We start from the raw sequence: 129083 nt of genomic DNA on the forward strand, positions 1-129083 counted from the left end.
CATCCAGTATTAAACAAAATGTGAAAAGACCCCTTTATTTATAAATTTGGCATCCTGACATCACCAAATGAAAACAAAGATTGAAAAATAATAACATGTAGAAATATTTTCAGGTACGAGAGACCCCACAGTTTTCCAGTGAGCAGTTCACACAAAACTCTAGGAATTACTGGGTATGCATGTTTAGTTGTCTGATAGATTTTATTAGTAAAGCAGATTTCTCTGTTTCAAAATCTGTTCCAGTCTCCAACAAGAGGTACAAGAATGGTGTTTCTCCCCAGTAAAGAAACCAGCATCTGATAATTGCTCTCATAGAAGAAAAATGTAGTTCAGAGATTTTTTTTTTTTAATTAAGCTATATTTAATGAAAACATGTGGGGTTTTCCCCCAAGATTTGCTGCAGAACCAGGATCAGCAAGTGTCCTGATTCGCCTTGTTTGGAGCTGAAATCAAAAAAGGGCCTGACAATTCTTCTAGAGCCAAGAAAGTCAGCTAGTAATCATGTGGAGTTGTGTGGCCAAAGGTACATAAAGTGGCTTCACATGGGACCAGCAGTAGATCAGATTGCATTGGATGGAATGAAATAAAAAAATCCCAGAAGTCTAGTTTCTTTGGAAATGTACCAAACTGTCTCACCATACCAACCTGGCACATCATACGTAAAAAAGTGACTATTTCCTAGTACAGTATATGGGGTGTTTTATAGAAGTCAAAAAATCAGAATGGCCTTAGTTTGACATCGTAAACACAATATACTGCAATGTCATTGAGAGACTACTTGTTACCTACTTGTCCCAAGATTAATGCTGAAACTGAGCACACAGATCTACCTACAGTTCCCTCTGAGCACAGACACGCCTGAAAAATCTCTTTGACATACAACTTGGAAATAGTTACAATAACTATGTAACAGTAGAAATCACTTCTGTTTAATTCACTGATATTATTTATATCAGTCAAGAGAGTTTACTGCACTGGGAAGTGACACTGAGGGAATGACACCTTCTTGGGCAGCAAATGTTCTCCCTATCTGCAACTACAGCTACCCTCCTGCTTGCTCTGAGAGCAAGGTTATGCTTGGACCTTCTTTCTCCTGGGTCACTTGCCACCTGAGGCAGCGCAGTGGGGACAGAGCCCACAGCCACTGGAGCAGGGTAAACAGGTCTGCAGTGAGGCACCTCTTCAGCTTGGGCTGGCACAACTTGGTGCCATCCGAGATGTAATGCCCCCCCCCATTCAAGACCAGGCCTGCAAGGGCAAGTTTGTATGTAAACAGCTTGAGATGATTAACAGGTGTCTCTACGCAGCTGATAAGGTTTAAGGTTTGGTGATAATAAACAGATTCAATCTGCAGTGCTTCTGATGCAGAAGTAGATTTGACAACAGGGAGAGAGCTGTCATTGAAGGCCATGAGCCCAGAGTACAAACTGCAATTGTTAAAGTTACTTCATCCTTAATCTATTCATATATTTAGCAAGATTAAATTATCTCTTTTAACAGGCTGCACTATGTATCGGAGTCAGTGCATCATTCTTGCTGAATTAGATATGTCCTCTCCAACGTAACTTACAGATCACCAACAGCCTGGAGGCAGGGATCATCTCGCTTACAAGAATAAGAAACAATGATAATTAAAAGATGTTGCAGAAAAAAATTCTAATGTAATTTTATGCAAATCAAGGTTTCTTTAAATGCAAACCTGTATTTGTTAAGATCATTTTCTCATATATTAGTTTATGAACTCCAAAATAAAACCATGATGGCTTTCACCTCTCATGTGAGATGCCTAGCCTATTAAAGCTATAAAATATAAAATGAAACAACGGTAGTTAGATCTGATGGCACTTGCTCTGACTGAAGATACTAATACTCAGGTGTTCATAGGAATGCAAAAAAGATAACAAAAAGAAGTGAGAAAGCACTAGGAAACCAATATGACCAACTGATTTCCTAAGCAGCACAAGACACAAACCTAGCAACTCCTGCCTGCCTAGCTTTCAAAATAATTTTCTGCAGTAGCATCCAAGTGGGGGCAAATCAATCATGCTTGCAGCAGAGTTGCTCCCACGGTTAATAGTTAATAGATGTGTGTAATGAAGGTGGCCTTCCTAGCAAAAGTGATCCATGCAATGAAGAGTCTAAATTCTACTTATGACATGTGCTTCTAAAGTCCAAAGGCATTTCTGAAAATGGGAGTCAGGCCCAAAGATTTACATGCTCTTCTTTTTGCCATGTATGGTTATTAACTTCTAGCAATTAACTCGGCCCTGCTCTTGTTGGTGCCGAGTCTCCCCAGCGAGCGTTAGTGGGTCTCGCAGTTTGCTCTCCTCGCTGCATTCCTCAGCTGTACCAGATGTCAGTTCCTTCCTTTCAGAAAGGCTGAAAACTCACACTGAGAAAGTCCACAGCCTTTTCTAGCCTCTCCATACCTCTCTTGGGTTTTTTCCCTTCTCTTGCCATGAAAGGACAGAGCACTGAGGGGCATAACCTTGTACAAGGTTATTGAAGTTATCCACTTGCCATTACGTATCACTGTACAGCACTGAATTATTTATTCCAGCTTCCTAGGCAGGTGTGTGGCAAATTTCCATACAGCTTTAATGGAAATCAGATTGCAGCTTCAAACCCAAATTCTTCATCTGCACCACAGCATGACTGTGAAGTGTTGCTGAGCAAGGGCGGAGTGAACAGCTATGTAGGAACAGACCGCAGTCACAGCTGGGAGAAGTATGTGGGTCTCACTTAATAAAACTTGATAGAAAATATTTGTAGCTATTAAAAAATATTGACAAAGGCACGATATGCTCCATGTAACCAACATGATTGTCTCACTAGGACAGGCACGTACTGTATTTCAAAGTTTGATTATCAGGAGGACTTCACTTTTAGAGCACGAAGGAGCACACGTACACACCTGCTGCTGGCAGATGCAGCAGAGGGTGGCACAGCACAGCAAGGAGATTCCTTGTATGCAGACTTACTTTATTCCCATTTCCAGGTGCAAATTCAGAGTTTTCAAAGTAGCAAATGCCCAGGATGAAGAGGTGGATCTCATCTACTTATAAAGGGCAAAGAAAAGAGATTGGATGAGCTGGGGAAAATGAGGTGGGACCCTCAACCCTAGTGTGATCTCACTGTGGAAGTACCAGAGGCTATGTCCATTTGGCTGAGAGTCTGCATGCACCTGAGCAGGTAACTCACTCTCTCCTCTGCAGTCAGCAGAGCTCAGGGCACAAACATCGCATCCAAAAGTAGGTGCCTTCATCTGGTCCCCTGACCATCACACACTTCAAAGAGAGGCACCCAGAAGACCAGGTACAACACAGGCAGCAGAAGACAGTTGAGATGAATCTCTCTGGGGCCAAGTGATACACGAGAGCCCTTTGCAGGTGGTAGCCTCTAGATGAAAGCCAGCTTGTGTGGTCTCATCAAAGGGCTTGCCCAGGCCAGCAACCAGCAACCTGGGTGGCATGGCAGCAAGGATCTCGGTGGTACCAGTATTGCTGCATCTGCTCTGGGAGTAGGTGGTGGGATGCTCCCTGGGTGGTGGCTCCCAGCAGCTCTTCCTCTGCCAAGTCGATTGCTAAACATTTATCCTACCCGGCCCAGAATTAGGAGAGTCTCATGAGGAATCCCACACTTTCTGTGGAGCACAGTACACACCTAAATGACAAAAATAACCCCAACAAAACAAAACAAAGCAAAAACCCCTAATTTCACAGGGAACTCATTTCACAGGGAAACAACAGAATGCCTTTATTTATTTGCTGCCAATGTCAAACACGACTCACAGCCAGATGTTAAAATGGCCTGATTTTTACTGTCACTACTACATTGTGCTGATTTGGTCAAAAACAAAAACCCCTTAAAAATTTACAAAAAACTGCACAGCTCTTTAACAACAAACCAGATCGGCATGGAAGAACAAAAAGTTGGTACAAACTGACAGTGTCTGAATTTGTTTCTTTTAATAGATAAATGTCTGTGATTATCACAAAAGGGGTAATGCCAGCAGTTTCACTGAAGAGTCCTTGACTGAAGGGTCCTCACACTCTCCCTAGGCTTGCACAAATTGAATGACTGCACGGCTGGCATAGCTGCTTGCTTTGCCAGCAGGGCAGCAAGAGATGGCTGAGAAATTATGGTCTCAGTTATGGATGGGGAGAGAGAGAGCTGTGCCTGGATACTGGCCATGTTTGCAATGCTGTAGCTTGAAAGCATGCTAATGGCAGGCATGCCATTATCACAGTGAAGCAGACACAAGCATTCAGTACACCTGACATTTCAGATTTTTACTTTAAAACACCTCTAAGGTGGCTGCCCTGGGTCCCGTTGCCCAGGAGACAATGCAACCTTTGGCGAAGTAGGTACTTGGGAGCAACCTCTATCTTAATTATTCACTTCAATGAGTAAGAAAATAAAACAGAAATGGAAAAAATAATGTAAAGTAGTTTCATTTTTGTTATTGTTTTGAGGCACAACACTTCAGTCTGCTCACATTCATCATATTTATACCTAGTTTGAACTTCCTTCATGCAGCACTCTTCTCACTCAATTATATTAAAAACTACTTTTGCCTCTGCTTTTAATGTCTCCTTCACACATAGACATTTCTTCAAGTCAACTGATTTTTCAAGGTAATTCCTCCCCTTTCTTCTCCCCACCAAGACACTCCAAAATGATCCCCTCTTTGCTTATCCTGTTAGTGATCATTTTTCTACTTGTGTTTTTGAAACATCTCCATTGTCTTCTGACATACCAGGCTGGACAAAGCACGGGCGCTCACTTCCCCCAGTCCTTCCTGTTATCTCAGTGTCCTCCTGCCAAAAGCAGTAAAAATCTAAATCAAGAAACATGGACCTAAAGCAGGTTTTTCAACCCTCCCATGACAGAAAAGACCTATATTCTGAAATAACCATTAACCTTGTTATATTCCCTTTACAGAGTTCAGACTTCATGTCTTTGGCAAACCAGTCTTGTCAAAGCAACCTGTGATGGGCACCCAGCTGATGAACTGCTGTAGAAAGACTTGGCCTGGAGATGGCAAAGCTTTTCATGACCAATGTGAACAAAATCACTCTTGCTAAAATAAAATAGAAGTTTGAAGCAAAGGCCACTAGAAAGTAATTTTTTTTTTTGCCATCCACAATTTTTGATGAATCAGAAAAGGCCCTGATATTCCTGCAAATATCACCCTTCAGAGACAAGCAGGATTCAGGGATGAAAACACCATAAGAAAGCAGGAGACCAAGGTGTTCATCTTCATAAGATGGGATACAAATGATGAGGTACTTACTTGCCAGAAATGTCTCCTCCTGCAGGACTGGAGCAAACATCTCCTCTGCCCAGCAGCCCTCATAGGCTGTGTGCCATCAGCACAGTCCATCTGTTCACAAACCACCCTTTTTTGTAAATGGTCACAGCTCAGCCTGCTTTTGTCACTTGGGGAAGCCCATCTTTCTATCCCACTGGTTGTGGGCACTTGTTCTTCACTAAAGTGAGCTCTCTTTGGTTCTACAACCCCCAATTCCCTCCTGGCTTTCCCACCTTTCCTTTCTCCCGTGCCTTTATTCCAGACCCCATGTGCCACAGAATCGCATTCCTCAATGTGCACATGCACCTTCTCCAGCATGAGCCCAGCTGCTGCTGCCCTAACTTCCACTGTGCCCTGCCCTCACTGCCTGCAGGGAAGTAGTGAATAGAGCTGGATTTCCAAAAGCAATGGGAAATTGTGCTGAGGAACAGCATAACCTAGCAGCACCTTCCAGCACTCATCATTAAAAACAATGCAGGAATTGGTGAGGCCTAAAAGATATGCAAAAAAAGAAATGTTTCTTGTATCAAGGTCTCTTCAGAGGTGGGTCTGGGCTTTTTTTTGCCCTGTTGAGCAATAGAGATGGAGAAAAGTATGAGTGGTCATCTCAGGGCACAGCACAGAAGAGGCAGTTATGATCTTGAGATGAGAAGACTTAATTCAAAGGGACAAATAAAGCAATGAATTAAGGTATCCTGGTGGCAAAAGGGCTATTATACATGAAATAAACAACTTTAATGAGGTTGTAACCTTAGATTTATAGTCTCATCTCCATGCACAGGACTTCAGGTGCATAACTCCATTAGCACTAATGGGACGTGCACAATTAGAGCCCCACACATCAAGATGAGACCGCTGCTATTAAAATCAGCCATGAACAAGCTTCAGAGAGGTTCTCCCATTTAGCTCAGCAGAGCAATCCAAAAGAGAGGAGCTCATTTGTAGCTGAGCTTTGCAAGGTGGTCAAGTATGAGCACTTGCTGTAAATTCTCTGTATGGTGGATATGAGTGGGTAGATAGTCTGTAATTTTAGAGTCGGATGTTACTCCTGCCCCTGGACATTTTATGGGACATCAGATCTCCTCTGCTGGGAATAGGCTTTGCTCTCCAGGAATGGTCTGTAAAACTGTTGGCTTCAGTCACCATCACCTCTTGCTTTCAAACTGGGGAGGTGTCGACTTCCCACTCCAGATGTACCGAAACCTCTCACCTCCCACTTGATTCCTGGGCATGTTGTGTGGAACAGAGCAGAGGCTGAGCAGAGTGGCTCAGCTCACAGATACAGCATGTTCCCTGAGGGCTCCCAGCCTGAAGGCTGTCTGTTCTATGCAGGGCACAGTAGAGCAGTACCTCCAGCTGGTTGGGATATCACCACAGTGAGTTATCTCAGGCAATGATTCATCCCACTGAACTTCTTGCTCCCAAAACCAGCTCTGGGCTGGCCCATGAACTGGGACAGCAGGTATTTAGCTCTGAAAAAAAAAAAAAGTCTCTGGGAACTCAAAATCAACATAAAACAGCATTGAATATATTTGACTTTCATGGGGACAGAAAAATTGCCCAGCACATATTAAATAAAGGACAAAATAGCTCAGTATTTTAAATCTCACCTGTCCTCAGGAGCACATATTACTACACCCAAGTGACAATATGCCAGCTGAGACCCTGGGATGCTGCTTGTTTACCTGCTCTTTAATAGTGCCACCAGGCAGCAATCACCAGCTGAAAAGGGCAGCAGCTTATATTATCAGATTTTTTAGAAAGCAATGCAGACAATACACTTGCAATTGGTTTCTTGCCAGAGAGTCGTAAAAGCTATTTAAAACTGAATAACACCAAGGCATATCTGAGGGTAATGGAATAAGGTGCAAAGGCTGCAAGCAGAACTACAATGATAAAACATTAAATACCAATATGACTTTAGATATTATATTATGCTCTCCTGAGAGTTGTAATTCTTCTGATATATGAAGCATTCAGAAAAATGGAATTGAACGCTTCATCACACTATTTTTTTCCTACAATATTAAAAATGCAATTTTACCAGAAGCCATGGGGATTCCTATGTTCTTAATACACTTACAGATTTTTACAAGCTAATGTTAAAACAGACTGAATTGCTGTACACATCCTTGTTTACACTTAAGTCTGGTCTGAAAGCTATTCACTTCAGTTTTGCACTCTAATATCTATATTCTTGTATTCTTAATACTCACAGATTTCAACAGTACAATATTTTGACATCATTCCTGGAAAGTCCATGTTCTCACAGAATCCAACAGTTTTACCATCAGCTTTAGTGGCAACAGGTTCAAGCCTAGAAGTCTTAAACCTGATAGACATTAAAGAATGAGAAAATTTCCTGCTTAATCTAATTTAGCTAGCACAAGAACATTCTCTGCAAGGCCAAGGATATTAATGGCAGCACAAGTAGCCACATTTATGCGGAGGCTACTTAACATTTTCCATTGTAATACTCCACTTCAGGATAACTTTGAACAATTCAGGCTAAACATTCCTGATGTTAGCTGTCTGACTAATAGGATCTTTTTTGGGAAGCTTTTGCTCAAGGGATTCAGCTATTTCCAAAACTGAGGTTACAGAAACAAAAAAAAAAAAGTAGGAAAACTAAAGTAGCAAAACTAGAGTTTCATATGAAAAGCTCTGGCACTTCCATAAGGGAAAACAGGAGTTTTGATCATCACCCCGTTGAAAATTCAAAGAATGACTAAGGATAAAGGCTGACAAAGAACACAGAGTGTAGCTGAAAATAAGTAACATGATGAGCTCATTACAGAATTAAGGGACATAAGAAATTAAAAGCATGTGCTAAGAAGAGGTAAAGCAGAACAACCTTGTTTGGCTGGTAGCATTACAAGACTAGAAGGCTTCATCACATCTATGCATTTTGGGCTCTATACTGCTTTGCTGTTCGGCAATAGCAAAGCAGCCCGTTAACACCTCTCTGCTGTCAGGTACATATAGGAAGTAATTGCACTGTGCTGCTGCTTTCCACTCTCTTGGCTCTCAGAGAGGGTAACTCTTTCCAATACAGCCTCAAAATACAGTTGGCATCGCATTCTACACAAATTCATACAATAAAATCTGTTTTACTAAACTGTGGAAATATGAGCCCTCAAGAGACAGGAAAAACTTGAATTGTCAGTGCAATCTTCATCCTGTTACTCAGTACAGAACCTTTTAATGGCTTAATCATGTACTATTTTCTCCGTAAGATGCAATAATCAGGCAATTATACTTAGATTATCTAAATGATATGAAGGACCTGCTGAGCATGGGCTGGATTGAGGACATGAAGCACTTTAAATGCATGTGACAGACTACAGCATCTGTCTTAAGGAGCTTACCCTCAGAAAATACAAAAGAGAGAATTGATGCTTATTGCACAGGAGGAGTGAAGCAGTAGGAGCAAGAATCTGCTTAGGCAGTTATCTGGTTCTATTGTATCCAGGTTTAGATAGGAGTCCTGCTAGGGTCCCGTCTGTATTGCCAGGCAGTTGTGAATGAAGAAGCAGCTGATATGTTTCAAATAAAAAAGAGCTACTCTTTACTTGAAGAAATTATTCATCCATGTCTATCAGCAGCACTACTTGCACTCTGGTAACAGGAATGGCAAGATCACAGCTTTTGCCTGCGTGGCAGGCAGAGGTGGTGGGTGGCAAGGAGAGCTTGTGGCTGGTGGGCCACAATACAGGGACAAACTTCTCTCCAGGCACAGGTGTTTCCTCCTTTGGGACTGCTCAGTTCACAGCCCAGATCCCCTTTCACCTCTTTCAGTGAGGAAAGCCCTCTTATATCTTGTAGGAGAAAAGCAAAGTTTTGGTTGTTCCAAGAGAAGCAGCAGTCGCCCACTAAAGAGATGAGAAATTTCAGAAAGATGCCTGATTCGTACCACTTACTTAAGACAGCTGAAAATTACCATAAATACATAAAAGTAATCTCTTTTAACAATGCTGTGATCTAATGACAATTCTTATGACTTCAAAAACATTAACACCAGCAAATGGTACAGGATTTGACTTTTCTGCCAGCATATGTAATTTGTAGACAAACACAAGTCAGTCACTTTACAACCACATACTGGTTTGATGCTTGATTCAGAAGCCTGTCTTCTCATAAATTACCTGATTTCCCTTCTACAGATATATAAAATTAAAACCTCTGGGTATCCTCCCCAAGTAGAAATCTTTCCTTGGAGAGTGGGAATTAATTAAATATTCACTGAAGTCTTACAAAAATCAATTAGCAAATGGGAGCTTTTAATTTCCAAGTAGCTTGTTTTGACTCTATGTCAGCCAGTCCAGGATGGATGCTGGTGGTACATGTGAACCCAGATCTGCACAGCTTCTTCTTCACACACAACCTCCCCTGAGCTGTGCACAACTGGTGGTATCAGCATAAATGAAGGGTAATATCAAGCTTTTCTCAAGAGGCAGAGTTTAAGCAGTTATGCAGAATCTTAACTCCTCTCTGGTAACTTCTAAACTCATTGGCCAAGTGCAATGAGATGATATCAGCAGGCTGAGCCACTGAGGTCCCAGGGCAGACCTGCACAACAGGGGGCCCAGGAGGGGCTGGGAGCAGGCAGTGGCTGGAGCCCTTGTGTGGCAGCCAGGACCAGGCAGCTGAGGTGGAGCGCTGGACCAGCACACGCTCAAACGAGGGAGGGTGAGAAACTCCTGGAGAGAGAACCGAAGATCTAATGTGGCAGTTGTGTGTAGGAGTCATTGTGAACAGCTATTTGTGGTTGAACTAAAAAAGACCAAAAAGCCACAAGAAACCAAGCCCATGAACGCTTGTGCTCACACGTGTAACTGTAGAAAGTACTCTTCTATAAATTGAAAGGGTTTGTTTTTTCCCCCTTTATTGCACTAGAAACCTAGATAACTTAGAACATGACTTCAGGAGTCACACTAAAAATTAATAAATTGAATATGACCTCATAGTCCATATATACAAGTTGTTAACACAGCGTAAATTTGTTAACATCACTGAAATTTGTAATTGTTAATCCTTTTGGAAACTAGGTTTTTCATAGCTAGTAACAATGGATCTGCCTGACTTGTGTGTTAAGTTAAATGTTACAGCAATTAATAAGATTAGGCTTTATTTTTTTGCTAAAAAATAAATAAATATCTTGGAAGTCACACATTTGGTCCAAAGCAGAAACTGCTCAAACATTACAATCTGCTGCAAGACAGACAAGCCTTATCTGCATACTTCTTCTTCTAAAATACGTAAATTGGTCATTATTAGCTATACTTCCCTCTCAAGCACATTTTTTACCACATCTTGAAAAAGGCAAGTCTATTGCAACTGGTGCATCCCAGTTACATATCTTTTCCTGCCTTAGATTCAATCTGCAGGCTAATTATTAATTCTGCTAATGTTAAAGAAGCCAAGTGAAAGATTTGGGAACAAAAAAAAAAAATCAATTCTGTAACAGAGAAAACCTACTTTAATTCCTTTCATTTGTTTTTAAACATCAGGATACCCAAGCAAGCAAACACTGTGTGTGGGATGAAACCCCTGAAGAGTTCAATCAGCTTTGAACTTTCTAACCTACGAGATGTGGCTCTCCATCACTTTTACTGAGATATGAGATGAAATCACACACTGAATAATGAGAACAGGACACATTTTTTCATATAAAACTACATATGTATTAGTCAAATCCAGATGAAGGAAAAAATAAAATCAAAATATTGATGTAATGTATGATATTAAAGAACACCATCTCGGTGAGAGATTTAACAATTTGATCATTCAAACCAGAATGGAAGTCCTTGTTGCACACATTCTTTTCATCTTATAAAGTTTTGAAGTCTTTAGCTGTGTTTCTGACAGATAAATACATTGCTACTCTTCCTTGTTTATTTTACTGACACTTTTAATATCATTGTAAAATAGATCTGGCCATTTTTCCTGACATATAAATGTTTGCTTTAATTGAAATAAGCCATTAACTTTTCTCTCATTAAAGAGCTTTTGCCAAAACTGTTGTTTTTACAGACATCTTCCCCAGCTCTGTGCAGTTCACTATTGCTTGGCATATGATGAGTTGTGTCAACAGCAATTTGTTCTATCAATTAAAAGATCAAAAATAAAATACAGGTCCAACTTTGTATAAATCTCCTTGCAGTTGTAAAGTCAACATGAAAAGCTTCTGAACAAGTCCCACTGGACTAGTCCCAAGGAGCAGCACCACCATCTCCTGAGCAGTGCCGAGGCATTCAGGGCCATGCAGCTGAAGGCAAGAAGCATGAGAACGTTGAATTTGGGACCATATCTGACACCTGAGCAACTGAAACTTCCACCATGAATGCAAAGCCCACAAAATTTCAAGCATCCTTCCAACTGCAGATACAGCTTTCCAGAAGAATTCATGAAAAGGTAAAGAACATAGTGACAGAAGGCATTGGATTTAGAGCAGCATGCTCATTTTGCTTAAAAATCAACAAGCTGTGGGCAAAATCTGAAGAAAATTAAAAAGAAGCATAAAATCCAAGAGAAGAAAATGCACAGGCATGGAAAATCATGAGGGACATATCTCTCGCCCCAGGGCTGTCAAACCAGATGAGAAGCAGTTCTACAGAGAGCAATTCAATTCCTCTTACTGCACACACTGCACATATTTTGGCTGGTGATATTATTTGCATCACCAGCTCCTAATGACATCTTAACAGAGCACCCGGAGTCCTCTGACTGTCAAGTGAGAGCCATTAAATAGTGCTTGCTTCTTAAAGATACCTCAGATTGTCACCAGTGATTTGTCATAGCAGACACTTGTCAGAAGGCAAAAAATCGGGCAATACCGACCAACAAGAACGTGTTCAGAAATTTACAAAGTATAAAGAGCATAAACACAAAGATGTTAGAGGTTCTTTACAACTGCTACTGGTTGCCAATGCCAATCCCACCCAATGTCCTTGTTAGCATCAAAAATGACATCCGCAATCTCACCCAGACCTTCTCTACTCTGCCCTCTGTGCAGGTGCTTAGATCTGCACAACCATTACCCATCTTTATCTGGCAGTACCTTATAGCCACACTGGTCAGCTTGGCACACATGTCCAGACTTTGGCAGGATGTGCAGGAGTAGAAATTAAGCCTCCAAAATGTTTTAAGCATTGTGGGGAACATCATGTGGAGCTGAGAAGAAAAAGTACATGATAACCTGTGTAGAAGGTGGGAGAGCAGCCCAGGTTTCCTCTATGTGGGCAGTCAGCAGCAGAACACTTTACAACTTAGATGGAGCTTGGTTCAACTTTGATAACACTGGAAATAGCGCATCGTATCGTGGTGTCAAGACAATGTCACACCAAGTATCTTTGGATTACAGAAGAACTCTCCCATTTAGTTTCATTTTCCATAAATATTAATGTTAAGGACTAGATTCTGACAACAGCTGTGGCAATTAACCCTATCTGAGGAATTACTTATTTTTTCAGTTACACCAATAGATGATCCAAAGTTTAGTATCTTCTCCTATAGCCTGTCCTGAAGACAACCCGGGCTGCCTGTACAAGCAGACGTTTCAGACTGTTAGAAAGGCTGAGATTAACCTATTCCACTTTGTGTTGTGATGGAGGAGGAGCACACCATTACTGTGACTACCTCAAACTATTGGAGCAGTAACTTTCTAACTCTTTATGGACCAAGCTGCACCCACCCCACCCTTCACCAGCAAAGCCTTTGGTTTGTCTACACATGAAAAGGGCACTGGGAGAGGAGCACCACCCTGGCACTGTGCCCTGAGCTAGTGCTGTGGTTAAGGGAGATGGCACTTCACATCCCACATTGGCTCAAATTATCAGTACAATTAGACATTTCACAAGCAGCAGTAAAACAGAGACAGGAAATCTCAGCAAAATTAGAGCTATATGGGTGAAGATCCCAAGTACTGAACAACTAGAAGAAATGCTGTTCTTCTTCAGCATCAAAACTAAGATAATTGTCACCCTTATTCTCCTTTCAGACCTCGCTTTTGAAAGACTTACACTACATCTCACTTAGAGAGCCTGTAAGACTCATGCCAATTACAGCTGGACTCCAAAGTAACATTTTCTCTTACAAGAATTGCAGTTCTGCACAAATAAAAACCCATTACAAACCAGTTAACACAAACCTGCATGGTTAGGAGCCTGACAGGAGAGACGATGGTTTGATGCAGACTGTGTGTATAGTCACCAAAGGGAAGGTTTTCCCTCACGTGTGCATTTTGTCTCGTGTTTGTATGTCTGTTACCTGTGGACACTTAATAGAGATGGAACCACAGGGCAGAGGCCTTGCTTGCCTCTGCAATTGCTTGCTGACCAAAAAGAAGTTCTAAATTTTTAGACGTAATTTTCAGAGACGCTCACGTCACTTCATTTTCATTGTTTTACAGAAAAGCCTTTTACAAACAAGGAAGGAGAAAATATAGGTAGTGGCATGGTAATTAGAAAGAAAACTTCTTATGGTGAATGAGCTGCCAGCTCACTTGCATTAGGAAAAGAACATGTAAAAGTAAATTTCCAGAAATATAGAAATAGTGGGGAAAGCCCACACTTAATGCAGCACAAAGACACAGTCCTATTCCCATTAATTTTTAATCTCCACAGATGTTGGTTCTCATTTATAGATCAACACCTTCAACTAACTCCACCTCCCTTGCTCAGGCAGGCTTCCTCTAATTATTTCCACCATGATAGAAGACCAAAGTGTGATTCAGAACAGAACAGTCAAATCCTCTGCAAAGTCTACTTACACCTCACCTATTTTTGTATCTTATTTCCCTGTCTGATTCAGGTCTATGCCTTTAGAAGTCAAAAGTCTCTATTGAAGTCTTCCTTATGTCTTCATGGACTTTAACTGACATTTAGCACATTCGATCCAGTCAAATAAAATCCACTGATCTTGTTAAACTCCAGCACAGAAGAATATTACTGCCCTCTTTCTCACATTTACCTCCTCAATCTTAAGGAACTAACTCAAAACACACAGCTTGTTTTTAACCTATTCCAAGTATTTCTTTTGCTAACACCTCCTTTGCAGACCTCCTAGTACATATAATGTTACTGCTGCTTCCTTCCATGCACAGTCACTACAGAGTCAATCTTCTATTCCCAGTTATCCAGAAGATAGTTTTTTTCTCTCTCAAATGTCTCAGCCTAATTATCTGCTCCTACTTCTGTTCCCTGGTGGTTATTTTGGTGCTACAGAAAACTAGAAATATTAACACAATTTGAATATTTTTTTGTATAGGAAATGAAACTCAATCATGTGGCACTGTAACAGGATACTTAAGTAATCTTTGATTTCAGAGAAGTTCACTGTATGAAAGCTGACACAAAAAAGGTGCCCAAACTTTCTAAAGTAAAAGATCAGCCTGGCAATTTGCCAGATAATGAGGACTGAACAAATTTTGCATCCATATCTACATAAATACTGCAATCACTATAGTTTAGATTGGAAAAGAGTAAGTTCTTAATCTAAACTCCAGTTTTCACACAGTTCTGACTTTCCAAAGCATTCACTTGAGAGGCTGAAATACTCCATGCTAGGACCAAACCACACTTCTTCAGCCATTTTAGGCTGAAAGACATGCAAGAAAGAGCTCAAGAGGGGGAAAAAAAAGAGGAAATCAATGACGGTAACATGTGCATTTCCACGTACTAAACCTTTAAATTAACTTTCTTGTTAAAAAGATAAGTGGCCTGAGTTCAGGAATAAAGCCTCATCCAGATGGCAAAGCTACTGCAGGTGCTGCCCATTTACACTACACTGGCTGCTCCAGGTTGGTTATTTCTGCACTTTCCACCACAAACAATTCAGCAGCACCACTGGGTTGCACAGAATCGTTTAGGCTGGAAAAGACCTTTAAGATCACTAAGTCCAATCATTAACTGGTTTTCATTCCAATTTTTGACTCCAGATTCTGATCTCGACTCGGTGGTAGCAAGAGAAAATGAGAACCCAGCATAGCACAGTATGGTTGGAACCAGTCTCCACATCACACTGGTTTTGTATGGTCTGAATGTGAAGCTCTGTGAAACATGGAAGGACCATTGCACCAGACTGTCCAAACAGATTAAAACAAAAATGAGCAATTGTCCCTAGTCTCTAGCAAGTTACAGTTGTAACTTCCCAAAGAAAACGGGGAAATCTTAAATTTCTTCTGTAAGTCAGCTATACTGAACATTTGCAATATTTGTTTTTATTTCTGACTCCAAGTTAAATAAAACCTGTATTATTTACTATGACTAAACATGAATAACTGTCAAACATTTATAAAACCTGAGTGACCATAGAAAATTCCAATTCAAAAGAGCCACCAAGCAAGGAAACACTAAAATATCATTAAAATTTGCCTTTATTTTTCTTACACGAGAATTCTACACAAACCAAGGTGACTCTGTTTTATAAGACTCTCTTCCCAATTTAATAAATTTTCAAGATGATCATGAACAGTGTAAAGTCGTAAATAACTTTTCCTGTTGAGGGCTACAGCAAAGTTTCTTCAGTTGTTGTAATCCTGGAGAGCCTGAGCCATGAAAAGCTTGCCCAGGTTCTGAGCATTAAACTCCTTAATATTCTGGCAGTAGGTATTAATTTGACCTGTCAAAAAGAAAGAAGAGTAAACCCTTGTCAGTTTTGAAATTTAGAAAAACTGCCTAGAACACCATTTTTCAAAAGCCAAATGAATATGAATCATTGAGGATTTATAGAAAGAAGCAACCAAAACTGCTCAACTACCCTACACATAGGAATTTTACATTTTCAGGATTCCCAAACAGGTTTGAGAAGAAGAAGAAACTAAATCAGGAGAACAGGTTAACTGGTATGCTCAGAAAACCCCTCAATCTTCCTACAATATTACATACAATTTCTGAAAATACATAGGACAATAAAAAGAAAAAACAATTTTTGCCGCTGCACGGAAAGTTCAATCACATTAATTCCTCAATTTAGATGCTCTAAAAATACTACAAGATTGAATTGCAATTCTGTTCTTATGTATCTGCTGTCCCTGTTAAAATATTTGTAAAAAATATTTTCCTGCAGCAGACTGAAAATTGTGGTACTCCTGACATTCTGCTAGCCTTTTTTTCCACCTAACATTTCACTTTATTCACTATTTCAAGATTCATCAGGGTATGAAGATTTGTTGGTGTTTTACAAATCAAACATGCCCATCAAAGCATTTTTATACTCTTAGAGCTACAAGTTATTTCCCTTGTTAACTAGGAAAAGCAAAACATGAAGCCAGTTTAATCAAAATTAAGGCTGTTGAGAAGGCCAATAAACTCTCAATGTAATGCTCTATTTGAAAAGTTTTTAAATGCCTCAGAGACAAAAGAGCTAAGTTTTATTCTTTATCCACAAACTTTACTTCATCTAAGCTGAACTGTATGCTTTCAATTCTTCCCCTGACTATAGGAAAAGAACAAAGAAAGTGCTCTGGCTGAAAACTGTTTTTTTCCTTTAAGTATAATAGTTTTCAATTCCTTCTCTTGTAGGAGATGATTCATCTTAAGCTATCACTTTCATAAAACACACATGTACACACATACACACAGCCATTGCATTTATAAGCTACGCTAGAGTTGAATGTTTAAATACTTTAATGGTGCTAGGATTCAGTAACTGGTAAAAACTATCAAAACAATGCCTTTTTTTTTAAAGACTCCGTGAGGAATAATAAATCAAGAATATTATTTCTTCTAAAAGCAGCCCTTATTAGTAGCATGAAAGTATTAAATATTAAAATAATAATCTTTTTGTCACTTCAGAATTTAAGACCGGTAACTCAAATGATTTTTTTTTTTTTTTTTTTTTTTAGATCAAAGCACTCTTTGCTGTACAGTATATTACCAGGATTTTGGTTTAATTTTGTCTCAGTACAAAACAAGGTAATAGCTATTTGATCCAAATAGCCTGCTTGGTTAAACAATTTGCTTTCTCATGACATTGTCCAATTTTATTTTACTTAGTAGGGCATCTAGGATGTCTGCTGTCTGTTGACACTGTGAAGTCCCAGTATTTTTACCTTTCCACGAGGCACAGGACAGGCACTGACTGTGGTTATGCCCAGCAAACAGGAAATTGGGGGGTGGTACCTACACCTATCTATGCTTTGTTCCCGTTTATATTTTCATTCCCTTGGGGTCCAAGATGATGGGGATAGTTTCCCTAAATCTCTGGCCATATAAATCAACAAAATTATCCTCATTCTATTTGAAATTAAAAGCAAAACCGTCTCAGCTGCTGCAACAGCCAGTTCAAACCTAGAAATGTTATCAGTAACTTAGGGCCGCAGTCAACTGCTCTGAATCAAAAGTTCCAGCCCCAACAGCTTATTCCTGCCTGTACAGCTCCTGCCTGAACTTCTGGAGCTCAGGGAGGGGCTGGGGCATGAGTGCAGGCAGCAGCTACACCCACTCATGTAGAAAGCCTGCCCTGTGGGCATTTCTCCATCTCTCCTTTAAAATCCCAAATTTAACACATCAAGGACAGTATTTGGAAAGCTACCAATGCCACAATATCACACCATAATGGCAAAGGTAATGAAAAATAAAGATGCTTTCAAAGGATGCAACTGCATTTTTTCCTCAAGCTAACATTCATATACGAAAAGATGAGTTGAAAACGCTGCTAAACATCACCTGCAATAAGGAGTGACTCCATTCTTGGAGGTGGCTGTGGTGGTTTGAACAGTTTATTGATGTCCTCCTCAGGAAGAGGGGGTTCTCCTCGACTTTGACGCTGTATATTTTCTTGTTGACGTCTCTGCTGGTACTGAAAATAAAGCAACAGGTTCAGAAGGCAGCAGGACTTCCAAAGCTGCAAAAAGTTTTTCTTTCCAGGTGCTTTTTAACCAGCAAGTATGCTTTAAAAATTACACTTATTCAATGCAATTCAGGTTATTTCAAACAATGCTAATGCGATTCACAGTTTATTGCAATTCACTGGCAACAAGCTGTCCCCACCTCACAAACTGGCACCTTAAATAAGAGAGATGCTGCAGAACTATGAGGTACTGAGGTGGTGGGGTAATGCTGTGTCTGATGGAAAGAATACAGCATGATAGATAAAGGCCTCCATTGCCCCACAGAGAAAAGCAAGGTATGGAATATGGTAGGTATGAGAAACCATTACCTCAGGTAGTTATATAAACAAGAAATTTTCCATTTTATGCAAGTTAAAGGTCAAAACAATATTAATGTGAAAGGGGAAGCAAACTTGATTAAATAAGGTATTTTAAGCCAAAAAATATTAATTCTAAACTGAGAAAGAAGTGGTGACTGAAACCAAGCACAATGATTAATTTCTCTATTCCAGTTATTTAGATATTCTGCCACTTCAATGCCATTTCTTTGTGGGTTACTAGAGGATATACTAGAGTAGCAGCTTGTAGAAATTATTATGCTATATATATATAAAAAAAAAAATTGTTTTCAGTGCTTCTCTTTCCCATATAGATTACTCAAACTTTACAAAAATCGAAGCAGACTGTTTCTGCAGCTTTTGGATAAACATTTGTTCTTGCAGAAGTACACAAATCTGAAAACATGTATATGAGATTTCATACTGTATGTCACAGCATGGAACTAGTTATAAGGTTTGTCTTCAAAGCCCTCATATTCAATGCACACACACACAAATCTTTATTTTAATGGGGCAGAGAGCACAGAGTGTTTTCTCTCACTTAAATGTATCTGTGATTCTGTGAGTTTGAAAACAGTTCTTACTTGGTGGCACACAATCAAATGAAGTAATTTTTTTCCAGTAGTAGTGACAAATACATGTTTTCAGACAATGTTAAAAATAAAATCTTAAATGCCCATATTTGTATGTGAATTGCATGTAGATTCTTCTTTCTTTGCATTACCCCATTCACTTCTCAGCAGTCTGCCTATTATTCTTTATTGAAACAGCTTGCTCTTAATCACAATTGCTCCATTTCAAAAATGAAGTTACAACCACTAACTATGCCACAATGAGCCACTACTAAAGCAGCTATAGTTAGTAAAGAAATTGAGACACCATGGAACCTACTTTGCTCTGCTTTTCAAAATAAATAGATCCCCTTGTTATTAACAAAAACCTTTGAAGTAGATGCCATCTTTCTATTCCAATTAGGCAGTAAAGGAAAACAAATTTTCTGAAGATAACATGTATGAAGCTTCTATGTCCTCAGGAATTACAAAGCCAGGAGAGATCACTGATCACGTGCTGCTTCTCTGTCCAAAGTATTCCCTGTCCAAGCTTCACTTTACTTAAGTGAAAAAAAGTAATTTTGACTTTAAAATAGTAAGTGATGAAGCATTTCACATGAGCCACAGGTGCTCTTTTTAATAATAACTTACTTTGTGTGGCAATACCTGCAATATTTTATCTTAAAAGTGGTCTGGCCAATTTTCAGTTGGCCAATATTGAATCTTGTCATGTCTCTGTCTGCTAGATTAAAGAGTTCAAATTTATTTTTCATGCAGGTATTTCTTGAGTAAGCAAGTAATTTGTTAACTTATCATGTGATGTGAGTTGTGTTCACCGAGATCTGCTCTCCAGGCTCTTAAATCATTCTCATAGAACTTTTTTCCAATTTACCACCATTCTTCTATAGTTAGACCCAGCATTGCTTTATCAAAGGCTGCAACAGCAAAGAAAGTAATAATGTCTCCAAATCATAGCACAGCTAAGGTTGGAAGAGACCTCTGGAGGTCACCTTGTCCAACCCCTCTGCTTAAGCAGGGCCACCTAGAGCTGTTCTCCGTACTCAAGGTTCTCTAATCAGACTGCTTTGGATTTTAAAGAGGCCCTTTGGCACCAGAAATTAAAAGTCAGCATCATCCAATCAGCATCATTATCTACTGATACAAAACATAACTAAAATGTTCTTTCCAATCAGAGAACAGGCCGCTGTCTTCACAGTCCACTGGATTACATTTCTTTATTTCTAGATACATGACTAGATACATTACGTGTGATGGAACTAAAACACAATTTGTTTTGGAACAAAGCTTGTACTTTCACCTCTTTCATTTACTGAATGTCTGATCCCTGTGTCTATAGTGTATTTATAAATTATTTTGGTTTATCATAAATCATTAATACACACGTAAAATTGCAAAGAAAGCCAAATCCATACTATATGTCACTAGAAGTGAATTCTAGCACATTTTATAAATCCTCTTGTATAGGGTTTGTGCGGCAAGGTTTGGTAGCAGGGGGGCTACAGGGATGGATTCTGTGAAAGACTGCCAGAAGCTTCCACCATGTCCAACAGAGCCAACACTAGCTCGCTCTGAGACGGACCTGCCACTGGCCAAAGCTGAGCCCAACAGCAACACTGACAGCACCTCTGAGATAAAACATTCAAGAAGGGGGGGAAATAAAGCCCTGCATAATGGCAGCTGAGAGAGGGCAATGAGAGTGTGTGAGAGAAACAGCCCTACAGACACCAAGGTCAGTGAGGAAGGAGTGGGAGGAGCTGCTCCAGGCACCAGAGCTAAGATTCCCCTGCAGCTCGTGGTAAAGACAATGGTGAAGCAGCTGTGCCCCTGCAGCCCATGGAGCAGGGGAGGAGTGTGAGAAGTCCTACCCTTGAAGAGGAAGAAGTGGTAGAGACAATGTGTGATCAACTGACCGCAGCCCCCGTTCCCAACCCCTTGTGCTGCTGAGGGTAAAAAGGAGAGAAAATAGGGAGTGAAGTTGAGCCCAGGAAGAAGGGAAGGGTTGAGGGGAAGGTGTTTTAATATTTGGGTTTATTTCTCATCACCCTACTCTGATTTGACTGGTAATAAATTAAAGTAATTTCCCCAAATTGAGCCCGTTTTGCCCGTGACAGTAACAGCTACATGATCGCTCCCTGTCTTCATATTGATTTCTGGGAGTTTCCTTGTATTTTTTCTTCCCTGCCCAGCTGAGGAGGGGAGCGATAAAGTGGCCTTCCAGGACATTTGGCACCCAGCCAGGGTCAACCCACCTCATGACTTAAGAGGTATGTTTTTGTATGAATTTTATCTTGCTTAGATCCCAATTCATCTGTCTTGGATAACACTACCCAAAACGTATCTTGTGGAAAAAAAAAATGCTCTCATTCAGGTTTTTCCATGTTACCAACCTGATGTTTCTGCTGCTGCTGTTTGCTTACATTCCTCAGGTACGTATTGTATTTAACAATGTCTTGGCTCATCTCATCCACTCTGTCCATCAGTAGCTGCAGACTCTTCCCAAGATGATTACTGAAATACAAGAAACATTCATGAAAGATTAAATTTACTATTAAAAAAGAAGTTTTAAAATTTAAAAGCCATTCTGTCATTTACCATCATTTTTGCACTAATGGCACTGTTTGCAAATCCTTAAACTCCTTATCTTTGTTCATATACTTATCTGATGATACTTTACATGGCATCTCCTCCTCTAGCATCTTTGCCTTGTTGCAAATACCATAATTAGGTGTTTTGGTCTTTCCAGGAACCTCTCAGTAATGAAAAAACAATGCCTTGAATGAATTTAAAGTTATTACAGATGCAGGTCATACGTTTGAAAGAAAAAGTCTGATGCTTTTGTGACATGTAACCCAAACAATATTCCAGGAGATGTGTTCAAAGAGTTTGGTTTCGAATTACTACTTACTTACAAGGTTTTTCACAGATTTTTAACTATCTCTGCAGAGAACTTCTTGAGAACTGCATCTCATTAACTAGTATATCAAACCACGCCTGAAGTTCAGCAGACATTGCTTGATCTTAGCCGTTGAAAGGGAGAGTTGCATCCAGTCCAGCCAGCTCCACATTCCATACCAACATGGAAGCAGCAAGGCTGGGCGCGTCCAGTTCCAGTTATGCGATCTACTGCCTTGGCCAGACAAATGCAGTCTGTTAAACAACTTTTATTGTTACCATTTTTAGCAATGGATTCAGTATTTTGCAGGAATGTTCAACTCAAGGTATAGCTTCCAAGTCAAAGTTTTGGAAGTTTTTAGGTTGGTGCCCATGGAGACAGTATTCATCCCAAATTGTGTTTACACGGTAGAGCAGCAAAGAAGGACACTTTCTGCTCTCTATTGATCCCTTTGATCAGAAGCTAGTTTGTTGGCTCTGAGCTAAGCCTTAGCCAGTACTACTTGGCTAAAGGCCAACAACTCAAAAAGCTAAACTCCACCCTTCTCTTCTTCACTACAATTCATGAGAGTTTCTTTCCAATAAAAAAGTTTGGGGCACTTCAATGTCAGAATCATATCCTTCAGTCACTGTTTCTCTGTGTTATCTGAGATTCTTTCTGCCTTTCACAATGCATTCCTGCCATCCTACAGCCTACGGACTGGGGAGACTCTAACTGGAATACAAAGGCACAAAGCTAAATGTAATATTACACACATCCCTTTTTAAGTGTAAGTTATTCCCCAAATCCATAGAACTCATAGCTGGAGACAGAAGCTGGTAATGTAGTGAGGCAGTAGGATACCTGCTGAGATCAAAGCTGGAGGCACCCTTATCTCAGTGCTAGGACAGCTGTTTAACTCACTGAGCTGCCTGCTCACTGAACAAAGGGCTGCATCAGTAACTTCAGACCACAATTTATTTACAAGCCAGAGTTAGATCTCAGTTGTGCACAGGGGCAGATGGTGAGGAGGATTTCAGCTACACAGCAGTAAGAAAGGCGCCACTATAATAATTATTTTTAAACTTCTTGGGGGTTTTTTGGTTGAACATTTCAAGAACATGGTATTTAGAACTGTGGAATATTGCCATGGCTAGGGGCGTGCATGTTTCCAGTTTTTTACAGAGTTTATATTACATGGAGTTTGTGTTAGAACTGGCTATTATCAGAAATGCCTGTGTAGGTACACACTAAAGGCCTTGTGGGGTATGTGCACATCAGAAATACATAATTATTTTACAGATAGTGTCCATGTGAAATATAGCTGGTTACAAAGAATATGTTTTATATGAATCTCTTTGGGACCAGCTTAGTACAGCAGAATACAGAAACAGAGAGTTATTGTTAGAAGTTGCAGTAATACAGTGTTTGCTCTCATTGCCAGGGAAACAAAAAGCTAAAAACAGATAACTTAAACAGATGTGAACTGAGACATGAAGTGATAAGTATGCTGCAAATACAGGACCAGCTTTTTCCTCAGCTCTCATGTGGTTGATACCCCTTTTTGCTCCATTTCTTAAAAAAAAAATAGAAAGACCAATAGCAAGTAATTTGTAAAAATGTATATATACAATGTTTAACCAAGTTTTACTCAGCTGGACTTTATTCTGGTGGTATTCAGAAAGTTAGATCACATTGCTCCAGCCCATAACACTCACCATACACTTAATTAGCCCAAAGGGTCCTCTAGGTACTTCCTTACCTTGCAGCAGATCTCAAAGATCACATTACTAGGTACCTCTGTGCATCAACGCAATTTTAAAAAAAATTAAAATATATGTATTTTAAAAAGGGGTGCCAGTAAATGCTGTTCACATGCTCATCAAGACTCACTTCCCTACAGGGCTCTGTGATAGTCAAATGTAGACAATGTGGAGCTCAGCACAATGTGGAGCACTTGGCTTTGTTGTTGTTCTGGGGGCATCAGTAATAAAGAACCTGCAATTTTAGTGGATGCATTTCAGTCAGCAGACTCAGCAAAGGAGTTGATTAAATTGAGTTTACATTTAAATTAGTGAGTAGTGTAGACCAACAGAAGCAGATCTATAAAGCAAAACAGCTGGTGTTGAGAAACCAATGGCCATGGTACATGTGTCTCAGGGGGCTCTTATCACTACTTCTGACACGGTCCAGTGATCTGGAAGTGGCTGAAGCACAGTAATTATCTTCCTAATGCCTCTTTTCAGTTTAGTTTCATCTGAAACAAGTCAGGTCTCAGATCACCCAGTGGTGATGATCTGAGCACACTCTTGAGCTGAACTAGAAGACAGCTCCACCCTAAGATAGCACCTGGAGACCACCACACTGGTATGTGAATCCTCATAAAAGAAAACTACCAGCTGCAGAACTGCTTTCATATTAAGCATCACAAAGTCCACGCTGTGTTCTTTTTTGGGAAGAAATATAGATAATAAAAGAGGGAGAAACAGAATGAAAATCAGGGAAAAAAATCTGTCATGTGGATTCTTACACATCTAATGAAGAAATAATCTAATGCAAAAGCAGTCCAACAGAACTGTTACAGGATCATACACCTGTAGGGAGAGACCTGTAAAACTTCCAGAAGTTTATCATTTGATACTTATCTGCGTAGCTTAGTTGGCATAATCAAAAATGCCCAAAAAGGACAAACACATACAAACTGTCAAAGGGAAACTGTCAAAGCCTGTTTAGAACATAAAACAGACTAGAAAGTATAGCCTGGAAAGCAATTTCTTGTGCTGTGCATTTTTTCTGTAACAGCCTTATACTTGATGGGGTATAAACCTTCACACAAAAGGGCAGATATGAAATCAGGTCCTTGGCACACGGATTACTCCTGATTCCTTGTTTAACAATTACCAAATACAAAGGTCACTTAATTCTGAGGGTGAAAAGTAGAAACCTGTGGAGTAGCATAATCTGCAGGTAACACTCTGGTCTTTTCTGTTTTCCCAGTAGTGAGCCTTGCATCTGGCAGTGTTGTGGTCCAGTAGTCACCGAAAGAGAAAGCAACAACTGTGTATTAACTGAACTCACACATCACTCACTACACAAGGACATCCAGCTAGGATTCAGGTCTGGCTAAGAGACGTGAATGCAAACCTTCCTCTTCCTGAGGGAGTGCTCGTAGCACCAGAGCCTCCCTTTGCAGATATATTTTAAGGAGAGTAAAGGTGCAGTTTACTGTTGCCAGCAAAGTCAGTTTAAGAGGTTCCAACATCAGCATCTTCCTGCCTCTCCCTCTTTGCCCAAAGATTACAGCACTCTCAGCTGTATGGATTCAGCTGTTTGCGTGGGCACACTTCAAACTCTTTTAGTGAAATAGTCTACTGTAAATGCAAACCCACCCCCTGTTGGGGGTTCTTTTTTTTTTTTAGGGAGGCTGAAGGAAGGGCTGGAAGGGAAGAGTGGGAGTCTGCCTTTTTCCATCAGACTATTCCACAAAGCTATTTGTACAGCCATATTCTGAAACAGATGAGGGAATAAAAATCTTTGAGGGTGGGAGGGGTGTAGAGATGAAATGGGGGTAGGGGGAGAAACGAGGCAAGCAGCTGGGGCTGGAACCTCAAACTGGCTCCACTTCTGTAGGATTCATAATGGGGAACTACACATGAAGCCCACATTTAGTTCAGCATCTTTAATCAGAAAAGGACTCCAGTCACACTTGCTAAAGGTCTGAAACACCCAAAATGAAGCCTCAAGTGAAACACCCAAACTTCAAAGAGCAGCAGCAATTCACATCATTCTCAGCTGCCCGTGTCCTGCTCATTAGTTTTAGTTGTTTCCACACACAGCTCACAGGCCTCAGCTCACCCTTTTGAAGAAGCCACGTACCCACACTGGGCTGGGAGCCTGGGTGCCTCAGCTCCCTCTAAGATCTGAGTCATGATGCTGTAACCGAGGCACCAAATTTTGGGTATAACAATTCTGAAGCTGGAGATGTCCCAAAAAGATGCCCCCCTAAACTTGCCTACAATTGCCATATTTGCACCCCCTCCCTTATTTGATTTTATTTTGCTTGCACCATGGCTAAAGAAGACAAGAACAAGGAGCAGCAAGAGGAAGCATATGAAAATGCTGTATCTGTTGCTCATTTTTTCCACTTTTTCCACTGAGGCCTCTCTCCGAGTCACTGCTTTTTGGGAAAGGTGCCACCTTGTACAGTGTTTTTCCTCCTGGTGAGAACAGCTTTCAGTGGATTAGAGAGGTACTGCTGGGCAAAGCACATCTTTTTGATTAAAAATTTCTAAGGAACATTCCCACCACTTAGCAGAACTTGTCTACATCTCAGCATTTCAACCTGAGTTCAACCTGTGCTGTTTAAGAGGATTTTGTCTGAATGAGATATGTAAGTCAGGAGTCTTGAGCTCCATTTGTTTTCTACTCTGATTTTGATGTGTGCCTTTGGGCAACACATTTAACCTCTCTGTGTCAGGTTCCCTCCTCTGCAAATTAGAGATTTTCATAATTATCCTAATAATCTGTTAAGCACATTGAGCAGTAAAATGTATAAAGTTTAATATTGTTTTCAAAAGCCAGTGTAACCCTCCTTATTGTCACTTTCGCAAAAATACTGCATCCGATGTTTGAAAAATATATCTGCCAAGTAGATGTTAGTGCAGTAAATGTTCAGCACATGTTTGCTTCTACTGACGCACACTATTAGAAAAATTGCTTGAGACAAATTGAGATATTATAGAACAACCCTATTATGAAGCTAGACCACAAAAAAGGTTTTTTTAATTTAAACTAGATCATCAATAAAATAAGGAAGAGATGGATGAGAATGAGAAAGTTGGTTGTAATTATTTCTCTGAAGATCTGGAACATTATCTGACAGGATTTTAATTCTTGAGTCTCTATCAAAAGACTGGCAGTGCTCCAAGGTCTTCAAGACATTTTGGTCCTTAAGGGTAGCAGGAGGGTAACAGTTTGAGAAAAGGGTCTTTACTTGCTACTACTTGCTAGCCTTGTGCTAGTCTGCCTTCAACTTCTTTGCCTAGAATATTACAGTCAATTCAGATTTCACAAGAGAAACACAAATTTTTGCCCCCAAAAAGTAAACTACTATATACGATCACAAATGTACTTCAGAAGGAGAATGATATTAAGGTGCAGGCAAAGTACCTCAAATAGGTAGAGCTTCAAACTCAGACAAGGTGGGTGGCTGAACATGTGAAAATCATGATGAAGTAAACTCTCCAGAGGAGAGGAACTATGGGTAAATAATTTTATTGCCAAAACTATTGCTTCAGAAGATTACAAAAGGTTCAGGGATGCTCAAAAAGAACAAAAAAAAAAAACCAAAACCACCAAAAAAACCCCCAAAACCACCAAAAAAGCCTAACCAACCCGGAACACCAAAGAAATAAGCCAACAACAAAAAACCCCAAACAAAACAAACAAAGAAAAAACAAACAAACAAACAAACAAAACCAAACCAATACAAAACAAGGCCAAAGTCAAAAAGGAGCCTTGAAGTTACTGTCAACGACAGCAATAATTGCAAAGTGCAGAAGACAGGCACCAAAATTAAAAGTTGCTATCTGAAATGTTTTAGCCACAGCTGCTGAAAGACAAAAATAAGGCAATGTGAAAATAAATACAGAAAAATGAAAATAAAACTCCAAATAGTGGGGGTTTGAACTTCCCTACTTCAGGCAATATATTCTTTGACAGAGCAACTTTCGCAGCTGAATTCAAGTAAAAACTAGTTAAATATTTCAGCAAGCAGTACAAGTCACCCTACCTTGAATAAACAAGCATTAAAATGTTTTAATTTGCTAGTTGCTGAGTTATACCAATGTAAGATATCACTGAATGTAACCTGCATGGTAACTAAAAGCAGCTATCAAATATTAAAAAAAGGACACATACAAAAACTTCCAAGCAACCCACTGGGGTAATTTCCAAAATCTTCTCTCCATCAAACCAAACTAATCACTTTAAGTTCCTTGAATAGACCAGGTGAGCCAGAAAAATCTACCCAGAAAGTCTGGTTTTAATTTTGGGTTCATCTTTCTCTTGTTCACTTCTCGTCCCCTTTACTGATACGAGGATCAACACAACAGCCTGTCTTGCACCAGGCTTTTAACACCATCACTCCAGAACAGAAAACAATTTGTACAGTTCTTATCTTTGATCTTGAGCCAGGGCAGTGGTACTGAACAGTTACTATGTAAGATGTAAAGCTAATGAAAAACTTCAACTGTGGCTTGTGATCTGTTCAAACTACTTTCCATTTCCAGAATTGTATTGTGTGACCAGCAGCACCCCTTGCTAGGATCCAGGGTGCTGGGTAGTCCCAGCCCTTTATACAGGAGCAAACTCATAGAAACAACCAAGGACTGTCAGGTCACCTGCAACCTGCTGTGGTCCTCTTTTTCACAGTATGGTCCTCTTTTTCACAGTAAAGTGACAGAGCTCACAAGGAATCAAATCATTGTCATCTCCTACATCCAGTGTCCACCCTTTCCTCAGATGGGGTAAGGTTTGTGATCTTTGACCAAGGAAAGAAAGCCTGACAAAAACCCTGTGGAGTCAAACAGACCAAACATCTCGGCAAAAACTCTTCACTTCGTTAATTCCAATGCGCAAAGTCACAACTTTACTGGACAGAATTATTGACTAGGTATCACTTGTGACATTTGTAAATTCTCCAGCAGAGTTCAACCCTATACTTGTTCTCTCTCAACCACTTTCTCTAAAAGCTATCAGATCCCTCTCTACCTCCGCATAAGCTCAAGTAGACAGAGTGGAAAATTTCCACTAGAAATATGGATCATTATCTTCAGTCTTATATGGGGGGGGGGGGCAGGCAGCAGAAAAAAGGAATAAGAAAAGAGGCCACTAGCATCAGAAGCTTGGCAGACAACACCCTGATGTGTAAGTAGAGTGTTATACCCCAAAACCCCAGTTTCTACGTACAACAAGATACTGTATCATTTTGTGTATCTGGTTGTTTTGGTCAGCCCAATAATAATCCAAATAACTGTACTGTGTAGTGTAAGATTTAAGCACCACCACATTTTTGATCACACTGCTAGAAGGCATTCCAGCTTTGTAATCAGAAGTGTATTTTCAGGACAAAGTGCTACAAGAACAAAACGTTATTCTTAAAGTTATAAAAATCATTTTAGAAACTCAATTTCTGACATTATGAATGCTGGCTGTCATGACAATCAGTCTGAGCATTTTTGTCAGTTTCTCAGAGCCTTTATTATTTTATTTTATTTTCAAATTCATCCTGCTACCAAAGTAAAACAACTGCAATTTCTTTTTTATTAAAATAATTCATATAATTACTTAAGGAATATTTAACAACCAGCTTTTATATACAGATCTATTTGCCTAAATTTTCTGAGTGCCGACATTTTCTTGAAGAAATCCATACCACAAGCAGTGCAGGTATATGTGGATTACAGACTGAATTTAGTCCTTGAATCTAATGCTACAGTTTTACCATGCAATTTTCCTTCAGCAAAAGAACATGAATGGTAAAGTGTTAACCCCATTAAAAGTCAAGGCAAAGCTTGCACGGACTGTAATGAGACTGGGATTTCACCCAAGGTGTTCAACTGTGGTTTGGGAAAGCGAATAAAAGTACATCCATTACTGTAACAAGTACTTACCTGCTAGCCAGACTGAGCAATTCATGTCTATCGGCTACTGCAGATTTCTTTTCCAGTTCCCACAACATCACATTGATCAGGTATGAATTCTTAATTACAATGGGCACTTCTTCAAACATGTTTTCATATGCAATATTTGCTTTTTTCAAGCTGTGAGAAAAAGTTAAAGAATATTTACCAATATAACCAGTACCTCTCTTATTCTCTTTGTTGAATTGCTGCTCCAACAACTGGCAATTGTGTAAAAACTCTTGATTGTCATAGTCCCACAATCTAACATGAGTGAAGTTTTGGTAAGAGCGCATTTGCATGGCAAAACCTCACGTTTACAAAGACTAGGAAAAGCTGCTCTAGGAAAAACTCTCACAAGTCAAGCAGCTGCCTTGCTTGCTAATACATTACCTACACGAAAAAACCTCCAGCAACAGACTGTACTGACAGGATTAACTCTGCCCCTTCCAAAATATTTTACTGATTTCCCTGCCATCAAGGTTTCTTAAATAAAAGTAAACAGTTAGTTACCACATGACACTAAAATATATTTAACATCATAAGTACTACAATGAAAAACGATTTCCCAAATAGCTGAATAATTAAAATTTTTACTGACCAAAAAATCAGATTCACAAAATAGCCTATGTTTTGGAATAATTAAATTCTATGGTGAATATTAAAATATAAACTTCCAGTGTGTATTTTTTTACAATATGCACATAAAAAACTATTGCTATTGCTTTATAATAAAGCAGACAGTAATACCTTCCATTAAATCTGGAAATAAAAGTATGATCTATAAGTTTCTAAGGAAATACAGCCTTAACTTCTCTGTATTCATATTGGATTTTGGAATAAAATCTTTTCGATTTTGCCTCCTCCCCCCCTCCTTTTTTTTTTTGGACTAATCACAGATTTGTTTCTTCATTATGGAAATGTTTAGACACCAAGCAACGAAATGATTATGTTTTTTCTCAGTGAAGTAATTTTAACACGTGCTTGTGCTTTTGCTGTTGAATAGCTAGCTGCTGGAGGAAAAGGATGCCAGCTAAGGCCTACATCTGTAACAAGCAGCTCATCTTCTGAAACAGAGTAATTATCCTACTTTACTCCAGAAGATTGTGTCCACATGGGGGAGTTAATTTGGAATAAATACACAGCAACAGCTACTCCAGAATACCTGTTCTATTTTCCTTCAAGACAGATCAGGTACTTCCCTTCCTCCATTTCTTTTTGCCTGTTTTTGGCTCTGTCCCCAGATACAGCTATCTTCTCCATGGTCCTCTCAGCACATCCACTGACTAGCCCCAAAATCAGTTCAAGTTCCACCACTTACCCTGATGCCTAAAGACTGACTTTCATGCCCTCTCAGCCCCCTGTATCAGTGCTCATCTATCACTACCCATATAGATCCATTTTTCCAAGGCACGCACTGTTACATGAGATTTTAAAACACAGTGTTTCATTATCCCACGTACTATTCTGCACCCCAAATTCTGCAAACCCTGTGAGAAAACATTCTTTGAAGTTACTTACGCTTCTGGAGAGAAGTCTTTTTCTTTGCAAACTTCCATCAGTTTGGGAGTCAGCCTATATGCCTTCAGGGATAAAGACCCTTGGGCAGTCTTAATGGGATCTATTCATTAAAAATGAAGGAATCATAATATCAGCAGTATTAACAAACCCAGATTGCCTTTTTTATTTTTAAATATCTGAGTGACATAAACAGGAGGAAAATAACTAAGTAGTCCTATTAACAAAAATTAAGACAATGAACACAAAAAAGACACTATAGCAAAGGCAATCCTATTGTACTGCGAGGTAAAATACATCCAACAATATTTAGTGAAGTGAATTAGTAAACTTAAGTTGGAGAACACGGGGGGGACCTAGACCCATTCTACTCACATTATTTCCACATTAAAGGTCCAATTCACATTTTCTTTTCTTTCATATGAATTATCCACAGAACTTACGTAACAGCGACCTCATTTAAATAAAGATTTTTCCTTCCAGCTATTATGCAGTAAATTAAAATATTCATTAAACTATATTTTATATTAAGAAATGTAATTTTAGAGTAGCAATAAGCTAATTCAGATCAAGTTGCCATGCTGCTTCGTGTATGTCAATGTAACTGGTATATAAAAAGATTCGTTTTGCCTTGACATACTCTGTTGAATTTAGGGGGAATTTTCTAAACAAACTGTTACATTCCTTGGACAAAGAAGCTTAACACTTGCAGCATGATAACGGCTGAAGCATGCCAACATGAGAATAAAAGCTGTGTTAACATTCATGTTGTCTGAAACTTAACACAGTAAAACTTTTAGCAATCGGTGATAAAATGAAAACCAAAATAGACTGAAACAAGTGGAAAATTCATCAAGGTCTGATGATGCAATGTTTCCAGCCAATATAAGTATACTTTAACAACTTGTTCTTTACTGTAATCCAATTGTTAACATACTGAAACAATTTTGGGGCAGCTCATAAGATTGATCGTATTCATTAGTATTTTTTCTGACAGATACTCAGGACGTTACATTTACTTCTCAGCTGGAAACTATATGCAAGTCTGCCAGATATGGCAAACTGTGAGTGTTTGGGGAGGGGGAGGCTATAAAGCTGTTAAATTGCCTACGGTTCTGATACAGCACAGAACATCTGGTCTGGAGAGCTTGAGGAAACACCATTAAATAGGCAGAAAAGAAAAAAATCTTTGTGCTAAGAAACAGTCCAGGTTTTGTATGCTTCTGTCAGAGGTATAAAAAAAACTTGGCAATTCGTGCGATGATTGGTCAGTCACGTACAGAGCCAGACACGCTAGCAAGCGGGGTTTGTTAGACATCTGGTCGGGTTCCACCAGCCCCTTCCACGAGGGAGGGGAGATGAAGGAATAAAAATGAAGCAGCTACTCCAGCATTCCAAAACGTACACATCAGGGCTCTGATAGCAAGAAAAATAAACAGAAAGAAGGAAACCCTGTCTAGACTTAGCTGCTGCTGAGGCTGCCGTAGACACAGGGTTGGTATTTACTCGAAAAGGCCTGCCAGGCTACTCTTACAGGCAAAAGACAGAATACAAAAATAGTAATAATAATATTAAGAGGGGAAAAGAATAATAAAGGAAACCTCATACTAACCGTAAATGAGAACTACAGACTCCTCAATTGCGTGCTGGTAGCTGAACTGGGAGTCCAGGAGGGCACGAGTGACAAAAGAGCCATAGTACGTGGACTGGTACCAGCCAACGTGAAGATGATCAATGTTTACGTGGCGGAGGCTTCGCATCATTTCCATCTGGTATTGAACTAGATTAAATAAAAAGTATGTTTAAAAAGTAAACTTACACAATTTGTACTATTTAGAGAGAAAGCTTGATATTAAATGAGTAAATTGTATTTTATTTTATTTTCATTTTTGCAACTGCCCATAAATTTGTTTACTCGCTGCTGGACTGTCTTCATTAAAATCCAGAGCTTCCTCAGAGAATAAGACCAGCCTGAGTAAGCAGACTTTTTCAGCTGCATTTAATTGCTAAAGTGATCAACAAACTGTTCCACGTCATTTACAGTGTGCATTACCTTGTTCATTCATAAAAAAAAAAATATACTGGGTTTCATTAAGGAGTAACATTTTACCAATTAGTAACAAAGACATATTGTGATTTAAGTTGCAATACTGACTGGAATTAACTTGTGGAATCAAAAGGAGAATTATTTAATAAGAAATAGATTATAAACTATCTGTGTCTTTTTCACAACAAAAAACTACATTTATGTTAGGAGTTTGGGGGACCAGCGATAGCTGTCAGATAGTTTTGACTGTATTTATCTCCTCTTTTTCAACACTGTTTCTTCTTTTTAGATGTATATAAATACAAAAAATGCGTGTATGTACATACTATTGTATATAATACACACACATCTATATACAGTAAGTTACTTTAAAAAGATGACAACTTTTTTTGTCAGGCTTTTTACACCAACAGCTGTAATGTTTCATTGGACCAACCACATAAATTTTATTCCTACAAAATGCTTCATTCAAACAGATCACCTTTATGGAACAGAATTCTATTCAGGAATATTTAACACAATCCCATTGAGCAGAGAAACACACCTTATCACTTATCAGACCTTTTAAACAGACAGACACAGTGCCTGCTGGTTAAACTTAAGGAAACAGATTTCAGTGTGATTATCAGATGAACCAATGCTCAGAGCCAACCAACAGGAAATCAAATGCAACAACACTACACAATCCTTCAGTTTTGTCTGCAGCTGCAAAAACTACAAAGATAAAACACACACCCCTTATGCATTCATTTTTGTTAATTTTTTTTAAGGTTTCTCCTTGCGCAGATGAAAACATGATATTCATTATAAAAAAGCAACACAAATTCATTAGGGGCAGAATGTGCCACGTTTTCAGACTCCACTTCATACTTTTTCAAAAGGAAATAAAATCCAAACATATTAAAGATACTAGGAGACATTTTTCAGGACTCGACAAATATTTTTCCAACTTATCACCCACCCTTACAGCACAAACTACATTCTACAGTCTCTGGCCCTTTTCTTTAAACTGCCATATCTGACTGACTGTATTTTTAAAGTAACACTTATAAACACTTATATAAACCCTAGCAGATTTCTTCTATCAGCATATGTTGGTGATTGCATTCTACTTCATAGTATCTTAATAGAAATGGCTTGAAATTAGTGTTTCATCCAGGTACCATGATAATACAACACCCCAAAACTAGTACAGCAAACCCACCCAAGCTTCAGTCTCTAACACTCAGTCAGCAAAGGCCTGCACCGTGTGCCTGCTTCTAAACCAAGGCCCATCTAGAGATGACACCACACTCTTCAGCAGAGCCTGCAGAACTGATCTAACAGCTATTTCAAAGTCAGAATGAAAACCTTCCCCCTGCCAGGTCAAAGGAAGTTCACTGTACAACTTCCAGAAACAGTGGTCAGTCTGAAGCTCCTCACCCAGTAGTCCCGATGCTTCAGCATCTCGACATTTATCTCAAAAGCAAAGCTAAGATCTGGCTTGTCAAAGAAGCTCAGTCCTTAAACTTAAAAGGTTTTGGTTGATTTTGGGGGGGGCAGACCTCAGAACACAGACCTCCCCAGAACAAACTAAAAGACTCCTGCTCTGACCACAATTTTTAATTAAAAAAGCATATGATCCAGTTATTAAATGTAGCTAGAATTAATTATTTTGGTTAAAATAAGCTTTTCAAAGTTATTATCTGTGTGGAAAGCAAGACTTGTTTTTCACATGACTTGCTGCAACATGCTAAAAAAATGAAATTATGGTTAGATCCTTTCTAGCCAAATGAAGCCAAAAAGAGGAAACACTAGAAAGGATTTTCAAAAGCAGCTGAAAGAGATAAAAGATTTTGTAAGAATGAAATGAAATGTGGACTTTTAGATAGCTGAGCTAGACTGCTCCTTGCAGTGGCAATTCTCTTGTAATTGTGGACATTGCCAAAGCAGGAGTGGTCATGTAATGATGGGGAAAAGATACTTAGATATAGATTCCAATGAAATCATGTGGTTGACACATCCAGATAATTCCTCCCTTGAGAAAGTGCCATACTGAAGAGTGGGAATACTCTAAGAAAACCTCCAGATTTTTTAGAGTCGAATAAAGGTATATAATACTCTTAAAAGTGTTCATCTGAGAGGTAACTGGTAACCAAGTTCCAGGATAACTTCTTTTCTGAAACAAACATGTAACTGAGCATGATGTAAGAGATATTGTCGAGAAGAAAGAGGACTCAATGAAAACCACCCAGATTTCAACTCAGCAATTCCTCCTCTCATGACTGTTAGCAGTTAGATGATAATGAAGGCAATAGTGGAAAAAATGTCAAAGAACCAATAAAGCATCAATAGCTAACATCTTTGCCTTAGGAAAACAACTGCAGAAATTAAAACATGATGCAGTCCCCACCAGGGAGAAATGGAAACTCTTTTAACCAAACATATATATTTTATAACATGTATTAGTAGCTAGATAGCTCCAACAAGCTGCCAACTTGCACAAATGGATAACAAATGGATAAAAGCCCCCAAGTTGCTTTTGTTGATACCATTACCACCGTTTCTTTGCATCATTTGCCCAATATGCAGAACATCATCTTTCTACCTAGAAGTTTAGCACAGACTGGGCAAAAGCTCACTCCTCCTTCTACATAGTCCTCAATCTGCAAGGATTTGGGATAGTCATGCACTTTTTCTAATAAATTCATTGTTCCATGTCATAGTCCTTCTCAAGTCACACTGCAAAGTTGCCACTAAAAAGTGCCACTAAGTCTGAGAGCACCCAGAACTGAGGTGAGCATAGAAAAGGGCAGGGAACAACCAGACCAGGATGTTTCCCCCCTTTACCCCACATTTAAACAGCGTACCTACATCTTAAAGCAAAGCATTTGTTCAGGGGGGTCCTTACAAGAAGGAAACCCCACAGTTGTGTTTGCACTTCTCAGTGGTGCTGCTTGCATTGAGAACGCACAACCTTTTGTCTCCTGAGCCATCATGCACCTCCTGAACACCTTTCTGGGGTGGATTTTTTTTAACAGAAGACTGTCTTTTGCTGTTATTAAAAAAAAAAAAAACAACACACCCTCCTCCCTCTAAAAGGGTGATATTTTGTTAGTTTGCAAACAAATGGGGGAGGATTAATGAAGCTAGAAAGTGTTACTATAATTTGTTTAAAGCAGGAAAAGTGTAAAACTATGCAATATGGGTATTTTGCTTGAATATGACTGACTTGTGTGTATTTGTATTAGCAAAATGCCTCAACTGAAAAACCTTGACAGTAGACCCTGTTACAGTAGATTGGTGGGTATTTTTCCCCCTGAACTCGATTTATTTTAATAAATATAAAAGATTAAAGTAAATACTAAAATAACAAAGACATTGTGTTTTTTCTAAAAAGTACTGGCAACATTAGTGGCTTTGTCTGGGCTTTAACATTTAGAAGATATATACCCTATGTTACCAACAAAACCCAACAAAATTATATCATATATCAGATACAAGGCCAAGAACTGAGCACTGATGTGATGACCTGTTCAACACTGTGACAATTCAGCCATGTTTTCTATACCTTAAAACATCCTTGGTCTGTAACTTCACTATTTGAAAACCTGATTTAAGAATAGGTCAAATAGGCTGAGGGACTGAAAAAAGGTCCATATGATTATTTTAAAATTCAAACAAATCTAAGACTCCGGAGTTTCACAACAACTAGCAAATTCATAACCTTCTTGAAGTAACAGCTTATTCCTAAAACACTTCCAAAACAAGTGTTCTTGCAGTAACCTGATATATGATGGAAGTTTACTTATCAAAAAATTGTTTCTTTACAAACAATTCATTAGAATTCACCTCTCATGGTCACATACACATGTTCATGTTGCTGAAATTTAGTCTTTAAATAGTTACCATTACCATCAGAGGAGATGCATTTCCACCCGGGCACATTCAGATTGCCAGCAAACATTATGACATGTGAGATCCTGATCAAAGGTGGCCTGGAGGCAATACATTTGATGACACCTCAGATGCTCAAGGCCTTAACTTCCAAAACATACTTTAAGTTGATATGCCTTGAGAAATCTGGTTTCAAAAGTAGCAACCAACAAGCCTCCTAAAAAGCCAAGGCCCACCCCAGTGGAAGACCTTTGTACCCAGTATTATGAGTCACAGACTGACCAGTTTTACGCTGCTCCTCACCCAGCTCACTGCAGTGGACCCTGCACAAAGTAGGCAACAATCAACATCTGCGTAGCCTTCAGTCTGCATTTCACAATTAAATGCTTGTCTTGACTCACGTTGCACGAATTTGTCCTTTCACTATGTGCTCAAACAGCAAAAGGTGCATAGGCCTTCACGAGGGTAAGTCACTGGTTCAAGAACAAGGTGGACATTTACTGCTCCCTCACCCTCAACAGCCTCCTCGAACCTGAAGATGGATATTGTTTCCTTGCAGAATGTTGAACACCCAGAAGACAGATCAACCAAAACCACCTAAAATTTACTCAGGACTAGGCATACTTTCCATGGTACACAACAATCCATTAGAAGAGCCAGCACCCAGCTTCTGCACTAACACTTCTCTGAATTTAACTGGCAAAACGAATGTGGCAAATTTTGGTTAATCTGGTCAAACTATATTGAAAAACAGTTATATTGAAAAATACCCCTTTTATAGCACCACTACTAATGTGGATAGTATTTTTAAGGCAGTAATTTGTCTCTTTTGAAGTGCTACCATGTGGTAGTACGCGTACTGAACAAGTGCTATACACTTCACAGCACAAAAAATTTGGGTTTTTCTATACATATTAACTTTGCCAAACCACATGTATGCTTCAGACAGTATCTTCAATGACTAACCCAAGTTAGCAGATGCTAGTTCAAGGAGCCAGCATATGCATTTGAAAAGAAGGAAAATTGATTTATTTAATTTAATTTAGCACAGAGAATTATGGAGACAAAGATTAATTCGTTCCCCTCCACACACACAATCTCAATTAATTGTCTAAAAAACTATGAATAACAATAACCTCATCTATTGATAACAATTCCAATTGTGAACATACAAATATAAGTAATACCACAAACAACTTGTTCTGGTTAAAAACCAAAAAATAAAAAGGATGGGCAAAGAGAAATAAGAATTCACAATTAATTCCAGCAGAGGCAATGTTTTATCTGAAAAAGCCTTTAGATACTGCTGAAATATATTTCCTAAGCTAAACTATGTGCCACATATGCATACAAATACTTGCAGATTTCTATCTATATCCAACCACCTCACACGCACACTTCTCCCAAGACAAATGCACAAGCTCAGTAACTCAACAATTCTCCTATTCAGGGAGAAAAAAAATTAAAAGTAAATATTGCCTTCCTCAATAATATTAATTTCCTCCTCTGAAATATCAAGTCAGGGTTACAAAACAGTACTGTATTTTATGCACTTTTGCTATACCGGGCTGAGAGCACCTGATCTCCTCTAAACTTGGAAGCTAAGCAGACCAGGGCCTGTAAGAATCTGAATGGGAAAAAATCACCTGAAAATAGGCAAAAGTCCAAGAGTTATAGTCAGTCGTAAGACCACAAAAACAAAAGCGAGGCAAAAGTCTTAATTCAACTCCATTCTAACTGCTAAACTAAAAGATGAAAAAAAAGGGCAAAAACATTGGGTCAAATATTAATTTTTTTTTGAGGAATTGTTGTGTTCTAATGAGTTAGTAACTGTGGTGGAAAAACTGCACATTCACAAATCTGCATTTTCTCTATGGGCTATGAGTTAAACTGAATGCACATCTGTAGCAATCACCCTTATCTATGCCACCAATACTACTGCTCTAGTAAGAGCAAGCACAACCATCTTCTCAGTGAATGCTCATTACAGCAACTGAGGATTTGCTAGTGTCTTAATGTTTTTCTGAAACAAAAAGGTCCTTCATTTTATGAGAAATAAGGGGAGAAACAGAAGAGGGAAAAACTCTTAAGTAACAATTCATTATGTATGCTCAGTAAACTCATTCATTTTTAACCTTGATCACAATTCAATGTTGGTTTTACAACAGCACTGTGTGATATTAATTGTGCTCTACAGAAAAAAGTACAGGACACCCAGAGGAGATATCACAATCAGTAGGTGAACAGTGAAAAGTAGCAGAGCATAAGAAAAATAAAAAACAACATTTGGAGTGCTTCTGTCTGGAGATACTTACCCCAGCGTAAGCATGTATCTCCAGACTGTTATTTATTACCAGCTTAGTCAGCAGTTGCCAGAGCACAGTCCCCACCAGAGCTGATGACCAGAGCCTTGGCAGTAGGGACAGGGGGAACTGTCTTGGAGTCCGGGACACGCCACCAAGGCAGGCAGCGGCTGCCCATCACCACCTTGTTGCTTTACAGAGGTGGCTCCAAGACACAGGCCAGCACAAGGACGCAGCTCCTGCCAAAGCAGGGCATGGTAGGAAAGGGCAGCTCTGTGGCTGGTGGGAAAAAAGGAGGATGAGGACAAGTTTTCAGAGCAAGAGAATGGGGAGCATGGGGATGTGCGTGACAGGACAACGAGAAAGTAGCAAATGGAAGCACACCACTTCCTGCACATGTGCTGGCACTCACCCAGGGTTTTCTGACAGGCAGATTAAGGCTTTGGTCTAAGCACATAACCACTGAATTAGGAGGCAATCAAACCCATCAAGCTATTATATCATTTTATTAACACATGAGCAAACACTCAGATAAGCCTTTGGACAAGCTAAATAAATCTCACTGACCACACAATTCTCAACACAACTCAAGACAATGGAAACTTGTTCCATTTTTAAATAAACACACCAACACATCCAAAGCCTCAAGAAGATTCTAAATAAGGCGGGCAGAACTGCCAAGGTAACTTGCAAAATTGTGTTCTAAAGTATCCATCATTATTCCAAAGGATAAAAGCATTATATTACTATCTTTCAGAAATATGAAAACACTTGAGTTTTCAAAAAGCATGCTTTAGTTCAGAAATCCATTTTAAACTAGCATCTTGACACTGAAGTTGAAATCAAGCAATATAATTCAACTATTTTGTTGGCAATGACTTTTAAGAAGCAATGGCCAGAAGAAAAGGCAACATATTTTGAAGGCTTCCTGTCATATATTTGGAGTGTATTATTGGCATTTATCTAGAAAGCCCCATCTTCACAGTATCTTACAAACACCACTTAATCCTCCCATCTTCTTCTATACAGCAGGTAAACATTATTCTTATCTAAGCATTCCTTTTTTCTTATTACACTACTATTTTTACACAGACTGAAGACAAATTTTATATGAGATTGAAATCTTTATGAAGAAAAAAAGTTTCAGCCTATATTGTCATGACAGCAGTAAATTGTACTACTAAAAATGCCATCTGGGCAACTTAATTCTTGCTTTCCTTGTAAAAGAGCAGGAAGATGCTATCTCATTTCCTAATAAACATCACATGCCTAATGAAAGCATCAACTGTTTTCTATTAGGAGTGTATTCCCGCGAATTTCAGCACCTTGAAGCCTTTACTTACACCAATTTTGTCCAATAAGTATCATTCCAGTTGATAAAATGCAAAGTACGATTAAAGGCACGAAAAGGAATCAGTATGGTAAAAAAACAACTGTAACCTCATATCTAACTAAGCACGTCCTTTACAAAATGAGTTTTTTTAAAGTTCCATAAGATTCCTTAAGTTTCTTTACTGGCCATTGATTTTTGCTTGTTTCCTCTAGTGAGGTTACATTAATAGGTAAAAGATCTTTCTTTACAAAACATCAACATAGCCACCTTAGTTCTCCCAGTTACAAAGCAATTAAGCACACAATAACACAAAACTGTGTGGTGAAACTCTCTTTTCCTACATAAATGTCAATCAGTTTAATGTATTTTATGAAATTTTATATTACATATGTAGAAAGGTTATTCAATTATCTGGAAAAGACTGGAAATGTTTAAAGATTAATGAATTACACAGTCACTTTTACTTTTTAATATAACACAGATTTTCATATTCAACAATTTGAAAGTAGAACAGGGACAGACACCAAAATAGAAACAACTCAGCAATCCCTGCATTTTCAGCAATGTCATACAGCACACATCACAAGTAAGTCAGTCTCATTTTGTTAAAAACTTTTCAATTAGTGAAGAAAAATGACAACTTCACATAAGGGGCTTGGAGGCTTTTAAATTCCTCACTTCTCCCTGAAATGCAGAAAAAAAAAAAAACATTTCTCTTCTTTGTAAAGTTTCAAAGTTGGGGTATTTTGTATCGTTCATTGTTTGCACTGCAGAAATTCAAAGGGCGGTGGGAAGAGGAGGGACATCCTCAACAGCTTACTTAAAGTCAAAACACCCATCTTCTGTTACCAGATACGATGAAGCAAGTAGTTTTCTGATGGCTTGGTATTGAATATCGACAGGTCTGTTTTCAAGACTTTCTCACACTATTCTTAAGTTTCAAGCTCACAAAATGTGGTCTGAACACTAAGGCAGACACAGCCCCCACACAACAATTTTCCTGAATTGTCCTTATAGCAAATCAGGATTCATTAAAAGAAAAATCATTGCTACAGCCTCTTTCATCAGTTGAAAGTTACACAAACTATTCGTTTTCTGTGACCTCTATCAGTTTATCATGTAGGGATAACACAGTTAAACACTTGGCAGAGAGAATCAGTGAAGTAAGAACAACACAGTAGCTGCCCCCATAAACCCGTCCTTTGAATCAAAATTACACAAGTATCTAGCTTTCAAACACACTAAGTACACTTGATTAAAAAAAAAAAAAAAAAAGAAGACAACTATGTCTTCAGCACTGGGCTTCCTGTTTCTTCCACAGGGGGCCTACTGTACAGAGAAAGACCTCCCCACAGAGTGGGAAGGTTCAAAGCAGTCAACATCTACTGCTCCTTTCAGGAGGAAATGAGGACCCCACACAACCTCCAAAATTCACATTAGTTTTACAAAGTCTACCAGTTTTATATCTAGCCCAGGTGCTGTTACTCACTGAGCAAACAGCTGTAAAATGCCACATTAACTTCTTTATTTTCAGTAGGAATAGCACTTTATTCTCTGCCCTACCAATAATTAGGAGCTTTGTCTAAAACCTAGATGAACACAATGTTACAAGGACATTTCAGCATACCTCTTAAAACTCTCCTAGAACTCCACCTGACACCTCTGAGTAACACATCCCATTGAACAGCAGCCACGTCACTCTCCATGACACAAAGAAAGGCTGAGACATCCCACTCGACCTGCTTAGAGAGCAATGATTAAACTGTAGGAAAGCTCCAACCAAGGGCAGCTTCACTCGGATCTCTGCTGTACGACCTTCTCAGCCAAGTCTTCAAGTCATGAGCAACATAACTTTCATTCACACAAGGTACAAATAAGTCAGCATCCAGGCAAACTCCTACTCAGTAGACACATGAGAAAACATCTCTCCACTACAAGACTCGGGGCCAGACATTTGCTTTGTCAAGCATTGACTTTCACACAAAATAAGTTAAACCCTCTTGCTTGCAATCCCTGCCACAACAGAAATCTTTGCCCTTCTTTAGCTTGCAGACAGATCCAAGAGTGATGGCTTCCCTGCTGGTTTAGTTCCTGAGCTATAGATCCAGCCACTGTTGGCTGACAGACACATCCAACATCACTTATCACTGGGTAGCTCTTTAAAAGAGACGGAAAAAAATCAACTTTTACTATCCTAACTCTAACACAAGAAGTTTTTAACATGCTGGCTTACGAAAGGGTAAGCAACCAACCCCTACACCTAAATATTTCTACAGATGAAGTGAAAGGTTTGTGTCGCACATGTGGAGGCCATGGATCCATACAGAGCTGATGCCTAACGAGAGCCATAACTAAGTACATCAAACAGATGTATTTTTTTAAATTACATTAAATTATTCATAAGAGGTACACATTACACTTGTATTTTACTGTAGCATGTTGGCCACCAAGAGCTGTTCTCAATTCTCTTCAGGACAGTTTTGAGTTTGTAAAACAATATGAAGGAAACTGATTTTAGGTGGGCTCATGAATAGATGACAATGATTAACATTTTCTAGGGAGCTTCAAGAAAAAAATTCAGTTTTGGAGGAAGAGTACAACCAACGGTTCAAATCTTGTGAAAGAATTTACCCAAAAGGCTCCTAAATTACTGCAATTAGATGACATTTCCAGATCTTGTGAAAACCTATGCTTTTGTATTAAGTCCTCCCTGCCAACAGTCATGACACAATCATTTTGGAAGCTGTTGGCTGCACCAAGGAACAGCAGTTTAAATCAAATTCTGGTAGAGGTAGTCCCTTCCTGCATGTGAAAACCAGCCTCCTTCACTCCCTATATATTATGTATAATATTATGTAACTGTTGATATGACAGGTAATGGCATCAGCAATGTATTGGAGATTCAAGAAGGTACTTAGTGGCCATGGATGCTAGCAGGCAGCAAGAGGCATGTGATGAGAGACAGGAAATTCTGACCAAAAATTCTTCATCCAGAACCGATGACATCCAAATTTTCAACACATCTCATCCCATACAGCTAGGCACTGGTGTTAGAAGAAAAACAGTGTGTGAAAAATTTTGAAGGTAATCAATTGAGGAAGCATGTTATGCTTCATTAGGTGAAACCTTGTTTTTATGCCAATTCCAACACGGAAATGTTCAAGAACATCACTAATACATCATTGTACTGTTTCCTTACATGACTGCTGTCACAGCAGCTATCGATTAATTGGCATGTGCAACATTTAATTAGTGAAAGAATATTAAGGTACTTAAGGCTTTAAAAGTGTACAGTTTCAGGCATAACAGCACAGACTTCTAAATAACTCCAATATGATTCTTTAACACAGGGTGAGCAGCTTATAACACAGCTGCCATGGAAAGCCAGTAGGTAGGATTTTGAAATGCTCATTGGCAGCTACTGCACCATTTTGACACAAGAACCATGAAAGGGAGACATACACATGCCAGACCTTGGTTTAACACACAAGAATCTACTGCACTACTTAAACAAGCGTGGTTCAGTCTTCAGGCTTCCCACACAGATGTGAGGAAAGAAAAATCCAGTACACCCAAATGACATTTCAACTGGTCAAGGCAGATCCAGCCTAACTGTGCTGATGCATTAATATTCTCCAAATATCCAAAATATTTCTATATCAGACTTCCAACCTTGTCTTGGACAAGCTGCATAATAGTTAGCTACTACGGGTCCCATTTTCTTCTCAAGGAAATCTGATTCATCATCATCATCACTTACTGCTTCCTTGTTTTCACTTGTGTGTGTATATATATGTACATATATAGACACACAGATGTGAGGGAGTGGAAGAAGAGGGAGAGACAAAATATACACAACCCTCCATATGTAAACATGCATTTAATCAGAAATCAAGGTGGATTTACCAGGTAAATGTCAACGCACATGACCATACTTTTATATACCTAGAAAAAGTCATGTAAAGGCAACTTCTCAACAATAAACAAGACAGAGAAGCCTGACAGAGTGTGTTTGCTCGCACTATTACAAGGTCCATCTCTATATCTGTCCCCCTTGCCACTCCCCCCCTAGTAATTTCAAGCTAACGATTTCTCGCCACTGCCCAGATAATAATGTGGCCATTAGGGAAATCAGGCCAAGGTAACTCAAAACAGAAACCCCCATTTTATTCTGTGTTAGTACTGCAGTTAGGAGCTACAACACTGCATGGTATCCACTGAATGGCATCACTATTCATATTAGTCATGTTTCTAAAGCCCAGGCTAACACTAGCAATGCCTGCATTAGTATAACTTCTTCAATGTGTCCTCAAAGACACAATGAATTCAGGCCAGATTCAGAAAGTCTGTTCCATAGCCCAGCAAGAGGAACAATAAAACCAGGACTGGTTAGATATTTGAGGTAAAAGGTCATGCCTTTGCACAAGTAGTCTTTGGCACCTAGCAACTTAAGATCACGCAGTATGTTCAAATGAAAAAGATACCAAATAATTTAAATAAAACTAAAACCTACAGGAGTTTAAGAATAGCAAATTTAGAAAATAAAGCTCAGGGCTTTTAGATCAAGCTACACAAGACAGAGTCAGGGCAAATGGTTCCTCTTTCTAGGGCTTGTAACATCATATGGCTGGATTTTGCAAGCCAAAGCTAATATTTCAGCAATATAGCACTTTTATATCTAAGTGTGGCTTGTTCTTTTAAAGTAGCCAAGAACTAAACTCACACCCTGTTATAACAGGCAGAAGAAGTGCTCTGTGCCAAGAAGGAAGTTATAAACTTAAAGAAGGTTTTTTACATGGGAAACCAGTTGGGAAGCAGAGGGACAGATCCATTGCAATCAATTCTCTAATGAGTAAGAGAAAATACACAACACATCGGAGCTGGAGGCAGGAGGCTGTGGTTCCACTGCTTGCTCAGCTGAAGGACTCCTTGATGGGGGCTGGACAAGCCAATTCTTTCCATTCTCGCTTCTCTGAAGAGTACAAACCCTTGAGACAGCATTCACCATTTATTCTGTACACAGCCTCAAAGTAAAACAGCTTAATTTGAGGAAGAGATGAATCATTGAATCACTTGGTGGTACCTATATTTCACTGACTGCCAAAATGCCTTTGTAACTACAATATATTTACAAACTCAGATTATAGGTGGAGAAAAAAAAAAAGAATTCAACAAGATTAATACAGTCCAAACAGACTTCAGATAAAAGACATAATGATGACGAGGTGCAGGGCTGTGATCAGCAGCAAAGTCCATCCAGGGGCCAGTCACTAGTGGTGTGCCCTGGGGGTCAATACTGGGTCCAATACTCTTCCATCATCTTCATTAGTGACCTGGATGATGGGATAGAGTACACCCTCAGCAACTTTGACATGATACAATACTGGGAGGAAGTTTCTGCCGACATCCCGAGCGACTTCAACAAGCTGGAAAAAAGCTCAGCAAAGGGAATCACAAAGTCCTGCCCCTGGGGAGGCAGCAGCACATGCTGGGGCTGACTGGCTGGAGAGACTGCAGAAAAGGCCCTGGGAGTCCTGGTGGACATCCAGTTGAGCCATCAATGGACCCTTGCAGCAAAGGTAGTTCTTGGGCATTAGGCAAAGCATTGCCAGCAGGTCAAGTGATGATCCTTCCCCTCTGCTCAGACCTGGTGAGACACATCGGGGGTGCTGTGTCCAAAGCTGGGCTCCCCAGGACAAGAGAGACACAGACTTACTGCAGAGAGTTCAGGGAGAGACCATGAAGATGACTAGGGCATCTGTCATTCAAGAAGAAGCTGAGAGAGCTGGAGAAGGGAAGGCTGAGGGGGATCTTATCCATGCACATAAATACTTTGGAAACTCAACTTCAACATATGACAAAATACCTTATTTGTTTGCTTTCAAGCTGTGAGGAAGAGTAAACCCCACAACAGGTTGCCCAGAGAAGCTGTAGAGCCTCTACCCTTGGAGACAATCAAAACTCATGTGGACAATCTTGTTCTAGTTGATGCTGCTTTGAGCAGGGGGATTGAACCAGAGACCTCTAGACATCCATTCCAACCTCCGCTATTCAGTCATTCTATGACTGGAAAAGATGGCTTAGTAAGTTAGAAGACGGCAAAGAAAAATAACAAAAAAAACCCCGAACATTAATTTCAGTCACATTTAACATTATTAGTAAATTTTTATTTTTTTTAAGGGGTCAGGATCACGAAGTTCTGCTAAGTGTTGAAGAAAAAATATTGCAATCTAAGTAAACCAAGTTTGGTTTAAGTAAAATACAGGCTTCTAGAAACAACCAACCATAGAACGAAATTTCATCAAAGAAGACTTTTTGTGTTTCAAAAGCAGCTATTTTTATTCTGCATTCATCTTTTTGTTAGTTATTGAAAACGTTAAAAGCAATTATGCAGAGCACTATATAATTCTCAAAGGATTCAGCCTAAATACCTTTTCAAATGCAAACAAGACACGAGTCACAATAGGTATAAAATCTTTGGTTAACAGCCATAGATTATATTTATTTCAGCCACTCTCACTGAATGTCAAAAATGTAACAGAAATGGTTTCAAAAAAATTAACATGGGTAAGCTAGTCCGAAAATACACAAACTGTGCCTAGATTTGCAACTGCAGTTCAATATGGTAAGCAAACATGAAAATATAGAACTGTCAAAGGACAAAAAGGAAACAAAGCCAAGGACTGAATAACACTGAACTGCAATGTCAAGAGGACTTGAAAAGAGGGGCCTAGAGAATTCATTTTGTTCAACAGACAGGGAAATGTGGCAGAAAGAAATATAAATTAAAAAGCATCTTAGTACACTGACCATGATGTTCTCTCTTTAACATTTAAAAAAAAAATTGAGAAATTCTGTTGCAGCCATCAACAGTAAAATCAGCAAATTCTCTTTAATAACATAACCACAATTAAAACTAGATGAACTACTCAAGACTTTCTCTGTAAGGTATTACAAAGAATGCTATTTTCTGAAGTATTTCACTGAAAAGCAAAAATTTCCATTTGCCACAGTTACACATTCACACCAGAAAACAGTTCAGAATAATAGTGGAACAGTAGCAACTTTGAGGTACCTGTTAAGGTGACAATTCAGTAAGAATAAGATCAATTTCTGCTTACTTAAAACAATTATCTTAAATTTCCCAATTTATTTTATTTTTATGTGTAACAATCACAATATCAGGTGCCAGCAGGAAATCTGCAAACTTTGTCAGGAGTTTACTCTGCCTCAGAAGAAAGATGTTTATACCATTCTCAGAGTCTCTAAACAACTACAGTTTGTGTTTAAAACACCTCCTTCATATTTAATGATAAGAATATACTCAAGGGGACTCCAAAAATAAAAAATCCTTCTTTCTGTAGGAAGACTGTGAGTCACAGTGATGCTTATTAGTGAGCATTAATGTATCCACACAGACACAGAGCTTGCAGTGTGTGTGCACAGAGCCCTTAGCCATAAAACACCAAACAGATTATGTTCATTGGTAGCATAATACAATATATTTTTTTTCTGCACAGTAAATATGTCAGTTACTGCTTAGCTTAAAAGTCTAATACACTTTTTCTACAAATAATCTTTCTTGAATTTTTACACTTAAGGTGTTGAGGGGTCTTGAAACCATGTCCCACTCCTTCAGCAGGTGAAAGAGAAGATTCCACATGAGAACATGTCCTTGCCAGAGTCTTGAGAATGAGAAACGCTCAACAAACTGACAATTGCACTACTAAAATCTCACTGCGGGAGGGCTGAATTCACAATGGTTTCACAAATCCAGACTTCCACTAAGGACTTGGCATAACTCAGTCCATGGTGAACTATCCCATTTCTGCAATGGACAACCAATCCTCCAGGAAGATTTTTGGCAACTGGCTAAATGTGCTATATGATCACTATAACACAACTGAACCTTTGCCCAGTCCACTGTTGTCATTTAAAGGAGAAGGGGAGCCCAGGCTCATCTCCTTTACTCCTTTATTGCCACAAGGCCACGTGGCAATTTAAGTCTATCCTCATGGCCTCCTTTTTTAGCATTACCTTGAAAGCATGAGAAGGAACAGAAATACTATCCCAGACTTACAGATACGCCAATTAGCTTTTAAAACAACTTCCAAATTGTGTTTTAGAGAGCAATTGCTGATCACAACACACTAGCCCTGGTAGCCAGCTGTTGTTTTAAAAGATAGCTATAAATACACAAAATACACTCCTGATACTACTTTTCTATGTAAGCAATTGTAGTTGTTAGAAGGAGGCTATGTAATTAAGTCCCAAAGGGAAAAGACGTTTGCACAGCCACAAAGGAGAGATCCACAGAGTATGTACCAGAATAGACTTTGTTAAGACCTGCTCCATATTACACAAGAGTTCACAAACTCTTAAACCAAAGTAGTTTTAAAATTACTCTTTTTTACTCCTCCATTCAAGAACAAGAGCAATAAACAACATGCTTTCCAATGCTGCATTTCAAGTGCAAGAATTGCTCTCGATCGGTGCTTCATTTTGCAACGTCTGACATTTTTTCTCCAGGACTCCACTGTAATATTCAGATCTACTGCAAAGTCAGATTTAAGAGTTTACTTGGTTTCTGCTTACCTTCTCGTTGAAGTTCACTAACAATTCACTCTGGTTTTTGTTAAGTTTGCAAATGGGATATTTCTTTTCCGTGGCACTGATACAGTGATGAAAGAAAAGACAGAAGGCAGAGAGAGTCCCTGATGTGTTCCCACACTATTAAATGTGCTTGATGAACAAAAGTCACTGAACACACTTCATAAACATTTCACTTGCTGTCCCCTACAATTTTCACTGGTAAAACTTCCCAAAATATGGCTTTGTTATACTCTGAACTGCAAGTTACAAGTACTAAAATTTTCATTCACAGACACGAGAAGCACATCATTTTTAGGACAATGTTGTAACTCAAACATGGCAAGGGCAGCACATTTTGAGCAGGTGCAGGTGCACAGAAGCTGAATTTCTGACTTAAAATCCTGCACAGAGGCAATGGCCAGTGAGTCACACAAGTATCCAAAGATCCATTTCCTTCAAGAACTATCAGCTGCATCACCCTAAGGGGTCTCTTCTTGAGATTCACAATTGTTACTGAAAATGTTGAAACTTCTTCAACCAAAAGATTATTTCAAATCATAAACAAATTCTAGCAGTAAATATGTAAGATATCAAATCCCATGAACTATTAATAAATATAGAAGTCGACAATGAGCTTACATAAACACACAAAACTCTGTCAGTTTAGGGTTACGTTATCTTTACAAGCAAGCTTAGTCTAGATCGGATTGGAACAACATATGAAATTATAAAGTATCCTGTAGAAATACAGTCTAAAAAAGAAAAATAGATTTAATATGAGACACTACAATGCTTCTTCAGATTATAAAAGGGTTCCTTTATCTCCAAATATTCATGTTTAAAATAGATTCTGAATTTTATTTCTCACAGTGTTTGATATAAAAAACAAACCAGAAGGTTGCCCTAAAGATAAATGAAACATCTGGTTAAACATGTAATAAGCTTCAGGCTCACATCTGCTACTGAAGTTAGTATTCCCGCACCAGAGCTACAAGCTCCACGCAAAGCTCAACAAGAATAACTGAGAACAGGGAGGATTATAGGGAACACATTCCTCAATCTAAATTGATATTTCCTTTTCCATCTGAATCAACATTATGCTTCCATATGTATGCATTAATGTCCAGCACTACCCCTCAGCGGAAAATAATTTCTAAAAGTAAAGTTATCTTATTTAAAACCTATCCTATTATTTTATATTATAGGGGGTTTTAGGCTGTTTTACACATGTTACCATTTATCTAGGCATATTTATATATGTACATATATAGAGATATATAAAACTAGATATGCATACATATGTACATAAATATAGTTTTCACTAGTTTTAAACTACAAGCAAACTTACAACAATTGTATTATATTTGACAAAACTTATTTGCAAAACAACAAAGACTTACTGGTATAGTTACTGCAATTATAAAAAAGTGAAGGCCTCAACTATTTTTAAGTAGTAACTCATAAAACTGAATGTGAGATATTTCATAAGGAATAAACTACGTGTAACTCCCTTTCCTATTTCTATGAGGAGGTTGCTCAATATTTATCTTTTTTTACCCATTCACTCCTAAACTTTCAATTTCTTCCATAAACAACGACAGCAAAATGTTTATATTTAATGCCAACATAAATTGCTTTGTATTTGTGACATTTTAAAAAGACCATTTTGTGCCATGGAGAGTTTAGAAAAAGGCAGATATCTGCACAGCAGGGAAAAAAACCACTTACATTTTGCAACAGCTGTGAAAGATCAGTCCTCCAGAGAAATCGAAATCAACGGCAAACTGAGAAGTGTTTAGGAAATAAAATGTTTCCATCACCTCATACTATCATTCACTTCCATTAGTACTGACGAAAGAGAGACTGGATTTTACACAGTGTTACAAATGGTAGGAACATTACAGACAGTGGAAACAGAACTGGTCACTAAACAATGTTTGGTGACCAAGAAAATTGGTCACTAAACAATTCTAACATCAAACCGGAGACAAAAATCAGAAGCATAAATACCCAAGTGAGTGTCTGGTTCATCAGAAGAGGAAGAAGTGATATCCACACCCAAACTTACTTTTCTTGGATAAAACTTTCATAGTAGCACTGAAAGTTTAAGATGTTTAATGCCATCACAGGAACACAAACTTCTTCAATGAACAGACCACACGTTAACACAAAGTGTGCTGCAGAGAACTCGCTCAGTACAAGGCCCTTTTCTCCCACTTAGCTTTGTAAAAATGCCTTTATTATAAAAATCAGAAAAGTTTTACATGTACTTAATGCAAGACTTGAGACAAAAACAGGGAACAGATGAATGTAATGTGATCAACTAGGGAAAACAGAGATTAAGAACTGGCCATGGAAAACATGGCTAGGCCAGTACTGTCATGATATGAATCATGCACAATACCAAGAGTCTATTATGCAGATAGAACTGCAATACCAAGCATACAAAATTACTAGGTGTTGCTTGTGTCCTGCTTCTTTAAACCCTGCAGAAAAGTGATGAAAGGTTCCAGGAGAATGGATAAGGAAGGACCACCTTTGACACAATGAGAACCGAGGCGCAAAGGGGGAACTTGCATTTGTTGAGATTTAAGAAAAAGCAAGCAATCCCCAACTTCTGTTTCAAATAACTGTTGCAAATAATCCACCTTGCAATATAACTTTGGAGTACTTTGAAGACAAGTGTGACGCAAAAGCTTTTCGTAGCTCAAAGCAGCTGTGTGGAAAAAAAAAAAAACAAACCACCCTATACCCCAAAAAAACAAGCCAACACAAATGATATTCTGATGCAGACAGCCCTACGAAGTTTGCATACTATAGGGTCTAGAAATCATTACCTGTTTAGTTGCCTTGTCCACAGTACAGCAGTTTGAATGAATCTCAAGCCAAGTATCACTTAAATACCCAGCTAAGCTGCCTTTCTTTGTGAGCTCAAATTTAGTTCTTGCCTTAATGAGTCACAGCAGTTTCTCAGATTTTCTACAGAATTTGACAAGTAAGTCTAGAGTTGTAATACAGATAATATTTTGTGCAGGCTTGTTTCAGAATTACTGTATCTGACTGTTATCTGCATATTTAGCTAAGAGTAAAACAAGTCACGCCAATAACGTCCACCTCTCTTGGTAATTTTATGATAAAATAAACTCTCTGCTGGGTTAAGAGAAAACAAAGTAAGTAAACCGGGAACAAAAATTACACTGTTTCATGTTACACTCAGTCCTTTACTCCCAGCTGCTGCTGAAATGAGCGGTCCATACCCAATCCTCCTCTTCCTCCAGCTACATAAGCTTCATCAACTTGATCCACTCTCCAGTGGATCAAAAGGCTAATCTGACTCGCTCTGTGGCCATGCAGGTGCTAGACCCTGTACAAGGGAGGAGGAAGGAACACGGAGCCAGGCGCACAGAGGAACAGTCGGGATCGCTCCCATCCCTTGGCTGTTAATTAAATCACATGTATTATGAAAGTTCATCGGCAGACAACAAACCACTCCTAGAATGAACAGCATCGTAACTAGAAATACCCAATCTTCTTTTTTTTTTTTTTTGCTATACATAATTCAAAAATTCTGTCCTAATAAAATAACAAAGAAGGGGTAAATTACATGTTATGGTTAATTTACCATTCTTGAAACCATCCAACTTAATCAATACACTGTTGCTTCCAGGCCACAATATAAATACCTCTGTTACCTAATATTTGCTTTGCTAGGGATGCTTGAAGTATAAAATTTAACAGCTGAGAGATAACTGTAAGAATATTTTTAAACTGAACAGTGCCTACAAAGGTCTTCCTGTAACAATGATCATTTGCTTCAGAAATGACAGAGCAGTGAAATAGTCCGCTCCTAGTAATGTGTGCCCTAGCAAGAGCTATAAGTAATCAGGAAAAACACAAGAAAGACACTTAAAAAGCACTACAATAATGTGAAGTCATCCAGAACTTATAGAATTCATCAAACAATGTACTTATGTACAGTTGTACTTATATACAGCCTTTTTTTGCTTTTCACATTTGAGAACTGAAAAAATATTGTAAAATTAAAAGCAAAGGCCCTGTGTCATTAACTGAAAACTTTAATTCACTAAAATTTAGAATGTGAAGGACAAATCTACAGTCAGAGTGCCTTACATACAGACACAGGATTTATGCAGCAAATCATTAAAAAGGAGTGTCAGAATTCCAAAACAAATATTTCCTTTTAAAAACCCAAACAAACAAAATATCACCAAAAACCCCTTCTGTGTAAAAAGCTGTTTAAAGAGTAATTATTTGCTTTGTCAGCTAAAACAAGCATTTTGGGTGCACTGTGTATCAATACAGAAAGTATTGTAACGATTTAAGTTCCAAACCAGTCTGAAACAGAAAAACATGCAACAGAAGACTGAGTTAATACTCAAAGTCTTCAGGCTGCTTGGGGTCAGAATCACTGATTTGAGTATTTTTATATAAAACTAAGTTATTAGGAAACAGTTTCTGAAAAGTTCTATTGCCAAGCAGAGTTACAGTACTTGGAAATGTTGACATATCTCACTTTAAGTCATCCTGCATTCTTCTCCCCATCCTACAGTGCATGCAAGTCACTGTCCCCATACACACAGTTCTGTGTGCTGTTGGCAGGTCAAGTAGGATCAAATTATGCAGAGGAAATAATGGTACATATTGTATTTCACTCTATGACCAATTAACAAGTACATGAAATAAGTCAAGACAGGAACCATCAAATAAAATGTCTTCCTCTCTGCACAACGCTATACAGGCAAGATGAATCACAAAAAAGATTATTCAAATTCTAACTGTGAATTGCATTTCTTGAGAGAAAGACAGAGAATAGAGATTTCTGTTCTGAGGAGACTTGTGAAATAGCAGAACAATTAAAAGGCTTGAAACATACGTTAAATTTTGCAGCAAATGCAGGATCAAGACCTCAAATTGAGTTTGATCCTTCAGCCTGGATCACAACAGCATCAGTTTTTTCATAGCACTAATGAACACCTTCATACCTTTTCTAGAGAAGTTACACGTTTGAGCATCTTCCTGTTGAATCAACGTGACTTCACCAGCTCAGGCTTTATACCAACCAACTGAATCACCTTTTATCCACTTCTCAAAACCTCTCAACCTCCTCCTAAGTAGGACAGCTGATAAAAACTAGGCAGTATATTTTCTTCTTCTTCCCAGCTGGCTTTCTTCCTTAGTTTGACATTCCCTATGGCTCATTTTCTTGTCAATCCAAGCAAGCTTTAGTTTGCACAGAAAATCCCACCTTGGAATACATCTGCTCTTTCTGACACACAGAGCTTTCTAAATATACCACTTACAGTCAGCATGTGGGGATTCTCTCAAGTTCTATCCTAGATCTGTTCTTAAAAGAAGTCAACCACAACCTAAACCACAGCCATTCCTATGTACACGTAAAATAAAGGGACAAATAAATAATTTAGTCTCTTGATATTTTGTTTATAAATCTATTGTTTGCTTTCCTTTGACTTTGACCAGTATACCGATAATTTCTTCATATCAATTCACAAAGGTGATACAGATAGTTTTCCTATACAATTGCTTTAATACATTCTAAGACAGTATAAAGAAGGCTGGAGTACAAGGGAAGAACTGTTATAGTTACAAGTGGAAGTTTATCTCTCTAAGTTTTGGTTTGCCTTTTCCATTTTCTGCATGTAATTTCTCATTCGATACTGAAAGAAAGGCTCGTTTCCATTTTGCTATTCACACACCCCATTCCCATCACCTTTTTCATTATTTCACTAAACTTTTTAAGAAAAGCCATTTTTGCTTATTAAGAGTTGTCCAAAACCAGTTGCAAGTCCTTCTCATTTTTCATGGAGAAAACACTCCTCTACCAGGACACATAAGAAAGCTTGATGAAAGTCAATTAATTTATCAGATCTATTTTAATCCCAACCAAGGAAACACAGTAGTTGGTGCATCACACAAATGCAACGTGACCACATTTTGGTTTGACAGGTATCTTGACACCAGTAAGCAAATGTACAGCAACCCCTCTGGCCCCACCATTCTAATGCTGGTGTTTTACCTGCTACATCATCAAACATGCTGCAGCAAGGAGGGCTTTTTCCTTGGGAACTGAAGGACCATTTACAACTTCTGAGTCACTTAAATGTAATTTATGGGAAAAAGACTGAGTTCCATGAAAAATTAGTGAGTAGCTTAAAAATTACTCTAAAAATCCCCTGAGACACCCAACTTTTAGGCACACAAGAAAAACAGCAGAGAAAAACATGCTCGTGTTTGAACAGAGACAGTTCATTAAACTGGGTACTAGGAAGGCTGAGGTACCATAAGGATCCAACAGTAGAATGGTTTTAAAAAACTATATCAGCATATAATAAAAAAAAACAACCAAAAAACCAAAACAAAACAACAAAAAAACCCACAAACCCCATCCCCCAAGTAAAAACAAAAAAAAAAAACCAAAACACCAAACATTCACAGATAGAGTCCCCTCCATCTGACCAGAACATTAAGTGCAATTACAGTTTAAAATATGCTTAAACAAAGAACTCATGAGAGGTTTTGTAAAAAATCAGACTGTATCAGCTAAAGCACAGGAAAAACTTGATTAAAAGCTAATACCTTATTGTAAACCAAATGTGTTACACTTGAAGTTTGTACACTGAAAAGTCATTTCTGTGTCAAGCAAAATATAAGATATCTTACCTTATCCTCTCTTTACTTGCATGTTTCTGCGAGGATATAACATAGTACTGCCTTATAAACTGGGAATGAAAAATTATCTCCTTCAGTATATACTTTCAACATTTAACAGGTTAGTTACGCAGTGCTTTAAATGTTTATTTTTTATCGTTTGTTGCTTAATTCTGTTCAGTGATGTGCCTTTTTTACGGCCAGATTACATATACCTTCTCATTCTGGGGTGAAATGTCAGTTGAGATCTTCCCCGCCACCAAATTAGCTACTCTCTCTAAGAGAGAGTAAATTTATAGTTTTATAAAAGGAGAGTGAACCTAGGGAGATCTGTCTTGATAGAATAAATTTGGCCTGTGAGATGCTGTTAAGGGACATTCCCAAGCTAGTACCCAGCCCATCCTCCACCTTTGTAAACTGCTCCCTTTGCAATTGCCCACCACCTCCACGGTAGCTACCAAGACACACAAAAAGCTAGAAGAACCAGAAAAATCTGCATGTTACCTTCAGGTAATTTAATAAAGCCAAAAAGGGCATCTGAAAAACAGCAGGATTCTTCTGCCTGCAGAGTCAGGTGTTGAGTGTGACTAAATGATGGTCAACTCTATTTGTCAGTGTCCTTTCCCTCAATTATCTGAGACTAGTGGAATTTTCAGAACTGGGTAAATGGTTGTCTTTTTCTAAAACAATGCTTAAAAATCCTGCCTCAATCTGCCCACTGCATGGAATAGTGAAGTTACCAGACTTCATTCACCATCTTTTGTAGAATTTTATAAAAAAATAACAGAAAATCTGTTGGGTTTGTTTGCATTTTTTTTCCCATTGATAATAACTGACTTATACAAATTACATGGGAAAAAAATTAGGAGTCATTAATTAATTACACTTAGAAAAACAACATGTTAAAATATTTCCAAAGATTTTACTTTTGCCTCTCTTCAGTATCACAGTAAGAACAACAAGCTTTATTTATTTTGGAATGACTTACAATTCATTTTCCTCTAGCTGGTTATAATATTGTTCAGTCTTCTAATAGCTGCGAAGTATCCTTTTTTCAATAACAAATTACACAATCTATTAGCAAGTCGGCTGTTTCTGTTTCTTTTTTTCAACTTCCATGAAGGCTATCCAGCTACAGCAATTTACTGAAATTTATTTTCTTCTTACTTCTAAAGAAAAAATATACCCATGATAAACAGCAGACAGAGCAGACTTCAAATACTGCGACTCTTGTAAATGTTCGGGTCTTGTTCTCCTGTTGATTTTACAACAGGGTTAAAACATCTCAAACAAAATTTTTAAAAGGCATGTTTCTGCTGGGGAGGAGGGAGAGCACTATTTACATGCCCAGTTTTCAGATAAATTATGTTTATAATAAAATCTGGTCTGAAACATCAGAATACCAGTAAGTATGGTGTGCCAGAAACACATACCACCATCTCATGGCGCCTCAAGCAGATTCATCTAGTCATTAACTTCATATGTGTCCTGAAGTGACAATATTTTGTATAAATAGCTCTCTTGCTTAAGAAAATAATGTGGTTTTGTTGAGTAGAAGTAAACATCTCTCCTGGTATGTAGACAGATCACCTTTTGGAACATCTATACAGTACACTAAGTTTTTGTAATCTGTACCTTATATGTGGTTTTCATGAAATACTGTCTGTCTATCATGATGGAACACACAATGATAAAGTAGTTTTAGTAATTTTTAAAAAGCATACAAAGCATGTTCCTCTGACAAAAAGGGAGCGGGTTGATATGCTTTGGCTCTTCACATGAAGAACTACCTAATGCTCAAGTAATTAAGACATTTCATAGCCAGTTCATTTTAGAAAAGGAAGGCCACGGTTTAATATCAAGAGGATTAGTCCACAAAAGCCTGAGGAAAAAAAAAAATTATTTTTTTTTTAATAGAAGACACAAACTGAAAATAGAAATTACTATTAAAAAAGAAATCAACAAACGTTCTAGAATAGAAGCCCACATTTTGATTTTTGTAGTGTTCATGTAACTGAAGAATTGAAATTCAGATTAGGTGACGCAAGGCAAAAGATTACTACCCTCTTCTCATACAAAACACAGATTACTAAGAATTTATGGTCAAATACATTCTTTGCTGTCAGATGTTCAGCAATTGTGTTTCTAGGAGCCACAGAAAAGCCCACATGCAACACCATATCTGCACTTCTGGCATGACTAAGGGAACACATATATTACGTTTCCATGCGAAAGTTCTCTCTTTACTTAGGTTAGCAGCAGGAGTTATTTTAAGGAATTACACATTTCCCTCAGTGTCAAAAACTTGCAGGCCTCAGGGTCTCTCGCGGAGGTAAAATAATCACTTAGCAGACAGTTCATCAAATTTCTCAAATGTTGTTTTTTATGTGCTGAATCAAATAATTTAATTTTTACAATGCAGAAAATTAATTTACCCATTTTAGCCTTGTCTTTACAAAACGAAAGACCATGCTAAAAAAACCAACACCCTGCCTTATAACTTTTACTTGCCACTGCCATTTCAGTCCCAGTAACACCAAGTTACAACTCCCACTACAGTAAATACATTATTTCTTCATTTATAAATTCTCTCTCTCCATTCTTAGCCATTTTAATGCCCACATTTCTTTCCATCGTCCCTGCTGCTTAACCTTTGTCGGTTTACTTAGGTAACTCTTACTGAGTAAATACAAAACTAGTAAATTATCATCTTGTAAACATAAAAGTGGTATGCTATTATCTTCTGCATTTCTCATTGATATGCTTTTTGCCAATCCTTCTTTGCCTTTCTATTTACCACTAGGGACTAGAGTTAATTCATCTAAAATTTTCTCCAAAAGCCTACTAAAGATATTCTTTTCCCAGTATAAATTGTAGGTAAACACTACCTAGTAGTCCATTTACCACTTAAAATTAATAACCCACTTATCTTTATTCCTCAGCAGAATGGACGTGTAATACTATTTGACTGCTGTGAGATCAATTAACTATCACCTAGTTTTCATTATATAGAATCATATGACTTTTGATTACAATTAAAAAAAATATTTATTATCAATAAATATAAGAACATCTACTCTTACACAGCAATGTTTCTTAAATAATGAAAATGCGTTTATTTTTAAAGTATAAATTAATAAAGTGTAATCTTCAAATCAATATTGAGCTGCAGTAAGATTACTAGTGTCTTACTCTTCTTGGGAGTAAGGTCTAATTAACTTGCACTAAAAGCAGTCAATTTAAAAAAAAAAAAATAAAATCTCCTCCAGGGTTGAATCATGAAATACTAAAAACTTCATTTCCAGACCACTGTGAAAGGAAACAGTAAATATGTGTTTCAAATAGGTCAGCTGGATTATTTTCTGTAAAGATGATAACACTACTTGTAAGAGCCACGTTTTCTTGGTGTTATTATTTTGCAAACTCTTTTGTAGAAGAGGTAAAGCAAATAAATTTATCTTTCAAATGAGACATCAAGTTTTTAGAAGTAGTCTCTTCATATTTCTGGGTTTTCTACATATTTTGAAAATAATTGTGTAAAGCAACCGGGAGGCCTACTTAGCACGATGTCAATTTAAAAGAAGGAAACACCATGATTTTTTGCCAGATTCCAAATCAACTTGATGTCCAGGCCAGGAACAAAGAACCACCATGCTCTCAGATAACAATTTAATAAAATTTGTGGCATCTGAAGCAGCAATCTTTACCTCAGCATGATACTTGCAGGCAACAAATTTAATAAAATGACCCCAATAAAAGTTAATCAGAAATGTTTAAATGTATTGGCAATAAAACAAATTTTATGGCCAGCAGAGCCAGTTCTCTTCTGTGTGACAAATGAACTGAGCACTGAAAATGGGCGACGCATCAATACCATTTCAACAATGAAAAATGCATGCAAGTCAGGCAGGAGAGAAACTGCACGCAGAAGGAGCACATAAATGACTAAAACACTCACGGCACCGCACATTCTGCACTGCACTGAAGAGAAAAACAAACAGAGGTGTTTGCTTTTCTTCAGGATGACCATAACCTTACCTAGGCTACAGCAACAGGTACTCCAGTAACATCTGCTCTTTAATTACAACCCAAATGCAGAACGAGTACCAAACACCAGAAGAAAACAGCCATGGTCAGAAGGTTTGCAGGTACACTTACAGGACAAGGGACTAATTCTGTTCTGCTCTCTACCATGTAAGTTTGAACACTTACCAGTGTGAGCCTCTGAAATTTGTAACATACCTAATGTGACTTATCTAACTTTCTTGGGGTTGGATGAACTAGACTGAGTTGGTTAATATTACATGTACGCAATACATTTCAGGAGTATCAGAGAATCATTTCCCACAGCAGAGGTGTTGGAACCAGATGACCTTTAAGGTCCCTTCCAACCCAGGCCATTCTATGATTCTAAAAGTTTTAAAAACAGCATCAGCAGCTGCATCTAGTTCAAAACTTCTCAACTTGTCATTTGAACTTGAAACTGTAAGCTCTTCTCCCAGGCAACAAGCGACAGGACAAGAGGAAAACGCCTCCAGCTGCGCCACAGGAGGTAGGTTGGACACTTCATGGAAAGGGCGGTCAGGCATCGGAATAGGCTTCCTGGGAGGTGGTAGAGTCACCATCCCTGGAAGTGTTCAAGAAATGAGTGGATGTGGCACTTAGCGCTGTGGTTTAGTTGACAAGGTGGTGTTCAATAAAAGGTTGCACTCAATGATCTTGAAGTCTTTTCCAACTTTAATGATTCTATGATTCTAAGTTTTCTCCCCGAAAAGAATCCATTACCTTTCCCATCACAGCAATCATCCTTGTGCCATCTAAAAAGTTTCTAAAATTGTCTCCAGTAACAAAGACAAGCTTGGTACATCTGTTATATTTCTCTTTAAGAAGCTAGTTAAATTATGTTCAGCTCTAGTTGCTCTTATTTTAAGGAAGCAATACTGTACAGCTTTGCTAAATTAGATGCAGATCAGAAAGAATGACAAAGAGCAGGTTTGGGGTAAAAAAAAAGTAAGTAACAAAAATCTTCTCTATCTTGAATACCTAACCTTATGATTTCTGCCTCAAAGCACGAGATGCATTATGGTCTATTAAGAAGTAAAAGAAAAAATACTTCATCTTGTGAGGCAAAGAAGCTGAAATGAAAGATTAAAACCAATTACCAGTCTTGTCAAGTCCACAGTATCTTTAGAAAAAAATCCTGTCTACTTTTTTCTTTTTCTTCTACAAAGGTGAGGTCAAAAAATGTGTTCTGCTTACTGAGCACATGACTGAGATCAGCTTTTTTTCACCACCTTTCACTGTCTAGTGTCTTAAAACCAGAAGAAAGTCACTACTAATAAGAACTGATGCATGCAACATGGAAATCATGTTTCAGGGTGCTGGAGGGTATGTATGCAGTGTCCATTTTTATCCTTGAGTACTTCAAACCAGAATACAAAATTGTCATACTTCCAAAATATTTTAAAGTATTTTCCTACTGTAAGAATTACTATTCTGAGTTATCTTTCTGAAAATAGCTTTTCATATATACTACTACGAAGGATGCAGCCCATAGCATCGTTTCCCTAAAACATAAATTAATTTTCATATGCCTCTTCAACCAAATAGCTGATGTATCCTTTCCCAGGACATATTAACTTCTACTTACTCCTGTCTTCACAACCAGTATGGACAAGCAGGAGTTTTACACAGACATGGTTAAAACAATAAAAGGATAGCTCTGATTATTTTATTGATAACATGAATAAAGGCCACTAGGAAAAAACTAACTAAAAGTTTTCTTTGGGCGACAGAGAAGTGTGTTCATGCACTAAAAAAGAAATATAATTTTATTTAATGCTCATCAGTTCTAACAGAGAAAAAATCATGCCTTCACGGGAGCACTGTTAGTTTCTATCTCACCCAGAATTTCCAGACCATCACCAGCAGTTTAGCCTCAAACACAGTAACTCAGGCACTACAGGATTACTGGCTTACGACTTCTCCAAGTGACAAAAACAAAAGGAAGAAGTTTTATGACACCTGCATGTTGAGAAGAATGGGAATAAAGTCAAGATTTCAACTCTTTTCATGGTAAAATTCTGGTCTTCAGCATCTAAAAGAAATGGACAATTTGCAGTGCTCGTAACTCAGTCAAAAGAGCATTTTGTTTCCTTTTCCAGTTCCCTACAGCTGCCACCTGTAAGACCACAGTTCAAAGGACCACAGGGGGGAAAAAACCACAGGAAAGGTACCCACACAGCTGAAGAGCTGGAGAAGCAAAAACAGAATCAATTCTTGCTTTTTGTATAGGGACGTTAGTGTTGTGATGTTAGACATTCCAAAATTAGCAGAAGACAATCTTTAAATGTTTTTCCCACAACTGCCCAGGCATCCCAAGGAAGTTATTTCAATTCTTCTATGCATCAGTTTCTTTAACTGTAAACTAGTGATAGTTTACCTCACAGAGAGGTTACGAGGCAATTAACTGATCATAAAGCATGCCAAGATCGTCAAATGAAAGGTGCTATGCAAGTGCAGGGTATTAATCTCACACTCCAGGTACAAATCATTCTCTTATCCCACCTTTTACCTAGTGTTGGCAGCTTTACAACCATTAAAACTCTCTACTACATATATTGGCTCGGTTCCCCACAGCAGACATCTCAGACACAGTGCACTTTTGTGGTTCAGCTACCTACACTTCCCTGCATAAAACAGGGCATTTGGTTCAAGACATCTGCAGCCTCAGGTAGACTGCCCAAAAATACACAGCCTGTGAGCCACATACAGACTGTGTTTTTGGCTGCAGTACCTGAGATCCATGAAACTTCTGTCAGCTGCATGTAACATGTGTTGCCAGATACCATCTAATGAGTATAAAAGCTGTAGCGTAGAGGAAGCGAAAGGACCACCGGCCACCCTTGCAAGTTTAACTTTTAATTGCATATTTTTCAAAACATGTATTGGTTCTATAACCAGTTAGAATGCTTACACTTCATCCATCATAACATTATTTAAATAATGTATTAGATGAAGACTTCCTTCTAAATTAAAAGTTTGGAACAGGCAGTAACATAAACACCGGAAAATTCACGCTCATGATCACCAGTGATATGGATCCAGTAGAGGTAGCAAAAAGGACAGTGCAGCAAAGAGACAGTGCTTTTATCTGCCTGGTCTGCAGGTCAGAAGATCAAGCAGAGAAAAGGTTTCCAAGCAGGAAATGCAGGGGAAAAAGAGCAGCAGTGCAAGCAAGGGCAGATCTGCTCTGTGTTAAGAGGACAAGCTGGGGGAAGGAAAGAGAAAGATCAAGGAAGAGAGTTGTAAATCAACTGTTCCTCTAATGCCATAATCCGGATGGGGGATGGGAGAGACTTTAAAAAAGAGGTGACAGTAAAAATTGATTTACCATAGAGTGATATTCCATACAAAAAGACAGAATAAGACATAAAACGCTCTATAAAAGCTAAAGAAAATACAGCATTTGCAAGGTTCCAGATAGGACAGAAGAACAGCAGTGTCGGAGTCTGCACGTGTGGATGACATGATGACAACAAAGCCGATTCAAAGACAGCCTGGTGGGACACTGCAAAGGAAATGCAAAACAAACCATAATGATGATCAAAGTCACACAGCACTGGTTAAATTCACTTTAGTCCTGCATTCACTATAGCTTCGAGTTATGATTTACTAGTATAAACAAACTCTTTCTTTTTTTTTTTCCTTCCAGCAGCTCAGAAGTGCTTTGCAGTTCCCCAGGCCTGAAACCAAGGTCCCTTTCCATTCTTTTCTTCCAAGTCTCTTCTGAGTAATTTTCCCTTTTCAGAGAGCCAACAGCAATACCATTTTATAGATGTTCAGTGCACTATACACCTTTTCCTTACACAGAGACAAAAAGAAACAGGTATATACCTTTATGGAAGTCCTGACTGGAGAAAAACCTTCAGGGAAGAAAAATACCAACAGCACGTCTAAATAGTTAATACTTGTTAAATTAAAAGACTGCTGATGTGTTTAAAAACACCTGATCAATTATGTTATTCATGTCACGATATATTCATTCTATTCCTACATAACAAAAAGCAGGAGGGTGGGGTGATGTTAACCTATAGGAGTTTGAATGGATTTATAGACAAAAAACATTTAGTGGTAGAAAATAAATTTAGTGAAACATCTAGTTATTCATCCATGTCTACAATTCTTTTAACACTTTTAGCCACATCTTGATAAAAACAGAATGGTGACCTTGCATTTATCAAGATATGATAGGGATGTTTGATGAGAGTGGAAGTTAAATTACTACTTTACACCACCATAGGATATGTTGAGTTGGAAGGGACACACAAGGATCATCGAGTCCAACCCTTAGCCCTGCATAGGACCATCCCCAACAGTCACACCACGGGCCTGAGAGCATCATCCAAATGCTTCTTGACCTCTGTCAGGCTTGGTGCTGCGACCACTCCCCGGGGAAGCCTGTTCCAGTGCCCAACCACCCTCTGGGTGAAAAACCTTTTTCTAATATCCAACCTGAACCTCCCTGACACATATTCAGGCCATTCCCTTGGTCCTGTCTCTGGTCACCACAGAGAAGAGACTGGTACCTGCCCCGCCTCTTCCCCTCAGGAGGAAGTTGTAACTGCAATGAGGTCTCCCCTTTAGTCTCCTCTTCTCCAGGCTGAACAGACCAAGTGCCCTCAGCTGCTCCTCAAGGCCCTTCACCACCCTCATTGCCCTCTTTTGGAAACTCTGTAAGAACTTATTATCTTTCTTATATTGTGGTGCCCAAAACTGCAACACAATATTCAAGGTGAGGTCACTCCAGTGCAGAGCAGAAGGGGACAATCTCCTCCCTCAACCGGCTGAGGATGCTTTGCCTGATGACCCCCCCAAGACACTGTTGGCCCTCCTGGCTGCCAGGGCACTGCTGACTCATATGCAATTTGATGTTGACCAGGACCTCCAGGTCCCTTTCCCAGCACTACCTTCCAGCATCCCATTCCCCAGCCTGTACGAACATCCAGGGTTGTCCCATTTCAGGTGCAGAATCCAACACTTTCCCTTGTTGAACTTCCTATGGTTGGTGATTGCCCAGTCCTCTAATTTGTCAAGGTCTCTCTGCAGGGCCTCTCTGCCTTCAGGGGAGTCAACAGCTCTTTGCAGCTTTGTGTCATCTGAAAACTTGCTCAGTATCCCTTCCAGTCCTGCATCCAAGTCATTTATGAGAATGTTGAAGAGCACAGGGCCTAAGATGGAGCCCTATGGAACCCCACTAGTGACAGGTTGCCAGTCTGATGTTACCACATTCACTATTACCCTCTGTGCTTGACCTGTGAGCCAATTGCTCACCCAGCACATGATGTGTTTATCCAGCTGTGGGCTGGATATTTTGTCCAGAAGGATCCTGTGAGAGACAGTATGGAAAACTTTACTGAAATCCAAAAAGATTACATCAACTGGCTTCCCTTGATCAACTAGGTGGGTTACCTTGTCATACAAGGAAATCACATTTGACAAGCAGGACTTTTCTCTCATGAAGCTGTGCTGGCTGTGACCAATGACTTTGTTGTCTTTCAGGTGTTTTTCAATACCTCCCAGAATAATCTTCTCCATAACTTTACCAGGCACTGAAGTGAGACTGACAGGCCTGTATTTTATGGAGTCCTCCTTCATGCCTTTCTTGAAAATCGGGACAACATTCGCCAGCTTCCAGTCAGCTGGGACCTCTCCAGATTCCCAAGACCTCTCAAAAATCGAGAAGCTTTGTGATGGTATCAGCCAGCTCTTTTAGGATTCTTCAATGAATCCCATCAGGCCCCATAAATTTACACAGATCCAGCTGGAGCAGCAGATCCTGCACAAGTTCAGGGTCAAGTGGGAGTTGATTATTTGCACAGTCACACTCCTCCAGCTCAGGGCACTGAGACCCCCTTGCTCCATCATCTGTATTGAAGACAGAGACAAAGAAAGCCTTGTCTCTATCCCTGTTTGTCAGGTGACCGTCCTCATCCTGTAATGGGCCAATGATATTTCTATACTGCTTACTGCCCTTAATATATTTGAAAAAACTCTTTTTATTGGCCCCCAAATTTCTGTCCAGTTTCAACTCCAGATGAGCTTTGGACACATGAATTTTCTCTCTACAGTGGCAAGCAGTATCTCTGTTTTCTTCCCATGTCACCTGACTCTACTTCCACTGGGCATACACCTTCCTTTTTTGCCCTATTTCAAAGTTCAGCCAAGCTGGCCTTTTGCCTCGCCTGCTTGACTTCCGACATTCAGAAATTGCCTGCTCCTGTGCCCTTAGGAGGTGATGTTTAAAAAGTGACCAACACCGATGTACCCCAGACCTGCAAAAACATCGTCCCAAGGTGCCTCACTCACTTATTCCCTGAACAGTCTGAAGTCTGATCTCCTCATGTCCACAGCTGAGGTTTTGCTGGCACTTTTCCTCCTGTCAAAAGATTTTAAACTCAATCGCTCTGTGGTCGCTGTGGCCAAGATGGCCACCAATCTCCATTTCGCTCAAGAGAACCCCTCTGTTGACAAGCAGCAGATCAAGGAGGGCATCTTTCCGAGTTGGCTTCCTTAGGACCTGTTCCATTAAGTTGCCATCCAAGATTTTTGGGAATCTTCTGGCCCAGGTTGTACCAGCTGTGTGATGCTCCCAGTTAATTTCTGGCAAGTTGAAGTCTCCCATAAGGACAAGGGCAGTTGACCTGCAAGTGTCCCTTAGTTCCTCAAAGAATAATTCGTTGGTGTCATCATCCTGGTTGGGAGGTCTATAGCAGAGTCCCATGATGACATCCACATCATTTGTTTGCCCCTTGATTCTCACCCAGAGGCTCTCAACTGTGCCAGTGCCAGTTGTGAGCTCCATATATTCTAACCCTTCTATTACATACAGCGTCAGCCCTCCGCCTCTTCTGCCCTGACTATCCCTCCTGAAGAGCCTGTAACCATCCAACACGGAACTCCAGTAAAAGGACTCATCACACCAGTTTTCATTTTTGCCAATGATGTCAAATCTCTGGGACGGGGCCAAAGCTTGGAGCTGCTCTTGTTTGTTCCTTGTGCAGTATGTATTAGTGTAGAAACATTTCAGGTGTGGTACATTGTAGCCAACACCTGGTGAGGCAGATTAAGGGATCCCATTCACACTCTTTTCCTCAAGTTTTGGCACACTATCCCACGGCTCATCACTGGTGAGCCTGGTTTTGTCCCTTCCCCCTTTCAAGTTAGTTTAAAGCTCTGTCAGTGAGCCCTGCTAGCTCCTGCGCTTTTTTTCCCCTCTAAAATAGGTGCATCCCGTCAGGTGTCGGTAGACAAGGTGTTGAGTAGATCGTTCCATGGTCAAAAAAATCTAAAATTTTTCCAATTACGCCAGCCTTGGCACCATGCATTGACCTGATAGATCTGCCTGTTCCTATCAGTATTATTCCTTGTTACTGGAAGGATCCAGGAAAGCACTACCTGTGCTCCTGATCTTTCTACCAGTTGTCCCAGCCCCTGAAGTCTCTTTTGATTGCTCTTGGACTTCTCTTCGTTATTTGATTGCTGCCAGCCTAACAACCACTAGTGGATACTAATCAGAGGGTCTTACTAGACTGGAGAGTTTTCCAGTAATGTCCCTTACCCAAGTCCCTGGGAGAGACAGCAGACTTCCCTGTGGATTGGGTCCACTCTGCACACTAGGCCCTGTGCTCCCCTTAGAAAGGAGTCTCCTACTACAACTGCCCTTCTTCTCCTCTCAGTAGAGGAGGTTGTGATGTGGGGTACAGGTGATGCTGCTTTAGGAGGCCCCTCTATCCCAGAGGGACCTTTGCTCATCTCATCAGTTGTCTGGCCACCTAGTTTCAGAGCCTCATACCTGTTGTAGAAGGTGCCAGTTCTACTTGCCAAATTCTGAGGAGGAGGAACATTGATCCTGGTATGTGCAGTGACCTGCTTCCAGCCCTCATCTTTAACAGTCCCTTGACCAACAGTCCTCTGACTAATTACCCTGCAGGGTTCTGAGCCCACCTGTTTCTCCACTACAATGGAGGTTCGAGACTCCTTAGAGTCTTGAGACTGTAGTGTCTCTGAAAATAATTGGTTTCTCTCTTGGTCTTTCACTTGAATACTACGAAGCCTGTTCGCTTCTTCCTGTAGCTCCTTCACCTGGTGACTCAGCTCTTCAACCACGGCACCTTCTGAAAAATAACCCTTTGTTGGCCCCAGACTCACAGAGAGGCATCAGGCACTCCTGGTAACCTGCGACCTGCAGAGCTGCAGTAACAGTAATCATAATAGTTGCCTCTAATTTTCAAAAAAACAGAGATGGGCCTCTACCTGAGCCAAGGATCTGCAATATGTTACTAGGAAATGAAAACAAAGAAGTCTACTTGAGCTGAAGGCCAGCACCTTTCCTAGAAATGGCATATACAAAATGTGCTCTTAGAAGTGACAACTACTGCTTTTATCAAAGTTTACAATAAACAAATCATTTCATCAACTAGTTTCCATACCTAAAACACACACATTTGGCAGAAAGACTTAAAAGTATGGTGGAAGCTGTGTCACTCTCTTAGCCAACTTAAAGAGTTAATGGGGATTGGGAGTGTACATTAATATTATGCTTTGACACTTGAATATAAAAACTGACTGCTACCATTTGCTTCTTTTGGACAATACCTTTTAACATTAAGCAGAGTGCCACATTTGAGAACCGATCCAGACAGAAACAGACCCACTGATGAAAGATAGTTGACAGTCTCTGAACTCACAGGGTAGGTCCAGGTAATCCCAGGTAGTCACCAATCTGTCCCTGTTTATGTGGCACTTTCCATTTCACACCTGTACAAATGAGGGCTCAGCTACAGACCTGGCTGGAACAACCTCTGGTGCAAAGCATGCAAACAAGACCCCTGCCCAGCCCAAAGCACAGCAGCACCAACTGCACCCAGCCAGAGCCCCAGACAATCACAGGAGCACAACTAGGAGGAGTTACAGGACTTCATTCCACACAAGTCAGTCCAGCATCTCCTGCGGACACATGTTTAAAGAGGTTCACTTAAGCTCTGAACTGAGTTAGAACATAGTGACAAATTATGAGACCTCCTGAGGTAAGGGAAAGTGAAAGAAGAAAGAAGGTTATATATACATTGCATCCATGTGCCCTTAAAATACAGACCTACTGCTATTTTAACTAAGATTACAGTACTTCTTTAAATGTAAAAAAGTCATCAGTAAAACTAATTAAAAATTTAGCTCAATAATTAAACTTTAGTTGCTCTGAAAGAAACTGTGGACTAATAAAACAGCTGCATGCATGTATTTAATAAACATTAAATTTTACACTAAAATTGCTAAAAAACATTAAGAAAAAAATAGATTTTACAGTTAAATATATAAGGAAGCTTTAACTTTTGTAAGTAATCTGAAAACAGAAAAAAAAAATCAAACATTTAAAAGTGGGGAGGATTTGCCCCATCCTCCCAAAATTATCTTTCTTGTTTTACAAAGTAGTGGATCTTAAAGACATTTGGGCATTACACTGTGTTTACCATGTTCACATCAACTACCTTCCTCTATATTAAAAGGGAAGAAACTGCAACACATACAGGTGAATAAAATGCCAAATAATGAAAAGTAAAATATTATTTCTTCTTTATACTACTCTGAGATATTTGAACTACAAAGGTTGAAATGTTTTCATTCAAATGTTGGTTTTCCATTTCATAACCATACGTATTTTCAACTAAATCAAACCATCTTTATATCAGCCCCTATACAAATTAAGACTTCCACATATACAGGGGTGTATTGAAAATATTACTAAACAAGTCGATCAACAGTACTTGAAATGCATCAATTTCAGTAATTTAAAGTCTCTTTCAAATTCAGGATTAATAGGATATCAAAATCACAGGGACCAAGCTAAAACCATCTGATAGCTGTTTTCTCCCATTATACACTGTTTGTAGCAAACCTCTGGCTAACTCATCCTTCACAACCTCCCCAGACTTCCACTCAACCTGCCCTACTGCACCACTACTCTTACACTGTTTCTCGCCATGACTCACCCTTGATAAAAGTTTAACCCACTGCTTCTTCTTGCAGCCATCCTGGACACAGGAAAAAAATCCTTTGCAAAAACCTTTTTCTTAATGGAGACTTAATCAAATGTCCTTTCACTCTGTCTACACTGAAGAAACAAAAACCACAATTAATCCCAATTAAAAAATACTGTCACCATTACATTAAACACTAGTTGGTACTTAGTTATATACTAAAAAATAGGAGAGGGAGAGGGAATTTACAGTAGCAGATAACTAGACAAGAAAAGCAATATCGTTAGAGGCTGAATAATATGCTTAAGTATTCACGACCAAATCAAATACCCAGGTGCCACCAAACAAGCAGCTCTCAGCGAAGCCTCAAAAAGTTATAACCTACACAAATTACAACTTGTATATAGTGATGGCTTTATTTCATGTCTGCAAAACTGCATGAAAATTTTATCAAGAGAAAGAATAAAGACAGATCTTTCCCCTATTCAAGTTATTAAGATGGATCAGATTTTATTAATTTATTAGCAAGAATGAGTGGGATCAGAGGCTAGACCCAAATGTTCCTTCTTTCATGTTGAAGTGCCATTTAAATGCAAGAAGAGAAAGCAAAGGGAAATCTTAAGGAGCATGTCTGCATTGTACAGAGGGCTGTGCTGGGAACCCAAGGCTGGTCAAGAAACTGGCTGTTTCACAGTACAGAGCTGTGCCCAGGGTCTCCAAACGTGCTTCTTTGCAACACCAGCTCCTAAGGGACATGGCTGCACCACACCAACATACACAAGTTCTTACTGACGTCTACCCTGATCCCTGTGTCGGAGATGACAGCGCCCCATTCCACGCGAACTCCTCCGTCTGCTCCCAGCAAGCCTGACTTATTATCACTCTCTCCATGCCATGATGTGTCCCAGATCTGCTGAAAGTCATCTACTGCTCTTTCAGATTACAGGTCTTGTTTAACAGGTGCTTTTGTTCCCAGGTTGACACATTGAACTAGCATCTCTCCCATACCAGTTTACCCATTTAAGTACTGCCTTGATTTTTGCAATTCCTCTTTGTATTGTGTCAGATGAAATCTAAATCACAGCAATGACAAAGAACATCGATGCTGTAAACAGACACCTCTTTAAATAAAGCTGTGATCAAAGTATCAAGTAGCCCAGTAAAACCCAGGTGGCTACCTTATCATATGCCGTACTCATTATTTCAAGTGGCCCATTTAATAAATACATTTTCAGGTGTCAGCAAAAGAAGGTTTGTGCCAGTTCTTTCATTTCTGGCTCTGGTTATGTATCTGGTGCCTTTTGATAAGAAGGTTTAATATAAAAAAAAAGAAGTTAAAAATACTAATTTTAAACTCAGGCATTTTGCCAGGGTTGACAAAACCACAGAAACCAGCGTGGCTTCATATTATTCACTATCTACATAAAGCTTAGCTAATTATGTAGGAATACCAAATGAAGCATGTTCGCCATAGTTGCTGTAGGCCAATGTGTCTGTCCTGGAAAGTCCAAAAAATTCAGTGGCAACTTTAAGAGACTTAACCTGTAAGTTTCATGTAAAAACACGGTTAAAAAATTTAACTACTCACGAAAGTCTTTACCTTTAAAATTACTATAAGCTCTGACAGCAAGCAGACAAAGAGAAAAAAAAAAGCTGATTTGACATTTATTCTTCATTTTAACTTGGTGCTTTATGCATCCAAATATATCAATTAATTTTTCACTTGAAACATCATAAGAAAAATGTTTTGGAAGATTCAGTCAAGCATCATACAATAGAACACTGGAACAGGAACTCTTTTTCAAATGTCATTTTAAAACATAAAACACAAAGCTCAAATTTCTACATTTGAGGATAGAGGGACCTTTTGTTTTTAATTCTATACCATTGCATCAAAGTAGAATTTTACAAGGAGCTCCCTCATCCCTCACCCTGTCCTTCCTTATTTCAAGTAGTGTCTTGCTTCCTCCGTAAGCACATTTTAATTTCTGACCCACTATTTCAATTTCTTTTCAAACAAAAGAGTAGATAAAATTTTTGCATGGAAATCAGGTTTAGAGGTCTAACATTTTCAAAATGCTATGGCACTTTACCTTCCAAACCCCCATTTGCCTTTCAGTTATTACTGAAATTTCAGTTTCCAAATTAGCCAGGTAGAGATGCCAACAATATTCCACTGAAAGCCATTAAGACCTGGACACCTAAACTCCAGTGCTGTTTCTAAAATGTTTGAGCAAGTACGTGTTTGTATAATGTTCAGGACACCCAGAGCCAGCTGACGCCTCTGGGCATGAGCACAGTAAAACATAAATCAGGTCGCGCTTCCCAGTTTGAGAGCTACGCAGCTTTCAGGGTGGGAGCACTAACCTCGTTCCAATTTACATCTAAACATTTCTTATTCCCACTCCTTATTCCATCTCCTCAGCATTCCTCACATCTCCAGCACTTGGTGCCTATTGGAAACCATCACTATATGCCTCCAATTCTAGTTTCTGGAAATCGATCAAACCCAAACCAATCCTCAACTGTCCTTCAGTCTTCCATCAGTAACACACCACCCAATCATTTTGACACTGAACTAATCTAACAACCAAGCACGTGACAGAGAGTGTGCATGTATATATATATACACACACACACACACACACACATATATATATATGTGTATATATATATATACAGGCTTGCAGGGAGATATTTCATTCCCATTCTTTTGTTTTGAAATTATTCTTCCTATTCCTGAGGAGAATTGTCATGTTTGGTCTAGTTCCCGAATAGTTGATGCTGCAATCTTGTCTTTCTTGTACGTGATGGAAGCTAGGTAACTAAACAGCAACACATCGAGTCTAGAAAATCATCCTCAGTAGAATTGAAATAACAAAAAATAAAAAAATCCTGCCCTTAAAGCTTTAGTTACTCCTTGCAGGACTGAGGAAAATGTTTTTCAACTGTAAGAACTGCTAGGCTCAGGGGACGAAGACCTTCAGAATTTCCTGAGTAACAAAGACCTCCATTTTTACGAGTGCTTGTTGTTGCACTGCATGAGAAAGGCTGTTGAGCCTCAGTGTGTACCGGGAGTGGCACCCAGTGTCCAAACTGCATCCTTACAACAGCGTCTTCAATTCCCTTCTCAGTCTTCCCTCGTTCCTTTCTCCCAGGCTGCAGCCTCAGAAAATCAGCAGATCTATGCTTAAACTGTACATATACTCTAAGTAAAGCAGTTTACATAAAGTTTTTGCCAAACTATTTTAATCAACAATGCATAGATGAATCAAATTTTCAACTATTCAATGTGGAGAACAACTACCAAGTCCGGTAAAATAATTCAATTACATCATACAGCTACAGATTTAAACTCTGAATGAAATCAACATTTGTGTAGACTATGGTCTTTCAACTGTACTCAACAACTGACATCAGCCACAGGCTGATTTATTCTCGATCACTGGTACTGCTTTAATAGCCCCAAACAGTCTTCCTAAACACGTTTTGTTAGAGCAGAAATACAAATCACCAAAAGAATTGGAAAAATTAAAATAAAAAACAGAACAAACCAATCAACAACAAACAATTTTCATGTTCTGCAGCTATGCAGGATTTTAAAGATCATCTACTGTGCTTGGCTAAGACAACTGAGTAAAAATGAGAGTAACAAATCCAGCAAATAAAGTTGTTTTGTTCCTTCCAAAACTGATCAGAGGGACAACACTTACTTTTAAACAAGATTTGACACCTGGACTAAGCTATAAAGAAAGCTTCCCCCAACGTGCTGCAAAAGCTACAATTTCTACCTTTTTCTTTCTTTCACTATCACAAACAGTTCAGAGTTGCACAAAATGGATTAAGGCAAAACACTTAATGATTAGAACAATTATCCCAAAACATAAAACAGCTATTATTCTATCAGTAAGTAAGAATACAGTATGGAGCAATACAAACTGGTAAAAAGAAAAAAAAAAAAAAACCAAACAAAAACCACCAAAAAAGAACATGCTGGGGGGGGGGGGAAATGTATTTCTATCTACATGTGAAAGCCAAATTACAAATTACAAATACCCCTTTCAGTAATTTTACCAAACTTCATCTGGTCAGTTTTCCTGTTTCACTAATATCAAAACCTAAACTCCAACATAACCTCTCTCCCCTCAAACAATGAAGCCCAGCACTATCTGCCTCACGTGTGTGAGCTGCAGGAACATTACCTGCACCTCTTTGGAGTCAAACGCCTCGCAGCCAAGTGAAATTCTGAGTTCATTAGAACATAAAGATTAGATCTCGGCTATACTGCAAATATCTCTGAACAAGCTTTTATTTCTCAACCAAAGGCACAAAACTGGCACAATTTATGTTTGCCGGCAACTCCAAAACCCCGACGTTCGGTGTCTGTCGTTCCTCCCTACCTTACCCCTCCAATTTCTCTGCTACATAAAAGCACACCATAAAAGATGCAAGACACTCAGTACGGAGCAGGTTTTTATATATAAATATATATATATATTAATATATATATACATATACATGGATATATAAATACATATACACACACACACATAGACACTGAATACCATGTTAAAATCTTGTTGAATTATTTCCCTGGTAAGATTTATTTTGTTTCAACGAGACTTCCACTTGCAAAAACACGCACACATTGCACAGCAAATATATCTCTTGTTAGGTGCCTAATATGGACAGGGAAACCATTTTGATTATTCTGTGCCTGCTTATGCATTGTCCTGTAAAACAATAAGATAGAACAGCAAGAAACTAGCAATTAAGAGAGTCTGAATGCACATCGGGAATCACTAAAATCCACGCTAGCCAAGTCAGGAACAATATGACTGATGAATAGACCATATTATATTAGGATTGTTAGCAAGTGTTAAAAAATTATCCTTAGCAGATGTCCCTTATGACCTAAATATATCTCACAAAGAACATGCCTGTCTTGTTTTCTAAAAAGTTTTAAGAAATCCTTCCGTTTCTATTATCGACTAGAACTCCACGCTGCTGCATGTTGGCTATAAATATGTACAGAGGATTTATCACACTAAACCTACAAAAACGTATGAGTATTTCACTGAAGGGTAAACAACCTATTTTAATGTGTATTTTTCTACTGCATGAGTTTACGTTGTACTGAAGCATGTAATCCAATAAAAGAAATCAAACTGTGTATTCAGCAAACAGCGAAACAAAAGACAAGCTGCAAACTACAGCAGCTTATTGACTGACACACCACAAACCAAAATACAGTAAATGTCTTTAAGTTAGATGGGTGAGACCCTTATCTGCAATAAATACATTTTGTGGATACAGTCAATAAGGAATTATATAAATTTAAGCTACTATACATTATTACATGTGCAACTATGCACACCCTGCTCTTCTTCAGTTTAAAGAAGTTATTATTTAAATAATAAAGAAGTTAAAGAGTTTTTATTTTCTTAGATTTTGCTGATATTAAGATTCTATACACCGGCCTACCAAACTACAGAAATAAGCAAGATTTGCTCAGTTTGAGCTGTCTTGGTTTCTCCATATATTTTTGACTGCACCACTGGATTTAACAACACATACTAATCATAAATAAATAATGCTAAAATACAGATATAAACTTAAACTCTATTAAGGATTTTTCTCTCTTCTATCAAAGACTAGTATTTATCTAGAAAGTCTTTTATGTTTCATAATTATCGTGAAACCGCTTCTTATCTCTTTAACTCCACTGCTGCAGTAGGTTTCCTGTTAGCAAAATGGATTTCAAGTCTGTTCCTGAAGTATTCAATTCAATATTCAGTCCTGAATCTTGTGCTAGTTTCATGTCTGCCTTTACATCAATAAAATAAACGCAAATCCTACGAACAAAATAGATCCAACTTGGGTTTAATGTGTACTATACTTTGAGTATGGATCATTTTCTTAGAGAATAATGCTATATAATTTTTCCAGATTATGCAGTTGAGAAATCCATAAAACACTATGGAGGGAGAAATAAGAACCAAAATTATATTTCTTAATTTACTGCTACCACTTATTTCAATAAGTTTCTATCGCTTTTCATCCAGATGTATTGATTTGAATTGCTTTTCAATAGAAGTATAGGCATTTCCTTCATTTTGGCTCTCAGGAAAAAAATACGGGATTTTCTCAGTTTGCTGTGCTTTCCTTCAGCTCCGTCAAGTTTATTACAGCATTCTTTGGGAAAGGAAATGGCTAAATACTTGCATTAGCAAAAAAGGAAAGGAGGGGGAATGGAAAGAGGTAATAAGAAGGTGTTAAAAGAACTCTCTCTTCCTCTTGGTCCAGTCCCATTGGGAAAAATGTTACCAAAAGAACAGACGAGCGTAGAGTCCAAATGTATGGCCAAAGCTCAGAGCGGCCACAAGGACCACAAGCAATGGGTCCCTGAAGGAAGACATGCAAAAAGCACAGAGTGTGATCCAGGCAGTCCAATGGAAATGTCCACTCCTGTACCACATTGTCCAAGATGAGGAATAATAAACAAGGATGAAGAAGTTGAAAATTTTTAGCAGAACTGACCATGCTGTCTTCACACGGTTTGGGTTTCTTTCTGGATGAAGCTTTAGTTCCTCCAAACACAGAGGTAGCCTAGAGCCACTACTTTGCTAACTTCAGGCACCCAAGGCAGCCACCTACCTTAGCTCGGCAAGATAAAGACAGGATCTAACCAGGATGTCTATTGTGTCCTAGCAATTGCATGGAAAAACTGCTTCTTTAAAATACAAATGGTTATCTCCAGATTTTTTTCCTGAACTGTAGTACAGGAAAATTCGAATGCTTAGCAAAAGAGAGAGTACATCTGGGAAAAAAAAAAGCCTGTAAGTTTCACCTTTGCCATATGTTCACAGAAACACTGTTTCACAAAATGGTCTGTAGTAGAACGACAAAAATTTCTCGTCAGTCTCTGCTTTTAATAGGAACTAGCACATTAGATACTGTTTTCCATAATATTTCCACAAGTTAATGTTAAAATACAAACACAAGGTCATTTGCACCTGTGCCATTTAAAGTGTGTGGAAATATAAAATATTTTCATATTTCTGAATTCTTGCATATTCCCCAAACTGAACAAATAAATTAAAAGAATTTATAAAAATTAAAAAACCTTCACATTCTTTGTAACTCATCAAAAATCATTTTTGAGTATTCAGGGTAAATAACCCGCATTTTCTCTCCCCTAGTAAACAGCAAGAACGAGGTTTAATGTTTTCAAAGCACTCTCACAAACTACAATACAGGCACAAAATTCAGATCGATGCCTGAAATCAAATAACAGATATGAAATATCTGAATATACTGTTATTATATAATTGGTTATCCTCTTCTGTGCATTTTTAGTCAAAGTTGAGCTGATTGTAGTACCAGAAAAAAATCAAATTCAGAACAGCTCATTTGTAATATTTTACCTAAACTGCAGGTAAAAGAAATTGGGCTTTCTTACTGCTGACCACATAAAAATTAATGAGTTTCTTCAAGTCTCACAGAATTATATGAAGCATCCATATAAAAAACTAAATTATTGTATATAATGATTTTAAATAAAACATATAACTAAGATAGAACACAGGTTATAAAGTAAGAAACTCTTGGCTTCAAGCTGAAAACTTACATATAGTGAAATGTTTAAACACGTTACTGAGCTGGATGCAATCTTCCAGCTCATTCTAATATTGCTAAAAGATGATTATATACAGCAAACTACCTACCTCTGAAAACAGAAGCTTCTTTAACTTAATTTCTTAGGGTTAGTAAGTGAATATTCTTAAGTATAATTTTCAGTAGAGTTCAGTGCGTAAGTTTATTAAATATGTTAATAATATCCCCTGCAATCGTGAATTATGGTAGGGGAAAAAAAAATCACACAACCTATGACAGAATTTCAGCAGCCATAAGGTTTTTCTGTTTAAAATTACCCAAGGAAAAATGCCATGAAATATGTTTCCTTAAAGAAAAAAAAAAGGCTAAGAGCTAGTAGAACATTTTGCATTTAAAATCAAATTACACTAAGTTCTTTTGCAGCAAAATGTCAATGGAAACTGATTTAAATAAAACTTTAATATGCCTTGTACTTTAAAGAGTAAAATGATCTCTTTTTTGGATACAAAATTAGGCGTTGAACAAAAGGATTAACCTACCACTTTAAAGCATTGCCTCTACAGTAAAAATCAACTTGAAAATCCAGAAATGCAGTAAACAAAGCATTTCAGGCAGTTTGTGCAATACTAATAGAAGATGAATAGTTGATATGCAATTTTTAAGTTTGCCCAGTCCAATAGTATAACCCCCTTAGATAAACCAAGAAGTTCCATCACAAATGCTGCCTTCCCTTTCTTAGTTACGTGTGGCAGAACCGGAAGCAAAGAAGCAAACCCGCAGGACAAGCAAGCTCCTGTCCTGCTTTTAGGATACATACACATGGAAATGTCTGAATCAAATGTTCTTCATGTACACTGAGCCTTCGAGCACACAGCACATCCAGGCTGACTTAAGAACAGAAAAAACATTGAGTCGGGATAGCCAGTGCATTCTGTAACATATTTTCTGTATTCATTTGTATAAAAGATTACATGCACGTTATCAGCTGAGATCACTGTATTCCTGTGCCGTCCGCAGGCCCAGGATTCCCGCCGGGAAGGCGGCCCCGGCGGGATCCGTGCGCTGGGCAGGAGCGCCCTCTGACGGCGGCTCGGTCCGTGCCCGGATCCCGGAGCTCCCGAGCGCGGACGCGGGGACACTCACGTACCCTCCGTACCCTCCCTCTGCTCTGCTCGAGGGAATTGAAAGCGCTTTTCCACGGCACTTGTTATTACAAAAACATACTTTGGCACAGACTGCCGTATCTGATAAAGATAAGTCCACGTGTCCGCACATCCAGAGCCTGCACCCTGAAAAAGTAGCCTTTAATCGGGATTTCTTCTTCCTTGTCCCATAAAGACAAAAACCTCCAGTCAGTAGAGGTAGGTCTGCAAAGTATGAAAACTTAGGCAAAACATTTAACATCCTGCATGCCTGATACTCCACTAAATCATTACCATTACACAAACCATGCAAATATTAGTTTCCTTTTAGGAAACAAATCAAAAATGACAGGTAAAGTACAAAATAATTCAGGTGTGATTACCAGTTTTATTAAAGAACCTTGATTATGTGATATATCTTATTTGATGATAATTAAGCACACCTAATAACTAACCTCTTTGTCCATCAGTATATTCCAAAATATACTGGCCATCCGCAAAAAAAAATATGGAAGACCAGATGAGATTGAGTTTTTGACAACTCACCATCCATCCTCTATCATAATCATCAGAATTGCTTATATAAATTAATCCTTATCAAGTCTACTATTTCACAAATTCATTACACCCAAATGATAAAGAAAAAAAATCCAACTTAAAATTCAATATCCTTTTTACATAGAGAACAAAGCGAAACTTCATAAATGCACGCACAGACCTGACAGGCTTTTGCCAGCACTTAGTAATTGGAAAGTCAACATTTACATAGTATGGCTTTTTTCCTAAATTACTACAGGCCTTATGAAAAACATGGATGAGGAATTCACATAAAGGACTACAACTGGAGTCCGAACAAGGTTGTGATTTAGGAGCTTTTGGGTCATCTGTTCCTGTCTTTACTGAAATAAAACTCAAATTTCATGTAACTTGATTTCTGCATTTCATAAACATTTTCTTACAACAGAAAACAACAGACATGAGTTGCAACTGTTATACCTCAAGAGAATAAACCTAAACAAACAAAAAAAAAGCCCCAATAAAAAATGCAGCTAAAACTGCATCTGCCTATTCAGGACACAGTTACAGTTACTGAGCGCTCATGGTCTGTCCTGTAACAACATAAGAGAAATACAAGATATGATAAAACTTTTTACTTAAAATGGGAATAACTGAAAGTTGTTTTCATTAAAAAAAAAAAAGACAATTTATGGAAAAGAGATGAATTGACACTGCTAGGGGGCTGTGATTCAATGACATCACAACTTCTACTGCAATACTAGCAAAGGAAGGTGACACTCAGAGTCCGTTTGTTCCCTGTTGGTATATATGCACTCTCTGTGACATTCTGGTTTCACCATACAGTGGTTTCAAGCACCTTAGGGCGTTCAAACTGCCCCTCCAGTTGTACTCACACAGTTGTTTGTGGAGTCAAATTATTAACATAATGGAACAAAAAAAACCACCAAACCCCAACCCTCTACAAACAATAGTCTTTTATGAAGATGCTTTCTAAAAAAAGCCAAGACAGTCCACCCAACACCCCCACACCTGTGTACTGACACACAGTATGCTGGGAAGCCTAAGAACTTCTATGACTCTGGCCTTGAAGTCCTTATAATGTCAAACTGGTGCAGGAGACCACAGGCTTCAAGAAATGCAATTTCAAGAACAAGACCTCCAATAGAACAGGAGGGGGCCTCAATAGAGACAACACTTGCTTCATCCTCACTGCTGGCAGACAACAGTTCAAAAGAACATGTTCAGCTCATTGCTTTATCTTAATTTTCCTAAGCATGTTCCTTTTAGCTACCTGACTTCAACAAGGGGACCTCCACCTTAAAAAGGACTTGGAGGTACTGAGGCATGCCCAGCAAAGGGCAATAAGGCTCTCGAAAGGTTTAGAGAACATGTCTTACAAGGAACGGCTGAGGGAGCTGGGTTTGTTTAGTGTCCAGAAGAGGAGGCTCAGGAGGGACCTCATCACTCTCTACAACTACCTGAAAGGAGGCTGCAGTGAGATGGGGACTGGCCTCTTCTGCCGCGCCTGCAGTGAGAGGACCAGAGGAAATGGCCTTAAGCTGAGACAGGGGAGATTCAGATATTAGAAAAAAATTTTTTCACCACTGTTGGGGTGGTCAGGCATTGGAATAGGTTGCTAAGGGAGGTGATGGAGGCATCTTGATCTGGTTCAGTGCTTGAGGGGTTACAGTGGCAGTGCTGGATTGATGGTTGGACTGCATAATCCTGTAGGTCTCCCAATCTTGATGATTCTATGATTCTACCTAAAGTCCTCTGCTTCCGCAAGGGCCACGTACCACAGGTGACTGTGGTGGCAGCGCTGCAGGTGAGGCTCAGCAGTGCAAACTGCTGCCTCTGGCTGAGTAAAACCCTGAAGAAGTGCTATTTATGCGCTGCAACACGTTTCTCCACATGAAACTGCATCCATTTGAGGCTAAAGAAAACGGTGGTTTCATGGAGATGTCGCACCTCGTTATTTCTAGTTGTTTCTGACTGATTATACAACTAAATTCAACCTACAGCACAGAAAAATACAGGGAATAGAATCTTTATTCATCTTGATACTTCTAACCTGTAAACTGAAAAACAAAATGAACCTTCTCAGGTAAGAAAGTAAAAATCATGTTGGGGGGCAGAGAGAGAAGGCAGCATCAGCTTTTCATCTGTAGAATTTCAGAGGAAATCTAATGAAAATTCTAAACAGTTATAAAAGAAGAAAAAGTTACAACTATATAGAACTTATTTTGATGTATATTTATATAACTGTCTCAAAGTTTCTACTGGTATAATTACCAGAGCACTTAATTTATTAGCTTCGAACTAAGTTACTAAAATATATTAGGCTGAAATAAATCTGTTTCAAAATAATGTCTCACAAGATCAGAGAAATACAAGTTGTATATTTCATTTTTAACTCTTGGATTTCCAAGAAAGAAATATAAATTTCCTTTAAACAGGGAGAAAAGCTACTCGGTGAAAACCATAGAAGATAAAAACTATGAAGCAAAAAGAACTGAACATGTTGCTTAGAGACAAAATTTATAGTCACAAAAAATACTTTTATTTCTCAGGAAGAATACACAGAAATATGGTTGTTTGTAAACCTTAACTGAAAGAAAGCAAATCTATGCTCAGACAAAGGCTTGGAAGTGTCCTAAAGTGAAAGTGCTTCTCATAAAAGTACCTTCACAAAGACAAGCTGGAATACTGCATCATTTCACAGAAATGCCTAAGCCAAAAATCCTTACAACAGAAACCTGACAGAAACCCTAAACAAGAGCTGAATCCATCAGGTGCAGGACTGGAGAGGGAGGGGAGAAGCAGGGAACACAGGAAAAGGGGTTGTACATGTAGATCACTGAAAGTATTTCCATAAAATTAAATCTGTGTCTTGAAAAAAAAATTTAAGGCCTAAGAGGATTTAAGTGCACCAGCAATAAGGAAGCACAATTTTCTGAAAAGTAAATGCTTAAAAGTCCAGAGTGCAGCCCCAAAATAGCAAACATTCACACCGAAGTATCTTATGCTGAAGACTCAACAACATACCACATTTCTGCAATTTTTCTCCATTTGCTCCACATCATCAACTACACTTCACCTACAGATTTCTAACAGAGCTGGGTTGAGCCTTCCCATCCCCTGTAAAAATCTCATGCTGCAGCAGGCCAACCTAAGTGTTTAAGACTTCCCTGACAGGAAAATCTTACCAAAAAAAAAATCACACTTTGTAAAAAGAATCATAGGAAGACAACACTGCAGGAGAAACTTTCTAAGACGAAAAACACCTGTGGATTCATAAATGGTGGACAGCCCTCCCAGATTTGTAATAAGAACTACCTGAAGCTAAAAAAAACCTCTCATGTTTTCTACAGTTTCCAGAAATAGTCCAATTTAAACTGCACTAAAAAATGTTCTTGCACTAAAAGAACAACTTTGAGTATGTTTTTTTTAAAGAAAAAATTTAACTTTTGACAGAATTCTGTAACAGCAAATAGTCAAAATTTGATATTATCTCAGGCATTAGCAGCAAGGGACAAAATGGCACCCTAACAAAAGCATAACTAAGCATATCTGAAGAAATGGTTGTTGACAGCAAGTTAGAACTACATCTTTACCAAACTGGTTCATAAATGTCATGTACACCTATTTCAAGTTCAGTTTAAGGATACTTTCTCAGCACCCTCAAAAATGTGTTTTGTATTAGACTTGCACAGTTTAAAAGAGGGAAACATTCACTCAAATGTGTCTTGCCAACTACCCAACAGTTTGTTTGCTCAGATATCACCCTCTTGTACAAAAGCTCAACTCTCTTAATAACGATCACCTCGAGACAACAAGACAAATGAGTATTTTTCAGGTGACCTGTTCCTATAGCTCTTGCAAAATTATATAGAAGTTGTTATTTTTGGGCTATATTCATTCAATTCTCAGCATAGCAGATTAGAAGTTTCCCAACAGATAACCACTCCGTGTTTCCTCCCCTCAGAAGGGCAGCTGGGGTAGTGTGTTCCCTCAGTCAGTGCAACAGTTCATGCCTCAACATAAGATCAAGGATGACAAAACTCTGCTAAGAAATGCTTTCTGCATGATCAGAAATTTGGAATTTTCATAGGATTGTTCCTATTTCAGAATTTTAGACAAGGGTGAAAAAAAGTAACAAAAATATACACTAAGGCAGAAGAAAAGACAATACAACATTATACTAACAGAAGAGCACAGTGTTAGGTATTATTCTATGTGACAGCAGTGCTGAAGTGCCAGGGCCCTTATATTTTCCCTCCATATCTCTGGGCCTGAATTTGTGGAAATATATAAAGCCAGTTATGATACTGATGTAACATACAAGTCCTAGGGGAAAGAAAGTGCCCTGTTTGGTTTAGTTTTTAGCATCCTGAATTTTAAGGTTCTGGCACGTAACAAGAGATTTCTCTGAATTATCTGCATCTAGAAGAAAAAAAGAATCTTTTGAAAATCTGGCAGGATGCTTGCATAGGGAAACACAGCTCCAGGGAAAACAAACAAGGAGTATTTATAAAACATTATTGTTTTTCACATTGGCAAGACAGAAGAAAACTCTGAGGAGCCTAAAAGGATACCGAACGCTCAAGAGACATTTTGTTCGGGTTTTCATCTTCCCTAGGCTCTACCACACAGGTTAAAGGCCTGAACAGGCCCCAAGTAAAGGGATGCAGAACGAACGTGAGCGCTGTGCATTTCCTGAATGGTTCAGTCTATTTAACTGTATTTCACTGAGAAGAATACAGAGAGAACATCCCTGTGACCCACACAGCAGAGACTAGGGAAGATGGAAACCAACAGACAATGTCTTCTGAGGTTGGCTTACAGGGCTCAGCAGAGCCAAGCTCCCCTGACCTGGTTGCAGACTCCCCAGCACTGCTGAAGGCAGCATCAGCCCCACTGCCACAGGCTCCCTTCCCACTCCGGCTGCTCTGCTTTCTGTGCCTGCAGCACGGGAACAGAAGCTGACAAGTGAAGGGATCCAGGTGAGGAAAGCTCCACCAGCACTGACTTTGGACTTTACTTAATGCCAGGATTCTTGCCTACTTGGTGAAAAAGGGAAAAAGAAAGACTGGCATCAAGAATACTTTCAGGCAGGAACAGCTGAACTCTGCATACCAGCTCACAGGCTTACAGCTCAGCATGATATCCATCAGTGAGAAACTGAAACTATGAAATTGTCTGAAACTAAGAAATTTGTTTCACCTATCAGCTACATGGAAATAATTCAGCCATTTTCTACAGAAAAAACATGAAGCATGGGCTCCAATTAAGAATTCAGATTACTTTAATCCTTTGAAGAGCTCTAGAAGAGAAGGAATCTTTAAAGCGTCTTTTAGGCCTTAACAAAATAGAATTCTGACTCAAGCACCATGTCAGTGTAGGAAAACTAAGACTCCCTTTTGTTTTGCATGTTCCTTATAGAAAACTCTATAATCCCACAAAAGAAGCGATAAAAACCAGCTAAGAAACCTTACCAAGTTGTAAAGAATTCTTAAAATTATCTCTCCTTTAAAGGCAAGGTTCGAGATTCTTTTGTTATAAGACAAAATATTAATTTAATAATTCCTTATCTCATTATAAGCAAGAAAAAGCAGTTTATACTTCCAGATTAAGCAATCTTATTGAAATTTAAAACTCAAACTGAATTATCAAAATTAGATAGAATCAAGCTTCCAACTGCAACTACTTTGACTATATTGCCTCTTTGGTTACTCTTGAAGGTAAACTGACTCTCTTTAAGCCCTAAAAGAGAAGTTTTTCTACCAATATCATTAAATACACACACACACATGCATATATTACCAAGATTAGAATTGTAAGACGTTTAAATTTACTCTAGAAATTTTATGTCATTCTGTGTCCAGCTAATTACATTGACTTGCAGCGTCAAGAACAAAACATCACTAGGACCACTAGGATCAGTAGGAAACACTGAAATAGAGAGAAATCTCCAGTGCTACTTTCTAGCTCATTTCAAGAAGCAAAAAGATCACCCAGATTTCCAGTTAGCCAAAGCCTCTTATACTTGGAAAGCTCCGCTCTCCAGGCTTTCAACGAGTACATAACACGTACAAATAAATGCACAGAGAGGAATCTGCATGCTGAGCTACATCCACAGGTGTGTGTATGCACACGTGCACACAGCCACTTCCATAAAAAGCTTTAAAGTCTACTGGAATTCTAGACAGGAAACTAATGTACCTTCCTGTGTGGACAGTCTTACCCTAAAGTGTGTCCATACAACAGAGTATTTATCACAATGACTTTCCTTATACAGACAAGCTTTAGGCTGGATAATGAGGATGGCATTGCAATTATCCCATTGATACTTCACATCATATTAAAAAATCTCTCTGAGTACATACAAGCTTCTGCTCACTGTAGGGGAAAAAAACCCTTTTAGCCCGTATGGATTTTCTTTTTTACCTAAAGTTTTGCAAAACTGTAACCATTACCTTCATCAAAGTCTGCATCATCTTCTGTATGCTGAGGAAAAGGGAAGCAATTTGTGATTTCAAGTCTGTCATCCACCACAAGACCCAGCAGCACTCCTTGGACCACTTCATTCCCTTGTCCTTCTTCTTGGTAATGTTTAATGATCTTTAACACAACCTAGAATACAAGACAAGAAAATCATAATATGCAATGCAATTTTTTGGTCCTCAAACTACATATCTGGAATTCTAAATTTGTTGAAGTATTGCACAGATTAGAGCTGCAAAACAAGTGAGCTACTGGCTTAAACACCAGCAATTTTAATACAGGTTGAGGAACAGGCAGTCATCCTAATATTATAGGAGAATAAAAAAGTCCATTAAATGAACCATCAAAATGCAGTTCTAAACCAATTTTCTGAAACACCATTCTAAAATGAAATATTGATCCTCTTTTACTTTACCTTGTTGCTGTTAGCTTTTAACAGTATCTTGCAGCACCAATAAGCTCCCTCTTGAGGGAAACACTGCACAAGAAACTAACAAAAACACCTTGAGTAACTATGCAGAAACTGGTACAAGTTTTGTAAAAGGTGCAGACTACATCAAATTTCAGTTGCATTAACCTTTAAAATTACACCTCACTGCAGTTTTACTTCAAATACAGTTCAATTTATATGTTTTGGGCTGTGTCATAGGGTATTTAAGAAAAATCAATGATAAAACAGAGAAAAAAAAGATGGACAAATTACTCATAATATTTTTAACAACGTAGTTCGCACTTCCTTCCTAAATCTGAACTCTACAATGAATCATTCTCATGAGATGATATTGTAAATTGGAACAGTATGAACAAAACCACTCAAAACAGTCAATCATTTGCTAGCAACAATTTACACTCAAATAACATTTTATGCTCAACAACAAGAACTAGAATAAGGTAAGACACCAACCACAAACACAGACTTGAAAGAAGCTATGCTTTGCCCATGTTTGTTACACATAAGTGGGGTTTAGTTCATTAAACCCTAATCCATCCATTCAAAACGCAACAGAAAATGTCTGATGATTATTTTCATTAAAGTAATACTACCTTAATGTCTGTTGGTAAACAGACTAGTTTAACAGATTTCAGCTCAATCACCCTGGAAACAGATTTTTTATAAATACTGGTATTTAGTGAACATTCTACAGAACTGGGGGGAAAAAAAGGAAGTTAAGCTCATACTTGCACATGAGGAACATATATTTGTCCCTAGCTTTCTCCTTGGTTGATTAGCAAATGTCACAATTTTTAAAACACCGTTAATGTGTTTTAAAGCACCACAATACAGGTAAAATAGAAGAAAACGGAGACTAAGAATAGAAATTCTTTACAAGTTCACTGTCTTCTTTGGCTAAAATGGGAAAATAATTGCTTCATATACAGCCTGCTCTGGGGCAGGGCAGGGAGGCAGAACTGAAAAGAAGCACCTCTTTCCAATTAAGTTAGATATAAGTATCAAACTGGACTAACACCCACTCATTCCTTGTTTATTCACAGTATCACTCAATTGTGCCTCCTCTTGCATCCAGACACACTTGCACTGGAGATTCTCGATCATGGGCAGAAAACACTATTTCACTCCAATACACATTCACATGTGTCACTCAAGTCTTTTGCCACCACACCTTTATTCAATTTGTTAAAACAGGTCTACAGACCAGAGAGACAAAAAGATACTCTGGTTATATACATCTCATTTCATAAGAAAATAGTAAGGAAATTAAGATCAGTGCGTGGTGAAGCAGAATTTAACAGTGATGGAAGCAGTACAGCAAACACCTTTTTGAGACCACCTGGATGTAGAAGATGAATGTACCACAGAGCTAGCACATAAATAATATTCAACTTGTATTTAGGGTAAAGTTCAGGTTTATCATAAATTTGCCATAAGTTCTGTCTTCCACAGTCAAGGAATCCATAACTAACCTGCCAGATTACAGCACAGCAAGCTCTCTGCCTCCTATAAAATTATTCTCAGCATCTTCACAATCTTGTAAGCTTCACCTTTTCCACTTTTTCTCATTAGCTGCTGAGCTCTCTATGCACACTCACTGTCCCTACTACTGGAAATACTATTTGCCTGTTTGATTTCACTCCAGAAGCATTTGTGATACGATGCCAATTTTACTGCAGTATTCCTGATGATAATTACTCACAGAAAGCAGCCACAAATGAAACAAGCATGGGCTGTTACAGAGTATCAATGATTTTTCAACCACAGAAAACTAGGATTTCAACACTGCTAAAGGCTAACCAAATACCCCAATTTACAATTAAATTATTACATAAGTCTGCAGTTTTTGATCTCCAGCCTGAAGATCACAGCAGACACTATCCAGGGAGATACAGACCCCAGGGATTTAGGCCTACCTGCAACCTTGTTTTCTAACAGAGTCTGAGAAAGGGAGCAGAGAAGGTCACTAAATTTTGTGTTTATGACTGCACTGGAGAATACATTAGCTACCAAAATAATTTATAAAAAGATGCATCTAGTGACACACTCTCTTAAACTCATCTTGAAAAACCTGCCATCAAAATACTACCCTAAGACCAGGCAGGAAATGTGCACTGAAACTTGTACTAAAAAAAGACCTTCAGGTGCAAAGTAAAACTATTCCTCTAGTTTCAAACTCTAAAAATGCCATGGCCATTTATTTGCTAGTCTAGATACAGCAGGAAAAGCTGACCACTATACAAACAATGCCATGACATCTGATACTTCATATTGAGTAAACTATATATATCCCCCAAAAAAGAGCACTAACTTGTATCTAGACATTTCAGGGAAAAAAAAAAATATGTTATGTTTATGAAGCTCTGGAACAGAATCAGAATAGTTTTATTGGTCTGAAAATACATGTAAGAAATATTAATATTAATAATGCAAGTAACACAACACACTCTGAGAAATAAGAATTTTTTCAAATGACATCACTGCACCAGTATAACCCATCTCTCATTCAATGCTGATTTCCCTTACAAACACTATTTACAATTCCCATCCATCTATTCCTCTAATAATAGATATTGCCCCTTTGTACAAGTATAATTGTTTTTAAATACCCTTAGACCAGACACTGCTATGCTACTGCTACACAACATTAACAGTAACCAAACCACATTTCAACTGTTACTTTTATTTAAGTAATGCAGCTGGGCAGCCAGGAAAGGTTATGTCCTCAAGGAGAAAAGATATAAAATAACAAAAAAACCACCAGATTTCTAAATTCTAATGCCCTGAACACAAGTCAATAATTGTATGCAGCATGATTTAGTAAATTAACATATAAGAAATATCCAGGTACATAACAACTCTTTAGAAAAGGATATACAAGTAACTCCTACATAAAACTCAAGAGTCCCCCAGTCTTGTAAGTTTAGCGTTCAAAATACCAAAGTATTTTAATCACTTGGAGTAGCCACTTGTCAGATTTTAATTGCCATTAATCCTAAAAAAAACCCTGCAGTTCAGCAGTGCTCCTAATCTCCAGATCTTCAAAGCACTGTTCCAACATTAAGAATGAAGTCATACTACAAAAAAAAAAAAAAGGCGCCATTCTGAACCTATTAAGAACATCAAAGATACATATTTTAACTGTATAAGGCCAAATTTTAACTTTGGCCACATCCCAACATCATGGTTGTTAATTTCCGAAGTTTTACCTCATTACAGAACTACGTGTAACATGAACCCTCAGCTGAAGCCTGGTGAGCCTTTGGGGGGCCTGGGAAGATCCCGCTGTAGGGACACGAATATGCCAAGATGCACATTTCTGCATTTCTCGACAGACAGACAACAGCAAATCAAAGCACTGATGATTCATTTAGGACTGTGTTCCAGAGAGCTGAATGTCACCACATTGCAACCAGATTTCCAGTACCTGTGTCGTGTCTTACACATGTGAATCAAACGAGAGAGCTGCTGGTAGCCCACTGGATACATGATGTGACACGCTGATCTACAGTCTTAAATCAAGTATTTAAATCTTTTTAAATGCTTTTTTAAAGTGGTTTTTGCCACCCCAGAAAGCTTTGTGGGCACAACCACTAGCACCAATTGTCATCATCTGGGGAGAGGACGAGGAGAGAGTCTAAGTAACACCGTGTCATGTTTTCAAACCAAACATAACTGACGTGGGCATCCATGTGGAAGGTGCCATGACACTCACATCCTCTCGGTATTTAACACCAGTGAAACTGTGATCAACATTTAGCTTGGCAAGAGGGTCTTGAAAGCTATCACTGATAATAATGTCTGATATATTTTGAATACATCCATACCACACAATGAGCCTTCTCCATGAATTCTTAAAACTCAAACCACGAACTTTTATATTTCAGTGTTACAGTATGAGTAATTTTACTTAAAATTCTAGCATAAGCCAAGTTCAAGGCAGAACTGATAATGCAGTTTTGTAAATGGATCCATCTCAACTATCATTACTAACAATGACTCATGCAACTGAGTTTGACTTGAGCTAACCTTCAAGATGCCTAGAATCAACATCTACCTGTTACACATAAAATGCATATCTGCCCCTTCTGGAAAGAGAGTTGAACTGTTTAGCAATTAATATTCATGTGAAGACATACCAAATTTCACAAATCAAATTTTTCACTAATTTAGGGGCCCTGTCTCCTTCCCCAAGTCACACTACACCAAAAGCAAATCTACAACTGGTGTTGTGCTGAAACTTTACCAATTAGCTATGCAAAATTGAAATTTAATTAAATAGTTCTGAAATTCTCAAGTAAGCATGGAATGGCTTTGTTTAATAAACAAAGACTTAGAAAAAAATAGGAAAAACTAGCTATAGTGAAACATGGACCATGCCAATATTTTTAATAGTTCTAGATGAGGTTTTTACACACTACAGATAAGTGCTTAGCCTATGCTTACAAAAGACAAGTTCTGGAAACTGACCAAGCAAAAACTTGCCTTGAACTGATTTGTCTCCTGGCTATAGCACCACTTGATAAGACAGTAACAGAAAGGCTCAACTTTCCTGCCAGGAGAAAAGAAACTCTGAAGTAAATTAAAGATACCATTGCAACGATTAAGAGTAAGAAAACATATGTCTAATACACATAACACTCTCCTCCAGATGATTAAGGAGACAGATGTTTACAGACACTTCACAGAAACCGGTTCTAGAAAGCATTGTGACAGATAACACGTCAAAAGCACAAAATCAACAGGTCGATACCCTGGTCTCATAGGTGCTGGATATGAACAAGAATAAAGCCATGGCATGAGGTCAACACTAAGCTGAGTGGTGAAGCTGACAGACCTGAAGGACAGGATGCCATCCAGGGAGGCCTGGACAAACTCGAGAAGTGGGCCCATGGGAATCTTAGGAGGTTTAACAAGAGCAGTTACAAGATGCTGCACTTGGGTCAGGGCAACCCCCGGTACAAAAGCAGGCTGGGGATGAACAGTCTGAGAGCAGCTCTGCCGAGAAGAACTTGGGGGTGCTGATGGATGAGAGGCTGGACATGAGCAAGCAAGGTGCACTCACAGCCCAGAAAGCCAATCATGGCCTGGGCTGCACCCAAAGCAGTGTGGGCAGTAGGGCCCAGAAGAGAGGTGATTCTGCCCCACTACCCCACTCCTGTGAGACCCCACCTGCAGTGTTGCATCCAGCTCTAGAGTCTCCAGCATAAGAGGGACATAGACCTGTTGGAGTGACTCCAAATGAGGGCCACCATGTTATTAGATGGATGGAGCACCTCTCCTACGAGGAAAGGCTGAGACAACTGGGTTTGTTCAGCCTGGAAAAAGAGAAGGCTTTGGCATGACCTAATTGTGGCAGGCCAGTACCTGAAGAGAACCCACAAGAATGTTGGAGAGGGACCTTTTACAGGAGCATGTAGTGACAGAACAAGGGGAAATGGCTTCAAACTGACAGAAGAGTAGGTCTAGATTAGATATTAGGAAAAATTCTTTACTGTGAGAGCACTGAGGCACTGGAACAGGTTGGACAGAGATGCTGTGGATGCCCCATCCCTGGAGGTTCAAGGTCAGGCTGGATAGGGCTCTGAGTAACCTGACCTAGTGAAAAGTGTCCCTGCCCACGGCAGGGGGGTTGGAACTAGATGATCCCTAAAGTCCCTTCCAACCCAAACCATTCTATGAAACTGAAGATTAGAGGTGAAACTGAATTTCACATGTTATACTAATCTTGAGAAATTTTACAATCTCTACTGACAAACACCAAATTCACCTAAATGCATATTATAGCTCATCTGCAGAGATCTTAGAATTTTTCTAGATTCTCTTATTCAACAGTACTGCATTTCTGACATGGCAGAGGTCTAAACATTTACTCTTTTCTTCTTTGTGCTTAACTTTGGAATAAAAGCTCTTAAACCATTAGACCAATTTTATTTCAGGAGAAGTAAAAAAAAAAAAAATAAAAAAGTACTGTTTTCCATTAAGACCTTCAACATCTTAAAGTAATTGTTTTGCCAGATATCTTCAGTCCTAACTACGATTGGTGGCCAAAAAAAAGGTATTTTAATTCCCTGAGAATAATCAGAAAGATACTTAATCTGAACATCCTGTCCAAAAATCTAAAGCCAAAAGGACAAGACTGAGTAGACTTGAAAAGCAAGGCAACTTCAGAAAAATGTTGTTTTGAATAGCAACTTCAGAAATAACAAGCCTTAGCCCTCACTGTTCTGTCCAGGAAGTGTAACAGTCATCTTTTGGACAGAAGACCTCGAACGCCCCACAATATTTTACCTTTATCTTGACTTGCTAGAGCCTAAACACCAACATTTATAAAGCCTTTGAAAATATAGTTCTTGAAATAGTAAGCTCACATTTTATGTCACTCACAGCTAATTCAACACCAGATGTTAAAATCTTACTTCTGAACTTGACAGAAATTTGGGGCTTAAAAACAGTACTTATATAGGAAGCATAACGGAATGACATGTGCCATTTCATACCATTTCAAGTGGGTGCAAACATCAAAATCTCCTCTTGATGAGAGTGGAAGTGTCTTGGAGCTGAGCCTAAATTCATCAACTATGAACAATGCGTATTGATCTGAGGTGGTTCTTGAGCAGGGGCTGCTACATATATTTTCATACTGAAATTATAAATTATAGGAGTCTGTTGATTTTGTCTCATGCAGGCCCTCAGTACCAAATGATTTTGGAAATTCATGTTAAATTGAATGGAAAATAGTCTATCTTGAACTATGGGGGGGATGATGGTATATGCTTCTATTTGAATATTTTTGAGTATTAGGAAGTGTATGAGAAGCATCCAAACCTTTCTGTTCCCTGGGTGACTTATTACATCACTTGGTACAATAGCACCTGCTTAGCTTGTAAACCTCAAGATTTTAGATGACTCAACTACAACAGGGAACATTAGTAACCTTGCTGCTCCGCAACATGCAGAAGGCTTAAGAAAACTACTGAAATCACATCAGATTGTTGATTTAACAAATATTTTCTGCCTACTACATCTTGGTTTAGGAACCATTTCATTCTGTAATTATAGGAATCTAGATGGTTTTCCACATTACTTCCTGTTTATAACCAACTAACTCACACTAACTAGCCCTCTAACACTTTCCTGCGGTGTTTGGTTGCTTTTTTTCACAACAGAACAAAGAAGATGATAACATCCATACATAGCATTAAGCCAGATATAACAGACCTTGCCACTTTATCTCAGTAAATGGCTGATTCAAAGCACAATTCTAAGTCAGTAACAGGCCACGAAGCATTTTATCACTCCTTCCTGAACATTAACTGCTCATATGCACTGTTTGGGGCATGGCTGGAAAAACTCAACCTTGCTTACCCCGAAGCTCAGTCTAGGAAAAGTAGACATTCAGTTCATTTTTAACTTTCTGTAATTCTCTTGCACAGACTCTGTGTAGCTCAGCAGAATTCAATGCAAACTGAATGCAAACTTCAACCACCACCAGAAAATGCCCCACAGAAAACACTTGGTAAGTACCCACTTCTTCAGTTGCTTTATCTCTCTTTTTAAAAAGAATTACTTCCAAACTGCTGTGATTCAAGAGCCCTAGAATTTCCCTTAAGTAAGAGGGAAACCCTCCTATCAGGATGCAGAGGGCCGCCTTCTACATCCATACAGCCTCCCTGCCCCTTTCAACAGCCCCAGGCTTCCAACAAAGGTGGTCATTCTCACAGTGCAAGTCCAGATTCACTACAGGCACTGCCAAGTGATAGACACAGACACTATTTACTGGAAGCACACTCAGCTGCTGTACACATGGATTAGCTGCTCACCCATTCTGTTACTGGGATACTTTAAAAGTCACAGATATTTAAAAAAAAAGACAACATAAAGCCTATTAAGAAAAGCTACTCCAAATTATAAAAATCACTGATTTAAGAAAAAACAAGACACGGAATATGAAACAAACCATTTCTTAATACCTAGAACTAAAATTGGTGAATACCTTATCTAAAATATAAAACAGAAAAGACAAACTGAGACACACAGGCAGGTGAAATTCAGCCTGAAGAACTGAAACAGTACAGACATTGAGCCTGTTTCTGTACAAGTACAACATTAGAAGGAAGATTACTGTGTTTTGGTTAGAGGTATGTTGGTTTTTCATAGGCTGTGTTTTTCCTTGACTCTGCCAGGAACCTGCATTCATCAGCTAATGTCTTGTAGGTACCATGAAATATCTGCTTAAGTCATTTATTTACTCATGTCCAAGTGAGCTGCTTGTTCTTGCAAAGGGAGGAAGTTAAACACAAATGGCAGTACATCAAAGGAAAAACTAATTAAACTGTGGAGAAAAGAGAAGTTTATTAAAACATAGGAAAATACTGAATGTTAATCGAGGTGTGTTTTACCAAATAGACCCCAATTTCTTCCTGATTTTGATCCCACTGTATTTTGGGGGTTCTTTCATACTGCACAGCAGTTCAAGTTAACAACCATCCCCATGGTTAATCACTAAGCCATTAGTCCACTTAAGTATGGCCTCAGTGTAAGTAAAAATGCACCATTACACTTGTGTATTTAAATTCTCCATTGCTGTGTTCACACACTGGTATAATGTATTTCTCTGCAATACAAAGTTTCATAACACATTTCACAGTATATGCATTCATGCGTATTCCCATGGAAACCGTCAGGGCCACAGGCACTGTAGAATCACTTCCTTGTAGAAACATTTCTGTAAGGCAGCCCCAGGACCTCAATCCTGCAGTGGCAGGGCATTAGATGTTATTAGCACACTGTCAGGAGGCAGTGATAGGGCTGTAATAATATTAACATCCAAAATTCTGCTAGTTACAAGTGGGATGGAGCATTTCCCCAGGACTAGTTAGTATATTATTTCTCCTATTTCCCAAATCTCACTGAACTCAAATCTTTTGAAAACATTCAGTGCTTCAGGCAATTTTTGTAAATCGCCAATACAATTTATATTTATTATTTTTAATGAATTCAATACTTAACCATTATTTCAAGAATGAAAGCTGATGAATACACTCCTTCAGAGCACAACATATGGAAACTATATAGAAGCGGTAGAGGCAGGCACAGTTTCAACATTTTCTGCTTGAAACACCAGAGCCTTGCGCTCACACTTCACCATACAGTCGATACATGTGTTCTGTCTATTAGTGAATCACCATCCTTCAACCATTCACAGTGCTCACTGAGCTGGGAGTGGATTTGCAAGTGTAAGGTTTTCTCTTCAGCATCAACTTCTAGCAGCTTTCTATGAAAAGATTTGAAGATGACAGCCAAAAGCAGCAGTAGCAACTTCATTTAGCAGCCTATTCTTTAATCAGATTGTGCCAGACTGTTACCATTTTGAAGATAAAAACTGCAAGATAGTTACCCTTACCTATTTGAGCGCCAAAAATTAGTAAAATAGGGTAGACCTAGATGGGAAGCAGGGAGTGAGGGTTTATCTGAGACTACTGATCTTTTTCAAGAACCATATCCTGCAAAACAAAACCAGAATACATATAATATACTATTTAAGGGTGTGTCTTTAAAGCATGACTTCCATATGCATTCAACAGATGCTTCCAAGTAACCAGTAAAATCCCTACCGGACATGACTTCCATGTCACTTTAATAATTTATAACCTTTTACACAACAATTTTTTCCACATTGAAGCACTCAGCCTTTTTGGCAAACACTTGGTTATGTGCTAAGGCAACAGAGACGGATCCTCCTAGTAACAGTCAGTGCAATCCAGAGAACCAAGCCTGGAGAGAGTCTCAGTTTCCCTGAGAAAAAAGTGTAAAATTGAGAAAAAAACACACCAAACTTGAGCGTCAGAGATCTGCCACATGAAAATTACTTCCAGAAGAGTTCCACTTCTAATAACAGCTACTGTGACAGTGAGATTAAAAACAACCATTCTAATTTTATCACTGAGAAAGCCAATGGAGAAAGCAGTATAGCTTTCAAATTGTTCCCAAGGAGTGATGACAGCTGCAGTAAATACCCTATGTGTCATCTAAAGTTCAAAAAGCTCTAAAACAGTCTTTATTTCTTTTTTGCATTGATAGTAATGTAAAAGTAAAAAACCCCCGAGTCCTAAGTGCTCAAAACTCAGCCCTATATTGGCGAAGGATTTTGTCAGAATTCTTCCTCAGCTACACATAAAAAATCCCAAATATTGACAAGTGATTTGCACCTCCAAGATCCTAAACACCAAAGAACACTTGCCTAACACAAACAGGTATGCATAGTGCTTACTGCACAGATATGGGCTCCACGGAACAGGAATGATGCCAAGCGAACAGACTGCAAAGCAGAATACAGAGTGTGAACAGAACAAAGGCAAAGACTGACAAGCCTTATATGCTCAAAGCAACATCCCAACACTCATTTTCCAGAAAACCCCCAAATATTTATAAAAGAGAATTAGCCTGTTATTGCATGCATACAGCAAATGTCAACTGCATCTTGAAACTCCAGTCTGAAGAGAAAATAAGCCTCTGTATTAACTTTAAAATTTGATTAAGACAAAAGAAATTAGTAAAATGCTTACCTGAAATAAATATTCATAAACAAGTAATTCAAAAATATTCCTACATTTATGCTTAAGTAAGTTTATGTTTGCACATTACAAAAGACATTATCAAAGTTAAGTTCCACTGTCATGGTCTTAGATTACTGAATAGCTTTAAAAATACTAACAGGAGTATTTATTATACGAGCCTGATTATTTTTTTCCATTTAGTACACTAACAATTTATTTACTTTTCATTAAGCTGATGCCATTCTGTTACATGGTAACTCTATCAAACCGCTGAGCACTCTTGTAAAGCCAGTATCACATCTCTGCAATGTTAATGTTGCCAGAAGACTAAAAGTAATATGAAAGAACAGCATGGTCAAAGCTGTACCATCACTGAGAACATATTTTGAGCTTGTGCGTAAATACGGAAAAACAACATACAAAGTAACCATATCCAAAAATACACAAACACAAATATCCAAAAACAAGAGGCTTGCTCCTCTTCCTACAAGGCCTGTCATAAGGTCAGTAAGGTTTAATTAAAAGATGGAATAAAAAGTCCTAAGGCAGAATAGGGTCTAGAAGTTGTTCACTTCATACACACCACCAAAGGCCTTTCAGTATCTGTACGTGCTGATTTCCTCTCTGTGGCCTCCTGCACCACATACACTTCCCTCAACTACACTGTGATGTACATCAGATGCAAAGGTCTAATTCTCTTACAAACTGAAAACCAAAGGAGAACATTTAACAAGGTTTCAGTGTGCAAGAGGACATAATGCACTACCCCAGCAACAAAGCCAGCACTTGTCACCTCCCCAGAGTCAAAGTTAACACCTAAATAGGATACAAAGGTAATGCTTATTACCTGCTGTGTTTCAGATATAATATTCTCATCACTAAAATGTAGGAAGTTATTCGAAACATATTTGGTGGAAATACTCTTTTCCTCGGTATTAACACAACCAAATAGAAATCACAAGAGCACAATTTACGGCTTTCACAGAAGCTATGCATACACAATTACCACATAAGAGACCAGCCTGATATGCACAAGAGGGACAAAATATAATGAGAATTTTAACTCTTAATGACAGCACTGTAGAAGGCAACACATTATTTCTCCTTGCATTGAGCAAAAAAAGAAAAGCCTGTTTTGAAATAAGATTTTCCCCTTAAAGCCTTGAAGTGTAACACTGCTCAACACATTTAAGCCCCCTCCACATTTAGATTAACTCCTTTTGTCAGCACAGGAGTTTCACGGTATGAAGCGATACCAGATGTTCTGGTTTTAAATGCCTCACTTGAGTACACTTACCATGACACTCATGAGATGCCAAGTGCACCACTGCGCTCTTACAAATCATATAAAGTTTATGCTTTGTTAGCAAGTATGCCTGCTATCCCCTGACAAAATCTGCGTCCTCACACCATCACGATGTGGGTACTTTACCCACTGCAGTTTAAGAAATCTTCACTAAGCCTGAAAAGTGTTACATTCCAAGGAAGTTCTTGCCCTTTCAACTTACCAGCACACAATAATGCTTTCTCTTCTGAATTTAAGCATAGATTATATGTCAGAAGTTCCCCTCCGGGTTAGACTCACGCAACTCATTGTACATGAAGATTAATAGCACATAAAACAAAGCACCTCTGTCTTCTCTATGCTTCAAGGTATCCATGAACACATTAAGCCAGTATTCACTTCACACACTAACTCTCAGAGCCAGCATAATCTGATCTAATTTTTTAGGGAAACAGGTCAAGGAAAAGTCAACTAGATTAAACTTCAACTTAAAATTCCGTTTTAACTCCTTTAGAGAACACACAAAACGCAATACAGCCTAAAGGACATTACACCCTAAAATCCTATTCTACAGCTCTGCAGTGTCAAGAAACTGTACAGAGAAGAGCAGGCAGAACACACTGTCTGTGCATTCTTCAAAAAGGGTACAGAAGGGGGAAAAAAAGCAGAAGAAATGCTAGGAAAGGCACAATATTTACAACTTAAGAAATGTCAAGAGATTTTTAGTCAGTTCAATACAGGCTTCACTGGTACTAAAAATTACTCAAATACTATGGATATTGATTGCTTTCTTTCCTAGAGTGTCAAAAGTTAGAATTTTAAAAAGTGCTTAAGCAAACATTTGCAAGATAAGCCTCAAAAACTGATTTTCAGCAATCATGGTACCTTATTTCATTTACTATGATCAAACATATCACCCTAAAGGGCTCCTCACCCAAGAAGCTAACTAGGCTTTCCCTACCCCTAGCTGGGAATACAGTCCAGTCAATCCTACATCTTTAGGGCAAAAATGGCTGGTAATAAGAAAACATGGCACAAGCACCCTAAATATCAGAATTAGGAGTAGAGTAACTATTGAAAAAGAATTCAATAATGATGTTAGGGTGTTTTTAAAAAGGCAGACTCACACATTCTTACCTATATTTTTATAAATAAATAAATAAATAAACAGATAAACCCTCTACATACCACAGGTAAGAATACAAAGCACTGGGCATACTGCACCATCACCAAACTAGGGATGATGCAATGAAGCTTAAAGTAACAATCTTTGATTAAATCAGTCATATCTGACACAAGAGAAATATCTGCACTACAGCCACACTAGTGCTGGAGGTGCACAAATGCAGACAAGGCCTACAACTTCTAACCATCTTCTTGACATATTTATGTTTTAGCCGATGTATGTTTGTATTTAATATAAATAAACTTACAAAGGTACTTTAACTTAAGCTCTATACAAAATTTAAGAAGGACACCTAAATGTATATTCAAATGCTCACAGAATTAGGTAGCTGGAACAAATACTGGAGGTATTAGTCTTCTCTGTATGTGAGAATGTGAAAGTATGTTTAGAAAGCTTGTTATTTCAGAGGACCAGTAAAGTATAAAATCTCCAATATTTGTAGTGAAGGATGTTACCTTAAAACATAGCACATAATGATGCAGCAATACTTACTTTCGGACCTCCTTTTTAAATTTGGTACAATACAACAACCCAGAGTTAACTTCTTATTTTAATCTGATTAATTCCTTATTTCATTACATATGGTGTAATTTGGCTTTAGATCAAGTGCAGCTTTTCAGGTAACAAACTAACAAATTTAGAAGTCAAGAGTAAAAACAAACAATGAAATCCTAACTAGTAAGACAGGCTAAATTCACTTCTTGAAATATTAATGCTATTAGAGTAATTTATTTGGGTTTTGATACCTAGAAGATTGTATTGTTTTCTGATTAATTTTTGAGAAACTTATAGCAGACAGGAATTATCTATGCATACAATTATATTGGGAGTTTTGAATAAGGAATGCCTTTTGTAAGTACAGTAAGCAAAAGTGGGTATTGTTCTTCATCCAGTGTAGGAGTACAGGAATGACTACAGCATCAAAGGAAATGGACTCTATTCAGCTGCTTTTACAACAGAGGAAAAAACACTGATTGCATGTGGGTCCAGAGCCGTCGACGTTGTTAAACAAGCCATGTTTGATGTCCTCTTTTTGGAACTGGTTGTCTTCTGAATGATTGAACTGAACGTGTCTTGCAGTTTAAACCACACAATAAACAGAAAGATGAGATTTCTGCTCTTCCTTTTACGGAATATTGTGGTCTGCTTTTGATATATTTAGTAATAATCATTAGTAGTGGCAGCCTGTGCTTGTTCTAGAGATCACTGTATTTAACTCATCCCTAGTGAGTGGGGAAGTGTGGTCTTGTTACTTTGTGAGAGCACAGTGGAATATTAGGAACATTTTAGCAGATTTCAGTAAGATACTTGAAGGACTTGCAACAGAAGCCTCTTTGTTTACAAAGCAAGCAAATTTATGCCAACATTTTGCTCCCTCATAGGTATCACGGAAGTTTATGAACCACACCGTCAGTGTCCTGAGAACACTTTGTGTAAGACACATCTCCAGCAGGCGGGAAGATGAAAGCTTCCACCTCCCTCTGTAGGACTCCATGCAAGAGGCACCACTGAGCTGCACCAGGAGAACACACAAGGACAAGGGGGGAAAAAAAGCATGAAACAGAAAGTACTCAAAGGCATTTGCTGGACTGTAAGGAGACCATCAGGGCCATTCACAGTTGATCTGAACCAACAGCAGCTCACGAAGCAGATTATACATCTGATAGAGAACAGTTTTTAAACACCTGTTCTCTTTATCTCTTTAAAGCAGGAACAAAATAAATCAGATTTAACAGTTGTTATCAAAGTTCAAAACTGATTGCACAGAAATGGAATTAAGGCTACAACCTGCATCCTGCTCTTAACTATTCCCTTTTTCACTGTTCTCTTAAACTTGCTCATAAACAGCCACACACCCACACTGACTGTCTGGCACCAGCCTGAGCAGGAGCAGTCTGACATCCACTACTGGATTTGTAGGGCATTTCACAGTCAGTTTTCACCACTCCTTGAAAATGCTCCATACACCAAAGTCATGGACACACAGACAGTTGGACAGGACAGCGGACAAAACTATAATTCAAGTTTTCTCTTTCACAAAACCTACTACACACAAATAAGTTATTCTTCCTCTTCCCAAATATTTTCTCCACTATGTAACTCCAGGACAAGGACTGAAGACTTTCAGTAATAAATGCCAAGCAGGCTCTAAAGTTTCTCTCAAAACGATGATGTTCCTTCTCATAACCAGGACACCAATTCTCTCCTTCCTGCTTCAGCTGCACAGTGTTCTGCTGACATTTGGCAAAGACAATGAAGTAATAAACAGTGCTTCTACCCTTCAGAAGTAACTCTTTCTTTCTATGTCATTAATAGTATTACCAACTGATAAGACATGAACCAACACACGAAGAGGCAGCAGTAAAGCCAAGAATCAGCTTTAGGAAATGCTCTTCTATTCCAGGTCTGCATGGATTGTCTGTATCAGGATGACTCCGTTCTCTGATACGTCCCTCCAACCCGCCAGGTTACTTTATTTCTCATTAAGCAAAAGCAACCGATGCTGCAGCCCTGGCAGGGACGGCAAAAAGCACAACGGGGAGGGAAAAACCCGCCGTGCTTGTCACCTCGTACACCTGCGCAGCTTTCTGAGTGTGTGGCGAGTCTGAGGCGTGAAAGCTGGAACCGGCAAACCCGGGCACGGGGCGGTGGAGCTGAGGGATGAGAGGGGGCATTTAAAGGCAATTTAATTTACTCTCTGCCCTGGTCCGACCTTCGCTCACACCGGACGGGAGCCGCTCCCAGCCCTGGGACGAGCAGGGGGAGCCCGGCACGGGAGGCTCAGCAAGAGGATGAGGCCGTTCCTGCCCTTCAGGCGGCCCCGCTCCCGGCACTGCCCCACGGACCGGCCCCGCCAGCGGTTCCACGCGGCCGCCCCGCCCGCCCCCCGCCCGCGGCGGCCCCGGGCCCTCCGCTCACCAGCCCGTCGATCTGCACTTGCTTGACGGCCGAGTCTCCCGCAGCCGCGGCTTTGCCCTTGCCCTTGCTGGCGCCGAAGCCGCCGCCGGCAGCGCCCGGGCCCTCCTTGCGCGACGCCATCGCTGCCCCCGCACGGCCGGAAAGAGAAACACGGCGCACAGGAAGCGGCCAAATGGCCGGGGCGGTGCGCGAAGAAGCAGCCCCGGGCGGGAACGAGGCCCTGGCTCGGTGTGCCCGGGGACAGCCGTGCCCTGTGCTTCCCAGTCCGAGATCATGGAGTCCAACCTGTGACCGATCACCACCTTGTCAACTAGACCATGGCACTAAGTGCCATGTCCAGTCTTTCCTTACACATCTCCAGGGACGGAGACTCCACCATCTCCCTGGGCAGCCCATTTTAATGTTTAACAGCCATTGCTGTAAATTCTTCCTGATGTCCGACATGAACCTCCCCTGGTGCAGCTTGAGGCCATTTCCTCTCATTCTGTCGCTTGTTACCTGGGAGAAGAGACTGACCCCCACCTGGCAAGAGCGTCCTTTCAGGCAGTTCTAGAGAGCAATGAGGTCTCCCTGGAGCCTCCTCTGGGCTGAACACCCCCAGCTCCCTCAGCTGCTTGTGGGACTTGTGCTCCAGACCCTTCACCAGCTCTGCTGCCCTTCTCTGGACACGCTCCAGCCCCTCAGTGTCCTTCTTGTAGTGAGGGCCCCAAAACTGGACACAGGATTTGAGGCCTCACAAGTGCCGGGTATAGGGGGATGGTCTGAACATTAGACACAAATCCCCGAAGTACCGACTATTTGTTCAATTCCCAGGGGTGAGTTTGTGTTGTAATAAAGGTTAAGTGTTGGGTTTGCTTTGCTGCTCTATTTTGTTTGAGGTTTTTGTTTTGTTTTTTCTTTTTAATATTTCAAACCTTACCCACTCTTCTGAAAAATGCAATGGGCCATGAAAGGCAGCTCTACCAGACCCCCCAAATCTGTCTAGACACTATGCCAAATATGTGACCACATAAAAATTTACCTTTTCAACAATGTAGTTGACAATAATTTTTAACTAAGGGAGGGAAACCTACTTCCTAAGGCCAATATGAAGATGTATCTGCATTTTCCAGCAGACACGGACTCGGCATTTGCCTGTTCCTATAAAATAATTCTGACATCATTTAGAATATTCCCTACCAGCTGCCTGCATTGGTTCTGAAACAAATTCAAGCAAAGACTCTAGGGTAATAATCATCCCAACAAGTGAAATCATATCCTAAATGCCACTGATGTTACTGACTAGACTTGCACTGACTCTAACAAGAAACTTGGACCCCCAGCTTTGCTAAGGACACCTTGTGATAGATGTCTAAAGTAGGGTGAGATGAATCCCACTTTACATTTTCCATTGGGGGAAAAAACTCTTAAATGGAGATTGAAGGGGAAGATTAGAATTGCAGGATCACTGAGGTCAAACGTACCTTGTACCTCAAAGAGACTGAAGTGCATGTGCAGCGGGTGTTGGTCCAAAAGCAGTTTGTAGAGAGACTGATGCAAGAACTACCTTGAGTTTCAGAGCAGTTTGCTGTGGCCAGCAAGCTCAGCCATCACATAGGTGTTGCAAATTTGAGTCCTGCCCTCAGCAGGTTTCCATGACTGAAGGTTGCACTCCCACTGGCATTGCCTTTTGAAGTTTTTTCTAGAGAACAAAGTTGCTTAATTCAATATTATTATTCCACTGTGCTGTTATATTCACATGTATATCCAGTTTTAATTTACAAATATGATCAAATAGTTTTAATTAAAGAAAACTAAGATTAGGAAATAGTATTATGGTAATATAGTAGTTTTCAACTCCAGTCCATGGACTGCTGGAGATCTGTGGGCTACTTCAAAGCTGCTGTTGCAAGGTATTTAAATAGAAAAACATACCTTTTGTCAGGAAATGCACAGTGCTTTACCACTGGCACATTCTTAGGAATCTAAAAGGGAATTAGAGCTCCTGGGATAAGACAAATGTGATGTATTACTTCTGCCTATCGAGGTTTTGAACAGAAAGTCAATGTAATTTAAAAAAGAAAAGGAAAAAAAAAAAAAAACAACAAGTAGCTGCAGCACAGAACATCAGCATATTCAAAGAGGTTGCTGTTGGCACCCAAAATAGCCCTATTCATGGGATTGGCATAGGGCTTACACTACTTAATGCACTGCTAGAATAATTCAGTCAACTTGGTAAATTATGATTAACATGAAAAATGAAACACAAATATCAACTCTCTACTTTGCAGAACTCCCCAGATCACTGGAGGCAAGAAGCCATAAAAAATTTCACCATTGAAAATGCTGAATTCTTGAAAAGGAGGCCATGAAAAGGATGTCAGAGTGAAAAATTTTAGTAACATTGCCCAAGCTACTCAGGAAAACCGCTGAATACATTAGAAAATTCAAGTAGTGCACAATTTCCATTAATCATTTTTAAATTATACTCTAAATTTAAAAGACAGCTGGAACCAACCAGAACCTTTTTATTCCCCAATCCTGCTTAAGTAAAAACTTTGGTGAAACTGAGATGTGTCATCTCCCCCCACAGCACCTCTGTACCATATCAGGGCTATGAGCAGAACTAGAGCTGCTAATTATCTGATTAGGGTTCAAAGATATAATCCCTTCCAAATCATCAGACTGACTTTACCTTAAGGGCTCAACCAACTTGAATTTCATTTGTGTATGCTGCAGGCTAAGACCATTCACCAGAGAAGGGCTAACCTGCAATGACTTGTTACCACTTGGTAAATGGGTCATGTCTGAATTCTGTGTTTTTCTTTCCTATCCTCTCAGCAATTCCAAGTATTTCTATGCATAATGAATACTTTAATTTCATTATCACAAAGTGTAAAGGAATAGGGAAGAATCACTTAGGATATACATATAGCAGTCTGTACTTGTACTGAGACACAAAAACACCCCAAATACAAACTTGTACTAATAACTACAGTTGTCTAAACCAACATTATTATGTAAAAAAAAAAAATGTTTCCAGTAAAATATTCTCCAAAACTTAGTGGCAGAAGACTCCCCTAGCACAAACTTAAAATTGCCTTGTAATATCTTGAAGTCTTACAGAAGTTTCAAGTTCGGAAAAGCTCAGTTTTCTGAAAGGGGTGAGGTATCCAGGCTTAAGCTTTCAAACATCATGACACACAGCGATGTGGCACATCTTCATACATTGGTGACCTTTCTCACAGTCCTATCATAGGAAATGTACCTACAGCCAGTGCGCTGCTTAAAAATGAAGTCACAATCTAACATCTTTTCTGCATAAAGTAAGGCTTGTATTTGGGAGGAGGGTAGTGAATTTAAGGCCATACCTAATCCCTTTGTACAAGTAAAAAGCAAATTCTACATAATTCTATGCATGTCATGGAATCTGCTCCTTTTGAAATCCACTTCTTATTCACAGGACACCTTTTGATAATCGCCTGTCATTTACATACCACTCTCATAACCCATAGGGAGAGTGAAAATCCTAATGACGAGAGGTCCCTCTATATCTGTGGTGAGTTGACCCTGGCCAACAGCCACACACCTACTCAGACTCTCACTCACTGCCCTCCCTCAGGATGGGGGAGGAAGCAGAAGGATGGCAAGAATACTTGTGAATCACATTTCCAAAGCCATGAGACAGACAAGATCTCTCAAATGCTCAATCTTTTCTTTCCTTTGTCCCCCCTCCCCCCCCCCCCCCAAAAAAAAGCATGTCAGAAGACCTCAGGTCTCCTCAGCAGATGCAGTTTTGCCAGGTGTGTGTTTGTGTAACTCTGTAGAACCTGTAGCTGCAGTTGCACTGAGCAGTGCTGCATGCCATGCACAGGCAATTCCAAATGCCAACTCCAGCCTCAGGAAGCAGCATTGTGTATAAGCCTTGTATAATTCAGGGGGTTCGGTTATTTGTGTTCTGCTGACCACAGCAATTTAAGACTCAAGAAAATTAAATATCCCTGGGCTATCAACCCATGCTAAGGAAGGTTCTCCCTGATAAATGAGGCTGCTCTCCACACCCACTGTGTTCAGATACCACTGATCTCCAACTGTGACTCACTGCAGTCAGGCCCTTTGCATACCTATTTCTACAGCATCTACAACATTCCGTTTCACTGCTAAATAGTCACCTTCTGAAATGTCAGATATTCATCCAATGCTTACTACTTTCCACAAAGTAGCTCAATGGGAAAATTTAAGATCAGGCTACGTAAATGCATGAGCATTTTGTGCCAAAGAATTTTTCAGTAATATTATTTCTCATGAGGCTAATTGTGATTGTAGAAGTATTGGTACCAATACAGAATTCTATTCCACAGTTTTTTCTAATTTTCTTCAAGAGAATCAATGTGAAGAAATTGGTTTTATTGGCTTTTTTTATTTGAAATAGGAAATGGAAAGTAATAAGGTGCAGTAGTGATAGAAAAATGGTAAAAGTGGGAACTGCAACAGCATAGAAACCCCCAGGGACAAACATCAAATGCAATAAAGCAACTACAGGACCAGAATATAAACTTTGAAAATTCAATTTATTTTCTCTAAGAATGGAGGTTTCAGAGGCTATGCATGGTTTCAACCATGCTCTTACACAGGCAACCTTTTAGCATTTTCTAGACTAAATATAAAAGCATTATATTAAAAAAAATGGTCAGTAGCATAATAAGGTATTTCTGCAAATGAAGGAAATATTAAAAAATATAAGCTCTTCCCTTGGGAAAGTTTGGTGTTTTTTCCGCTGCTCAAGGTTTTTTCTATGCTTTTTTCAATGACTGTTTTCCAATAAATGTTTTTAGTTACCTTCTTATTCATTCTTTTTACGTTCCAGGTGTTTATAGCTATTTTTTATTATTAGTGGATCATTTACTATAGCACCTCAAACCCATTACCATACTACTAACGGGAACAAAAAAAAAAAAACAAAGGAATTAATGATAAAATTGCCTACTTGTAAATGCATATGATAAAACAAACTCAGACATTTTAAGTGCTAATTTTGGTCTGTAAAACAAAGTCAAGTTACTTTCCAGTGTTATTGTATGTTTCTAAGCAGAGCCAGACTCTTCCTAGAGTATCAAGTTAGAAAATTGTGTAAGCATAGACAGCATATGTGATCTATCACCACAATGTAAAGATTCCACTTCTCTGTTCCCAGTTTTATGATTTCTCCCTGAAATCAGTGAAGGGGTGAAAAGACACACTTCAGGCCTGAAGTCAATTCTGTTGCACAAGTCAGAATTTTGGCCATAAAGTTAATTTCTTGTTGGAGGTAGGCTTCCCACATAATTTCTCTTCTGATGTCAATTTGTTCAGCCTTCTCTTCATTTTCAATTAATGCACCTTCTGATTCTTGATGACATGCAAGCCATCACATGCTGAATATAATAGCCTTCTCTAAGGAGAATAAGAAATGAGGAAACAAATGGAAGCAAGCGTACCAAAAATCCAAAATGTTTTATGTCTTCCAAGCTTCCTGTCAGCTCCAAGGGAAGACAGTGTTTGAGAAATAAAATGGACTTATATTTACTTTCTGTCAGAAGTACTAAAAGGGGGAGAGGGATTTTCCGCTCAAAATGAAGCAATAGGTACAATAGAAGATGAGGTGTAAAGCATCACTCTGTTCTTCCCCTCTATTTTCCTAGCACATCAGCAAGAAGATAATCACGATTTGGCAAGGTATCTTCCTCTCTCCTGTGTTCTTCACACTTCACAAACTGAAGTTACAATTCCAATCCTGAGTATTCCAGTAAGACTTCCTATTTTTCTACATTATGGCACTTTTACATCCTCAAGCGCTTCTTCAAGCCCTGCAAGTGCGGAGGGAGCAGTACAGCAGCATGTCACACGTGCAGAATGGCAACTAACTGGTGTAGACCTTGAGGAACAGTGCAGGGAGGAAAGGCTGCTCTGAAAGGATGCCCTTGTGTGTCCTTACAGCAGCAAGAAAACAGTTGTTTAACGTACATCTTAAGGAGCTGCATCAACCAAAAATGTTGCATAAACTGAACAATGTCTATCAGTAGTGTGCATCTATTCAGAAAGACAAAAGATTTAGTTAAATTGGGTAATTCCTGATTCTGTTCATCTTTCATGGGAATTTAGCTCAAAGTCAAAAAAGAGAGAAAAGATGGTATAACATTTGAGAAGCTGTCAAGAATCCCGCTGATTATTTTCAGCCCTATAATTTCTTTCAGCTCCAGTAAGAAAGGTAAAGTTGCCTGCAAAATCTTTGTTCTCCAGAGCATTCTCAAAGTATGTGCTGCTATAAACAGTCACTTAAAACCTGCATTTATATCCACTGTATTTTATTTCTTACCCTTGCAAGCCACCGGTATGTAGTGAAACTAAATATGCCAACTTCTACATTGAATGTGGGCTTTGTATGATACACAATTTAAAAGACAGTTAATGTGGGACATATAGTGATGGGCAGTTATGGTATTTAAGCCAGAAGTAATTTTTCTAACTAAAGAGTATAGTAACAGTAGAGCCAGAAAAGTGCAGAAAGTTTTGTCATACACAAAATTCTCATCTGCTAAGATCATACCAATCCATAAAGGAAAAACAGAGCTTGTCGCAACCATAGTTATTGTAAATCCAGATGCTGTCTTCCCTTGAGATAACAGAAAAATAGGCAGTGTAAAAGATGGATGTACATGATGAAGGTTAAAATTCAAAAGCTCAAGACCAGTCTCAGGGCAATAAAAGGAGGGCCCAGTAATGAAAAATACACCTTCTGACAAATATAATTTAGCAATAAATGCTTCTGAATCTTCTTCTATGGTTTATACATGCCTCAGAAGAATTAAAGAAATACACCTAGGAAAGTATTTTCAGATACACTCCAACGATGTTTTACTGGCCTGCGTTTATTATAGTTTTGTTTCCAAATGTTGTAATTGAAAACCCAACCCTTTTCTTTTTTTGAAAATCAGTTCATTTCTCATATTTAAGCATGGTGTAAGATTTATTGCAGATAACTACAGAGCACATTAGCCCAAAAGAAACACATTCAGATTTAAAAGCTCTGACACAGGACAAGTTTGGGAGAATCAGAAGCTGTTTTCTCACCAAGCTACAAGCATTTGCCAAGTGCCAGCTATTAAGGTAAATCCTTGTTACTAGGCCTACATCAAAGCTCTTGTGATAAAGAAAAGCTTTCGCTTCAAGTAATCCATGTCACAGCAATTTTGTTATTTAAGTCTACTACAGCAGTACCTAGCATCTCAAAACCAGAGCTGAACTCATATATGCCAAGAGATACTCTGCTCTGCAAAGACTTAATTTTCTGCTGGTGCACATTTTGTGTGCAGTGTCACTGGTGAAGCCTGGTTTCCTGGGATGCCTTCTCCCCATTTTGCAGGTTTGGGAAGTTCAGAATGAAGTTGGATATAGAGAAAGAAGGTCATCTTCTTTTTCATAAATACTGTATATTTACCCACAAGGTATTAATAGTATTGATAAAGTGACATGAACTGCTTTATTAGATCAGAACTGTACCCTGGACCTGTATCTGTCTAGCAGCAATCAAGGACTTCTACTGTACTTCTCTGCACTGCTATAGTACTCTTATAGACATTACTTTTAACATTAAAAATTTATTAAAAAAACTTTAAAAGAATTGCGTAGAAGTGAAATAAAATTTACAGAATGGTACTTCAAGTAGTTTATCATCCAATTAATGCTATCTTCTGCACAATGAAGGAGAAATCTGTGCTGCATTTTGCCTCTTACACAGCCCTCTGAACATATTTTTCCATACCAATCGAATTACAACTTGTCTGTGATGATAATATTTACCAATTGAACAGGGAAAGAGTATCTCATCACAATGGAATTTAACACCCTACTCTGGATTACATCTTATTTGGCACTTAGTTCAAAAACTAGTTCAAGCTGTCATTTACTTTTTATCTCCATACTGCGATAGCAGCTGTTATCATTGTAGATTCCTCATTCTAGCTGTAAGGTGTGGAAAATGTTCTTAATACGGAATAACTGCCTCTCTTTGGGCAGTTGCTTAGTTGTCATCATACACACACACACAAGAAACCCAAAACCAACTAACCAACCAAAACACTACTTGAAGAAAAAATAATTAATCTAATACAGTTCTACTTCGGAGTCTTGCTGAGTGCTTTTGTCTAATATTTTAAATAATGAAACTGTGCAGTTAGATGGAACAACTGGGTCATCATAGCACTATGGGAACACATCAGCCACAGGACTGAAGTTTAATAAAGACTTTTAAATTTAGGACTATGTTTAATAATGAATTTAACATCTCACTTAGCTCATAATAAGGCATATATCCATGTATATCCATAATACTCATGAGCACATGCAACTGTCCCCTGAAGACAACTGGAAAGAAGGATTTAATGGCAAAAAAATACTGTCAACAGCACAATTGGATCCCATGGAAAATATTCTCAATTTCCTGTTGATTTGAATTTCTAGAATAGTAATCAAATCATTTATTTTTCAGTTTCTCTTAATACTAACTAACTTGCTTTGAAGCACATATTTCTCATGTCTATTTGCTAGCAAAAAGACCGGTATGACAGCTGGGTATTTGCTTAAATGACCTTAGAGCAGCCTGACTGATTACAGTTAACTGGCAGGTACTTGCCATGTTTTTTCTTGCAGTACAGTTGTCCCCTGCAGAAAGATGTCTCCCGTGAAACCTGCATAGAAAGACATATGCTTCCAATGATCGTTTTGATGATGTTAAGGTATCACATTCCTTTGCCTGCCTAAAACAGGGGCATTAAGTTCAGATTTTTAATGCCAGATATCTGGTGTGCTGATATTTTCTGTTGGAAAGGGAGGAGTTTGTGCAATAGCTTTTTGAGTGACAGCTGTTTCTCCAGACTGCAGTGAAATTATTCATCACTGAAAAAAAAGAAAAAAGTTTTAAAAAAAAAGGATAAAAAAAGAAAAGTAGTATTAAAATGTAGAATACATGCTTTTCATCTTCCATTTTGTGCAAATTGAGCCTAGGTTGATGTAGCCAGTGGAAAGAAACAATATAAACAGGTGTTGAATAAGCCTTTCAAAGTATTCGTAAGACATCCTAAGCCTTCTAGGCAACTAGCAAGAGGATATATAGAGTCTCTAGCTGCATCAGGGGAGGTTTAAGTTGGACTTTATGAGGAATTTCATCACAGAAAGGGTGATTAGACATTGGAATTGGCTGCCTAGAGAGGTGGTGGAATCACCGTCCCTGGAGGTGTTTAAGGAAAGATTGGATGTGACACTTGGTGCCATGGTCTAGTTGACAGGGTGGTGTTCAGACATAAATTGGACTCCATAATCTCAGAGGTCTTTTCCAACCTAATTGTGATTCTGTGATTTACCTAATTCTGTGATTCTGGAGGCTGATGTGTGATTAAATTACAGTCTCTGCGACAGGAATTGTAATTTTATCACTACAGTGGATTAGGAAAAAAAAAAACCAAACTAAAACAAAACACGTGTATTTCTGCTCTTAGCGATGGGCAGGAGCCAGCACACCACCGCAGAACAGGGGGCACTGAACCAGCCCTCAGGTAACCCGTGTGGGACTGGGCGGGCGGGGGGGGAGCTCCCCGATCACTGCCCCGGCCGATCCCGGCTCTCCGGGGTGACCCCCCAGCGCTGCCCCGGCCGATCCCGGCTCTCCGGAGTGACCCCCCAGCGCTGCCCGGGCCGATCCCGGCTCTCCGGAGTGATCCCCCAGCGCTGCCCCGGCCGATCCCGGCTCTCCGGGGTGACCCCCCAGCGCTGCCCGGGCCGGTCCCGGCTCTCCGGCGGTGACAGGAGGCCCCGCCCGGGCCCGGCGCAGCTTCCGGGGCAGGCGCGGCCGTTCCGGGCGGTGCGGGCACCATGGGGGTGACGCGGCAGAAACACGCCAAGAAGATCATGGGCTTCTACAAGCACAGCTTCCAGTTCCGCGAGCCCTTCCAGGTGCTGCTGGACGGCACCTTCTGCCAGGCCGCGCTCCGCAACAAGATCCAGATCCGGGAGCAGCTGCCCGGGTACCTGGGCGGCGCCGCGCAGCTCTGCACCACGCGGTACGGGGCGAGCGGGGAGCAGGCGGCGCTGGGGCTGCGGGCAGCCTGCGGGAGGGTGGCAGCTTCTCTGAGACCCAGCTGCCTTTCCGAAGGTAGCGGGAACTGCGGGTCCAGCGGTAACCCCGGTGTGCGAGGGAGAGCCGGGTGGGTCTCCTGCCACCGCCAGCGTGTTCTTGGCGAAGTGGGAACAGCAAAGGCAAGCTGATATGTCCTGGGCAGGGAGGGAATTACTGCCTGGCTGGAGCTGCAGCCTACCACGGCGGGATTGTTTCCAAAGTAGCTGTTCTCAGAGGAGGACAAGGATGTGCTAGAGAAAGATGTGGAAGTAAAGCACGAACACTGCATATCGAAGTTACCTTTGTTTTTGCTTGATTATATCTATCGTATATAATAAATTTTCCCTCACTTGTATTTCTGCAATGACGGAATAGCCAACTGCCCATCATGGAGGCAAGTAGTGAAAATACCAGGAAGATGTATACCTAGGCTCAAAAAACACACTGAGCCATCTTGCACAGCGTACAGAACTGGCCTGTACTTCTAAACAGTATAAAGTATCCAGTCGTATCCTTAGCTGGGAGAGGTTCAGGAACGGCTTTGATCCAAACTGTATTCCTGTCCTGCCTAAATGCCACTTCTTTCAGCAGTATCTGTTGGTCTTTTTGACCATCTTTCACTTAGGGCAGCTGAATCTGTCACCCTTCCCTTATCCATCAGCACTGTAACCCTGTCATAGAAGGTCACCATATTTTTCACAATTTATTTTTAATGAAACCGTGTTGGTTGTCACAAGTCAACTACTTGTTTTCCATGTGCCTTTGTATATTTTCCAGGAGGATCCGCTCCATGATTTTGCCAGGCACAGAGGTGAAACTGACTGGCATGTTGTTCCCCAGATCTTCTTTATTTCCATTTTTAAATATAAATTAAATTTTAAAATTTAATAATAATAAATTAAATTTTAAAAAATATTTATTAAGTAGTAGTTCATATGCTAGGTGATATCCAAACATAATTTTAAGGACTCAGTATATTCACTGATGTGAAATATTTTTAAATTGTTTATTATAACTTAAAGTTATTACTGGTTAATCGTGTTGACAACCAAGGAAACCTTGCTGATATCTTCAGATGGGCTACTGCTTTCAGATTTCTGGGTACCATTTACAAATCATAGAGCCTGAACAACTGGGCGTTGCTCATTCTTAAATAACTCATGTCAGCCATTTGCTGTTATAAAAAAATGTGAGTTTATTTTTTTGTTTCGAAATCATTGTTTCTTTTGGTTTTCAGATGTGTTATAAAAGAACTGGAATCATTGGGGAAAGCACTGTATGGAGCAAAATTAATTGCCCAGAGATTTCAAGTTCGAAACTGTTCTCACCACAAGGATCCTGTGAGTGGTTCCACCTGTTTACTTTCTATGATTGAAGACGGCAACCCTCATCACTTCTTTATTGCTACACAGGTAAAAGCTCGTGGGAAACATTAACTCCATTTCATTTCAAGTGATGCTTTGATACCTAAAGATAAGGAAGCCTCCACTAACCTCAATTATAAGATTTTTACCTCATTTGTGGGAATTAATAATGTAAAACCTTACTCACTCTTAAATGTATTTGCTAATTATGAAGCAGGGAATCTTTTCTCTTACTTGAATGACTAGATTTTTTTACCTTATAAGAATATTGCTTAGTTTAGCAGAAAGTGTAGAAAACATACTGACTACCTATTGATGTAAGAAAACAACTCATTGATGCTAATTTGCATGTTGCTTTGTGTGCATTCCGTTCCCTGAACTGTTTTCACAGTAGTCTGAAAAGTGAAATTAAGTGTCAAACATCCATATAACTTCAATTTTAAGAAATTTTGGACTACAGAATAAATAACTTTACAAATGAGAAAGGCATTTTTTCCTGGGTTTGTCATTGGGACTGTATGTATGTATGATACACAATATATATAGAAAGGTTTATAGTAGAATTCTGTATAGTTATGTAAGATAAAAGAATTTAAGATGGTTTGTGACAGAAGAAGTTATGTTACTTCTTGTGGAGTGTTGGTCTGCATACCAGTGAACTGGGACTTTTTCCTCAAATAATGCATGTGTGCATATATATGCGGGTAAAAAGGGTTGATAATTTTCCATTAGAAGCACAGCTCATTAGGAGAGAAATTGAAGTTTAAATTGCTGTTAAAGGCACTGCCATGTAAATCTGCTAGTTTCTTATCTTTTTCATAAGATAAGAATTAAGTTTCTTATCTTTTTCATAATGTAATTTATCTTCATAGTTTTGTATTAAAAGTAGGTGCATTTGAATTGCAAATATAATTTAATCCCAAAATGTTGACTAAAGTATTTAATTTTGCAGGACCAGGACTTATCAAACAAAGTGAAAAAGAAGCCTGGCGTTCCTCTCCTCTTTATTATTCAAAACACGATGGTGTTAGACAAACCTTCTCCTAAATCTTTGGCATTTGTTCAAAAGTTGCAGACAAATCAGCTTGTTCCAGAGTACCAAAAACAAAGTATTGTGGAGCTTAAAGAAAAAGAAGGACTAGCAAAGCAAGAAGGTGAAAAGAGGAGAAAACGCAAAAGGGCAGGTGGCCCCAATCCACTCAGCTGTCTGAAGAAAAAAAAGAAGAAAACACAGGAGGGTCAGGATCCTTCTGCTGAAAAGAAGAAAAGGAGAAAAAGAAAACGAAATAGAGTTAAAGCAGAAGCCATGCCATCAGTGCAGAAGAAAGAAGGAGAATAAGTCCATCTATGTAAACAGCACATGGCTTGAACATTGTTTGAACTTTGCAAAAAGAAAGATTATTATGCATGAAATTGAGTTGTTAATATTAAAACTTATTTTTAGTAGGTCTGCTTATTATCTTCTCTGTATTGTCTGTATCTTAACATTTGCGGGTTATTTCCTAATAATTTATTCTTTATTTAGTAATTGGGTTTGTGACAAAATATTTAGGAACCCTCACGTTTCAGTATTCTCTCCAGCATCTTGGTTCCTGTCAGAATTCACATGATATGTAGCAATTTTTTAGAAATGCCTCTTGGCTTCCATATGGATTTTGGTGGGATATTAGACTTTTTTCTAAATCAAAGTTGCTATTCTTATTAAGACTAGTTTTGACAATTAGTCTGTTAGAGAATATGAAATTGACCTAAAATAACACAATGGCTTATTTATCCTTATTGTTTGAATACAAAAGTTAACTCTTTTGCAAAGTGACCAGATGCCCTCAGAAGTCCCATCCAGACTGAATTACTATGTAAATGCCATGTGGACTGATATGTCTGTTGTTCTTGATCTTCATTTATGAAGAAGATCCCAGAGGTGCAATTGTGTTGATATTCCTGGCAGTATAATGGCATCTCTGATCTGTCTATTTCATCTGTAGTTTATTTTTAATTTTTAAATAGGAAGAATACAGTTTGAAAATGCTGAATCAAAGCACTGGCCAACACCTGATGCTGTCACAGCATAGCACAGCTGTGCAGGAGTCCTGGAATACAGGGCAGCTGACAGTGATGGGACTCAGGCCCTGCTGCCTGTTTCACTGTTCTGTAAGGTTATGAACAGAACAGAACTGAGTTGGAGGAGAGTCGTGGTTTAACCCCAGCAAGCAGCTCAGCCCCACACAGCCATTTACTCAACTCCTCCTACGTGGAGGTGGAGAGAATCAGGAGAGTAAAAGTAAGAGAACTTGTGAGTTGTGATAAAGACAGTTTAATAGGGAAAGCAAAAGCCACACACAAAGCAAGGCAAAACAAGGAATTTGTTCACAACTTCTCATGGGCAAGCAAGTGTTCAGCCGTCCTCAGGAAAGCAGGACTCCATCATGCGTAATGGCGACCTGGGAAGACAAACACTGTCACTCTGAATGTCCTCCCCTTCTACCTTCTTCCCCAGCTTTATATGCTGAGCATGATGCTGTATGGTCTGGAATATCCCTCGAGTCAACTGGGATCAGCTGTCCAGCTTTGTGGCCTCCAAACTCCTTGTGCACCCCCAGCCTACTTCTGGTGGGGTGAGAGGCAGAAAAGGCCTTGATCCTGTGTAAGCACTTCTCAATGGCAACAAAAACATCCTGACACTGTTTTCAGCACAAATCCAAAAACACAGCTACTGTGAAGCAAACTAACTGTATCCCAGCCTAAAGCAGCACAAAGAAGGAGTTTCCAAATCTGTTTCAAGTACCCAATTTTCTCTAGTAGCTATTGCTTCCTATGCCTTCTTACATGTCTGGTGGCATTAAGTCAGAAGTGAGTGACTGAGATGACATAATAGAGGGGTATGCACTATAGCACATGCTATGGCATAGGTGTGCTTTCACGGTGTTCCCAGTCATCACTGCCCAGATTTTTAATTTTTCCTGTATCATGTGTTTGCAAGGTAGTTTTTCTATGCGTTGTCTGCACAGGTTCTTGAATGTCTGGAGTACACAGCTGTACTGTTGGCCTTTCAAATCGTATGGAAAGCTGTTTCACGGAGTTTGAGAAACTAGCTTGAGTGATGAGAGTTAGCCAGTCTTAGCAAAAACTGCAGGATCATTCCCTAGAATCTGCAGAGTATCCCTCTGGCCAGCACAGGAAGGTGCACAGGACACTGCTGCTGTAGCCCCAGTCCAAGCTGTTCCTCCCGACACGGCTGTTAGGAGTGGACTGTGCCTTTACTGTTCCATACAAGACCACATGCATCTTGGGAATGGACGGTGAGAGACAGAAGCAGCAAGGAATGGTGCTGTAGTCAAGATGAAAGCTTACTTGAAGTTTAAAACAGTCACGCTCATCATGGTATTGTTCCTACATTGATTGCCAAAGTCAGTCCTGAGGTGAAATTTAGTAACTCCTAAAAATATCTTAATGCAGCATATTTGTTTGATGTATATTGCCTTTCTCAAGCTGTCATAGCCCTTTCACCTGCACTCATTTGGGCACAGTCCCATGTTAATGTAGTTTTACTTCTCATTCTACTGTAAATATTGCTTGTATTTCTTCCCCCTCCCCAAACTGATCCATAGACATCACTGTTGTAAGTAAAGCTTGGAGCAGACAGCAGAGATGGTTCAGCATCAAAATCTCATTCTGAGTCAAAAGTATATTAAAACTCAGTAACTTTTCTAAAAATATTGCTTTTAAAAATAGAGAAGAAAACACCCTGATTATTTGCAGTAGTCCCTTTCAGTGTAGTTAAAGCTTAAATCCACTTTTTTTGGAAGACTTATAGACAGATAAAAACCTAATTCCTGCAAAAAAAAAGAGTATTTTAACAGTCATCTAATGACTCCCACCTTAAGGAATTTGAAACAATATTTATCTATGTTTCCTTGGCATTTTGTTAACACAAACTGAGTCATGGTGTTGCCATTGGGAAGAACTGGAATGTAAAGGGAGTGAGCTCTTAAGAGAAAAGCTGTAAAATTTGTCTGCATAGCTGCAGCTCTTCTCCAGCAAGGTAAATAACTTGTCTGTCAGCTTTGGGAGAGAGCTCCTGCCCAGGCAACAAGCAATCAGACCGTGTTTTGTTACCATTTTGAAATATGAAAAAAAAGAAGCCCATCCAGGCCAAACTGACTGGTTGTATTTATACCATTAAATCAGCAACACTCGGAGCTGCCTGTAAGCCCGAGCCCAGCTGGACGGGCTGGCTCTGACCGGGGCTGGGCTCTGCTCGGAGCACACACCACCAGCGCGGCTGCCGGCAAACCGGCCGTGTGGATGCTCTCAGGATGTGCTGCCTCTGCCTGCCAGGGGCTGGTGAGGTTTAGTTGGCCCGGGCTATAAACCAATGACAAGTCCCTCTAGTAATTCTGTGGTGCAAGTCACTGGAAGCATCCCTAGGCCTATGGAAAACACCACTGTGGAAGTACCTGTAGAGCTAACTTTGCTGTTCTAGGTGTTCACTCCACGTTCTGCCCAAAAAGCCACTGCCTTATTTATCAGTAAATGGTCTGGAGCTGTGACCACAACTCTAGCACAGACAGGGTTCCCAATATAGTTTAGGATCATTTTGCTGTAGGGTGTCAGAGGGACTGGTTTCAGTTTTGAAACTACAGAAAGCCAGAGGTAAATTAAAACAAGCATGAACAAAAACTTCTTGGGGGCTATTGATTTCCTCTTTTTTCAGCATAAATATATACCCCAAATCCTAGGCAGTACCTCACTAAATCTTTCTTTTAAAAGAGAGGGAAATAACCGGTGTTGTAGAGTACTATGTATGCTACATGTGCAGAGTGATAGAAGAAGAAAACAATATGTCAGCCACAGTCTGCAGGGCATTAATGCTGAATTTAGAACAGAGTCTCATCTACCAGCAGCAGAAGACATTTATCTAGACTGCCTGCCAATTCAATTGGCTGGATTTGTATGTTGGTGTGATCCAGTATTGTACAATAAATCACTCCCTGAACATCTGTTAATGACGCTAAATAGATGAGTTAATTAGAAGCTTCTGGAACCTGGGATGTTTATGAATCATTAAAGTAAATATGAATATGGTATGACTTGAAGAATAAATAAATGCTGGTGGGGAGAAGAAAATAGGATGTCCAGAGCAGTCCTGCTCATTTGTTTTCAGCTGCACTGATACACTGTGAATGACTTCTGCGTCAGCTTTAGAGTGTTCCTGGAGTTTCTTGAACATGTTCTGTCAGAGACAAGATGAAGAACGTCGGAACAATACCATGATTTATACTCATTGCATCTTTCAGATAGAAGTTTCACAAGCAGCTACTGTGTATTTCATACCTCTGTGTGGGCGTAATATCTCACACAGGGAGCAGCCGGAGATACAGAAATGAACAAATAAGAGCCCCAGCAGGTGTTATCATTTACAATTTAAGGGAGAAAGATTGCAGTGTTCAGAGAGAGAATGACAGAAAGCAAAAGTTTTTGTACGCAGAGAGTCAGTAGTGAGAGAGAGACTGCACCTTGTGATTTAGGAATGGCCTAACTAATGCCAAGAGAGGGGCTTGTGATGTATTTCTGATAATTATTATGTCTGTGCACTCCAAGCCCCAGATTTGTCTCAGAGAGCTCAGCTGTCTGCCCACAGAGGCAGTCATTTTGTAAAAGTTGCTACAGCTTGTTATGGAAGACGCAGGCTGGGCTCTCTCAGGGGGACTTTATTTTCTGATTTCTTCTCCTGCAGTTGAGAGGGAGAACATGCAGCTGTGCTCTGTGTATGGATACAGGGAAACAATGAAGCTGTTAACGCGAGTCCAATTAAAAACTATTCAGAGTCAAGAGCTGGAAGGAAGAAAAGAGACAGTAGTTACTGGGATTTAAAGAAATCAAGGAAGAAAGAAAAATATATGTAAGGGTTTCTGAGTGTTATTTGGAGGAAAGAATTGGTCAGCAGCAAAAGGTGAACCAGAAATGGCTCAGCAGTCAAGGAGAGTAGGGAACAAAATAATAAACCATAAGCAAATTAAAAAAAAAAATCATTCCAATTCTGTTAAGAAAACTTCATTGTTCTTTGTGACTCAGTTTCTGCCTTTTTAAAGCAGGGAGCTGGATGGACTAAACCACTCACAGATCTTGTGTTGATAGCCCAAGAGTTCCTGCAGAATGTAGGTCTCATGATGACAAACACTCTGTGTCTTTATGGTTTTTCAATATCACACACTTTGCAGCACTGGCGGGTTTGCAGCCAAATCATTCTGCTGTAGATCTTGCCTAACATTGCATGTGGCTCACTGCCCAGCACACAGATATTACATCCAGGAGCAACCGACTCATGCCATTATTGATAGGGTGAATCCACGCAGTTAATTGCTCCTGAGTGTACTCACAGCAATAGTCTGGGATAGCCAGCAGTTCTGGCTGTGGAGATCATGACCTAGGGCATGGTTATGGGGTTTTTTTAAAGTCTAATCTCCTTCCAGGAGCTCAGTAGGGAACCTCAAAAGTTTCTCGTTGCAGTCTTGACTTCTAGTTGATCCAGAATGATCATTTGGCCATGTTAATTCCTCTGGGGCCAAAGATGCTACTGATTAGACTCTTCAGGGGAGTTATTTTTTCAGACTGTCTTGGGGAAACACTGAGGAAATTTTTCACTCTGTGAATTGGCACCCATTTTGACAGGCAGGTTTTCAGAAAAAATGAAGAGAGAACTTTTCTAGAATTCCTGGCTCCCTCTTTCCACCCTGACCTCTCTTTCAGCTCCCAAGAATACAAGCAGGGCTCTTCTAGAGTGGTCCAAAAATCTGTCTCAGCCAGCATCACACCTCCAATAGTGTCTGAAAGCCGTTTCTTAGGAGTATTATGAAAATTGACAAAACATCTTTTTGGTGCTTCCTCAAATGACTTTCCAAATTTCTGACAATTTGTTAGGGAGTTCCTGACCCCAGAAAAATATTTGGTTTTTAACAGCAGACAATGAATCTCTTTCACTAATTTAAGCCTCTAATTTTCTGTGGTAAGGAGCTGCACAACTTGAACACATGAAAAATATGTTTTGAATGTGCTGCTTACAAGCTGGCCCTTGTAATGGGTGAAAGTTTAAGCAGTCATTCTTTAGTCACCCTTCCCGTGCCACTCATAACTGCATAGACATCTGTGATATTTCCCCTCATTCATCTCTTTTCCAAGCTGAAGTGTCTTCTGCATCACAAAGAGCAGCACCTAACAGGAAAGCAGATTTCAGCTTAGTCAGGCTCACCTGAAAAGACCAGAGAGTCCCTGCATTCTGCTGGATGTTCTTCGTAGAAAAGCAGGAACAGGAAAAGTCTTGTGAGAAAAGGTCCAGGACAGGAACTCTGCATTCAGCTTTTTGTTTGCCACAGACTCCCTGCTTGAGCTGAATGCCATTGCTCTTAAACATGTGTTGGCTTCTTGCCTGTGGAATGATGGTGTACGTATTTCCCTGAGCTCCTAAGCTCTCCACAGATTGGCACCACTAGACAACTAGACAACAACATTCAGAATACAACTGGCTACTGTGCTGATACTGTTGGAAGAGCCCAGTCTTTGCCCAACACACAGTAAATCCTAAATAAAAGTCAGCCGCGCACTGGGCTTATGATGGTATCCCTGTACCCTAAAATTAAGATGTAAATGATAATTTGAATATGATAGAATCATAAAACAACCCGGTTTGGAAGATCATTTGGTCCAACCTTTCACAGGTCAGGGAGCCTAAGTGAGATTATCTAGCATCCTGTTCAATCACGTCTTGGAAACCTCCAGTGATGGGGACTCCACCACATCCCTGAGGAGACTGTCCCACTGAATGATTGTTCTTACTGTAAAAAATATCTTTTTTTATGTTGATATGAAACCTGTGCCAGTGCCACTTGCTCCTGTTGATCCTTGTCTTCTCTATGTGACTCTTTGGGAAGAGACAGCCTCTGTCCTCTTTGTAGTCACCCTTTAAATACTGAAATACAGTGTTGAGTTCTCCCTGAGCCTTCTCTTCTTCAGGGAGAAAAGACCTAAGTCCTTCAGTCTTCCTTCACAGAGCAGGTTCTCCAGCCCTCTGATCCATCTTTATGACCTCTCTTTGGACCCTCCCCAGTCTGTTCACACCTTTCTTGAATTGTGAGGGCCAGAACTAGACACTCTACTCCAGGTGCAGCCTAACAAGCATGGAGTAGAGTGGGATGGTGATGTCTCTACCACTGCTAGTACTGGCCCTGCAGATGAAACCCAGGATCTGCTTTGCTGCAGCAGCACACTGCTGACTCGTGGTCAGCTTGTTGTCCACCAGGACCCCCAGGTGCCTTTTGGCGATGCCGCTCCCCAGGCACAAAGATCCTGGCCTCTTCTGGGCTTTTTGTTATGTTGTCCCAGGTGCAGGACCTTGCACTTGTTAACTTCATACAGTTCCTGCTCACCCTCTTTTCCATCCTGTCCATGTCTCTCTGTAAGATGTTTCTCCCTTCTGACATGTCCTCTTCACCACCCACTCAGGTGTCATCAACAAACTTGGCGAGGCTTCTTTTAATCCCATCATCCAGATCATTTATGAAGATGTTCAGCATCATGGGGACCAGTATTGATCCCTGGGGTACCCTACCCATGATCTCCACAATTTTTCAAATATTATAGACAGTGGCCTGGCATTAGTTTCCCTGCCCTGTTTAGCAATGGTCCTATATCTTCCCTGTGCTTCCGCTTACTGCCTATGTGTCCAAAAACCCATTTTTTGTTCTTCTTGACATCTTTGGCCAATTTCAGGTCTAGCCGAGCCTTAGCCTTCTTGACTGCCTCTGCAAGTCCTTGCAAGGTTCTTGTAGTCTTCAAAGGCTACATGGCTGCATGTCTATAGCCAGAATCTTCCCCCAAGTCCTATGTCTGTGTTTTTATCCCACTTGTAGACTTTGCCTCCTTTGCCTCTCAGAATATGTTCAGCCTGTTCACATTAGATTTTTTTTATATTAATTAACTTGGATATTAAAAAAAAGGAGTTCTACATCATCATCAGAATGCCCACAGAATTGCAGTGTTTCTTTTTGCATTGTGTAGAAAAGAAGTCAGATTTATTGCTACCCTAAACATAAACAACACCATTGGTGTCAAGCTTGAGTCAAAGATAGATTTGCATGAAGATCAGTGCTATCAGAACCCAGGCAGGCCTGCCAAGCTTCTGAGATAAAGATAGTAAAACTAAAATGGGGATATGGCATTCATACAAACCACTGCTTTATGCCAGTCTGTGAAATTTTCTTCCATCTATTTGGCCTTTTGTGATGGCCGGAGGATTTGTTTTCAAGTCTGTATTTACTTCTTAATGCTAGTGAGAACTAGAACATTGTTAATACATATGCTTGGCAGTATCAAAATGGTAGACAATTAGCTTCAGTTATATAGGGTATCCGAGGGTTGTTTAATTTATTAGATTTTTAATTGGTCTCTTTGTGTAATGGACTAGGAAAAGATAAGAAATAAGGCCTTATAATTCATCTGAATAAATGTTGGTTCCTCCCCACATTCCGTCCTTTTCAACTACTGATTTTTATTTTTCTATTAGTTGTTGCTTTTGTTGTTATTTATAACATATTTAATTACATGCTTTGGAATAATTTTTGGTGGATGTTTGCCAGTTTACTAATATTCACTGCCCACTACCTGATGGTGTCACAAACATACCATCTGTTCACTTGTGCCTTCCAGAACTCTCTGAAGTAGCTCACTGACTCAAGCTGCAGGTGGTAGGATTGCTCAAAATACATAATCACCAAACTTCTAAATAACAAAACTTTCATTTCATGTATGCTTTTTTAAAACCACATTTGATTAAGGCTTTTTTAGCCACCCTCCAGTTAAACACAAACTTACCTCCATCACAAACATATCTGATACCATTATGCTGAAGAAGAAGGCTAATGCTCTGCTTTCACTTTTTTTGTTGTTTTTCTGGAGGATTTCTTGACATCTTTTTTTCATGATTGGGCCAAAACTGTGTGTCCTGGTCCCGGGACAACTTTCTCTTGATATCCTACTCATCTTCCTAGTGGTAAGCACCACTTGTGTGGTATATCTGAGGGTGCCCCATCTTGGTTCACCTTTCTACCAAATTTTGGATGGGAGAGTGGATCTGAAAGCTGGGAACACTGGCTCAGCCTCCCACTCATGCAGGTTGGTGCATGAGGCTCAGCTGTTTTGTGGCTGCTGTGCCCTTTCCTTTGGTTACTAATGAATTAATCCTTGTTAGAACATCTTCAAAAAAGAAATCTCAGCAGGTTACAATAATAATAATATAATTCTACCAAAAGGGGGGAAAAAGCAATATTTTTCGATGGGATAGTGGATATCTTGACAGGTTTTTACTTGAACTCCCTGAAACAGCCAGTGTTATTTCTGTGACTGAAGATTAATTTTTGTGCCATTATCAAATGTAACCCTCGAGGAATTAATTGCATTCGCATATCGTAGTCCTATTTATACCATCAAGCAATCTGGAACAGATAAGGCCCTTCTTGGGAAATCTCTGCTGCTCCACAATATTTGCCTTTGCCTCAGACAGGTTGTGGCCCACTGGGACCTAAGGAGCTCACTAAAGCACCATTTGTAATGCAGCGTGACAAATCCCGGAGCCAGGGCGATAATCTCTGCAAACTCTGTACAAACAGTCCCTGTGCCTCAGCAAAAGTGATTAATGGGCTCTGCGGAATCAGCATGCGGCCCTCGGCATTAATTACTTCAGAGGGACACTCCATGGAAACCCGGAGGTCTGCAAAGGATCCGGTGGGAGGCTGGGAGGTTGGTGAGGTCGGGCTGGATGCAGGTCCCTGGACTCTGGCTGTGCTGTGGGAGGGTGCGAGGCATCCCAAGCTCCCTGGGGAGCCCAGAGATGGCTGCAGAGCCAGTGTGGGGGCCCCAGGATGCTGCTCCACAGGGAACCTGAACACAGGGAGCGGGGCCATGCCAGCTTGGGGACACGATTGGGCACACGATAGGCACTGAGCTGCGCTGGCTGCAGCTCTTGTGCCCTGGTCACACCGGGTGCTGGTGGACAAGAGAGAGAACCTCCATCGAGCCTGGCTTTAGAGTGGGGTCAGGGAGAGCAGCAAGGCGGGGACCAGGGCCTGGTCCTTCAGGAGAGATTGTGGTTTGCAATATTCCTTTTCTCTCTGCCATAAGTGTCGTGATTTAAAATTCACAGGCCCTTTGTAAATTATTGCAGTCCTGCTGCAATGAGTGAATCCGTGCCAGTTTATCTCCAGGGAAGATCTAAGCCTAAATGTTTTACAAAGAATGAAAGACGATGAGAAGTGTGCATTTATCTTTCCAGTATGTTATCTGGGCCTCATCCAAGGGGAAAATTTCTACATCTTGTTTCAAGTCCTTCAAATCCCAGCTAGGGGACTCTGGTTAGAGACCCTCGTGGAATAGTCTTAATGAATTTACCATGTATTTTTTCTAATTCATTAAATATATGTCAAATCCAGTAAAGCCTGCCTGTATGTTTTCACCATAGAAGTCTGTGGCAGGGATATTATGGCCCACCCAGCCCTCTAGAGTTGCTCAGTGGTGGCACAGCCTCAGCTGCTCTGCCAGATGTGATGTATTTGTGCCCAGCAGGTTGAACCCCCAGTCTTTGTACCATAACAGTGATTTCAGCTGGAAGCAGTCATTTGGTTATTCTGACTGTTCAGTGTGATCCAGTGAACACAGAGGACTTCAGTGTGCCCAGATAAGAATTATGCTGACAGTACTACATCAGGTTTTGAGCCCACCCTGACTAGGATTTGACCCTCTCTTGTGTAGTGGCCTGTGCCAATGGACATCAGGTGAGGGACTGTTCCCTACCCTATGTTAAACAGAAGAAAACAAAGGCAGAAGTATCTTTTCCACTTTATATTTGAGGGATAAAAATTAGAGCACTTTGGCTTCCTCATCTTGTCCTTATCATAATATCCTAGTCCGTTCTTAAAGAGTGTGTTTATCTGACAGCCACCCTCCTAACTAAAGTAATACCTCAAAATGGATAAACATAGGAAAAGATACCTACTGGGACACTTTGCACAGTGACAGGTGCTCAAATAACAGGGTGTTTTTAAACATAGATAAACAAATAGGACAATTTTACACTTGCTCAAAGCACCCATCACCCCTTGGGTGTAATTTGGCTTTACACCTGATTTCTGAAGGCACTGATTTGAGTGAGAGTTAGAAACTCTTACAGATCAGCTGTGAAGATAGTACTCATGTAGGGACATTTAATCCAGAAGATCTGGAGGGAGGATGTATTGTGACATTCACGAGTGGTTTTCTAGGTGCCATAAACAATTTGATAGACATTTTATTCCACAATAGCACATTCAGAGTCATGGATATAAGCAAAGGAAAAGTGTCTAAACTCAGGTAACCTTTCAACTTCCACTCATCCAGAGTCATTACTACAGGACATGTTTAGCTTTGTGCTGGAACAGCCTCTCCACAAGGCAGACAGGTCAGAAGAGCAGTGCTTGGAAATTTGTTGATGGGAAGAAGTGCCTTGGGAGAGGAAAGAGCAGCTAGCCTGAGGGCAGTGGATCCTCTTTGTACCATTTGTTTTGCACCTCACGGAAGGAGTTTTTAATCTTCTTTGGGAAGTTTCTAGCTTTTGTTGGTATTTCGAGAGAACAGTTAACCCGAAACCACTGGCAGCAGCTGAGTACGAAAAGGCCATGTTACAGAGGAACCTCTGGGAACTCTCTAAATTGCATTTCCTCAAAGTGAAACAGGGTGGGATTGCAATGTGTCCTTGGCATGGTCCTGAAACCAAAATGATTCTTCACTGACTAAATACTTTCATACAGTGGTTAGACTACTACAGGCTACAGCCAGAGATGAAAGGGAGCTGCCTTTTCCTTGAATTCTGTTCCTTGCTGTCATGAGAGTTGGAAACGGGACTAATTTCATTGCCAACCTCAGGCTCCAGTTTGATTACTCACTGCAGTAATTTACTGATTCCGTGATTTGAACCCATTGGCTTATTGATTTATTATTAATAGGAACACTGATGCACTCACAGGATTGTTCCATTTTTTAATTAACTTTGGAAAATTGTGGCAAATTTACCCTTGCTGCCTTAAAAATGAACTCCCTTGCTTATTCTTTTCAATAAACTCCATTTCAGTAAAATCCACCACACCAGTTTATTCTGTTGGACAGCTTCATGGATCAGGAGTGCACGTTTAGAATTAAGTATTTCCAGGCCACTTGATTCTTCCTTCACATTAGTATGAATCCCTCATACAGGGTGAGAATGGCACAGAAGGGAACATGGAAAACGAAGCCGAATAGAGGAAAATGACCTTTTTTCTTCTCATACTACTCACTTTTCCCTTAACATGCTATTCAATCTCATAATTATTTCTAACTTAATGACTGAAAGGTAGAAAAGGTTAAGAAATATGACTTAGGCATGGACAAAATAACTGTTCTCACTGGTAAATGGATTTCCAGATGTCAGACTATTCAGTGGGGTTGCTTTCAATAATGGCCATAGTTCATATTTGTACAGAACCTTACAGTCTGCTCTGCCTTCTGTCACATTTGATAAGGAAATAGTCCACTTAGTGTATTGAAATTTCAACTGCAAGCCTCTGCAGAGTGTGATCATATGTTTTTAGGGCATTTTCCATCCTGGCTATCTGGTGCTGTTATTGAACTTTTCAATTTGTTGCCTATTCTTTTTGCAGTGTGATTGTACCTTTTATTTCTTTCTCAGCACTCCTTCTGTTCAATGTTGCTCACAGAAATCTCCAAGACCAGGTGTCCAAGTATGAAGTAATGTTGCACAGTCCAGGCCTGTGGAGTTCATATTTTAGACAGGGAGGTCCTACACTTACTGTGTGCATCCTTCTGGCACTCTCAGAAAGATGCTGGTTTTCTCCTTCAGTTCTGTGGCCCTACAGTTGTCTTATTTACATCTGGTACTCTTTTTTGTCTGAACTAGAGTCAAAACAACTCACCATAGGCTGAATACATGTGCTTGTAGATGAAAAGCTCTATGAGCTGGTTCTCCAGTGTGACTTTCTGAGTCAAAGAATGCAGAGAAAGAAGAGGGATAAAAGATCTATTGTCTGCCTAGAAAAAGTAGAATGTCTCTAAATGAAAACATGGGTGAGAAAGAACCAGAAATTATCAGGATGTTGACGCATCTCAATTTGTCTCCAAAGCTACAAGCAAGAAAATGAACTGCGTCTCAATGACCTCTAAAAGAAACTGTGACATTGACTTCTATGAGCTTGAAGCTGGTCTAATGAAATCATTCCATGAGATGTGAGCAAACAACTGGGAGAGGAAAACTGCTGGTGTAAAGACCTTGGGATAAACTGTTCACCAAAGTAACAGCAACTACAGAAATATGTCAAATTCATTCAAATTCCAAGAAGAAAAGACAACTGCTGACCACAGTGGTGCAAAGGAAAAGGTGGTTGCCAAAAAAATCAATGGTTATGAGCTGTGAAATATCCACAGCATCAACAAAACGGATCCTCTCTTCTCAGCAGCTCTCGCTGGGACTTCTGCAACTTCTGGGAGCTCCCAGCATGGAGAAAACCAGTGACTGGAGGTTTTGCTGAGCTACACATTCACACAGAAGGGAGCCTCAACTGATTACAAGGCTGCTCCAAACAAGACCCTGCTGGTCCTGTTGTTGCAGCTGGGATGCACTGGAGAACTCCTGAGATCTGCCCTGTGACTCTGCTGGGACGGTGGATGATGGGGAAGTGTCATGGTTTAACCCCATCTGTCAACTCAGCCCCACACAGCCACTTGCTGGTTCCCTTCCTGGTGGGATGGGTGAAAGATTCAGAAGGGTAAAAGTGAGAAGTCTCATGGGTTGAGACAAAGACAGTTTAATAGGCAAGCAAAAGCTATGACACAAGCAAAGCAAGGAATTGATTCACAGCTTTCCATGGGCAGGCAGGTGCTCAGGCATCCCCAGGAAAGCAGGGCTCCATCATGTTTAGTGGTAACTAGAGAAGACAAATGTCATCACTGAATATCTCCCCTCCCTTTCCTTCTTCTTCTCCCAGCTTATACACTGACAATGACACCATATGGTAGAGAATATCCCTTTGATTGTTCGGAGTCAGCTCTCTCAGCTGTGTTCCCTCCCAACTTCTTGTCCACCCCCAGCCTCTTTGCTGAGTTTTTTTCTCCTGTATTTGAGGTGTTATTTTAATGCTGTCAATAACTGAGCTAATTTTTGATGGTAAATGAGCCCATCTGCTCCCTACTAATGTAAATATTTCATTTATCATCATGCTTTTTCTGGCTTTCAAACTTATGCTGCTGAGAGAGCTCAAAGGTAATTCTGTGCATCTTGTGAGTGTGACAGAGCAAACAGAAAGGTCACAGCACTGGTAGCTCACCCACTCAT

General features: G+C 39.4%; 2 protein-coding genes across 2 annotated transcripts; one reads left to right on the plus strand and one right to left on the minus strand.

The window, feature by feature from the left end:
* Positions 1-15671: 15671 nt before the first annotated feature.
* On the minus strand, positions 15672-102337 carry EIF3H (eukaryotic translation initiation factor 3 subunit H). Its single transcript, XM_051778500.1, has 8 exons — positions 102185-102337; positions 85757-85913; positions 32741-32908; positions 31132-31231; positions 29602-29751; positions 21444-21564; positions 17983-18115; positions 15672-15934 (listed from the first exon to the last, which is right to left on the minus strand). The coding sequence occupies exons 1-8, from the start codon at positions 102302-102304 to the stop codon at positions 15837-15839; spliced, it is 1047 nt and encodes a 348-aa protein (XP_051634460.1). The 5' UTR covers positions 102305-102337; the 3' UTR covers positions 15672-15836.
* A 9686-nt stretch (positions 102338-112023) lies between these two features.
* On the plus strand, positions 112024-115133 carry UTP23 (UTP23 small subunit processome component). Its single transcript, XM_051778513.1, has 3 exons — positions 112024-112257; positions 113551-113725; positions 114630-115133. Exons 1-3 carry the CDS (start codon positions 112070-112072, stop codon positions 115014-115016), a joined length of 750 nt encoding a protein of 249 aa, XP_051634473.1. The 5' UTR covers positions 112024-112069; the 3' UTR covers positions 115017-115133.
* Positions 115134-129083: the final 13950 nt, after the last annotated feature.

This window comes from Manacus candei, unplaced genomic scaffold (genome assembly GCF_025592945.1).
Source record: "Manacus candei isolate 608988 ecotype Guabito, Panama unplaced genomic scaffold, ASM2559294v1 h1tg000013l, whole genome shotgun sequence".
NCBI lineage: Eukaryota > Metazoa > Chordata > Aves > Passeriformes > Pipridae > Manacus > Manacus candei.

Bases quoted from the DNA above. Each gene is read 5' to 3' on its own strand.
- EIF3H (XM_051778500.1), bottom strand. From the start codon at position 102,304: ATGGCGTCGCGCAAGGAGGGCCCGGGCGCTGCCGGCGGCGGCTTCGGC. The intron at 29,752-31,131 runs GTAAGTAACTTC...TTTTTCTCACAG, and splicing joins AAAGACTTCTCTCCAGAAGC to CTTGAAAAAAGCAAATATTG. The intron at 15,935-17,982 runs GTGATGTTTAGC...TCTTTTTGACAG, and splicing joins GGAGTCACTCCTTATTGCAG to GTCAAATTAATACCTACTGC.
- UTP23 (XM_051778513.1), top strand. From the start codon at position 112,070: ATGGGGGTGACGCGGCAGAAACACGCCAAGAAGATCATGGGCTTCTAC. The intron at 112,258-113,550 runs GTACGGGGCGAG...TTTGGTTTTCAG, and splicing joins GCGCAGCTCTGCACCACGCG to ATGTGTTATAAAAGAACTGG. The intron at 113,726-114,629 runs GTAAAAGCTCGT...TTAATTTTGCAG, and splicing joins ACTTCTTTATTGCTACACAG to GACCAGGACTTATCAAACAA.